The 116,198-nt window shown below is 36.8% G+C and overlaps 6 protein-coding genes across 11 annotated transcripts; 2 read left to right on the top strand and 4 right to left on the bottom strand.

The window, feature by feature from the left end:
- The first annotated feature begins 8,332 nt into the window (after window positions 1-8,332).
- pacsin1b (protein kinase C and casein kinase substrate in neurons 1b) lies at window positions 8,333-22,528 on the top strand. 3 transcript variants are annotated; one of them, XM_060868313.1, is made up of 10 exons: window positions 8,333-8,490; window positions 16,106-16,231; window positions 16,377-16,533; window positions 16,659-16,894; window positions 17,165-17,323; window positions 18,726-18,901; window positions 19,257-19,377; window positions 19,709-19,842; window positions 20,072-20,246; window positions 21,070-22,528. In XM_060868313.1, exons 2-10 carry the CDS (start codon window positions 16,109-16,111, stop codon window positions 21,079-21,081), a joined length of 1,293 nt encoding a protein of 430 aa, XP_060724296.1. In that variant the 5' UTR covers window positions 8,333-8,490; window positions 16,106-16,108; the 3' UTR covers window positions 21,082-22,528. The 3 variants fall into 3 exon arrangements, with proteins under 3 accessions (XP_060724296.1, XP_060724294.1, XP_060724295.1); XM_060868311.1 differs by having other exon boundaries at window positions 20,072-20,250; XM_060868312.1 differs by lacking the exon at window positions 8,333-8,490 and adding an exon at window positions 14,470-14,643 and having other exon boundaries at window positions 20,072-20,250.
- A 733-nt stretch (window positions 22,529-23,261) lies between these two features.
- LOC132844651 (SAM pointed domain-containing Ets transcription factor) lies at window positions 23,262-31,650 on the bottom strand. The gene is made up of 6 exons (XM_060868314.1): window positions 31,282-31,650; window positions 26,276-26,741; window positions 25,109-25,306; window positions 24,918-24,965; window positions 24,646-24,780; window positions 23,262-24,476 (listed from the first exon to the last, which is right to left on the bottom strand). Exons 2-6 carry the CDS (start codon window positions 26,733-26,735, stop codon window positions 24,298-24,300), a joined length of 1,020 nt encoding a protein of 339 aa, XP_060724297.1. The 5' UTR covers window positions 26,736-26,741; window positions 31,282-31,650; the 3' UTR covers window positions 23,262-24,297.
- Window positions 31,651-37,742: 6,092 nt separating this feature from the next.
- Window positions 37,743-47,463, bottom strand: ilrun (inflammation and lipid regulator with UBA-like and NBR1-like domains). Its single transcript, XM_060868289.1, has 5 exons — window positions 47,183-47,463; window positions 46,142-46,296; window positions 43,560-43,757; window positions 42,535-42,839; window positions 37,743-39,844 (listed from the first exon to the last, which is right to left on the bottom strand). Exons 1-5 carry the CDS (start codon window positions 47,338-47,340, stop codon window positions 39,809-39,811), a joined length of 852 nt encoding a protein of 283 aa, XP_060724272.1. The 5' UTR covers window positions 47,341-47,463; the 3' UTR covers window positions 37,743-39,808.
- Window positions 47,464-49,621: 2,158 nt separating this feature from the next.
- Window positions 49,622-74,672, top strand: anks1ab (ankyrin repeat and sterile alpha motif domain containing 1Ab). 3 transcript variants are annotated; one of them, XM_060868287.1, is made up of 14 exons: window positions 49,622-50,106; window positions 55,576-55,639; window positions 62,978-63,096; window positions 63,468-63,566; window positions 63,654-63,800; window positions 63,941-64,048; window positions 64,899-65,069; window positions 67,237-67,365; window positions 67,825-67,896; window positions 68,137-68,220; window positions 68,936-69,073; window positions 69,275-69,448; window positions 70,044-70,142; window positions 73,665-74,672. In XM_060868287.1, exons 1-14 carry the CDS (start codon window positions 49,828-49,830, stop codon window positions 73,701-73,703), a joined length of 1,722 nt encoding a protein of 573 aa, XP_060724270.1. In that variant the 5' UTR covers window positions 49,622-49,827; the 3' UTR covers window positions 73,704-74,672. The 3 variants fall into 3 exon arrangements, with proteins under 3 accessions (XP_060724270.1, XP_060724269.1, XP_060724268.1); XM_060868286.1 differs by lacking the exon at window positions 73,665-74,672 and adding an exon at window positions 71,358-72,603 and having other exon boundaries at window positions 62,981-63,096; XM_060868285.1 differs by lacking the exon at window positions 73,665-74,672 and adding an exon at window positions 71,358-72,603.
- Window positions 74,673-74,826: 154 nt separating this feature from the next.
- On the bottom strand, window positions 74,827-79,156 carry snrpc (small nuclear ribonucleoprotein polypeptide C). The gene is made up of 6 exons (XM_060868288.1): window positions 78,991-79,156; window positions 78,495-78,537; window positions 78,248-78,356; window positions 77,419-77,508; window positions 75,380-75,484; window positions 74,827-75,225 (listed from the first exon to the last, which is right to left on the bottom strand). The coding sequence occupies exons 1-6, from the start codon at window positions 78,996-78,998 to the stop codon at window positions 75,101-75,103; spliced, it is 480 nt and encodes a 159-aa protein (XP_060724271.1). The 5' UTR covers window positions 78,999-79,156; the 3' UTR covers window positions 74,827-75,100.
- Window positions 79,157-81,549: 2,393 nt separating this feature from the next.
- On the bottom strand, window positions 81,550-84,070 carry sys1 (SYS1 golgi trafficking protein). 2 transcript variants are annotated; one of them, XM_060867128.1, is made up of 4 exons: window positions 83,932-84,070; window positions 82,874-83,118; window positions 82,613-82,680; window positions 81,550-82,432 (listed from the first exon to the last, which is right to left on the bottom strand). In XM_060867128.1, exons 2-4 carry the CDS (start codon window positions 83,033-83,035, stop codon window positions 82,192-82,194), a joined length of 471 nt encoding a protein of 156 aa, XP_060723111.1. In that variant the 5' UTR covers window positions 83,036-83,118; window positions 83,932-84,070; the 3' UTR covers window positions 81,550-82,191. The 2 variants fall into 2 exon arrangements, with proteins under 2 accessions (XP_060723111.1, XP_060723112.1); XM_060867129.1 differs by having other exon boundaries at window positions 82,874-83,059.
- Window positions 84,071-116,198: the final 32,128 nt, after the last annotated feature.

Below are 116,198 nucleotides of genomic sequence, written 5' to 3'. Positions count from 1 at the left end.
TGTGGGTTCGAGTCTTGGGCCGGCAATACCACGACTGAGGTGCTCTTGAGCAAGGCACCGAACCCCCCCCAACTGCTCCCTGGGCATAAATGGCTGCCCACTGCTCCGGGTGTGTGTTCACCGTGTGTGTGTGTGTGTGTGTGTGTGTGTGTGCACTTTGGATGGGTTAAATGCAGAGAACGAATTCTGAGTATGGGTCACCATACTTAGCTGATGTCACGTCACTTTCATTTATTCTCAATTATTCTTTGAGTATCAGACTTTAATGTCTGCAAACGAACCGGTGTTGAATTGTCACAGTTTGTAATGATCCATTTGCAATAACAGAAGCACTGACAATAGTGCCAGCTGAAAACCAAATAAAATGTCAATTTAAGTATTTCTAAAACCGCTGATTTCCCAGGAGTTTCGCACAGAGACTGAGAACAGACAGGTTCAAGCAGACAGAAAAGCTACAGTAAATAAGATAATCAGTCTGTACAAATGTGGTGAGCAGAAAAAACATCTCACAACTGCAGAAACCATGTCAGGTTGCATTTCTGTCAACAAGAACAGAAAGCTGAGGCTGCAGAGAGCACAGACTCACAAAACGTGAACAGCTGAAGACTGCAAAATGTAGCCTGGTCTGATGAATTTCTGCTCAAAAACACAAACTCAGGAGTTGGTGCCAACAACATGAATCCGTGGACCCAACCTACATTGTATTAGCAGTCCAGTCAGGTAGAATGGTGGTGTTGTTTTTTTGGCACACTTTGGGCCAGTTAATACCACTCAATCTTTACTTGAATGACCACATATGGCCACAGATTAACACCTGCTAATGGTTACTCCCACCATGACAATACACCATGTCACAAAGCAAAAGTTGCAATCAGGTTTCATGAACTTGACAGTGAGGTCACTGTTCTTCAGTGCCTTCCCAGTCACTAGATCTGAATTCAATAGAACACCTTTGGGATGTAGTACAATGAGAGATTTTTGGTATTAAAGATTCACCCGAAAAACTGAAAAATGCAGCTACTGAAGGGAATTTTCTAGTATCTTGTGGAATTTATGCCATGAAGCATGAAGTATTCAGAGCAAATTGAGGGCCTACCAAGAATTAGTATAGTGTCCCATAGCACTGGGTACTAAGTTTTCTGTTCCACAGCTTTAAGCTTTAATTCTGTAACTATACAGTAAAAAAAGCAAATGGTGAATAACATCTTTTGTAGCGTGTTGTACTTGTAAAATAATCCACTTTTGGGTGTTAACGGTGCTCTGTTTTTGTTTTTTGTTGTGTTTTTTTTTCAATCTACACGCTTTGTACGAAAATAAAGCTACTGTTTAGTTTGAATTAAAATTTTATTTGTACGCTTTTCTACGTGCTGTGTCGAAGAAATAGAATAAGTGAGAATAAAACAGAACAAAATAAACAATGCAAACATATGAAAATATGCTAAGAATACGATTGCAATAAAATGATAAGGAAAATTGTATTAACTTCTGTATACAGTTGAGAGACTAAAGACATTCTGTGTGGAAAAATGTATAAACAAGTCTATATGAATGCAGATCAGTGGTAGAATAGTATGACTATTGTAAGTAAAGTGAAGATGTGTATGCAATTATAGTGCAGCTCAAAAGCTGAAAGACAAAAGAAAAATGCACTTTTTAAACACAAAGTTCTTTGAAACACAATATGAAAAAGCAGGCTATAGAATTTTAATGGATTCCTCCATTTTGGAATTCCGTCATGCTAATGAGGTTCATGAATATTTATCAGACGCAGTGTTGTGATTGGCTGTTCCCCATAAGCCCCTGCGCTTTCAGTGATAGCGCGCTGCATCCTCACTAGACCTCTTCAGCTGATTTGTCCATCAAAGCCAAAGAAAGAGCAAGGTTTTAATTAGAATCGGAATATTTGGAGTCTCGCCATTCTGTCTGTGGTAGGTTGTAAAGCAGTTTTATTCATCATGTTGAGACGCTGCATGGTTTGGCAAGGCTTGACTTTTACCATCATTGTGAATGTATTGATAGTTGGCTTATTGTCATCTTCCACGAGGAGAAGGAAAATGTTTTGTGTACTTGCGCATGCATGCATCAGAGTGTTTGTGTGAAAGGGTTTCATGCTTTTTATCCAAAGCGTATTCCACAATGTGCATGGAGCTGCAGGATGCTTGCTGTAAGGGGATATCGCTCATAAATGATTAATAGGCTTTAAACAAAAAGCCTCCGACTTCAGCCACTGAGCCTATTCATGAAATGCGACTTAATTGAATTCACATTCCAATTATAATTTATTCATGACATGCAAACTCGACCGTTTCAATATGTTTTACTAAATGCGAGACTAGAATAAGTGGCTTTAAAGGCATACCAACAGAATGCACGTGCGTGTGTGTGTGTGTGTGTGTGTGTGTGTGTGTGTATGTATGTATGTGTGTGCACGCTCATGTTTTTATATTCTGCAGAATCTGAACAAAAGTATCTGATTGCTTTTACAAGTACAATGTCATTAAATTTTAGTAAGAAGGCAGCTGTTATTATTATTATGATTATTATTATTGTTATTATTATAATTATACTTATTATATGTAATAATGTATTATAATCTGCATATTTATAATACTGCTACAACTACTACTAATACTACTACTACTAATGATGATGATAATTATTATCATCATCATAATCATCATTATTATTATAATTATATGTAATAATATATTATAATCTGCATTTTTATAATACTAATGATGATGATGATGATGATGATCATCATCATAATCATTTTCATAATCATCATCATTATTATTATTATTATTATTATTATTATTATTATTATTATTATTATTTAAAAAGAAAAGAACAGAAGTTACTGAGATAAAGGTTAGGGTTAGATTTTGACACTGCATTAATTAGCCGAATAATTGTCAGTGCAAAGTCTTCACAAAGATAGAATGACCAAACGTGTGTGTGTGTGTGTGGCCCCAGAGGAGGTTCACAGAAGCTCATTTTGTTAAAAGCAATCTCAACTGCCCTTTGGAGGCCCTTTCCTCTTCATAATGTCCTTGTGTGCTGAACTTCGAGGTGCAATCATATTAATGTGCTGGTCGTCAAAAGAAGAGTGATCGTTACAGTTATGGCTGATATTAGGGGAAAAATTAAATGACCTCAGCAGTTAAAATTTTGTGCAGCCTATGTTTGCTGATCTAATGAAGTGCTTAAGTTTTGTAGTGTGAACCAAAATGAGAATGAATTCCTGTGAGCTTTTTGCAAACATATAGCTTTGGACGTGGCTTTGCCTCTACTAGCATGTTATAGTGATCATTTCTGCATTGTTCTAATTATGATTGCAGATTTAGTCATTTAATTTAGCAATTAACGGAATCAGTCCACCTATCTGCATATTGATACTGAAACTGAAGAACTTGAAGGAAGCCCACAAGGACAAGGGGTAATTACAGTATGTCAATCTCTGTACAGAGCTGGAGTTCAGGTTTGAAGCGGAGGACTTGGGATTGTGAGGTGTCAACACCACCATCTGAGCCACCATGCCATGAATGATTGAAGATGTGGAACATAATTATAAATTCAGGCACTATGAACTATGGCCTGTTTTCATAGCAATGCCCCTGTGCAAAGCATAAAAAGTGCCAAAGTGTAGATTACACTGTGACAAAAAGGAATAACATCAATACTGTAATTTGTAAAGCATACACAGAAACACTAATGCAAAAAATTAACAAGGCACTCACATTATACATTAAATAACCTCTCATTTGAGAATTACCAATTTTGGGTAATATTAGTAAGGCAAAGTTCTGTATTATGGTCAAGCAGTGGTGCAGAAGGTAACTCTGCTGCCTCACAGCTCAACCCTTCCCACCCTGAACTCATGCTACTGTATGTGTTAAGTTTTGCATGTTCTTTTGCATTTCTGCTTGAGTTAATTCTGGGTTCTCCGGTTTCCTCCAACCACCAAAAAACAGACCCGGAGGTAGTTTATCTTTGAAAAATTCACACACCCAGGTGTAAAGGAGCATGTGAATATTTGTGTTATGTTAATAAATGGGTGTGTAATTTCTTCCTGCCTTGCACACAGTTTACAGAATCCTGAAAATATCAAACCACACAAGTGTCCATGGTGCTGAAATATATTGTTGACTAGGCTTGATGTATCGCCATTGTGTGCTTTAATCAAACACACGCCAATTAAAGGAGAAGCTCTGACATCTTTAATTGTATTATACTGAGATTCATGATACTGTTCATGTGCAGCACTTGGATAAAAACGTTGTGATTTGTATGTAAAAGTGTCACCAGGGCCAAATGAATGGGAATTAAGACAATTGCTCAGTCTTTAGACATCTGTGGCTTATTTAATTCAGTTGCTCAAAGCCATCTGCTCTTCCAGAGTGTCTCATGTCTTCATCAGTTAAATGTGATGGTCCCAGCCTTGCATAGTATATGACATCTATTAATCACTTGTATTCTTTATTTAATTAATTAGTATTACAAATATTAATCTTTAATTTTTCTTTCAGTTACATCAAACCACAGTCATCTAGCCATGTCAACTACTGAAAGTAGCAATTGAAGTATAGGATGAAGGATTGGCACATCTCATTGTTTTTTGTCTGTTAGATAGATTATGCTGCTTACAGTAGTTGTAGCAGTGTTTGCTATTCATGCTTATTGCAATCTGACATAAAAAATAAAATTCTATTAGCATAGTTGCGTAACAACAGGATTTAGACTCCCATCGTGATTCACTCCATTCTGAATGACTCTCTTGGGACTTGAACAGTATTCTACCAGTCTGTCAATCCTAGGCTCTGTTTGTGAGGCTACATACCCTTTAGAAACAAACTGAAGATGAAATCTAGGTGACGTATTTGTGTCTTTTTTCTTAGATTAAGACAAAGCTAGAGCTGGACTTGAAGTTTTATTTCTGTACTACAGAAATCCTCTCAAGAATTAACATCGCTTATTTTGAAGGACAATTTAACTCATTAATAGTTATACATCTGAATGCAGGGTGGTTAACTACTGCAAATTCTTGAGTAACTACTACAGATTATTCAGTAACTGCAAGGATCCTGAAGCCAATCATTATCTCTGTTCTTCATATCACTGAGAGTTAGATTTTTAGATCTCAGCATTATTCTGCCTTTACACATTTACACAAAAAAGGGGTTTACGGGGAAATGAGCCACGTTGCCACACTCCTGCTGTCCTTATCTTAACTGTGCATTGTGAATTATCATAGGTTTTAGAATAATATTGGTAAAAATGCTTGTCACGTGTAAACAATAAACAATTTATAGAAAAGCACAATCATAACATTTTGGCATAAACAATTATGAAAAGTGAGGATTTATAGAGACTGTAGCCCATTATAATTTAATCAGCCCACATGATCACACATCTTATTTTATAATATTTTATTTAGAAATATATCTCTCTAGATACGTAAACAGAGATGCAGTTGGGACACTTCAAATCTTACTATTTAAGATGTTTAATGTTGCTATTGTTTATATTATATGGGCAAAATGCAATGAAAGTAGTACAGGTAGAGTAAGAAACTGCTTTCAATATGATTACTCCTACACCTAGATATTCCTCATAGGAGTAGTATACAGCCTATATTATCCACATAGGGATTTGTGAATATTGCTCTATTGAATGCTGTGAGATCAGCATTGCTAGCAGTATTACATAACAGACTACTAGCCCTGGAGAAAAGAGCTCTCACTTATACTTGTATCTGTCTAAAAAGCTGTCTTTCAATTCATTCATTTTATTCATGTGTAACCATTATGCCATTTATTATGCAGTCTCAATGTCAGCATCTAGCATCTTTGATCCTTCATAATATGTATTGAAATAAGTGGAAATGTGATGATTTAATTACAGTTACAAAGTGACATGAGAGTTAGAACCTTAAGCTCTTTCATGAAGCCAAAATACAAAGGTTAAGACATATTTTGAGATATAATGTATCTCGGTATTTTGGTGCCATGCATGCCTTCAAATCCCATAGTCTATGTCTTGCCTCAGGCCTACTCTTAATCTTGTCTTAGAGACATACTTCAGGTTCATTGCTTTGAGCTAAGACAGCATGAAGAGACTGTCATAATAATAATGTAACACACATTCAGCTAGAACAAAGAAATTTGCACAATATGTCTACCTCAGTTGAACAGAACTTGCAAATATGTCCTTTCTCCTTGTTTATCTCAGGCGCCACAAGATATCCGTGGCATTATTTCACATATTAAGGCTAATATGTAACAATTATTAGACATTTATAAACATGGTACAAATCCTGTCACTACACGGGGGAAATGAATCTAAAAAGTCATAATATAATGAGCAATCTATACTGAATATTATTGTTAAGAAAATATTGCAAAGGATGAACTAGATGTTATGAAGTAACTATGATATTCATGAAGTAAGTCATAATGTGTTGTCCACATGGTGCTTTGTAAAAGCACAGGGAAATATACCATGAAAGTTAATATCAGATGCTGTGACTATCTCAGACCAGTGCTACCATTCAAACAATATATATGGTTTAGCTATAGATGCAAGAGAAAACAAGAAGGTAACATACAGTATCACAACTACTTGGTTATTTACTAATAAGCCAAGTAAGTGAGGGAGATAAGTAAGTGAGATATACTGTATTTTTTAAAAAAAAAAAACGCCTGTCAGTCTGTTCTGAACTCACAGAGAATTTAAATGAAAAAGATGGTGCATATGACAGACCTTCACTGACTACAGAACAACACCACATGCTTATGATGATGATGATGATGATGATGATGATGATGATGATGAGTTCTCCTTCTCATATGTGCAAAACATCTTGAAACAGGCTTGAAACACAGAACAACACAACTGCAAGGAAAAACAGTCTAGATATCCTGCCTGTCTATTGCTGATATCAACAAAAAAGGTTGCTGGTTTTAACAGTATACCTGGCTGGGTGCCCAGAGGAGGTGCTGATCTGCTCCTTGATGTCCTTACAGACATCTTTAACATCTCTGTCAGTTTCTGTGTGCTTTGCTACTACAGCCAAAACCATATCATGATGCTAAAGACTAAAAACTAATATACGCTCAGCTTTAATAATGCAAATTAAAGAGCAAACATTTAACCATATGAAATCCTTTGCACTTTGATTATTTGCTCAACTTGGTTACAGATGATGTCATATTCATCTTTTTTCACCTGACCCTGTCTCTTCAATGATGTGAGAAGTATTATTCCTAATATCAGTTCAGGGGTTCAACACAATTATACCACAAAGATGAGCTGAGCTTGCTGGTTATCAAACACTTCCCTGTGATATTGCATCCTGGACTTTCTTCAGATAATTTAGAAAATGTACAGCATCAACACACTGAACACCAGGGTCCCTCGTGGCTATTTTCTCCCTCCACTGCAGTTCATGTTGATGACTTCCAAGTGTGCTTGAAAGAACAGTTTGAATCAAGTTTGCTGATGACAGTCCTGGACATCAGAAACAATGAAGAGTCAGCATGCAGAGAAGAAGCAGAGCAGACTGCAGGCTGGTGTGTGAAAAAAAAAAAAAAAAAGAATGGCTGTTTATCTCAGAAGGACCTTTTTTTGCACTCGGTGTTACAGTCCTGTTGTTGGTAATGCTAAGCGCTCCAAGGTCCTTGTTGTTCACATTATACAAGACATTACCTTAACACCTCTTCCATCATTAACCTCACATACAGTACATTCCACATGAGATACCACAGAGATCATCCTGATCATCCTGTATTTCCAATATCTCAGGATGCAGGACCTGCTATGGGTAGTGAAAACATTTGAGAACATTGAGAGTCTCTCTCTCTCTTCCATTGAGGGCATTTAGCATTAATGCTGCATTCATAAAATTACCATCATTATTAAATAATCCCTCTCATTCCTTTCATTATGACAGCTTCTTCCCTGACAGCCTTTTACCAGAGGTGCTCGACTGTACTGCCAGTATTTTGGACACTTGTAAAGGTGTGCCACATTCTCTGTCAAAATTTAACTCGTATATCTTTTACAGCATGGATAGTAAATTATTTTATTGCAATTTTATATGAACCATAGTGATGTCATAGTCTTTATTAATCAGTGATCCAGAGTTTAGATATGTATATATATAACAGATGTTAAATTTAGAAGTGGCACAAGGTGTAATGCAAGGAAGTGTCTCTTTTTTCACCCAGTCCTTTGTCTTCTTAAGATGTTTTGTTAAGGTCCTATGGTCTACCTGCCAATTATTGATGGACCAGAAGGTTCCTGAAGAGATTATCAAAGTCTGATCTTTATATCTGTGAATGTGTATGTGTGTCACTGACAAGAAGGTGTGGCATTATACTGTGTTACAGACTCTCGTGTATCACAGGCGTACACCAAAACTTGTGCACTATAAGGAGTATCACTTTACAAGCCTGATGCACTGTTCTTCTTTAAGTCCGCAATCCTCAGGTGAGGTTTCATTCCTCCATAAATATTTAAGCCTGATATGGCCAAACATTTTATTTATTTCAATCAAATGATAGTTGTACATAGAAACCTATGTATACAGTAAGCAGTTTGTCATATACTAGTGCTTATACACAGTTGAACTATGATAAACAAATTGTGCAATTTACAAAATAAGTTACATCATAATGGCTTATTGTTTCAAATATACTTTACATATTATGCAAATACCCTGGAAGTTTGTGGAGGGTGTTGTTGATTTTGCGTAGCAGCTCCAACTGTTATTTCCTTCAGTGTTAACAGTTAAATGTGTAACCTTTACTCTGACATTTGAATGGTATTCCTAAGGGTGTGGTGGAGTTTCATCTCCTGTTTAGGAAATTGGTTTGTTGGTTATTACTCCAATGTTACCTATCAGGTTTTCTTTAATTACTATCATATTGATTAAGAAGGCAGTAAAAGCTCAGGTCAAGACTTTCATTGTAACTTTCACCATAGTTCATAATGAATAATTAATAGTAGTTAATGAATAATGTGCTTTAAGATGCATAGCTGAATAATAAGCAGTATGTATGAAGGGTTAAGCTAATCATTTAGATAAATACAATCTGTTTATTTAGTCATCTGATAAATCTGCACTGTAGCATCTTTTTATTTTGTTAGTAAAACTCAAGTGAGTTAATTTATGAATCCTCCAAAAATTTTGACTTTCCTTTTATTTGATGTCCTTTTGATGCTTTATTATATACCCACTATAATAATAATAATAATAATAATAATAATAATAATACTTTTTTTGTTTTACAGTTTCTGTTTTAATCTTACTTTGTGTTTCATTTTCAAAATTGATCTCATTTAATCCCAAATAACGATAATTTAAAAGTCTTTATAAGAATTATTATTTTTAAGGATAATTATTAGGCTTAAAATCAGAATAAAAAGTATAAAGCAAAGACTCCAAATACTTGAATGAAAAGAACTGTGACCACTTGCAATGAACCCTGACTGTGTCTTATCAGGTAACAGAAATCAATTAATAATTTACCTGTCGATGTATTTCTAGGAGAGTGGATATTGTATGGATACCGAATGTTGTCATTTTGCAGCATGGGCCAAGCTGTACTTTGAGCTTGGAATTCTGTTCAAATAAATATTGAATTTGTTGATATTTTTTCCCTCCAAGTCTAACTGTGGATGTAAACCTACTAGAATAGGATACAAATCTAATCTTGGCCTGGTGAGGTAATGCGGTACCAAATGTGATACCCTTTTGACACAGAGACGAGGCTTTAGTCGGAACAGGTGCTGCTTAAACCGACACGCAGCAGCGTGGATGACCTTGGATACATTGATCTGCAGCTCACGTCACTGTTGCAGTATATATTGAGTTGTGTTGACTCAGCATTCTTGGCTTTAGAGAATTTTCCTTATGGATCCAGTCTTACAGAACATGTGCTCCAATATTAGGCATATACACTGTCAAAAGTTCAAACATATTTTAGTATTTTAATCTCCAGAAGTTTTTACGGATTAACGAAATGAGCAAAGATTAATATATAAATATATACTGTATCTATATAGTGGTATTACCTCATTTGGCAGACATCCAGAGCAACTTATATTTTTATCTCATTTTATACAATTGAGGGTTAAGGGCCTTGCTCACGACCCCAACAGTGGCAGCTTGGTGGATCTGGGATTCAAACTCACAACCTTCTGATTGGTAGTTCGACATCTTAACCACTATGCTACCACATCTTGTTTAAATGGTAGACGTATAGTTTGATGAATCTAGTGTGTACACAAAGTATAGCTTTTTACATATATATACTTACAGTGGTGTGAAAAAGTAACTATTTTTTTATTTCTTTACACTTTTGTCACACTTTAATGTTTCATATCATCAAACAAATTTAAATATTAGTCAAAGATAACACAAGTAAACACAACATGCGGTTTTTAAATGAAGGTTTTTATTAGTAAGGGAAAACAAAATCCAAACCTACATGGCCCTGTGTGAAAAAGTATTTGCCCCCTAAACCTAATAACTGGTTGGGCCACCCTTAGCAGCAAGAACTACAATCAAGCATTTGTGATAACTTGCAATGAGTGTTGGTCCACTGCGCTGTGGAGGTCCACTCATCTTTGCAGAATTGTTGTAATTCAGCCACATTGGAGGGTATTCGAGGATGAACTGCATGTACTTCGAGCATAAGGTCATGCCACAGCAGCTCAGTAGGATTCAGGTCAGTGTTTTGACAATGTTTTGGATCATTGTCCTGCTGCAGAACCCAAGTTCACTTCAGCTTGAGGACACGAACAGATGGCCGCTCATTGTCCTTCAGGATTTTCTTGGTAGACAGCAGAATTCATGGTTTCATTTATCATCAAGTCTTCCAGGACCTGAAGCAACAAAACAGCCCCAGACCATTACATTACCACCACAATATTTTACTGTTGGTATTATGTTCTTTTTCTGAAATGCTATGTTACTTTCAGGCCAGATGTAATGGGACACACACCTTCCAAAAAGTTCTTTTGTCTCATCAGTCCAAAGAGTATTTTCCCAAAAGCCTTGGGGAACATCAAGATGTTTTCTGTCAAATCTGAGAGGATTTTTATTTTCTTTTTGCTCAGCAGCAGTTTTCGTCTTGGAACTCTTGCCATGCAGGCCATTTTTGCCCAGTCTTTTTCTTATGGTGGGGTCATGAACACTGACCTTAACTGAGGCAAGTGAGGCCTGCAGTTCTTTGAATGTTGTTGTGGGGTCTTTTGTGACATCTTGGATGATTCGTCGCTGCGCTCTTGGGGTAATTTTGGTTGGCCAGCACTGTTCCATGTTTTCACCATTTGTGGATAATGGCTCTCACTGTGGTTTGCTGGAGTCCCAAAGCTTTAGAAATGGCTTTATAACCTTTAACAGACTGATAGGTCTCAATTAATTTCTTTCTCATTTGTTCCTGAATTTCTTTGGATCTCGGCATGATGTGTAGCTTTTGAGGATTGATTTTGAGGTGTGATAAACCACAGTCAAGTTCTTTTTTTTATCAACTTATAAAATGCGTTGATATAGCTGGGGTCTGATAATTTGTAAAATAAAAAATAAAAAAGAGAACTCTTTGAATCAAATAACAAAATTTAAACTGATACTGATATTTGGGTGAATTGTTTTCTCCTCAACAACCTCAAGTGTGCAGAAAAGCAGTATGTGCATGCTGAGCTATTTTTTTATTATGCACATGATTATTCTATATATTATTTAACCCGCTTGTTTAATTTTGATGTTCATTAACAGATTTGTGCAGAGGAACAACTATCTGTCTTTGCTTTCTCCTGTGGTGATGCTTTACATGGTAAATGGAAATGGTAAAAGGCTATACTTTGTGTACACACTGGAGTCATCAAACTATACGTCTACCATTTAAACGAGATCAAGTCAAGTCAAGAAGCTTTTATTGTCATTTCAACCATTTATAGCTGTTGTAGTAAATAGTGAAATGACACAACGTTTCTCCAGGATTGTGGTAGCATAGTGGTTAAGGTGTTGAACTACTAATCAAAAGGTTGTGAGTTCGAATCCCAGATCCATCAATCTGCCACTGTTGGGGCCCTGAGCAAGGCCCTTAACCCTCAGTTATATAAAATGAGATAAAAATGTAAGTTGCTCTGGATAAGGGTGTCTGCTGAATGAGGTGATAGTAACTTAAATGTAAATGTGTAGCGTGCACAGCATTGATAGTAGTGAAATTAATGTTAGTTGAGAAATTAGTGTTTTTCCTGATGTTTCACCTCCTGGAGGAGTAAGCCTGCAATGTTGTAGAATTTTACTGAAGCTGCCATGAATGCAGTGAAATGTGTATCTGCTCTTGCTCTACCCTGCTGGGACGGCGATCAATCATTACATTCTCTCTTTCATTCATTTCTCCCTATCCCCTTTCCATTCTCCATCCTCTGTGGCTTATCCTGCCAATATCAATAAGTGGTGGATACTGTAAGATATAATATGATATTTAATGAACATGATATAACATGGTCAGTTGCTGATTTTTGATACACAATTAAAAACTAAATGCAAAAGACATACCGCTGGATTAACTTGTTTAGTTCAGATAATTGAACTTTATAATGAGTCAATTTGAATTCAATGCTATTTTCGGTGTGCATTGAATGAAAATGAAAATTCCACATTAATCTGGGCTTGTCTATTTACAACGTCTAAAAACAGTTTAGGAGCATGCTGATAATCAGTTAAGTGATATGTTAAAGGAAACATTTGCAATTTTAAAAATCTCTTTTTATTTTTTTATGGCACTTTTTTAAATGCCAAATAACAGACATCAGTTTTTTCCAAGGTAATTCCTTTTAGAGAAATCTGAAGCCATTTCATGTTACCTTTCTTAATGAACGCAATTCCATAATTCTGTTTAATTGAAAGTGGTCAGGGGCGCATGGTGGCTTAGTGGCTTAGTGGTTAGCACGTTCGCCTCACACCGCCAGGGTCGGGGTTTGATTCCCGCCTCCACCTTGTGTGTGCAGAGTTTGCATGTTCTCCCCGTGCCTCGGGGGTTTTCTCCGGGTACTCCGGTTTCCTCCCCCGGTCCAAAGACATGCATGGTAGGTTGATTGGCATCTCTGGAAAATTGTCCGTAGTGTGTGATTGCGTGAGTGAATGAGAGTGTGTGTGCCCTGCGATGGGTTGGCACTCCGTCCAGGGTGTATCCTGCCTTGATGCCCGATGACGCCTGAGATCCCCGTGACCCGAGTATAGTTCGGATAAAGCGGTAGAAAATGAGTGAGTGAGTGAGTGAAAGTGGTCACTGCAACTCTGTAAGGTCACATGATGCAGGAATTTATGAGAGAAAGGGAGAGTTTCCTTTATTATTCAGGCAGACATTTATGATGCCATGTACAGGCAGACATTTATGATTGCTGTGCTGTTAAAATGGTTAGCCAATTACATGTAAAATTTTGCTTTGGCACACAGTTGATATCTTTTGTAGTTATGAGTTTAGGAATTTGCTCACATTCATAACTGGTATAACTTGTGCAGTATGGAGTAGACAGACATATTCTGCTTATATAACTGTAATTTGCTGGGAGAATAAATGACATAATTACAACTGAGAATGTGTCAAAAACATTGTGAAGCCTGAGCTAATCTGAGCTCTTAAATAAAGATTAACATGCAGTCACTTGATGATATTTGGCAAGCTTTAAAAAGTGTGTTGGGTAGTGTCTTACTTCATTAAACTGTCATAACTTTATTGTTATTGACTTTAGATAAACGCATACTGTGACTTACGTTCAGACTTTGAACATCTCAGCAACCAGATAAGTTATCTCAAATATGTGGTGTACTGAAATCCCTTTAAATGGAAATGAATTGTAAAATAAAACTTGTATAAGTGTCTCATATATGACTGTATTCCTGGCACATGCCCAGTATACCCAGGATAGGCCCCAGATCCACCATAGCACCCCATGTTCTTTAGTTTTACTCCCAACCGTGCTACTTTATATTACCTCTTGGTATGAATGTGTGCGTGTGCATGTTCTCTGATGTATTCCCATTTTTTTAATTCCCACTAATCCTGGGTCCACCACAGCCCTAACCAGGATAAAGCTGTTACTGCTAAGTGAGTCAATTAATATTTCTGCCTTGTAGATTGTCAGAAACAAACAAAAAATCCTTTGTGCCATTTAAAAGTGGCTACATAGCGCAATAAGTTGTCTGTCAGAGGTTTTACTTTATAAAGTGTTTTTTTAGTTAATAAACGAAAGGGAGTCTAGAATTCAAAGGCTTAAATTGAATTAATTTATACACTTGTCTACCACCAGCAATTCATTTTCTTTGCTCCACTCTCTATCCCTCCCCTCACTGTCAGAACTGTTCAAGAAGCAGAATGTGATTGGATTCCCGCCCTGCCATTCACATGCAAAGACACACACACCTCATGGCAACACCCACACAGCCAACACATTGTGCGGTTCTATACCATATGGACAGATTTTTTAAGTGGGACTTGCTTGAGGTTGATAAACATGAACAATAATAGCACAAAAGAATAATAATAACCTGATGATGCTGAATTGTAAGAGAAGTCACATGTGCATGGAATCTATTTGCAGCTCTGTTTGTCTAATGAAAGAGAGCAGGTAAGCTGTTATTGTCACCATGGTGCTTCTGTCTTGTTACACTACAGCTTTGTTTATTTACTCTGGTGTTTGACTTATAATAGGGACACAGAAAGTTTTATTCAGATGCTTCCGGAAGCTCTTTTGCTCCATGCAGCATCTGATGTGAGATGTTTTTTTTTTTTGCATGTGGTTGTGGTTTATGGAAATGATAGTGGTTATGTAGGTGGCTTTTTCAACATCTGTTCATAAAGGCATATATTTGTCTTCATATGAAAACAACCTATGCAAATAAATTTAAATGCACATTTCCTATATCTTACGTCTATATTTTTTCAAAACGAGTAGTTTTGAACTAACTGATATGATGGAATTTTAGTAAAGTTGATATGCATGACATTTTTCTGTCTCTGTAAAAAAATGCATTGTTTTTAGGATTTTTCAAGGTTGAGAAATACACAGTTACACTGAGTTAAGGTAGTTTATAGCTAAGATGTTTTAGCCATGCTTACAGCTCTATTGTCTGCTGTGGCAGCAGCCTTGCATAATTACGGAACAAAAGCCCCTTCAGTCCATTGGTGTGGATTAATCCGACATTGGGTCGAAAAAGTACTACATTTCAACATGTCGTTGTTCTTCTGTATTGTTTTACCCACCTGAGAAAAATATCGCACACATTCAAACTCTTTTATCATTAAATTGAAATCAAATGTATTTTATATTGTGTTTGGTTTTGAAATTGTGCTACCGTATTACCTTCAACTGACATACTGAATTCGTCCCTCCCCCACTGGCCTCCTATTAAACATGAATGCTGCACCCCCACGTTAGGCAACAGGGTAGTGCCTCCTCTTTGCTCTCAAAACAAAGTCTATTGTCCTGTCAATTTTGAAAAATTCAATTCAGATTCGTTTTCTGAAACAGCTGATACCAGTTTTATTAATAAGTCTGGAGGTTAGGATGCGGATGCTGAACAACACGTGTTCAGAGAGGTGTTTTTTTTCTTTTGTGTTAACAGTAACTTGTTAATGTGACATGACAGCATATACCATGTATAGCATTTCCTCAGGGCTCTTATTTTCATGTTAGATCATCTCAGCCATGCCTGCTTTTGTAGTGGACAAAAGAACATTGTATGCTAGACTTCTAGTGTTTATAGATGCATTGATATACTCCGTTGTCTAAAAGTGTCTGGAACAGAAATCAATGGACTGTTATCAATTAGGGCACTTCAAGTGATGATCAGTGTATTATTTTTAGAAGAATTATGCACTGTGAGACTACATATTAATAACTGGTGTTGCTAATGTACAAGCATTTTTTAACATAATTATGATGACAAATAAAGAATTACAAATTGAGTAAACGTGTAGGAAGATACACACATACAGTACATGTAAGATAAAAACATAACACACTAATACATAATACATGTTAAGAAAAGCATTTTTAACTGACAGTGTTCTTTTAACCTATTTTGCAGTGTATGGTGAAATCCACTCTGCTGCATTTATCTACATTCGTGAGTTTGTTCTGCCAATTTCACAGCATGTCGGTTAACTACGATGAGAGTCTGGTGTCTGATGAGACCACGGACAGTTTCTGGGAGGTCAGACCCTTGTTTATTTCAACATAGAGTTTCTGACACCTGACGATAATGATTTTAGTCTTTGGCATGACAATTTTTGGCATGACATTTTTTTATCATTAGCTCATTTAAAGAATTGCTGTAATCTGAGCCATTTTTATCACAGGTTGCAAACTACAAGCGTACAGTAAAGCGCATTGATGACGGTCACCGGCTCTGCAATGACATGATGAGTTGCATTCAAGAGCGTGCCAAAATAGAGAAGGCATATTCACAGCAGCTAACAGACTGGTCTAAGAGATGGAGACAGCTAGTGGAAAGAGGTACTGAAAAGTAAATCATTCATAGAGTTTGGACATTTATTCCATTTTCAAGTATAATTATAATTAAGTATATATAGACATTAGATATAGAACCTCCTATACTTTCTGTCTTGTCTGTAACTCAGGGCCACAGTATGGCTCAGTAGAGAGGGCCTGGATCGCAATGATGAATGAAACAGATAAAGTGAGCGAGCTTCACCAGGACATAAAGAACATTCTAGTAAATGTGGACATGGAGAAAGTGAAAAACTGGCAGAAAGACTCATACCACAAGCAAATTATGGGAAGCTTTAAGGAGACTAAAGAGGCAGAGGAAGGCTTCAGAAAGGCTCAAAAACCATGGGCCAAAAAGCTTAAAGAGGTGAGGAACATTATTGTTAAGTTTACATATTGCCATGCAATAAGTGCTTTCAGTTTTTATTTATTTATTTATTTATTATTTTTTATATTAGAAATAGTAAATAGTACCCTATGTTGCAACAGTTTTTAATTGTGCTCTAACAAAAGCGCACATTTGTTTGCAGAATAGTTCCATATGTCTAGAATTATGCATGTATGAGCACTAAGCATTTTCTTAGCCTCGGTTAACTTACAGCAAATTAATTTAAAAAGACATTTGCCTTTCCCTTAGGTGGAGACAGCAAAGAAAGCATACCATATGGCCTGCAAGGAAGAGAAGATTGCCTACAGTCGAGAAGCCAACAGCAAGGGAGAAGCATCATCTACCACTGCAGACCAGCAGAAAAAGTTCCAGGAGAAGTTGGACAAATGCAAAAGTGAAGTTCAGAAGGTAAGTCTGGGAGAATCATATCATTTCATATCATATCATATCATATCATATCATATCATATCATATCATATCATATTTAATCAGTGAGTATGCATGCATTCATTTTCCATATAAAAAAAGTTTGTTATCTGTAGGTTAATGCAGTTGTTTTATGACATTTCATGAAAATTGTTTTTGGACAAATAACGTATTGTTGGTTACAAAAGAAAATATATTTCCTTCATTAAACACTTAAGACACCCTCGGTTATCAGGAATGCAACAGTGCAATGAAGTACAAGAGCTTGAATGCATTTAGAAGATCCATCTCTCATATAGGGACAAACATGCTATCAAAGGCTACAACTTATTCTCTGACCATGAGGTCAGCATTCACAGAGAGTCTTAATATCCCATGAGTATTGCACACTAAAGATCACAGAGTATAGCAAGAGCATAGCATAACAGCAGCACTGAATATTGAGTGGTATTGAGGTATTTGTTTCATATGGCACATCCCAGGTGGATGCTTATTAAGATCAACATGCTGCACCAATTATCTGCTTTAAAACTTGTGAATCTTTAAAATTAGAAGAAAACCCATTTGACGTTTGAGCAGATGGTGCAGATCATGAGAATGAAACTTGACTAATGAGCTATCACAAAGGAAGTAAAAAATGGCCAGTACAAATGGCCAGTCACTGCCCAAATATAGAGTTTAAATGCAACAGCAAAAGTAGTAGTAAAAATGGGAATGCTGCACCCCAAACCTGCCCCTCAAAACAAAATCATGTGCCAGTAATGGTGACAAGATCATACTGTATATATGCTTCCTGAGTAAATGGTCCAGCATGCATATTCTGTATGACCTTTGTGTTCTCCCTGTCAAATGGGAAATAGTAGCAATATATACCCCTTAGCCTGGGATTGACAAATTTACAAGAAGGTGGTTTAGTTAAGTGAGAACATTTACAGCATATCGAACAGAATGCTGACCGCCCAGTGGCCTATACAGACCATGGTTCTGCCTGTTGTTATGCACTATTAATCAGACCAGACATACTGTCCAAGATGAATTGCTCACCTTGAAATGAAAGGTTGGGTCTCTGGGGACAACCCCGGCATAATGGGATGCTTTCAACGGGTTACACACACTCTGTGCATGCTATATCTATTCACTATTGATAGATGTAAAGTGGTTATAATTCAGACAGATTTTTACTGGCTATCACTACAACAATAGGAGTAGGTAAAACGCATGTGTTATCATTTGACACAGTTTCTTTATTGGGGATCAATGTTTAGACATGACAGTCTGTGGTCAATCTTAGTAAGTCATATTAAAAGAAGACAAAACATAGCATATGTAATAAATATTATAGATTGTGCTCATTGTTGTAGGTGTTTTTTGTTCTTTATTGTAGGCCAAAGAGAAGTATGTGAAGGCTTTGGATGAGCTGAGCAATTGTACACCACAGTATGTGGAAAACATGGAGCTGGTGTTTGAACAGTGCCAGCAGTTTGAGGAGAAGAGATTGGCTTTCTTCAGGGAGGTGCTTCTGGATATCAAACGTCATATTAACCTCACAGAGAACCAAAGGTCAGCCTAAAGATTAGCTCCACTTAACAACTCTCTGCCAAAGCTGATATAGCTATTTTAATTAGCTTCTGTTAAGGTAATTTTTCGGCCGTTAGATTCTCTAATCTGTTAATGGAACTACATCAGCTAGATGCTAATGTAATGATAGCTGGTCTCTAGAGTTTTGTGCATTTTCAGCAATATTCTGTTTGTCAATTAATTTTTTATTTGCAAAATTGGACTTGAATAAAATTTCCCTTAAAGAAGTTCAGTTTTACAAAGTACACTTTACCAGTCCATTGTATTTGTTGTGTAACTGTGTAATGAGATCTAAAGGAAAGAGAAAAATAAATGACTGTCCTGTATTTTTTTGCAGCTATGCCACAGTTTACAAGGAGCTTGAACGAACTATCACCTCTGCCAGTCCACAAGAAGACCTCAGGTGGTTCAACAATAACCATGGCCCAGGCATGCACATGAATTGGCCGCAGTTTGAGGTGAACTTTTAAGTATAAAGTGATTACAAGGGCGAGGATGATAGTAGTTTTTTAATGTTTTTTAAAGTAAAACTTTAAACTTAACTGTGGCTTACTTGAGGGTAAATCTGAGGGTACAGTAAATCCTACCTGAGTGTACTTTTTGAGGAAGCAGAAGACTGTAGATTCTGTTTTTAAATCTCACTGCTTGTATACATAGATATTAACACTGCTTCTCATGACATTGCCACTGTTAAACAAATATCTTTTTTTCTGATATTCTTTGACATTTAAGATGGATTTGTTATGCACTTAATTAGTATAAGCTCTGAAATCTCTTTCTCTTCCCCAGGAATATAACCCAGATCTCAGCCATGCCATCAGCAAGAAAGAAAAAGTGAAAAAGAACCATGATGGTGTCACACTCACCCATGTCATGACTGTTGGGGACCAACACTCATCACCACAGGTTGAAAACCGTAGCAGGTACAAGTTAATGCATTTCTTTATACTAAAAGGACAAGGTAAACTGTGAGCTTGGGTTAGAGCAGCAGACAGAGAATTCTGACTGATCAGAAGTAACAAACTCTGAAAAATATAGCTGTTTTTTCTACCATTCCATTATTTGTTCATTATGAATTACTCATGCTCAGAAACAAAACCCACATATCCATTGTATTTGTAACAGTTCTGTTTGACCATTCTGATGTTTCAGCGTGAGCAGTTATGAAAAGACCCAGGCCTACTCGGCAGAGTGGTCGGATGAAGAGCAGGCCGCTGCAGAGACCAACGGAGGCAACAACCCATTTGAGGAGGAAAGGAGCCAAGGAGTGCGAGTCAGGGCACTATATGATTATGAAGGGCAAGAACAAGATGAGCTCAGCTTCAGAGTAGGTGAGACGCCTAACATCAAATTCCAATAGATATCAATTCCCTCACTGCACTTATATATTGTTTGGGGATTTTGGAATTAAGTCCTTCTCTGGAGAAATACTACTGTGAGTTGCAAGTGTTATGACAGGATTTAACAACCAGGGATATGTGGTGGAATTGCATGGGGGTCCTAAGACAGTGATAACCACGTCAGTGACACAAATTTTAGATAATCAAGTAAAAGCTTATTAATTCTGTAACAATTTACTATAACCTCATAAATCAAAAATGATAGAAGTTGATTGAATTAATCATTGGCCATGTCATGAGGCACTATTTAGCATGTGAGAGTTAAACATAAATTACAGTGCTAGCTGTCTAAATTAGATTTTGTGGCTAAAGTATCTGTAGCCTTATAACTCCTTAAAATCACTGCAAAACGACAGACAAATTATCAATAAAAGAAAATCACCAGAGGAGGAACATCAAAACAAAAGCTCTGACATGTGCCTCAAACAGTCAGCTCCTGTGAGTTAATATGACATTATTATCAGTGTGAACATAATGTTTGGAATAATTTTTTTGTAGTGGTACATATTCTATTTTTCTGTCATTTGAAACCAGAAATCCTATGCAATGTAGTTTTAAACATTGTGTGCTTGCTGATATTGCTGTAAAAACTGTAAAATCATTGTCAAAAAATAAAAATCTTATTAGTATACAAGCAATGGTCTGGCCATTTTTTTTTTGGAGTAGAAGTATAAAAATTCCCTGTCACCTTCTCTGCATGTCTGCACTCCTGAAGGTGAAAACTAAGATGGTCTCATTTTTCCTTTCCAGGTGATGAACTAACTAAGCTAGAAGATGAAGATGATCAAGGATGGTGTAAAGGAAGACTGGATGACGGGCGGCTTGGACTGTACCCAGCCAATTATGTTGAACCTATTTAGTTGCCTTGTGTGAAAAAAATGGTCTTGTTTTAGATGGGCCTGAAAGACTGAACATAAACAGAGACTCCAATCAATTTCCATGAAAACCAGAATCTTATACATTCATACGATACCCTAACAACAGAAGTGAAGAATCGAATGTACATAAAGTATGCTGTATCTGTTGTGTTCATCTTCACATTCCATTTGGGTTATCAGAAACAAAATGTTTCCATATGTAATGTGATTTCAGCAGACACAATGAAGGCCTTTATGTCACTGTGGCTGTAGCCTGTTCTGTAAGATATTGATATAATGTGGTCCATGAGGCCTAGCATAGCAATGCAATATGCAATATGTATATTTTATTAGTTTCAGGTGTTGTAGTGACAGTCTTATATTTGGCCCTGTTTTATTATTTGCCTGGGTTTTAACATGCATACACGTCTTTTTATGTCTTATTTATTGATTTGCTGAGTTCCCTGTCATAGGTGTATATGATTGTGTGATGTTTCTATCTCTATGTACTGCACATGAAGACACAGATGTTTTGGCATGTGTTAGTGTTTTCACTTCTCTTCTACCTGGAATGCAGCCTGCACTGGAATTCGTCACCATATTGCAGCTGGGAGGTGAAGCTCTGGCCCTGGCATTTAGCAGTTTGGTTCATGCTTGTATTCCTTAAATGCTGTCATTGAGTCTTTTTGGATGAAAGAAAATCTTTCAGCACTTTGCTGTTTTTGTAACAATCACATTTAATTGACAAAACTGTCATGTTAACATCCTCACAACTTACAAAGTAATTACCTCTTTAATATATATATATCAGACACATATTTCTAAATGCAATTAACATTACATTTCTCAAGTAAAACTAAACTACTATTTGTCCATTTTAGGAAAATACCTGAGCTGAGTGCCTAATATAATTATAAAACATTTTCTCTAATTAATATTTTACAATGTTCTTATGACTGTGATATCATACAATTTGCATTGATATGCATAAAGGACATATGCATATGCCTTAAGGTAATATTTAAAGGTAATACTTTTTTGTATAGATACAGTAATACCTTACTTAAACAATGGCAGTGCATCTTGCAATGAATAAACCCAGGTTGGCAATTTAAATGATTATTGCCTCTAGGGTTTGGTTAGTGTTAGAAAAGTTAGATCTTCTGTGTAAATATTTTTTCTACACTTCAGAACCTTCTCTTTTCTGTTTGGCCAATATTAAGGGCATGGGAATGGAAACACCAGCATGATCTGAGTGTGTTTAAGCTCACATTTAAGCTGATTTACTTCTAATGCCAGTGTAGTGACTGTTCAACTGTTCAGTTCTAAATTAAAGCCTAACCTGTAACGAATTAGTGGTGCAGTATGTCTAACTTATTTTTACAGGCTATGTGGATCACAGCAGAACAGCCAAAACCTCTGTGACAAAATTAACCACTAGAGCGCACTGGTTAGCATTGGTGTTTACAATGCTTGAACAGTCATGATAACTATATGTAATTATACTGTAATTATATGTAACTCATTCAGTCCATAAGCATGAAGCTTGACTAATGAGCTATGCAAGCCTTTCTGACAGTCAAAAATTACCAAAAAGTCAAAAAGTGGCCAATCATTGCTCAAATATAGATGGTCAAACATGCATATTCTCCTTTTGGAGAAACACTAAATATAAAGATACTAATTTGATTAGTATCTTTAGTCATCAGTACTTCTATACCATAAAATTAAGACTTATAAGACATTATTAATCGCTACATTTTGAATATGTCCATACTATAAAAACATAATGATTTTCATATATCATTAAACAATATGAATGATTAGATGATTGACTTAACATTAAATCACTGCTTTACATGTTAAAATTAGACAAAGAAGAAGTTACCAATAGCCCATTTGTCACAATGGGTTTCATTTTTACTCCTCCACTTTGGCATCACAAACTTAACCAAAATTTTAATTAAAAGTCAAAAAACACAGATTGTTAGCTTTTTTATGATTATTATTTTGATATTATTTTGAACATAGTAAATGTGGAACTTTGAAGGACTTAAATAAAAAAAACATGATGGAGACTCCAGGTAACAGAAAGTTTTTATGTCAATGTATTAACAAATCATTATATAATTAACAATGGCAGACACTGCATAAAAGAAATCCAGTGAAAAAGTAAAAGCACAGACCCACACATGCACTTACACTTACATTAATTCATTACAGTTCCTTAAAACATTAACCATTTACCTAACTATTAACTTGAAAAGAACATTCTTATAAGACCTTTTCTAAGAACATGTCACTATTAACAATAGTCATTAGCTAGCAAGTTTGCCTTTTGCAGCTCATCAGAGAGAGCACAAGATGAGCTTCCAATGGAGGATGACCATTTATGGAAGCTCATTGAGGTGAAGACTTTCTTTACTGTTGATGCCTTAAGGGAGGGTTAATTTTAATTTGTATAATTTAAGGGTTAAGTTTGCTGTGTGATTAGGCCTTAAAAAAAAAAAAGAGCTGAGTTGGGCGAAGGCCAGGACCAAACCCAAACATGTGCCTGAGTTGGCTACTTATTCGCACAGGGAGTGGAGGTTTGCTCAAACATAATTTGCAAGCATTGACATAGTGCTATGAAAGCTGTCAGAGAAGAACAAGTGTTTGATGAATGTCAGTGTTCGAACTAAAGAAATAATTTACAATAAAAAAGAAATAAAAGCAAATTTTATGTTTTAAACCTGTTTCCACATTTAGTAAGTGCCTAAAAAAATGATTCTAGGTTATTGCTTAAGTTCTTCTTTGCTAATAAGCTAACTGATAGATGGAGACAGGCAGACACTGCGGATAGCCAAGAATTTTATGTGACCTACAGTATATAGTCATAAAATGTCTTATGTAAAATGTTTTATTGAGATTAGAACCAGATTCTTCATGTAAAAGTGGTCACATTTCATTCCACAATGGCACTTGGACTAAAGCATTATTTAATCCACTCAACACAGAGTCCAGACCAAAACATGAGTTAAACACAGAAAAGGACTAGAGCACATAGACTCTAGTTCTTAGGCAGTTTGTCAGTGCATAGCAAACAATCTGTCATCTTGTATTTGTTGGACTGTTGTTGGACTTATACTGGGTGGACAAACTGATAGACCAGTCTCTGAGACACATCTGGTTTGCGAATGATTCCCTTCTTGTAGTACTGCCTTATGGAGCGGCTAAGCTTGTCGTAGTTCATTGCTGGCCGGTTCTTCCTCAGACCCCAGAGTCGTGCTACATGAGCAGAATCTTCAATTTTGAAAATACCTTCAGATAAAAGATTGATACATTTTCATCTCAATACAGAAAACGATTTAGCAGTGACACGTGAAAAAACGTTTATATTAAACAATAAACAAGGTCTCACTATGCCGAATAATATTAGCTTTCATTTACTGGAACTACTGGATTGAATTCCCCTGATAAAATTTTATACCTTTCTCTTTATTGAGCCAGCGGATGCAGCGCCCATAGCTGTGTGGTTTAAGCAAGAGCTCTTTGAGAAACTGCCACAAATGGATTGGCTGACCGGAGCAAGAAGAATCAGCTTCTGACCACAATTCCTCTCTCTCTGTTGGACGACACCAGTTAGTCTGATAGCATTTGACAACAGTCTATTTTTTTTCTTCTCTGTGACTAATAAATGTAAATATGCTGTTGAGGTTTCTACCCAGATGTCTTTACATATCATTATATAGCTGAACTTACCTGTGATTCTGCACTCTCCTAATGAACATCTCTCTTTCATCCAGGCAGCTAAGCACACAGAGAAACTTGTAAGTGATTCACTCTACGTAATGCATTTAAAATAGTTATACCAAAAATATACTGAACTCGTCATGCCATGAATTTTTCATTTCAATATGTATGTTATGCATGTGTAAGCATAGGTAAAGCACCTGATTTCCATATATCTAGATGAGCGTGGAGTGTGTCACCACACTGTGGACAACGCTGCCGAAAGTCTTCCTCAGTCATGGCACACAAGTCTTTTCCATTCAGATCCTGAAATGCTTTGCCCACCTGAGGGAGTCGATATAGGTGCTCTGTCCACAACAGCCACTTCTGAACATTTCCACTACTCCACTCCACCGGATCTGAAAGATCCGATATAATCTTGACTAACTGCACAAATTTCAGCATTTCCTTCCCATCTACCTTAGAGGCATCACTCAAATAACATCGGGATTTGCAATGTTTGTACAGGGCTTTGTTTGTTTTGATGTGCCAGTGTGATTCAATGATCATGTGTCATTCAAGGAAAGCAAAAAGCAAAAGTGTGAACGGGGGAACGAGTGTTTATCCAAGGAGGTGTTGCACAATTACTTACTTAAAAGGAGTGAAATTTGCCCCATGACAACTGTCAGTTAGAAGAAATGTCAGTAAGTCCAGCAATAAAATCAAGAGCAAGTGTCAGTGAGGTTTGAATAGATTAAGAGATATACAGCAATACAAACACAGGGAAGTCATTCTTTTTCTATTGTTAAGCTGTAGAAAATTTTCTTTTATTCGGTAATGTTAAATGTTTTAGAGCACGTCAACACAGTATGCAGGAGCTGGCTGTTGATGTTTACTCTTTTAGTCAGCGCTCCTCACCTGCGCAGGACAAGGGCTTGGTTGAACAGTTAGACACCACCTGCTGGGTAAACACCAAAAGCCCTAAAGTAAAGCTACTCCAACAAAGTTCTCAGGTCATTTGCAACAACTCCACATGCAAGAATGGGGATTAAACAGATCCTTGGTGTATAATGCTACGTTTTGACGATAGATGTACTCTGCGCAAACATCTTTCACAATTTCTGTTTAAATAAAGAAAATAATCTGATGGTTCTTTGAACGTCATACAGTTTGCATGGTGCCAAGGTAAAAGTACACATGAGTGGATTAGAAATGTCCATTTTCTTGCCAAACATTCCATTATCTGATAATGACATTTCTAAATATGCAAACTGCAACACTGTACAATGTTCCAAAAGAGTATGAAGATAAACAAATGCAAAAATATGATTTTTACATCATTTTAAAACACATTCACTTTTCAGAACCCTAGTGATCTAGCCTCTTACCTGGTGTGATGTTCAGCAGCTTACAGGCTGTTTCAATGTCCTTTAGCACTTCTCCCACCACAAGGCTCTGTACTTGTTCCAAAGATCTCTCCTCCACCTGCTCTTCAAGACCAGGGGACAGTGGCTCAGTCCCTAATCCAGGACTGTCAATCACAGGGCACTGTTCTGGCTCTGGACATGGTCCCGGATTATGTCCACTAGCAACTGATGCAGAGGAGTCCGCCACTCTCACCAACCATGTGGCATCTTCAGTGAACAGCATGTCAAAACAGGACAGGTAGAGTCCTGGAAGGGCACGATCAGTACTGTCCAGTCGTGGCTTATTGTCCACCAGCTCCAGAGTCTCCACTGTCCCATCTTCTGTTTTCAGAACAGCCAAAGAGTTTTCGGACAAACTGGAGAAAGTGCGTGCTGTCTGGAGCAAGGCAGTGTCTGGGGGGACCCGCACTGGGCTAGCCATGACCTCCTGAAAATGAAGAAGAAAAGTGATTCCTGAGACAATCGTCCTGAGAAAATAAGGAAAAACTCTCAAAATTAAAAATGACAACAGGATATGAGCAAGTGATTCTGAACTGGACAGGCATTTCACTGTAATCTCTATATCTAAACTGAAATGAATGAACATTAAGTAATACTGAAAATAAAATGTACTAGCAACATTTTCAAAAGTAATACTGTTAAGATAGAATCAATACTTAGGGTTTGGTTTCAAGATGGTAGCTCTTAATCAACACTATGTTGTCCTGTTCCATAGTCAAAGTCAGAATCCAAGCTTCTTTTAAGAGATATATGTGTCTTAGTGAGGCTGCTTGTCTCTTTAAGTGGTAGGGAACACATGGGGCAAGGAAACCAAAGCAATTCACGGTGTAGCACTGAGAGGCAAAGACCAAAAGGGATTGGGCTGCACGACTTACTCACGGGTCACTAGTATACAATTGAGGCAAATGTTTGAGTAAATAAGATGTAGTTGATTCCCACTTTCAAAGTGCCATTCCCGCAGTCCCCTGTCTCCAGAGTCAGCATGAGCTTTTAATGAAAGATTATGAAATGGGACTTTCATTCCCAATGGGAAAGTAAGACACAACTCAAGACGAAAGATTGACAGCAACTGAAACCTGCTGACTGAAAAAGAGCAATAGAAATCATGCGAGACATTAAGATGGTAGGAGATTATAATTTTAATTTGACCTTGACATCAATTTATTCAATATAGACAAATATACAGTATTTGTGAGATTATAAAGTAATAAATATACGAGTACTCAGAAAAGCATTTTACTGATAGATAGTGTTGCTTAATAAAAAGTATTTATTTCTAGAATGAAATAAAATGCAAGCTAATCTGCCAAGAGATAAATCCAGGCATGAAATTAAAATGTCTCGAAATATGCTTAATATTCATATTTAAAAAAGCAAAAACCAACATTCTATTTTATATTGAATCTTCATTTTCTGTGTGTGAACTCATCTTAATTTTCTGTAATACTCCTGTTTTATTACATGCTGCCCTAGGGATTTAAGAGTGCGGTGGTATTTGGTATCTATGTGTTTGAGTAATGATGGCCTTGTGTAACCTTTTTGCTGATGAATTAAAGGGAGCACAGATGGAGAGTGAGAGCTCAAATGGTCATTGTTGATTATCTGTAAATGTTCTTGCACGTCCATAGTATAATTTCTCGCATGCCACATGCTCATTGATACACCTTGCATTTGTTTGGACATGGTGACACTCAAATTCATAAAATCTGATGATGGCTCCACACCCAGTCATAGCAAAGAAAGCCAAAGACAAGCTGCCAGTCTATCAGTCAATAGAAGAGATGGAAGAGGGGGAAGGGGGATGAGGGTAGGGGACATTTCTATACAGTGTTTACAGACCTCTGTGCTACCACAAATATAAGACGTTGGTAGTGTCTTTGAAGGTGCACTCTGGTTAACCCTAAAGGAAATGAAGTTATCCACATTTAAACATTCCCCCTTCTCATCTCTTAACACTGATCTAGCTTGCTTGCCCTCCTACTGCTCCTGCATTCTCTCCTTTCATCCTTCTCCCCTCCCTGGAAAATGGGGTGCATCTTTCCCTTCATCTATGGTCAGCTTAGACACACGCAGACTGCCGTTCTCTCTGTGTAGCAACAGCTTGAAGTAAGTCCATTATCCTGGCACATTTGGCCATATTGACTCAGCACAGGAGAAAAGGGGACACAAACACACTCCGTAGGCAAGAGATTAGCGCCTGTGACTGATCTTTAAATGAGTTTGGTTAAAGACTTGAAAATTCATTTCAGTGGCATTAAGAGTTTCTCCTTTTGCTGGGTCAGTGGTGCTCATTGATACTGAGAAGTGAAGCGTTTAGAGATTTGGCAAACAGTTTTGGTTAAGACTTGGCAGCTATACTTTGTTCCAGAACCGGTCCGATTGCTTAATCTTTTAGTCACTGACGCTTCCTTTAAATACGACTAATAAAGCTGAATAAAAACAATCGTTAATTAATCACTAACGGTCCTTAAATCTGATGGCTTTAGGTTATATTTCAAATGTGCTTGCTTTCAGAGACATTTTAGTTTCATTTTGTACTTTTAAAAGTTTATTAATTTATTCATTTATGGTTTACTATAAGCTACTACATTTACAAAAATGTATACTGATCTAAAAACAATACCTCATGTCTAAGATATTGTTCGAGGCTTCCCAGAAAATTAACAGATGGTTATCAAATTAAACGTTACAGATAAATATCAAAGGAATGTTCCCATACTGCTACCCACCCTACCTTATCCTCTCTTATTAAGAAAGATGCTTCCTTGTTTGGTTGTAGACTTAGCAAATGTGTGAAGTCATGCAAGACCGTTTGCCACCTGTAAACAGCATCACATTAAGGATTTCAAAGTGCAATTTCTGGTTCGTTTCTCAAAAAGGAAAGAACCAGAAACTTGACACCAGGGAAATTGCCTTTCCCTGGTGTCAAACCAGGATGAATGTACAGTAAGCATTAATGTCTTACTGTACATTCATCCTGGTTTGACACCAGGGAAAGGCAATTTGTAAAATATGTAGGAAGAAAAAAAAGCTTAGATGGGCATTATAAGCCGGCTTATAACATTTATAGTGTTATAGGTGTTATAGGTAAAGATTAACCAGTCAAACATCTCCCCTACTGATAATAGGCTATTAAATATCATTTCAAGTCAAGTTCCTGAGTTTATTCTTTGCTGGAAACAGCTTGCACAAACCCACTGTTTTCTCTGACAGCTGGCCAGTATACTGTATAGTAAAACACTATAATAATTAGAGTTGACTATATCTCGAAAAGACCATAATTCATACTGTCTCATTCTGTGAGAACGTAAAGTGTGGCATTTTTAAAGATTGTTTCTCTGACATTAACATTTTCCAGTCTTTGTTTGAGAGAAAGAATTCAAAATTATGAGCTTGACATATAGTGATAAAAGTGCACAACACATCTACAAGTTTTTCTACACGTCTACTTTCCCATACTGAGGATTTTTGTATGACTTATTTGACATTGTCAGCTCTATGTTTCGTTTATTACAAAAAAGACACCAGTATATGAATTTCAATCCATGCATAGTATGGTATCATGCAAATAGCCAAGTTACCACGAAGTCACCCAGTTAATGACAGCCATAGATAAGAATCATTCTCCTGGCAGCAGAATCAAAATATGAACGCACTTGTGACAATGTTCAGTACTCTTAAATCTCTTGGTATTTTTGGCAACCATTTCAGAATACTTGGCTTAATATCTGGTGCAGGTGTGACAGCAGGCTTTAGTAACAGACTTTATTTTAGCAAATCTATTAATGAACTATATTGTTGTTCTATAGTATTTAAAACTTTTTAGTCAATTAGAATTGTGGTTTAAAAAAACAAAAAGATGATTTATATGATTTTTAAAAACTAAAAATATCAATTCATTTAAAGCAGTAATGTTCCAAATGGAATAAACACGCCATCCCTTTATTTTCAATTTTTTTTTTGAAAGATGTAATAAGAGCAAAGATGAGCATGTGGAAAAGTTACATTTCTGGATGCAGTTCAGAATGTAGACAAATAACCCTAGGGATATTCTTTCTTCAAGTCTATGTACAAACACCACAGAGACTGGATAACTGTAGACAGATAAACAAAAGAATCTGACAAGAAGACAAGCTCTGATGTGAATAAGTTTCACTGGTTATAGTGTAACTGTCAAGTTTAACTGTTAAAACCTGGCAGTTATAATCCTCTTTCTCCCTCTAACATACACTACCAATGGAATTTTAAGTCTAGGCTTATTTAAAGTAAAAAATGTATTTTGCTTCCTTGAAGTGAAGAAAAAATTATGAAGGCTGTTTTGCATCTCATGTCTACACAAAGAAGCCATAACTGGCCTGTTTGCTTTACTTTAGCCTAAGTAACCCTTTAGTTCATGTTCTCCTTAGTATCTTTTGACAAACTTTAAATGTGCCTTTAGGAGTTTAGACGTTGAACTTGTAAGTCACTTGGCCTTTCCTCAAGGGAAAATTTGTTTTCAACTACAGTGGAGAGGCGGCATGCTGCCAACCCACCATATTAGAAAACAGTTAGGAATCTTACATTTTTTTTATGACTCACTGGGGTCTTAACGTAAGTCACACTTAGAAAGGGCTGAAATGTTGTAACACCTACAAACAGGTGCACTCCCTACATTAGGATTGCTTGATCTGAATACCATATCAGCCCTTATTAATCATCAAAAGAACACACAAAAGGCTTGGTAAAGATAAGACACTAACTTGGTGCACTTTTACCCACTCAGCTTTTCAGTGTGCATTTTCCTTGTTCTATATTTAAACAATTTTCTGTAGTGTAAATGTCCTTTCATAATTTTAAAGCTTTTAAAATATAAAATATTGCAGTAAAAAAAATCCATTAATTTAAACATTTTTATGGCATTTTATTAAATAAACATATTTCTCAGACCATTGTTAAAGCTTAAATACCGTATGCTCACTTGACCTTACCTGTGCAGATGTAGTGACTGTCTGAGGAAGCACCAGGAGGGATTTCTTCGTCTTTTGGGTCAATGTCCACTGATGCCGTCAAGAAAAAACTTTTTTTTTGGTTTCTGCTGCTGTCTTGAACTAACAGAAACTAGTATTCAGTTTGGCTGTCATATCTTCTAAAGTCTTTCTGAATGTGTGATGTGTTCTCAGGTTGTTTAAATAGTAAGATGTTGGAGATCCCGCAGCAATACTGTCTCCAGGCACGCACCGCCACATCACTACTAACACTGATGGTGTTAAACTTTCCTTGGCCGTGTGTGCATGTGTGTATACCTGATGTGGGTGTGTAGACAAGCTCTCAAGTCCTGTGTGCAGGAATGCCTGCTCCATTGACTCCAGTGCTGGCATTTATAGGCAGGCATTATAAACTTGTGTAAACACTTCTAAGTGTGGACCACCTCTGCCTTTCAACTAGAAAGGAAATAACAGTTTGGTGAAGAGTCCTGTAATGAGACTTTGAGTGCCATATTGTTTTCTTCAACCTGGTCACAATCAAGTTGAAACTTGTTAAATGAAGGCAATGTTTGCTCATAAGAATCAAGTTCACAATTAGAATTTGTATGAAGAAATGTGTTGTAGAAATGAAAATAATTAGAATTTAGTGGGATTTTATGCATACATTCATGACAAGCCATTTGCTAATATCAAAACAACTCATAAAATATGCACAAATAATACATATAAACACTGTGTAATGATCCAACTACAATAACTGATGCCTACAGTATGTTTCTAATAATATCAATTGGAAAGTACCATGTTTACAACGCAGGAATGTGTTTGATCATTATTCCTTGAGGCATTGTTGAGAGATTACTGATCATTATGTAAAAATTTCAGTGAGGTCTTTAGTGTGCAACCATTTAAAAGTGAACCATTATAATCTTGAAGGGTAAAACTTCATTGCTCACTCAATGTTTTTTTTTTTTAATAATTTATAACGACACTACTGCATATTATAGTGAAATATTTCATAATTATATAATGTCTGATGTCTTTTAATTAGAATAAATATGGGTAATAAGATAGAAAATATATTATATCCATGTACTGATTCCATATCCCTTGAGTTTCTGTTTGCGTCAGTAATGTACCGATGATGTCCCTGCAACTACATGGCATGGTGCTTTGTTTGCATAGTTAAACAGACACACCAACACAAACCATGACTATCTCACACATACGCAGTGCCAAATTTATAAAAAGCTGAATGTGGGCTTACTAGTATGTCAGTATCAAAAAAATAATACTATCTTAAAATACAATAGTATCTTAGCATTAATTTTCTGCAAAATATTGTTCTAAACCTGATTTATGGAACAGCAGTAAGATACACCACTAACCAGATATATTTTTGTAAATGAATTTTAAGGACCCTGTGTTTCAAAAGAGATTAAAAAGAGATTTATTTTACGTCTCTCGTGACTTGTTTATTCAGCATGTTTCTCATAGAGGGTTAATTTGCATGGCAGTTGTAAAAACTGAGTGAGTGAGTTGAGATTCAGCCTTTTTACCTCCTCATTCTAAAATAACATTCTCATAGAAACATAAGAATTTTTGGCCAGTAAATTGATTCTGCACTGTATTTAGTCATCAGTCAAAACAAATGGAGCTTAATTCAAATTAAAACATGATTTGCATAGAGGTTTATTTCAAATTTCCACTTACAATTTTAAACTTGAAGAATGTAGAATGCATTTAAATATCAGTTAATAAACTAGCTGCTTAACCAGTCAAACATCTGTTTTGGTAAAATCTTAACATTTAACTTCTAAAAGCAAAATCAGCAACACATAAATTAATTCTAAACAAAATTTTATTAGTGTGTTTTTATTACTATCAGATAGCAAAAAAGTAACTTTGTATGATAAATGGAAACAATATCAGATCTGATGCCTCATTGACTTCTCAGGAAATTGATAACATTCTTCAGATTAAGACCCAATATACAGTATTAACTGAATTAACACCTACAGAGTTAACTCTCTTAATAACACTATTCCGGGGGGCACGGTGGCTTAGTGGTTAGCATGTTCGCCTCACAGCTCCAGGGTCGGGGTTCGATTCCCGCCTCCACCTTGCGTGTGTGGAGTTTGCATGTTCTCCCCGTGCCTCGGGGGTTTCCTCTGGGTACTCCGGTTTCCTCCCCCGGTCCAAAGACATGCATGGTAGGTTGATTGGCATCTCTGGAAAATTGTCCCTAGTGTGTGATTGCATGAGTGTGTGTGCCCTGCGATGGGTTGGCACTCCATCCAGGGTGTATCCTGCCTTGATGCCCAATGACGCCTGAGATAGGCACAGGCTCCCTGTGACCCGAGGTAGTTCGGATAAGCGGTAGAAGATGAATGAATGAATAACACTATTCCCCTTATCCATACTAGCACTGTAGACTAATGGAACAATCAACATTAAATCCCATTAAATATCAAGAGACACAATACTAGAGAAAGATATATGTATAGATTTATATACCCCAGGACCAATAATTGAATCTCATAATTGAATCATGTATGTAATGATAACTACCTGCAGTATATTATCAATCTTTAGGAAAGTACCATCTTTAGAAATGTGTTTGATCAATATACCCTGAGGTATTTTTGAGATCTGTGGATCATTATGTAAAAAAGTTGTTATTAATCACACTGCGCACACATCAATGTGCACAATTAAAGCTGAGCCCATTAATTAACCCTCTTTTGTTAATACAGGTTAACCGTCTTTAAATAAAAATCAAGCAGGGTGTTGTCATAGGCCTCGGGTCATCTTTGGGAGTTTGCTTGTCTCTACTGCTTTCACTCTTTTATGTTTGCCAAGTTGGGTCCAAGTTGGGTACTTTGAATTCAACAGCAGTGAACATTTAGAACAATCACTAAAAAACTAAGCTCATCATAATATATAGAGAATCCAAAATGTATTTACCCCCTAGTACACAGTTATTTATCTGTATTGTAATTGACATACACTGAAAAATGACTATTGTAAAAAAAAAAAAAAGTAGAAAAATTCCTCAGAAATCTTAGAAAAAATAAAAATAAAAAAAGCTTAAGACTACTTACTCAGCCCTTTGTTTTAACAGCCTTTATTGAGAATAGTGTTTCATTTTCTTTCTTACTCACACAAGATATATTCTACAAGGTATACTATTATTCATTTTGAATCCACATTTGTTCATCTGGATGACTGCACAATAAATATCACTGACTTTGGGAGATCTCACTGATAAAACAGCAGATCTGACCAGTCGGGTTCTGAAAGGCAGGAATATGAGCATAAATAGAGCACTAATAAAATTATTTTAGTGTTCAGTACTAACGTGCATAAGTGGTAGTTATGAATTAATTTGTAATATCTTATACTACTGTCTAATATCCCGTTCTTAGTTTTTGTTACTTCTTTGGACATATGTAAATCCAGTGGTTGGTTATCACTACACAGTTGACAGTTATCAGCTGACCACAATGCACAAGACAATCAAATAATATAGAGCTAGTGGTGTAGTTATGACAGTCTTTAGGAATGCCTGAAGCAGTTACACCTCAGCATTTGTTGAGACTTTTTAATCAAGAGATGTTTGCTGTGTCCATAAATTAAAGACTTATTAAATAAAACTGGCAAGCTTTCCAGGCCTGCTCTATCTTAAAGTGAAAAGGTATAAGAAATTCTGTAGTAAGACCCAATAGTAAATCAAAGATCATCGTCATGATTTTGAAAAGTTAGTCTAAGGTAGTCAAGTTAAAAACAACCTTGCTTGAACAATATTTTTCTATCATCAAGGGAGTAGAACTCAGTGTCTGCCAAGAAAAATATGCACTGTATGTAATTTACTGGATACAAGAAGTGCCACTGGTGGGTTAGGTGTGCCATCCAAGGTGTGTTCCAAAATGTACAGAAAAACATGGACAAATATTTGCCAAGATATTCATGCGTACGCTTTAGAGGAACATGGTTTCTTAGAGTCCTTACTTTTCGTAAAGAGCTAATCAAGTTCTTTCCCTGGACAATTTTCCTGGCAATGTCCAAAGCAAAATAAATATTAATTGTCACCAGAAGCTCATCTTGAATGTTTTGAATAAGCTCTTTTCACAGATCTGAATATTTTATTCAGCCCTTTTTAATCAACAAATTATTTCCATCGACTAAACGTGGCTTGCTAAATGTTTTTTGTTTTCACATAATTTTCTGTAAATCACAGAGGCTGTTGTGTGTGAACATTCCAGGAGATCAGCAGGTTCTTAAATATTGGTACCAGATGCGCTGGTTTTTGTGAACATTAACTAAAGCTCTTCATCTGTATCTGTATGATTTTTTGCATTGTGCTGCTCCCACATGATCACATGACTAGATAACTGCATAAATACGCAAGTGTATAGGTGTTCCGAAAAAGTGGATGGTACGTGCATGTTGTGTAATACATACAGTGACATACTAAATAAATAACAAGTGTGATAAAATGAACAGTAGTTCAGTCAGGCACTGATGTCATACAATGAGACCTGTTCGACTCAAAGGTGTTTAGTAGGGCTATGTACAAGCCACTCAAGTTCTTCCCCTCAAACCATGTCTTCATGGACCCCACTTCCAGCATGTCATACTGAAACAAATTTGAAACCACTAAAAACTTTTAAAAATTATTTTACAACATATTAAGGTGTATAAATACAACTCTATGCTTCCTACATTGTGGCAACAGTTTGGGGAACATATTGTTGTGATGGCTTCTTTGTAACGTTCCTCCTCCAAAGAAGTGTAGACATTTCTTGAATGGAACTTAGAGACAGACTAATAAAAAGAGAAACTTCGGCAGCTGTGACAGCTCTTATCTGCACCTACTGATTATATTACAGAATTGTAAAAAAAATACATCTGTTACACAGGCCTAGATTCCCATAGCTTTGAATGTGATATTGGTACTTTTAATAACGGCAACCAAAAGTTTGCTAAGCTCAAGTCTACAAATGATCAACAAATACATCTTCCGATTCTTGTCCCTCTCTACAGGCAGCTAATTGCTTATAGTACACAGGTTTGTCAGAAAACATGACTGGGTTGATATTTGATAAGATATACAAGTTAGATATTTAACACAATATTATTTACAATTATTTATTATTACAAATTCTGTATTTCATAATCGTTAGCTTTGCATGTTGGACAGAAGGTGCTTGTGTTTGTAAAGAATTATTAGTAGTAAAATAATTATTGCTTAGGTTAGGGTTAGCATAATGTGACATTATATACACTCACTGTTCCCATTATTTGTTAATGCTCACATCAAACATTTGTGTCCCGTGTCTATGGCAGGGTTGCTGGTGCCAGATTTAAGCGTTTCAGAAGCCCCTACTTTCCAGTTCTGCTAAAGGAAACACCTTGTCAATTTAGGTCAGTGGAGAATGTTTAGACTTTTTTTTTAAGCTGACAGGAAGGGGAGAGCAACTTAAATAACCAGTTTACTACCTTGTGAGCATAAAAGCATCTGTGTCAAACTTGAAGTCAGGCAGGACATTACAGCAGAAGACCACACTGGGTTCCACTCCTTTCAGCCATGAAGTGTCATCCAATGCTACAGTGGACACAAGCTCACGGAAACTAAACAGCTGAAACAGTGTTGCCTGGTCTGATGAATCTTGGTTTGTGTTGTGACATGGAAAGGGTAGGTTCAGAATTTGCCATCGACAGCATGAATCTGTGGATGCAACCTGCTTTAAATCAACAGTTCAGGATGGTAGTGAACTATAAGGTCTTTTAAAGTGTGTGTTTAGCAAAATCTATTCAGTTTTCCAATTTTTGAGGCTTACCCACGGTTAATATTTTATGGTGAACACTATTTACTTTGTTGGATAGTTCTCTTGATTGAGATACACCTACCTCATAGATGTTTTTCTTCATCTGTCCAGCTTTGGTGAAGCAGTTTGGCATTGACTGCTCTTGGGACATATTTAGGGATAAGGTCAAATGCTGCCTTTGAAATCAACTCTAGAACTTTTATCTGCTTATTTGTAAGTAAAATAATGTCAGAATAACATGCCATGGAACAGCTAAGCAGCTAATTATTTAATTACATTTGTCCCCATACAAAAGAGAAGGTTGGGCCACAGAGGTAATTGTGTATTTATTACACCATTCACCTACTTTGGATATAAATATCATAAATTAATCTTATTAAAGTCTGCACCCTGAGCTCAAATAACTCCAATATACTGTGGTAGATAAAAGAGCATCTATCAATGTCCAGATATTTATGGACCTTACTGTAAATGCCACCAAAGAAACTTCAACATATGTCAATTTTTGTTTAGAATGCTAATTAGTTAAAAGTCAGATAAAGGAAGATGTTTTTAATACACTATTTTGATAATCATCAAAAAATGTATATTTTTTATGGCCAACTAGACCGGCAATAAATGCTGGCAATAAACTTTTAATTCTTAAGTATTCATTTAATTATAGAAATGTTCATTTACACATACAGGAAAAAGGTTTCAGTTCTGTATTTTTCTCTTCTTGTTAAATGTGCTACCACAGGTCTCTATGCAAACACTCTGCTCATCCATTCACCATGCCACCGTGCAGAAAACTCAACAGCAAACAAATAGAAATTCAAAAAGAATGAACAATAGAGCAACTTGTCACTCAAATATAGCCTCTCACACACATTAAGCCAGACAGCAACAGTCAATGAGAAAAAATTATATCTGTGCAGTTGGGATGAGGACATTCAATAAAACTACTCCAAGGAAGACTTGACTCTTCAGACCATGATACTTTCCTTGAGTTGTGGGCAGTACACAACAATCGCATTCGGGAAAGCTTTTTCCCCTGTCTAATCTCTATGGCAGTCAAATACGACCTCACCTAGCTCTATAGCATTGATGATTTCCAACATATTGTGTTTACCTGGAGAAACAAACAAACAAAAAACAGAAAATCCCTTCAAACACTGCATAGATAATCAGTGATTTGAACTAAAACATATACAATATAGAAAACAAAGTCTAAGCATACGTGTCAAACCATCCCTTCGTCAAACACCAGATGCATAGCAAAGAGAGCCATTTTGCCAAACATTTTAGTGTAGCTCATCATTAAATGAAATTCCAATTATCTTTTTATCATAAAATGACAGTGAATGTGAACATAAAACATCATCAGCAATGCATTTGTTTTCTGATGGCTTGTTTTACACGGCGAGTTATATTGGGATACTGCACACTTGTTTCAGCCAATTTCATTATTATAACTCAATTACTAAACGAAAACTGACATTTTTTTTATTTTAAATTATATAAATAGTGTGTAATGCATACACTGACATACTGAATACATCATGTCCTTTCATAAACGTTCGTAAACATGATTTAGGCTAAGAATTATTTCCCTGTGAATAGTAATGTGTTTGCATCTTATACATGGGGTTTAATAAGAAATGCCAGATATGAAAAAAAAAAAGAAAAAAAAAAAGGTGCAGAGAGTTTGATATATTTAATGTAAAACTGTGGACCTGAAAATAACTAAATAATCAATAACAATGTGCTTCTGTCAACTCTTGCATTAAAAACTAGTTTTCATGAAAATAATGTTGGAGCTAAACATTTATGCCTTAGTTGTGAGCTGCTAGGATTTAAACCACCACACAAGCTCAAAAGCTCTCGGCCTTCGAAGGAAAATGAACATCAAATGAATGACCACGATGAATAGATCACAGGGCCCAATAACATAACAATGCACTTGGGATCTGTAAAAATTCCTCATTTGTGAAATTTACACAGAAGAATTGAGGGGCCTTTTAAGTTTTACATATCTGTGTCTGTATGTGTTCAGAGGTTCAACAGTTCCATCTTCTGGCCTTTAACAAGCATTACTACTGAGTTTGTGCAAGTGATCTTAAGCTACCTTTAAGTTTTTTATGTACTGTTGAGATCTTTGATAACTTAAAAAAAGAAGACAGATTTCGAGCAGTTTAGAACGATCAATTTTTTTTTTTTTTTTTTTTTAAATGATGTGATTTATCAGTAAAATCATACGGCTCACAAAGTAAATTATAAAAACTTCTTGACAATCAAAAGGTATTTTTTCAATGGCTTTTTTCATATCTCTTTTGTGCATGGTCCACACACAAGCTTACAAGCACACATACTCTACCTGTCTCACACATTCTCTCTCTCTCCCTCTCTCACACACCCACTCACACCAGCTCACCTGACTATTGCAGCAACGTGACAATAAAAACAAAGATCTGTGTATTTGAGGATTTCTAGCACTCATCTTAATTTAGCATTCACACATGCGTGTTGAAGATGGCTGAAGAATTATTTAGATCCAAACAGCCTTGTCCATTTCGTAGGTTGCGTTGTAATGCAAGGGGAGAGTAGGGTTGTCAAGTCTTTAAGAAATCTGTTGCTCCCCTGCATAACCCCATAGAAAAGGGGGATTCCAGAGTGATGGCTCCACTGAGCTGCCTGGTGGTGGTGATGATTCTTGTCTCTTAAGACTGTCCAAAAGGGTAGGGCCCATGACAGCCCTGTGAAGGAAAATAAAACAAACATGTAAGTCAAATTATGCACAAATATACTGCTGGTTTATTAATCGGTTGAATCAAGACTTTTAGGAGTATTAGTAGAAAAAGATATATAAAATTATAGCAACAGCAATACAATTTAAGTCACAATCTCAAATTCTGCCTGGGCTTCCTCAACATATTTGAGAGATTCAAAGAAAAACAAATCTACAGACTCTGAAATTAGAAAAGATCTATAGAAAAATAGTCAAAAGAATCTATATAGTGTATATATTATTAAATAATACAATTTTTATACTGATTACAATAAGGTTTGTTTTTTAAACGTATTTCTTTCCAATTGGATTTAGACATTTTTCCAGCACAAGACATAACCTTCTCAGTCATTTTCACACACAAGTGTGACTAAACCTGCATTTCAGACGACGGATAAACAAGTGACAATACTAGAGTAGACATAAAAACACACAGCGGTTTATGATCACTACACTTCAGATAGCTATGTTACAGATCTAATGTGAATTATTCACGCTCTGCTGGATACAACCTCTACTGCTACTGAGTATTGTTCAAGAAGAAACATAGAAGCAAATTTGTTTAGCCATTATTTTGTTTTGCGATATTCAAGACAAACAAACTCTCATTCCTAGTGCCTAAAAGATGATTCAAGAGCCATGATCTGATTCTGTATGTTGACCTATTTCTGTTTTGAACAGGCAGTCAGGGATGCAGAGTATGCCTTGATTAAAAAAGCAATAAAGTTGAAGATGCACTACAACTCGCGCTGAATCTAAGCAACTTCGCACACACACCTAAATAATGCAGTCAAGAGCTTAAATAGATCTTTTTTTCACATTTGACCATATTTGTTTTTTTAAACTCGTCACTGGGAGAGGATAAAGACAGTTAACTGTCAAGGCAGTAAAACTGTGTGAAGAAATTAGCTTTATGGACTCACGCACACAATAGCACCTTCACATCTGCAAACACTTGGCTGCATGCCGAACATAAAATATTGGTACACAGAATAATTACAGACTGTGCAGGGTTTGATAATGGTGCTTTAGTGTATTTAACAATGAGAAAATGAATTCAACCAGGTGTGATGGGACTGGAAAAAACCTTGACAGGACAGTGCATCCCCAATGATTTCGCTTAATTACATAGTAACATCTAGGGTTTTAAGCAAACGGACATTAGACAAACAGAATTTAGTTTAAAGCAAACGTTGGTGCAGCTCAACTTTAGGGGAGAAACACTACATAAAGTGACCGTGAAGCAATACTACCAACAATGTATCTATATTCATGGAAATAAAATTTTTTTAAAAAGCCAATTTTATTAAAAATCACTTGCCTTTCACGTGATATTGGGCTTCCTTTTACTTGAAACCACAAGTAAGAAAAGAGTTGGTTTTGCAGACAGATAAGGTGTATTACTGTGTGTAAGGGTGTGTCATTCGGTAACATGCTTGGAATGAACATGACTGGCTTAATCCCCAGAATGACAGTGCAGAAAAGGTTCCTCGTGAACAACACTATTTTGTCCTTCATAACATGAAATAGTAACCGTGGAAGCTTGTAACGTTTTCATTATTACCAAGGCACTGAAGCTATTCAACAGTTGACTAGTTTGATAGAATGCTGGTAGCTTCAACCTAGATGAATTAGTAAACCTAATGGCCTTTTATCATATTTTTATATACATATATACACACACACAACACTATATATCGGGCACATTAGATCAAATATTCAACTGAAAATAGGAAGGGAGAAAAAAATGGTGTTCAAGTTTCCTGTTTTCATGTTGAAAAAAAATTGTAAACATGAATTTTTAAAATCAAATATACCTTGTTGTTTTAAACGTTATGCTCTGGTTATTTTTTGCCAGAGAAATTCTCCAGAACTGCCCTTTCAGGAAACAGAAGGATCCCTGATTGTATAAACCATGACATAGTTGAATGCACCTATAGATAAAACTGGTGTTTCTATTTGCTGCCATGCTTTCTGTCATTATATTAAGAGAGCAAATTAATGCTGGGCAGAATTAGTGTTAATTTCTGAATGTATGATTCTACTTGTTCAGTAGCTGTCTCAGTAACAGGCAAATAAATCTAGAAAGCATTACATATACATACACATACATAAACATATACACACACATATATACATATACATATACATGTATATATGTGTGTGTGTGTGTTTATATATATGTATATAAACATATGGTCCAATGGTCAAGTGGCACAGGTTTCTATGAATTATCCAAACCATGTATGAATACGACACACACAGTTTACTGATAATGGAAAATCAACTGAAGCTGTGAATCACACACAACTAGCTAATCTGGAGACTTTCAAGAAAGTCTGTAAAAAGCACTGTGTTGGGTGGTGCCATTAGGCCATTGTTAGACAGTGTAACACATGGAAAAAGAGATGTTGCTGTCTGGTATGGTGCACCTGTTCAATAAGGCCTATAGCTTTATAATAGCCTTAAACTAATAAGGTTATTTTAAAGACTTAAAATGACAGTCAGTTAAAATTCTGTGATTGTCAATGCCTGCTAAAAATCAGTCGAATCAAAATTTGTGGTTAATTATTTACATGAACAAAGAAACATCAAAAATCAAATTACGGCTTGAGTTTGTGTGAAAGGAGGAACCCCCTACTGCAACCATGTACGTACCTGGCTGTAAGTCACTACTGATAAGTTGTTTTGAAGACCATTTGGCGTAATATTTACAGAATTGTGAGACAGTCCATTTTGATCTTGCTGTATGGAGTCCAGAGGGGCCACCCAGGGGCCTCTGGTGTCTTTTAGGTTATCTTCATTGGCGTCTTGCTTGTTCTTCTGTGGTGAGGCGAAGGGGTTGAAGTCTCCCTCAACATTGCGGTGCGGCTGAGTGTTAAACTCAGTCTCGAAAGAGGACAGCTGTTGTGTGACCCCAAGCAAACCTCCAACCTCTACACTCAGGATTACCCAGATCACATCTACAGAACAATTCAGAACATACAAGGAGTTATTCTTATTGCTGGACAGAAATACACTAAAATGCGTAGTGCGTAGTAGTGTTTCTGCAAATCGGAAGGCTACAGAATTGCATACACCACTAAAGCAGTGTCCATTCAACTTTGGATAAACAGTAAACTTAAGAAGTTGTTAAACCATTAGACAGCTGAATGTAAGATCTTCATATTGATATGTAAATGTCCCTGATTAGACATTCCACTGTACTAACTAGCAGGGTTTTGAGCAACACATAACCCGAATCATCGCACATGGTCACTTCAATGAACAATGAAGATCTATGAACAATACTTTTTATACCTCACTGCACATTGTCCATAATCATTTAAAACTGAAGGAGAAATACGCATGTGAGAATGGTGTTTGTACAGTTCAGTACCCAATTTCCTTCAAAACTGGAAACTAAGCTAAAGGAATTAGGCCTAAACAAAACTCTATTCTACTGGATCCCATCTCAACTTTTCCTCTCCACCAGCTATCAGTACAGGGACTCCACAAGGATGAGTGCTAAGCCCTCTCCTCTACTCCATGTATTACTGAATTGTTGATTCAAGTTTGAATGATTTATTAGAAGAAATGAATCAGATATGGAACCAGAATAGGTACAGACAGATAAGTGAATAAACACTTCATTATGTTGAGTGTGTGTGGATTCAGAAATTATCAAGTGTGTGGTGCCTCACCTCCATAGAAAAGTCCAGTAGCTGTACACATTCTCCACTGGCCCTGGTACATGCCTGGATTGGCTGGACTGTGCATCTGGACACTGACATCTGAGATTTCCTGTGGCTCCAGAGACCTCACCAACACCATGTTCACATGACCAAACTGGTCTCCGCCAATGTACTTCAGACAGACACCTGGAGGCCACGACTCTGATCCTACAGAATTGAAGACGGTATTCAGTATTTTAATGTGACAACTTTGGTAAAGGGAATCATCCTTTGCCATGACTCACTGGACATTTGAACAAATACAATCTGATGAATGTTTTGCTAGAAGAGAATAGGGCTGCTGCAGTGCAAATAAAGAAATGCACTCTTATGCAACTGAAACAAAGGAACTGCAACTTCAGTGGACAAGACAAGAATGCTGAATGCACCTGAAGTGGTAAAATAATAAAGATGTCTATCAAAAAAATAAATTAAAGGACTGCACATCCGAACGAGTGAGGGGGCAAATGCATATCCAAGATCGACTTTGGTGTAACACACTCTCATATGAGAAACAGAAGACAATCTCTACTTGGTGAAAAGATTTTAACTCAAAATAAAAATTATCATCATTATTATTATTATTATTGCCATATTATTTTAGGGTGGGGTTGACGTTTGGTTTTAGTAATGTATACATTATACGAGCTTTATACATTATATTACAAAACGTTGTAGTCACTGTTAAATAAAAAAAATAAAATTTAAAAATTGTATAAAATAAAAATGATGTCATCCAATCACAGAAGGTTGGCTGAAGGACGTCTCATTGAGCAGACTCATTTTTTGGTTAATAAGTCAAGAAATAATTTCAAAAATGGGTTGCAACTATCAATTAATTTGTTATTCAAACAATCTGATTACTCTTAACCAATTCCATTCTTTAATAAGAATAAGAAAAGCTCAAGACCTAATTTATTCCAAAGATTTAATAATAGTAAACTAGCATGGACATGTTTAAAGATATAGGCATGGGTATAGGTTTACAGCTTTAAGCTCTTTCTTTGTATGTAATCAGATATGTGAAATCACATCTTTTACTTCTTAATCCATCAAGAACACACTACACCTCGAAGTTGACAAAGATTATTTGAGAGGGAGGAGAGAAGGAAAGCAAGGAAGGGGCAATATAAACATAAGATAAAGAGAGAAAAGTACAAGAGAGAGCTGGTAAAATATTCTGCTTTCCTGTTAATGCTTAAATGAGATTGATTGCTAACTTCCAAACTAAAAGAAGCTGGCAGACTGTGCTGCATTAGTAGTCAGCGTTCACACTGCAGCTACGGACATACTGCAGTCTCATTCTACATCATAGGACCTAGTACTGACTTTATGCACTTTACAGCTACTGTAAAGCATGTGACAATGAAATTGTTTAATAAACAGCAAATGTAATGATTAATTGCTCGTTCTAACAAAATTATACATTTTCAACTTAGAATTTCAAAAACGTAAAAAAAAAAAAATAAATAATAAGGGGGAGGAAAAATAGAATGTGCAGATTTAAATAGCAAATTCTATTTTCAAATAGCTTCTATCTCCCTCTCTCTATATATATTCTTTTACCATTAATCTAAACATGTTAAAGACTAAACTGATCTCATTGAACTAAACACATTTTACTATTTTGACTTTACCATCAAGCCTCTTCCATGAATCAGGTACGATCAGTACCCCCAACTGCATCAGTGGTGTATTGCATTCAAAAACAAGAGAGACCCGTTTTCTTTTTAGGAAAGAACAATTTTGCAGATTAAAAATCTACGTCAGTAAATTTTCCTTACTGACTAATTGTCTTATTTGTTCACCAGTCCAGGTACCCTTAACATTAACTCAAAAACAGCAACACACACATTTAATGGGGGCTGCTGTAAACATGGCAGAGGTGTGCCTTATATAACATGGTTAAGTTTGCTTTAGAAGTCTCCACTTTACGTGCTCCCACAGATATAGACATGTTTGCAAAGTCTACACTAGACCTTACTGTTTTCTTCAAACTTTAAATATTTTTATGTGGATTAGCTGACAAAACAATCTGTCTGTGAATGAGGTAGTCTATTCGTTGATGAAAGTTTAATACTGAAAGTATATAGTATTATATAGTACACAATTCCTTGTGTGTGTCAACACACTTGGCCAATAAACCGGATTCTGATTCTGTTTGAGAATACATTAAAATATTTTTTAATAATGCAATACATTCTGAATAGCTGGACTGACAAAAAGATGCGTTAAACAAATTATTTACGCAACTATACAGCAATTTAAGGACCCGTGGCTGTGTTCTCTGTGCTTGGGTGATGTTTTTACGATGGTACAGTGTATCGTTGTCATATTTATGAAAATAATTAATGATTTTTTACAAGTATTACCTTTTGGTTTGTTTAATTATGGGCATTGTGGAACTAAACCAAACCAAAAGTATTAATTCCAGACCGATTCACACATGGCAAAAGTACTAATAGTTACAAAAGGTCCATTATAGTACCAGTACCTCAGGTCATGTGAGCCTGTCTTTCACAGCAGTATTTACAAAGAAAGCTTGAACATACCTGTGTTCTGTATCCGCCACGTCTTTGTGAACTGAGTGTCTGGGGGCACAGACTCGCCCTCGCCAATCGTCACATCTTCTACAAAAGACATTGATGGTGTGTTGATATTCGGACTCTCAAAATCATAATATGCTCCAATAGCTGCTTGAAGATTCCTGTTAAAAACAGAGAACATAGTCGTATTAAAGAAATACAAGTTAAATACTGTGTTCGGCAAAGAAGAATTGAACAATATTTAATTGCTATATTGGTGGCGTTATACTGTATCAAAGCTGGTACATGACAAGAAATAGAATAGCCGAAGATAAACTGTTATTATTGTAAAACCTAAAATATAAAGTAATCTGGGATATTATGAGTAAGAGCACGGTTATGTAACTTGGTGCAAACCCTTTGACCCACCACATGAGTTATCAAACTTAGCTGCAGATAACAAGATAACTAGACCGAATGTGTCGTTATATTGCGTTCGGAAACGTGAGAACTGTAGTTCTGTTGGTTTTAAATCACTTATATTTCATATGACAAACTCAAGTTTATGGAATAAAACAAAACACTGACTGCCTGTTAAATCGTGACTGTGTGACCTAGCTGTCATGCTAACGAGCTAGCTAAGTTATGTTAGCGAGTTAGCAAAGAGGAGGGATCTGGCTAATGCTTTGCTCGCATAGTGAAAATAACAACACAGGAGGCTTTAACGTTGTTTCACCGTAGTCACTGTTTTTAAGGGACAGTTTGCTTGAATTTTTTTTATTATTTTACATTTCAAGTATATTCACATTTCTCTACATTGTCAGATAACTTAGCTACACCGATACTTGCTAATCTAACAGTACTTTTGAAGTAAAGTTAGCTTAGCCACTTTTGATGGCAAAAACAAAAACAAAACAAGATTTATTTCTCCGTTTGGACACACGATTTAATCTAGTTTTAGATACAACAAGCTATTTTTGCCTACGGAATGAAAATGAGCAATATCATAAAGCAGGGTTGTAAAAATAAGCAGGCGTAACTTAGGCCCATGTGCCTCCTCGGACTCACCAGTTAGTCATGTCCAGGAAGAACGCGCAGCCGGCCGGGTTCAGCTGGAAACCCAGCAGCCTCTGGAACTCAGAGATTAGCACATCTTTATCCGTGGTGCCCATGCAACTAAACTTTTGCATGAGCTCCTGGTCCAGATCGACGTCCATGCCCTCCATGAGCAGGTGTCCCGGGGCAGCGGCGGGAGAACTTTTTAATTTAGTCAGAGGCCTGTTTCAATCATAACAACAACCGCCGAGAGTCGACGGCGAGCCCTCAGTACGCATGGCTCAGTAAGAATGATGACGTCACCACGCACAACGTCAGCTGTTGCTATTCGAGAGCATGTTTGTGAGTGGGCGCAGACACTCACTCTTCATTCCCTTCATGATGGAGACGTCTGAAAGGTGCATTCGTGTTTCTCATCTGAACCTCAGTAACCTATATAGATACGACAAGTGCCTTTACTGTTTCATTACTGTGAACGTATTGTGAGCAAATCATATAATTCCCACAATGATATTTTTGTGAATCCTTATGTATCCTTATGTTCCCTTATGTATACTTATGTATCCTTGTGTTCCCTTGTGTTCCCTTATGTTCCCTTATGTATCCGTATGTTCCCTTATGTATCCTTATGTATCCTTGTGTTCCCTTATGTTCCCTTATGTATCCTTATGTATCCTTGTGTTCCCTTATGTATCCTTATGTATCCTTATGTTCCCTTATGTATCCTTATGTTCCCTTATGTATCCTTATGTACCCTTATGTATCCTTATGTTCCCTTATGTATCCTTATGTATCCTTATGTTCCCTTATGTATTCTTATGTATCCTTATGTTCCCTTATGTATCCTTATGTGTCCTTGTGTTCCCTTATGTATCCTTATATTCCCTTATGTATCCTTATGTATCCTTATGTTCCCTTATGTATCCTTTTGTTCCCTTATGTTCCCTTATGTATCCTTATGTTCCCTTATGTTCCCTTATGTATCCTTATGTTCCCTTGTGTTCCCTTATGTATCCTTATGTTCCCTTATGTTCCCTTATGTATCCTTATGATCCCTTATGTGTCCTTAAGTTCCCTTATGTATCCTTATGTACCCTTATGTTCCCTTATGTATCCTTGTGTTCCCTTGTGTTCCCTTATGCTCCCTTATGTTCCCTTATGTATCCTTATGTTCCCTTATGTTCCCTTATGTATCCTTATGTTCCTGTATGTTCCCTTATGTATCCCTATGTTCCCTTATGTATCCTTATCCTTATGTTGACTCATTATGTTCCCAACTGCTGCCTACAAACCACTTTGGTGCTTTCAACACACCCGCTTCTTTCTGTTTTTTTATTTTTATTATTATTTTTTTATGTAATCTATTTGTGTGGTAGAAGCAGCAGCAATAAAACAGTGTCAAATGTTGGGAATTTGAACCACTGTAAAGGAATTTGTAAAAGTACTGCAAGTACTGAAAAAGTACTGAAAATGAGCACAACTTAGATGATTTAAACATCATGTTGAAATACAGCAGTGAAATTAAATATTGTAGCATCTGTTAGAGGAAAACTTATCAATCTGGAAAGTGTATTAAGTAGTCTGCCCTCTGTTGGTGATGTATAGCTCAAAGTTTATGGACATACTTGAACGTGTGGATAGAAATGTGATAGGTCTTTCTTCAGCGTTGCTGGCTGTATCTATTGCCTTTTACACCTAGTTTACCTCAGACTTCTACAAAAACGTAAACCATTGTTTAACAGGTTATATAGGCACTCTTGCTAAGTTGAAGTCATTGTTTCATACAAACTAACAGTAAAATCATGATTCTCAATAATCACAAATTCTATTTTATCTTGTGCAACTTTATTGTTCAGAAGCAAAAAACTCGGTATGATTAAATGACCATTTGTATTTTGTAACATTTATTTTTTAGATTTTGCTAGTTAATATATAGCTTGCACATTTTGTAATTCTCAAATAGCTTTGTTACAGAATTCATGCTATATGATTGGAATATATTCCGTTTTTAGGAAACTTGTGAATCACACATTCATTGTATGGGCACTGGCTCACAGTGCCTCGATAACCTGATTATCCAGCCTGTCAGTATGAAAAAGGACAAGGACATGTGATCACCAGAATCTCTGGTGAATGATGAAGTCTACTCCCCATAACAGTAGACAAGTCAGTCTCATCAAAGCTTCATCTCAGAGACTGTCATAAACACCATGTGTGTACCAAGGTAGAGCAAACAATATTTGATCTCTGTGTTTACTTCTGTTTCCTTGTTTCTTTGAGCACCAGCCTGTCCCTTCTCTCTCTCATTGAAACTGGCAAAAGATAAAGGAGAGAGAGAGAGAGAGAGTGAGAGTGAGAGAGAGAGAGAGAGGGAAGGAAATGACTGTTTATAAACTTTTTGAGCTTCTCAAAATGGGGTGGGCAAGAGCACATACACTGTGGGTGGACCGTGTGAACAGAGGCAGAAAAGGCAACCTCATGCTCCCCATTTCAAGCCTATTTCAGAAACATTTATAGCAACAGTTTGAAGAAAACAGCAAAGGGGAAACAAGGCTTTATATTCTCTATGACTATGAGATAAAACTGGTACATCTGTCTAGTTTTCTGCACAGCAGGGCTTTCTCTACTGCATAGACATACCAGAACATTTTCCAGGGATGTCCACGCTACCTCTGGATTTGAATTATGTTCCAGTCACCGGTCTGGAACAGGCTGAAGATGAATTCAGTCACTCACCTGAGTCTTTGACCCCCCCCAGGAGGCAGTCATGTGGGCATGTGAAGTTTTCTCGCAGCCTCTCCAAGTCAGACTTGGACTTACTGGCTCCCTGTGAAGAGAATGTAGCTCTGGGTGAAAAGACCAAGTGCAAGATCAAGTGCTGGATGGAGAGGACACACATAGATCGACTGTCCTCACTTACTGCTGATTGGGAAGAGGTAAGCATGTTGGGGTGGAGTGGTAATAAAAGAAAGGGTTAACATAAAAACGCAAGAGAAGTAGGTGTATAAAGAGCTTGACACAGAAGTATGGAGGACTAAAGGAGGGATGGAAAGCAAAGCAGTGCAAGTGCCAGGCTGAGTCCATTGTTCCCTCATGATCCTCCACACAGTCTGTGGTGCACCAGGCTAATTGGGTCTAAGCTGTCACTCCACATTTTTTCAGGCATCTTCCAAAGGGTCAACCCACGCTCAGCGCATTCCCTTTCCCTTCCCTCCTCTCCATTTTCTTTGCTTTCCTGATGGCTTTGAGTAATGAAAAGAGCCAGTGCTACAATGTGCTTTATCAGCATTTCCCATCAGAGTGAATGATAATGAAATGTGGACCTGTTGATAAATATGTATAAGAATAGTATATGATTTATATAATACTTACACAATATTATTTATGTAAATTAGGAGTATCACAGGAAAGAGATGCTTCATCATATCAAGGGGCTCTAAGCTCACTGAAAAAATTTAAAATTATGTATGACCAGAGTGACAAAACAATGGTCAGTAAAAGCTTCATGTTTTGCTTGGCTGACCAGGGTGGAGTGTCCGGTTCTTAAGGACATCCTGCTTTAGACCTTTAGAGCTGGTTACACAGCAGGTTAAAATACATATGTGCCTGGGAGGGAGATGGAAATAAATACCGTTGTGTTTCAATATAAATGTACTTTGGCCTGTAAGCGGTTTACAATCTGTGATGCTGCAGACTAGCAACATGTATACATCTACACAATAAATAATAATAAATAATAAATAAATAAATAATCTGTACCTGCACAGAAATAAATACACACTAACAAGTAACTGATGTGTGAATTTTTAATGAAGGGATATTTAAAAAATATATATTTCTTATTTGAGCAAGCAGTCTAACATTCCTAGCACATATGGCTGTATTTTTAATTTGTGCATCGAATGGATCAGAGGAGTGAATTTTTAATTAGCAAGAGAGGCATACAAGAAGGAAAATATGGGGGATGAAAAATAATTATGGTTTTTGCTTGAAACGAATTATGATTGAATGCTGAATTCTGACTGAATGCTATATAAATGAAGAGTTATGTTTGCATAGTGCTGTAATGAGTAAAATATGGAAAAAACTATCATGGTTCTCTTTATTATTCCATAAAGAATACAGAATAGCATTCATTTGGGCTCTAAATACTTTCAGCTCTGACAATGTTTCAGAAGGAAGTCCAACATTCTATACATCAATCCATTACTTGAGATTGCGGTTAGTCTTCAGAGCCTGTAATCTTGTTACCTCTCTGGCACATAGGCCAACCCAACATTAAATCTTTATTACCCCTCCTCTTTACATTTTCTTAAAACTGCTGGCTCTTACATCTTCACTCGTTATCATGGACCTTGTGTGACACTCCTTATTGCTGGCTCTGCAGAAATAATTTCAGTTTTTCCAAAGCCTTGAAACTTTGAGGCTTAGGGCTATGACTTCAGTAACTAATGTTTCGCTGCCTCTCCACATTCATTATCACCATACTTCCGAGGTTCAGCATAACAAAAAATAATTTGAATATGTGCAACCATCTAAATTTATAATGCTTGCTGTAAATGAAAATATTTTATTTAAGAGTAATTATTTATACATGTACAGTGAATAATGTATATGTTTTCATAATGCCTGTACATGTATAATGTCTTACGCAGTGTAAAAAGATAAAAAAAAAATGACCAATGTTCATCAAGGTTGTTAACTGTGCTATCTCTGTTATTCATTCGGAATTTGGTAATAATATGAAATTACCAAATGTAATGAAAATATAAGATTATGTATGCCATTAGTGTAATGGAAGACAAATTATATTTTAAAGTATTTATTGAAGTACAGTTTTTACATTTGCATGACATTTATTTATTTAGCAGAAGTATTTATCCAAAGTGACTTGGAAATACAATGAGGAAATACAAACGAATCGATATAACAACCATGAGTAGTGCTACTGATCATAAAAGAAGCAAAGTGCACAGTGTAGAGGTGTAAAAGTTAGGCGTTAGTTAAGTATTCACAGTTTTAATAATGAGATATTGTTTATTGTTTACAGTTTTATTAATGAGGGTTATTGTTTATACATGCATGTAGTGAATAAGTAAATAACCAAGTTTATAAAAGTTTTATTTGAAGCGTTATATATTTAAATGCATGTAAATATCTGTAAACATCTATGCAACATGGCCCCACGCCTTTAATCACAGGAGAACAAAGGCCAGAAATATCAACCCTCTAATTTCAACACTGTAACTTAATGCAAGGTAAAAGACTACAATTCAAAGATTCCAATTCATTTCATTCATTCATATTATGTTCATTCATATATTTCAATTTTAAAAATACACATTTTACCCGTTATTTCAAAATTTCTAAATAAATATTGTACATATACAAAATATACAAGTATCTAGTAGTATATTGTACCTCCTTTGGCTTTTAGAACAACTATAAATTCATAAATGAACAGATGCACAAATTCTTAAAGATGATGCATCCCTTTTGCACCGTGTGGAAATGTTGCACTATGTGGAAATGATTGCATTGCACAATTGCTGCAAAACTGGATGGTTGCACAGTCATTCTGCAAACACCCATTGCCACTTCATCCCACATCAGTTGTTGGTGCAGTATACTGAAGATTCTGAAGTCATTTGGTGACACTACATGCCTTGTGATGGGCTTTTACACGATTGTACTGGAGGCGTCCATTTATCAATGGATAAACTTGGTGTCTAAAAGCATGTTCAGATTCTTCCTTTCATTCAGACACCATTTAGAAGGTTACTTGCCTGTACTAAATACACTAAAGAAGTTTGCTCTGCAGGCTCATGTTATTTTTGTTAATTTGGTTTCTTTACATCAGTGGACCTGGACCTACATTTGTCTCATTATTCTTTTCTATCTAGTTTTGATGCTTTTGTGCCCACACATGACGGAATGTCTTCTTCGTTTACAACAGTGGCACCAATTATGATCTTTGGTTGTTTGGTCTGTAAAAGGTCTGTTCAGCAGCTGGCTTGTTTTGCATACCAGTGTAGCATTTTGATGCTGTTTGCCTGTGATTTGTGGCCCAGTTTGTTTTTGGATAATTCTGGCCACCTTGTGCATGAAAAGAATAGAATGAGCAATTTGGGAGAACGTGAGTCATTTTGTCTATTTTGGTGCAAAAACACATGCAGTACTGGTGTGGGTGAATGGTTGGTTGTTGGAATATACCATTTTTATGAGGGTATCACATTTCAAGAGTTAGTCCACTGTGAAACTCTTGGAATAAAGAGTTTTTTAAAGACCTTTTGTTGCTAAAAAGGATAATCCATCATAAAGACCAGCGAGTAAGCCATTGTGAAGCTGTGAAAAGAGGCCAAATAGTCAGAGTCACAGAGCCATACCCAATACAACAATTTGGAATGTCTTGAAAAACAAAGACATCACCAATGACATCACCAACCATCTCCAAGGGGCAGGGATGAAGGTATCAAACAATCTGTTGATCTAAGAAGATTCTGAGAACATAAATAAAAATGCAAACCACTCATCAGCAGTAAGAATTGGACTGCATTCAATCAAACTCATCATGCAGCAAGACAAGACAATAAACCAACACACAGCACTAACACAGCAAAGGAATTCATAAGATGAAAAACTGGAAGCTTTTAGACTGGCAAATTAAGACATCATCGGTTAACCCAATGGAGCATGTATTTCTCCTTCTTTCCCCTTCTGTTGAGAAGGCTGATGGAAGAATCCCCCAAATACAAACAGCATCTCTGAAAGACGATTGCAAGAAGAATGCAACATTTTGGTGATGTCATTGGGTCACCAGCTAGAAGCAGTTATTGCAAGCAAGGAATATGCAACCAAATTAAATAAAATTAAATGTTCGTAAATGAAATATAATGTAACTATTGTTAAGACTATTAGTAATTTAATATAATGTAATGTACTGTACTGTACTGTAATGTAATATAATATAATATAATATAATATAATATAATATAATATAATATAATATAATATACTACTTTTGCTCATCAAAATATTTGGTGGTCTGGCTCCAAAGGTGCCATTTAACACATCTAGATGTAAATATCAGGAAATAAATGCTGAATTTCTAATCCTTTTTTTTCATATTCAACTTTTAATCAAACCTAAATGTGTTGAATATAATGGAATTTTGTATTTTTATGTTACATAACACTAAAAAAAGAGTTTATGATGTTAAAAATAGCTGAAAACAAACCTAAGCAATTTAAAAGCAGGAGTCCAAGACTAATGCAGTCCATTAGCTAATGATCAAGCTTTCATTTTTGTTTAAGAATAGAAAGTGCTGACCTATACAGGAATTTCAGCTTTGTGTTTACCTAATACTGTATCTACTGTAGAATCTCATTCTTTATCACCAGAATTCGAGGAAGAGAACATGTACCTATTCGTTTTCTTAAAGCAGCTGTGGTTTAAGAAAGTGATTTTAATATAGGCTTTATGAAAAACCTTATGAGTGTATTCTATTCAAACCTGTTCTAAGTCCTGTCTCAGACTATATAAAGAATGATGGTTGAATTGAAATTTTCTGTTCATTTCGGTACAAAACACATATATAAATAAAAAAATGACTCTCCACTAAAATAGCTTTATCTAAATGTTGCATCTGCAGCAGGAGCTGTCCTGAGGTTGGCAAGGTATATCTATAGAAACTGTGATGATAGATGGCCATGGGGTGGGCGGTCCGATATAGAATGCAAGTAGGTTCATTTGGAGTGGAAAATGTGAAGGGCTGTATCGCTTCAGGGTATCTTCCATTTTGGCACTGGTGTATGAATGCTAAAGGAATCCAGGACCTTTTTGATGCCAGTAGCACAGTGCTGAGTTTTAACAGTTATAATATTCCTTTTAAACATTTATAGATATATAGATCTATTGAAATGTATACCCAATGAAATCAAGTGAAATCAAAACATCAACTAAGGACTCCTGATACTGGGAAACAGTTCCAATTTTTCAAACCTAATCTTCAGGTCATTCATTCAGATAATTATTCATTCTTTCATCTAATAATACATTATCCTTACCATGGTCATAGGGTCACATTCATTAACTATGATACTGGCAAAACTTGCAACTGACATAGCAGAGAGATAGCAACAGATGCATTTTGAAAATTATATACTAACTGGTCTTAAGTCTCTGTGAGTAGAAATTAATTTATATATTTGTTCATAAGTTTCATTTTATTTTTCTCTTGTGATTGGTGTAAAAGATGATCAAAATCAAAATACATTCGTTGCTCATGCAATGAGCTTGAATTGGAAAAATTCTGTACTGCTATAAAATATTAATGTTTTGCTATCTGGGAAAAATACACTTTTAAAGATATCACTGACCATGTCCCTGTCATTATTCTCCACCAGATTGAGAAGATCATGACATTAATTGACAGCGACATTGAACTCTCTAAGGAACACCAACCAGCAGGTAAAACTACACCACAGAGGGACAAGGACAGTGACTGTCTCCTCCTAGGATTTCTTATGAGTTCTAAGAGCAGGACAAACCTCAAGTACACTGAAGTAGTTGAACTGTGGGCTGTTTCATGAATTGCATGTCAACAAACCTTAGGCAATTTTTTCATTAATTGCACATGTCAGCTTTGTATCATCATTTCTATCTATCTATCTATCTATCTATCTATCTATCTATCTATCTATCTATCTATCTATCTGTCTGTCTGGCTATCTGGCTGTCTGTCTGTCTGTCAACAAGCATTTATGATTAAATGAAAACAGATTACATAGGACATAATGAATGCACACTGTAACTACTACAAGATAGAATATATGTAGAGTGTTGTTAGATTTCGCCATATTATTCTACTTCCTTCTGAGTGCATGTTTTATTTTTGTACTCTGCTTCTCTGACTAGTGATGCAAAATAGTCTGCTGAGGAGCACTACTCTTCAATATCAAAGCTTCCTGTGCTCACCCAGTCAAATGTCACTCATTTTTAGCTGATTTTTTGTGACAATTGACTTGAAACAATAATGTTACTGACTAAATTACTTCTACATGTTTCAGTTGATCATGGTATAAATAAACAATAAATGTTGTTCATGTACATACAGGCTCAAATAGTAAGCTTTGGAGGTTAAGACATTTCAGTGGAAATTGTACATCAATCCAGGCTTACCAGATATATCTATTCAGTCACTTTGGGTGTCACGTTGCCCAGCATTTTAATAGTTGATTAAATAGTTGTGCATATTTGAATAGTTGTGCATAGATTGAATAGTTGTGCATATTTTGATACATACTCTAAGTGACATAAAAATGGATAGCTTGGCCTGATTTATTATGGAGTGGCCTAATTCCACAACAGTACTCATCATGCCTGTAGCCCTTGGTAATTAGGCCTTAAGCTTCCTTTTTTCCTCACTTTGCCTATGTCCCAAAACGATGCCTATAATTGGGAAAAATTGTATAATTTTGACATGCTTTTTCTAGAGTGATACTGTTCCTGTTGTACAGTCATGGCAAGAAGAATGTAGGAGTATGACTGTTCTTCTTTAGAAGTTATTTCTTTGTGATGTTATGACCTCATATGGTGTTTTTTGTATAGTAAAATATTATTAAATTATTAAGAGTAAAGGAGTTATAATTGCTCCATTATTGTTGCTTCATCATGTCTGTCCCTGTAAGAGTGTCAGCAATTTAATGACTAACAATAGAAGATAATACAATTAAGCCATTTAACTCTGTGCTTTTACCCATGCTGAAGGGTAATTTATATGGTGTGTAGAGTAATCCTAAATGTAATTGTTTGTATTGTAATCTGCATTACCTGCATAAGTCACAGCAGAATTATAAATTATACATTCAACCAAACAATTTAATTACAAATTAGCATTAATAACTCTTTAATTGTATAAGAAACATAATATAAATACTGTATGTGGCACGAGTACTTTTTTGGTATTCATTGAAAGTGTGTTGTACTGAAATCATTTGGGGAGATATTCATGCTCTTGAGGTTATAAGCACTGTTCAGGCAAACTGAAAGCATAAATGAATACCCTCCTTCAGCATAATCAGTTCCATAATGCTCTGTGTGCATGCATAATGGTCTGTAAGACATGGATAAATTTCATCATGTCGTTCATGTTGTCTACAGAATACTGCAAACAAAATCACTGCTTAAGAAATATATGCTAGCATAATCCTTGATTGAAGAATGAGGATCTATGTGCAGAGCTTATTATATTCTTACGACAAAGTTCAATTTAATCCAATACACAGTGTCATTAACAATGTACTGAATAATTCTCAGTCTAATTCTCAGCCTCTCTGACAGGCTTCCCCAAAAGCTGAGACAGGGTCTGCCATTATATATGGGAGATGGTTTGTCCAGTTGTTCAGAATCAGAATCAGATTCAGGTTTATTGGCCAAGTGCGTTGACACACACAAGCACAAAATCTGGTGTTTGGAATTAAGAAGGCTTTAGATGATGTATGCTGGTCTATCTTCCAGGCATCTGATTCTGTGATGAGGAGATAATTTTATAATGGAAAATACTTGAGATACATGTTTGGGAACCAGACCTTCTGCCTGAGTCAGCAGTCAGGTGCATTCTGTGTTGCTTATTTTCAAAGAACCTTGCTTCACTAATAGTCCCTTGGGGAGGGTCAGTATTTCATCATATTAAGTATTTTGGAGGGTTTGCCAGACCACAGGTAGAGGTGGTTCATGCCACGAAGGCCCTGGCCATAAATATTTATCACAGAACTATGTCATACCTTGAATATAGCAGTCGTTAACAGATGACTTGTTGACTGTTACCCTAACACAATGAATTGGTGTAAATTATTTCGAAGAGTGGGTGAGTGAGTTCTGTGCATCCTCTTCTGATTTTAGGAGCAGTAGCTATCAGTTCAGCTAGTTCAGGAATCTGGCACTATCCTGGTTGAGTCTTTCCACTTGGCCATTAGATGATAACCATATAAAAGACTAGTGCTCATGTTTTAAAAACCATTGTTCTAAGTTGTTTAGAGAATGCCCTTTAGAACTGAGAAGTCAACTGGACTCTTCTGTCAGACACAATATCCTCTGGTATATTATAGTAATAAATAAATGTACCATACAACAGGCCTTAGGAAATTGATCAATAACATGTATAACTAAGGGAATTATCCTTGAAATTTAGAATTTTCTTGAAATTTAAAATTTAGAGCTTTTTTTTCAGCAACTTTATCAAACTGGCAGTGTTTCCAGGACTCCACTAAGTAAGTGTAGATGGGTCCTAGATTGGGATAAGGCTTGAAGAAAAATTCAAAGGCTTGGAGAATATTTGAATAGTCACTATACACTATTCAAAGCCACCAGGATTTAACCATGATTAGGTTGCATCCATGATTAGGTTAATCCTTCTCTTATTGCCAAAATGACATAATAAATAGAAATGTATACCAACAAAATTAGTTTGTGATACAAGGACATTAATCTGGGAGTATTCTGGAATTTTGGGTTCTTTGTGTTGCATTATGTTGTTATTGATCTTCCATCTGTTGGGTGCTATGATGCCAGTTAAAAGGTATTATATGCTAACTCCAGATTTCCATCATTAGTTTAGAACAGTGCATCAGCTTCTGTGTTTTTAGACCCTGGTCTGTCAGCGAGCTTGAATTTAAATCAAATGCACTAAGTTGCCTGTCAGATTGTAAGAACCACTGCATAGTTCATGGTTATGACCAGGCAGAAATTTTTTCTCTTCTTTTTTTTAGACCAGCTTGACTACCGGAGAAGAAAGAATAAGGCCCAACACTGACACTGACGGTTGTTTAATTTCACATTACATTTAATGTAGAGGTTTTTCTACATGAACTTTTCCAACACCTGCCAGACATGCTCCACATGCTCAGTTTCTAAAGAGGAATATACATAATATAATAATATATGATATATTATATATTATATATATTAGAATATTATCAATACAGATAGTAATATTTTCTCTCAAGATAGCCATAAGGCATTACTATGTGTTCATAATTTGCGGAGGTAGTAAAGGTTGTCTTCTGCTAATTTTTCCCCCAAATACTGACAGTGCATTGATATTTTATCATATTAGACTGACCTACGTACATGGAAGGGAGATACCTGATAACACTTTGTGTTTCTAAGGACAAAATGGGAGTACCTCTAATGCTTTATCTTTACTAAATACTTCAACTAGGTCAAACGGTTTGGTTATGACAGTCAGTCCAAACTTCTTATATCTGGTTCCCACTATTTCAGGGATCAAAAGTAATTAGACAAGCTAAAATAATCAGAAATTCAATGCTTGGTTGCAAATCCACTTTATTGGATGGGGTTATGGGTAGTTAGTCATGGATAACCATAAAAATCCGATGAAAAAATTGTTATTATAAACATGAACATGGAGTGTATCACAGAAAAGTATCTACATCGTTGTCAAAGAAGTTTCTGGTAGCTGTTGAATCCAAGGCCTGGAAAATATTAAAATTGTGAACACCATTCAAGATATTCTGGCAGCAAGCATTTATATGGTTCGCGAGGTCTATGTTCCAATTTCCTTTCTTTACACTTCCTCTTTCTCATTTAATGGTGGGGCAGTGAGGTGTGGATTGTGCAATGGCCAGCTGAATAACTTGGGTGAGTGAGAGCTGATTAACTTGTCACAGTATTTTGCTCTATAGCAATTCTGTAAGTCCATTAACATGGTTTTCACTTATTCTATTCACTTCTTACAGCCAGTTCGATGTGTAATGTTCAATGAACACTTTGTTGTGGATTGTCTTCCCTGTTGACCATCCTTTCCAGAGACCTGAGTAACTCTTTTAATATTGGCTCAAATCAGGGATCTAATAGTTGGAGCACAGATTATGGCTTTTACAGGTCTGTGGCCCTCACATTGCATTTGAGCAGAGAAAGACTTTACATAATATTATTAACATCTTTATCATTATGAGAGGGAAAGCTTTAAGCATTGCATCTAAAATTCTGTGAAATCATTGTAATTTTTCTGGTTTTGCAATGCAAGGTCTGTGTACGGATAATTCCAGGTCCTTACACATGTATGGTGGTGGTGCAGGTGAGTTACACAGGTGGGTATGTGGGTATGACGAGATGTGTTGGAAATGTTTAGCATGGGTCCCCAGTACCTGACAAGTGAGTCTGGTCCACAGCTTGCTAAGTTCTACTGGATTCTACTGGAAGCTTTCAGTAACAAATAGAGAATAAAAATATAAGGACTCATGTGCAGATGTTTTAATGTCCAATATTTATACAATCAACATTGTCATTAAATAAGCAATGTTTAAATACTTGTAATCAAAGCAGTAAAGTGCAGAAGGCAAATCAAAATAAGTAAGTTCAAAAGATCAAGCAAGGGTCATGCATAATACAAGCAACACTTTGTAAATGGAGCTTACACAAAACAGGAAGTGACCTGGAAGCTAGAGTGATCAGCGGAGATCATGCTATAATTCAGGAGAGCGTGACCTTACCTCCCCCTACAGGGTTTTAGATCAATTATATTCTTAGTCCCTGACCTTGTGACCTAACCTGAGAATGTTTTCAATAGAAACTATAAAATACTAGATAAGGGCATCTGCTAACGGCTGTAACCTTTGCTAAAATTTCTGAGAAAATGTCATGAATCCTTTTCAAAATTTCTATTCAGGGTGTGTATGGCGTAGGGTGGGTGGGGGTTTTGTGGTGGCATGGGGGTTTCTTTAAAGTTTAGGGTTAGTCAAAGGTGGGGTCCTCAAAAGGATAGTAAGACAAATATTTGTGTGTGTGTGGGCTGTTGGGTGCATGTATGTGTGGGTGTGTGGGTATTTCATCTGGATGTGGTCCGTTTTGCTGACTTAACATTTAGCATGCAGCCCAAGCACTCAGAGGTACAGTGTAATGGTCATAGATGTAATTCCCCATAGTAATTTACCATGGTGTATGGCTTGGTGGTGATTTCATTTCTTTGCATAAACCCTGGAAGCACTTTAGTGTGCAATGGGGCAGAAAAAAACAACCTCAACATGTTTTTCCTTCGTTCTCCAGCTGATCCTGGTATGCTGGTTTTTGATTTGGGTTTGTCTATCTCCTGCTCCTGCCTCCGATGATGTCCTTTCTGCACCAGCAAGATCAGAGTGCTTGTGTGCAATTTTAATCAGCATGGTGAGTGGGGAGGCAAGAGACGGGGGCACTGCGAGAGAAAGAGAGAGAGAGGGGCTGGGGATTGATTGTGGAAAAGAGAGAGAAAGAGTGAGAGAGGGGAGAGCGTGTGAGAAACAGAGAGACAGTAAGGAAAGGGAGGGGGGAACAGAACGTGTATATGCTGTGCAGCAGCACACAGCATCAGCCAGCATATGGCAGCCCTGCAGTGCTTGCAGACAAGACACTGTCAATGAAAGAGAGTGCAAGGAGGAGAGAAGAGAGGGAACGATCACAAAAGAAGGAAAAGGAGGAGCAAGGGAAGCACAATTGCAGGAACGGGATTAGGATGAGGGAATTTCCACAGCAAGGGATTGTTTACTGCAGCCGTGGAAGGACAGAGCTGCCGGTGGGTTTCAGGAGGAGGAGTGTATCATCTGGATGTTTTGCTTTGTGAGTGGTGATTGCAGCTGCCATTGGGACTGTGTGCCACCTGAATTGGGGATGCAGCAAAGCCTGGTCCCGAGAGCAGCACCTTTAGGAACGACAGGCAAGGACAGAGCTCAGGGGAAGAGAAGGAACCACCTGCAAGCTTTTCTAATGGGGCTATCTCTCTATCATTCTAGCTCACCTGCATTCTGCTGGATCATGCTTTGCCTCTGCCTGCTTTGATGATGTGTTCTACTCTGGCATGCTAGACCACCGGAGTGCATATAAGCCAAGAAGGACCAGTAGCATTTGGATTGCAGTGAAGAGAAAGCAGTCGTCATCGGGAGCTGGCTAATTTGGCAGTGCCTGTATATGCAAGTCTGAAGGGTTTCTAATTGATTAAGGAATTCTAAATCGAAGGGAAATGTGACATGGATCTCATCCTCAAGATGAGCAGGCATGATGCAAATAGTATCCTGTCGCTAGGCAGTTGGAACTGTAGTAAAATTACAACATTATACAGTGATTTTTAGAGCATTCGTTGTATTAGGCATATGACAGAAAGGTAATAGTATGTAAAAAAATTAATTCATAAATATTTTTGCGATATCAGAAAGCCCTCAGTCACAGAGACAATTTTTATTTAACACACCACCAAATAGGTTTGGTTGAGACTTACAGTCTAAAGGGTTGTGCACTTCTGAGAACAGAACATATGCATATCAGGGAGTTTGCTGCCTTTTTGTAGCTCACTGTGGGTGTGATGAGCTTACTGCAGCGCAAGGTTCCCTGAGCACATTCTGATCTTCCATTCACAACTCTAACCCTCTCCCCTTTAAGGCCAAATAGTTTGAATCAAATAAAAAGGGAGTGAACTATGTATGCATTGCCCCTCTACATTTCTTCACTTTAGAAGGACAATGCCAAATTATCTTTCCAAACTGGACTTGCTTCCTTGAAGCCACTCTTACAAAGGACTACCTACTGATCTCTACCTCCTCTGCCCTCCATCCAAAAACAAGGGCTCCTTTTCATCTCTGTGTTTTGCGGGCCCCTGCTTTTGGTGGCCCCTCAACCAAGCCTGGATCGTGCCGTGCTGCTGCTGCTGTCCGTGGCTCTGCTGGCCGAAGATGATGTGGCAGTGCCACGTCTCGGCCTCTGAGTGCCGCTGCTACCGACTGAATGGCTTCTCACTGCTCAAACGACTCCCTCTCTCAGCAGATACTGCAGGAAGCCGGGTACTGGAGCAGTCAGTGGGGGAATGGCTGGAACACGTGGGCTTTCCACAGTATGAGAGTAAGCTGCTACTAAATGGATTTGATGACCTGCGCTTCATGGTGAGTCACCATTGACCGTTACACCAGTTCAATAAATTATGGTGATGTTATAATTCATTGGTCTACTTAATTTCTTTACAGAATGCATGTAAAAGCGATAGTCAGACTAACTTAATATATAAATGAATGAATAATTCAGCATTTTAATAGAAAAAATCGTATCATAAAATGAAAATAATAGGATGCATAGGATTCATAAGAAGAAGAAGAAGAAGAGGAATAATATTTGAATGTGTGTGTCTATACAATGTGTATAGACACACAAAAACAAGTTATATATATTTTTAGATTGTGCCTCCTCGAAGCCACCCTAGTGTATGCATTGAATAAATTAATTTAGCTTAACAAATTGAATTTGATAAAATGTGCAGGGCAGTAATGTAATGGAAGATGAAGACCTTAGAGAAATTGGCATCACAGACCCAGGTCATAGGAAGAAAATTCTTCATGCAGCAAAAAGTCTACCAAAGGTACAATTTATCATATTATCTGTAATAGTCTTGAAAGGTTTGCTTAATATTCAACATGTCATTTCTTAAACTTGTTTGTATCTCTAGGTGAAAGCTCTGGGTTGTGATGGCAGTACCTCACTGGCCTCTTGGCTGGACAATCTAGGTCTTGGGGAGTATCACCACAACTTTTTATCCAGTGGCTATCGCACACTTGAGTGTGTGAAGAATCTGTGGGAGCTGGAGATTGTCAATGTAACAGTGGTTCACATTTGCCTCTAACTTAGTTGTACAAATGGTTTTTTTTTAAAGTATAGGCACTTTGTGAGCATATCAAATATCTGAATAATACTGTGCATCCAGGCCTAATTTATTGTGTGTCCTGTCTTTTGTAGGTGTTAAAAATTGTCCTTCTTGGCCACAGAAAAAGAATAATTGCTTCCATTGCAGAGCGACCCTATGAGGAAGCACCTTCAAAGTCTAACCACTTCTCCCAGCTTAAGGTGACTGACATTTTGGTCAATAGCTCTGTTAAAATTGTAGCTTTTTGTACTATAAAAATTCAGATCCAGATAAATAAGATATTTAGTGTAAATCCAAGTCAACAAAGGAATGGCTTTATTGATGAAGACAAACATCAACTTTTTGGAATGGCCTAGTCAGAGCCAAGATCTAAAGCCTGTCACAAACCTTTGGAATGACTTGAAGAGGGTTGTACACAGGAGATTCCCCTGCAGTTTGATAGATTTGTTGCTAGACTCTTCCTCAAAAGGACTGAATGCTATATTACAAATAAAAATATTAGTAAAAGGGTTTGCAACCAGGTTATTGTATTTTTTTCTTTTGTTTCTTTCCTTAAACATTTCTATATATATGTAAAAAACAAATACCACAAGAAAAGTGAAAAAAAAAAAAAGATTTATAATGGTTGATATTTTATATCACAAAAACTTGCAATTTTATCAGGGGTGCGTAAGCATTTTTATAGACAATGTAGGTACATTTTGTTGATATATAGTTATGGAGCATAGTTTTTCTGTTTGTACACACATACTTTTCCAGCCCTCTTCTTGCTTTATCAACAGAAAGAGACCACCTCAAAATCACCACTGAGCAGATATTATTGACTCACCATAGTGATACTAATATGGCAGGTGGAGCAGTGTGTCAGAGTTTTATACTCAATAGTGATAGTGTTTAAATGATAATTGTTTACCTAAAATGTTCAACCAGAATGGTGTAGTGGTCAGAAACTGACAGTGAAAGTCTCTAAATCTACACCTATATCAACAAGGTTGGTGTACCTACAGTAATCAGTGTTATACTTAATATTGTGTGTGTGTCTGTGTATAGATTCAAGATCTCTTATCTCAAAACCCAGCACCTCTTGGTTATATGGACCCTTATACGAGTCGCTCGATGGACACACTACTGCCACTGGGGGATTATGGAAGAAGAGGCAGAGGGCTAGATCAGGAGTGCAGTGTCTCACTCCGCTCTTACAATGAGAGGCCACGCTCACATGTGAGTCTTCCTAATGGTGGTACAAGGTTGCATAAAAAAGCTTTTTTTGACTCCTAGAGTAGACGTGATCATCTTAGAGGACAAAATAAATTTCCTATTGTCTTTCAGCATTTGATTAATCTTTCTACTTGATTATTTTATACTTGAAGTAGACACTGTCTACTTAATCTATCCTTAAAGTAGATTACTATACAATGTCTATAATTAACAATATTTATATTTTTAGATTAATACAGTATTAGTTGGTCTGGGTCATCCTGGTCTAGATCATACAGCAGGTTTAATGACACTTGTTTTCTATCAATAAACAACAATATACAGAACATACATTTATTCAGCTCATTTATTGTAACTTAATGTAAGCAAGGGAGCTGACTTTAAAAACAAATAGCTCTCCTAATGAGGGAATTGCAGTTTAACATTACAATAGTTAAAGGGTAATATAATAGTTATTTCAATAGCCACCATATAATGTTTTAGCTAATTGACTTTAGTTTTTAGGTATGTTACATTTCAAAAATGTCACATTACTGTAGGTTGACCTGACATCTATCTAGTACAAAGATTGAAGAGAGTGTTGCTTCCAGCCTCCGAGGATTTTTTCCCTTTAATTAGTTCAGTAAGATTCAGAAAGGCAACCACAATGAATCTACATGCTAACACATTCAATGCCTTTGTCTTGCTCATTAGGGACAAATTTAAATTTAAAATTTCTATACTGAATTTATATATTAAGAAAAGCTATTTTAAGACAATGTAAAAAAAAAATAAACTGTTAAAAGCACTATACAACTCTACAAATAAATCTGAATTGAAATAATATAATTCTGAATTTGTGAATTTCTGCCTTGTGGACTACGCCTGGTCAGCGTGGGCTATATGGAGCAGTGGCCTATACTGTACATAACAGCTCATTTTGGGCCAGTTTCTACAGAATACAGTTTCTATTTATATTATGTTGATGAACTTGGCTCAAGCCTGCATTGCATGAAAATAAAAACCTCCTACTCAAATGCAAACCTTCTAAAAATCAGTAGGGATATTAGTATCTGTTTAGAACACATTATGAGAACAATCTTAATATATTCAGATTTTCTTTCATCCCTAATAGGCAGAAATAGCCGCACTGTCAGCAGGGTGTATGAATTCTGCCACTGACAGTTTTACATCTTTTTGTAGTTATCTACAAAAAGATATGAAGTTTTGTAGTTTATCTCAGAGAGTTTTTTTAATTGCCTATTTTACAGTAACATGACCTTGACCAGTCAGTAGGTAAGGAATAGTACATGTCCTGCAAAGTTGAGCCTGTAACTTTCTTTCAAAATTGAGACTGTATCTGCTTTCTGGTTTCTTTCCACAGCATCTAGTCTCAAATAAATGCCTTTTCTGTCAATTTTTATTTAAAAAAAATTTCAAAAAGAAAGAAAAAGCATTATCTATTCAATTCCAATAATGTATTTGTACAGTACTTGATTACATCCTTAATTTGGTGTTTTGCATGTTCTCACTATGTCTGTGTGGTTCCTCCTGGTTCTCCATGTTTCCTTCAATTTTCAAAAAAGCATGCCATTAGGTAGACTGGCTATTCTAAATTCCTCTAAATTCCTCTAAATTCTCTCCTAGAGGTCAACGAGTGTGTGTGACCATGTGTGTGCTCGGTGGTCTGTACTGGATAAGAGTCCCATTCTGGGTGTATTCCTTCTTTATGCCTTGTATTCTCCAGATCCACAGTGACACTGAACAGGCTGGCATAGTTAGTGAGGCTAATCGGGTGTGTTAGGTCAATTAGGACGAGTCTAAGCAGGTGATCAGGGAATTGTCATACTGGAACAGGATGCATACAAAGCATACGATGATATCCTGTACAGTTCTGTGCTACCAATTTTTCTGCAACAGTTTGGGGAAGGCCACCAGATGGGTGTGATAATCAGGTGTACACATTTTATGGCTGTATAATGTAACAATTTAGTGGCTAATCAATTAGGCATCAGGCATTGAAAAAAGAAAGAAAGAAAGAAAGAACAAAAGAACTGAGGAATACAATGGACAGAGAATATAGTTACACAGTTTAGCTTTTAACAACATCTTATTTTGACTGATTTATGATGTTATTTGTTTATATATCCTTTTATGTATTTTGCATTGTCTTCGCCAAATGTTTATCAAGGACCGGCATACAGATCGACACAAGGAATCCCGGCGGACCCCAAGCCAGTCTGCTACATATACCACTGTTTCCACATGGCACCACCATCCTGAAAAACTCATCACAGAGGCTTGTTGCTATGAAGCTAGTGTAAGTTATTTTTGTAGCTTTAGACATTTATAAATACAGTATATGCATATCAACACATGCAAAGAGCATATGTATATAAAACAAAATGTTTTGCAAGATACATTATACAAAGTCCACACAAAGCTCCACATTGTCTATACTGTGTATTCTATAAGCTTAACTTTAGATGTTTCATGTATAGTTTCATGCAATGATAAACGTATTCTCCACAGTATGGGTATACAGTTTATGAATAATGTAATACCTGCATGTACTTATATATTCTATGTTGTGAACTGGATTTAAGAATCTGTTTCTTTTTAAACCATTTCAAACTATTTAAAGTCCTTTGAAACCAAGAAAAAATCAGGTTATGAGTAATGCGAGTTGTCTATATTTGTTCTTAAAGGCAATGTAAAGTATTTATTTTTAAATCACACCGAACATAACTTGTTTAACACAGAGTTCTCGTCTTTATAGTACCTTGGGTCTGTCATAATCAAAGACCTTCGAGGTATTGAATCTACGCAGGAAGCCTGTTCAAGAATAAGGGTAAACACAGTACTGTAAAATTATTTATATTGTATATTATATTATAGCTGGTATAACAACTACTTTTTTTTTTTATTGTTTTTTCCCTTCACCATTGTGGTTGTCTGCCTATTTTTACTTACTGTTTTACATACAGTAAATAGTCAATTAGCTAATATAGAACAGCAGCATAAAAAGCTCAAACTAATCAGCTCACCACACTTACACACCCACCCTACTTCTTTGCATCTCATCTATTAGAAATCAAAGGACCACAGGAAAGGCCCTGTCATAATTCTCTCCATCACCTACAGAGGAGTCAAGTTCATTGATGCAGCCTCTAAGGTAAGGACTAAGTTATTCAATCCAAACTTATAAGGAATAACCTACAGTAAAATCACCAGCACAGAACTCAGAACTATAGGAAAAATAAATGGCATTTTACACTCACCAACCACTTTATTAGGTACACCTTACTAGTACCGGTGTGGTCTTCTGCTGCTGTAGCCCATCTGCCTCAAGGTTCGACGTGTTGCGTGTTCAGAGATGCTCTTCTGCATACCTCGGTTGTAACGAGTGGTTATTTGAGTTACTGTTGCCTTTCTATCAGCTCGAACCAGTCTGCCCATTCTCCTCTGACCTCTGGCATCAACAAGGCATTTGCGCCCACAGAACTGCCGCTCACTGGATATTTTCTCTTTTTCAGACCATTCTCTGTAAACCCTAGAGATGGTTGTGCGTGAAAATCCCAGTAGAACAGCAGTTTCTGAAATACTCAGACCAGCCCGTCTGGCACCAACAACAATGCCACGTTCAAAGTCACTTAAATCACCTTTCTTCCCCATTCTGACGCTCGGTTTGAACTGCAGCACGTCGTCTTGACCATGTCTACATGCCTAAATGCATTGAGTTGCTGCCATGTGATTGGCTGATTAGAAATTTGCGTTAACGAGCAGTTGGATAGGTGAACCTAATAAAGTGGCCGGTGAGTGTATATTAGCTCTTTGAAAAGAAAATGTTTTAATTTGTAGGAAAATGTCCAACATTGTTCCCCCTGTAGGCTATCGTGGCAGAGCATGAGATCCAGAACATCTCTTGTGCGGCTCAGGATCCTGATGAACTTCGCACTTTTGCATACATTACAAAAGACTTAAAGTCGGGGAACCACTTCTGCCATGTTTTCACTACAGTTGAAGTGGTGAGAGTTCCATCCCTGACTACATAGAAAAATTTACCAGGATTAAACTCATTTCATTAATGCTGAAATAGTAAAGCTCCTCTTGAATGAATGTTTAAATCATATTCAACAAGACTTTCTCCATGTCAGTTTTTTTATTCAAGAACATAACCATGCATCTCTCCTATAAATTCCACTTCCTGATGTTGTTACTCAATACAGACACAAACCTATGAGATCATCTTGACTCTAGGCCAGGCTTTTGAAGTGGCCTATCAGATGGCTCTTCAGGCACAGAAGGCACGACGTCATAGTTCTTACAGTGGGGCAAACTTTGAGATCATTGAACCCAAGAGCAGACCAGTCTCATCTCGCAACAGCATGCGCCGCACAATGGTAAGTAATAAATATACATATAACAACAAAAAAGCTGACCTGCACTCCCCATAGGTTTCTATTAACCATCACCAATACTGAAAGACACGCATGGGGATCAAAAACATTTTTTTCTATGGTTTTAACATCCACTTTTTGAAATTCCGGCACAAGAAAATCTCAAATACTCTCATAACATTTAACACTTTTAAAAATTCTGCACATAAAAATGTCTTGCAACAGCAAAGTATTTGGATATTTTTGCAGGGAAATGTAGCACAACTAGAAATGGTGTCACATAAAGTAACTTATCATCAGCTATCTACATCATGTCTTTAATATGGAACAGCACCCATGTAGTATGCAACTATGTGATATAACATGGTTCTGATTAAACGTTAAAGCAGAACCCTGGTTATACCACTACCCCAAAACAGCTTGGAAAAGCTTGAAAACCTGGTTTCCTTACAGAAACTTGTGGGTCAGCATGTATCATCATAAAGCATGTGTCATCACTGTATACAAAAAGTGATTGGGTTAAAAAGGTTACACAGTGTCTTCTCCTGTCTTGGTCCTGTAACGTGTATGTTTCTGTTTAAATTCTTCTCTTTCACAGGGAGTCCCTGTGCCTGAATGTCGCTGCTGCTACTGTCACACCTGCTCTGCCCATCGCCCCTCCTACCTCCCACTGCCCTCTGTCAGCCCTGGAGTTCAGGTTCTACTTTCTTTTATTCCTTCTTTCCATCTATCCTTCTTTCTGACCTACCCTCACACCTTCCCATCCTCTCTTCTGATCATTTACAGCTTTAACTAATTTCTTTCACTTTTCATTATTTAACCGTTCTATTCTGTTCCTCCTATGGTTTTTGGTTGTTAAGCCACTGGTTAAATATGGGTTACTTACTTCCACAGGAATGCTGTTTTGTTGGTAGGACTGTAGTAGTTTTTCATGTCCCTTAGCTTGAGCCCGGACTGGATTTATAATGGTAATACCACTATTTGTAAGATCTCTGTAAGGGAAGACTTTTTTTCTTCAGAATGACGTTTACAACCATGACAAGTTCCAATGGTTAAATGGTCCATATGCAAAATTTCTAAAGATTGGCTTTGGTTTAAGAAAGTGAATTCAGTTGCAGTGACACATTAAAAATATTTGTGCTGTGGTGTACTTAGAAGTACTCAAATAAGTGTACCTTTTGTAAGTCTCTAATGCCTCTTGCTTTTGAGAAATGTGTTTACTGTAAGTGCGGGATTTGCTCAGAGCTACATTATGTATGTTAAAAAGTGAGCAGGCCTGCTTTCAATTTGCATCACCGAGGGTTACCGTGATTCTTATACCGCAGCGCTGTTGAATTCTTGAATATGATTGGTCAGAATGAAATCGCTGTGGTATATGTACATTAAAACACTTGGAGCTGAAATTGGAAAATAATTTACTTCATTGTGATAATGAGCTTTTAGTCAGGCTCCTTCTCACCACAGTTTTTTTTTTCTGATAACATCAGGTTAGACTATCATCAATTCCAGCAGCTAATATAATTGGCTAGGCGGCCAGTGAAATTGTAGCTAACTTCTTTCTTTCTTAATGGCAAAAGATCTTTACTTTGATAATTTACACAGAGCTCAAAACGATTTCTGTAACATAAATCTAAGTTATAAAATCAACATAACAGTTAATTAGAGAAACAGAGAAAAACATAAATTGCAGTGCAGAAACACTTTCAGTGCAAATCAGTCTGAAAACAAAAGCATTAAAATGAATGAATGAGGTTGCTCACTATCTCGGTTCACAATTCGCCATATCCAGACACCACATACAGGTTGCAATTGTAAATGTTCACTGTGATTTCTCCTGCGTCATGCCCATTCTATGGCACATGTGGTGGGTGAGCATTTGCAGCCTCATTCCTCCCTCCCTCCTCCCTGGCAGATGGAGCCTATCGAGCAGGAGACAGACGTGCAGTCCTTGGGCAGCAGCTGGCACTTTGACCCTCGTGATCCCGCCAGGCCGGCCTGCAGTGCCAAGTACGAGACCACCATATTCTGAAGTGGGGACAACAGTCCTAACCAGCTGCCCTGTTAAGCCACTTGCCCCCTGAGAGAACTGTAGTGCCCTGTGCCTTCTCACTGTGAATTGTAGCTTCCCTCAGGGCAAGATCTGCTCCCTGATCTCTCTCTCTCGCTCTCTCTCTCTCTCTCCCTCCCTCTTTCTTCCCCTCCCTACAACTCATCTGTGCAGTTTTCTTGGAGAGCCATCTGCCATCTTCTCCATTTTGAATTTCTGTCTAGAGTTCCTGGACACTGCCCTCCAGTTGCCATTCTTGAAATCTCTGTGCAGCCCTGACTTTTCAGACACTCTTTTTGTATCACAATGCTGAACGTTAGCATCTCATATCAAAGGATTTTGCCTCTGTAAAGCCTCTGAGCACAAGCTGAAGTGTAGCTGTTTATCAAGTCTTGTATTTAAGATTGCATCTAGATATTTCTGCTCTTTTAGAGACATAAACATTAGCAACACAAAATTTTTGTTTGGAACAGCAATACTGTCAGTGCCAATGTCAAGCATAATTTCAAACACCCAGTTCATCGCCACTGTAGATGCAAATGTGTAGCAAATTCATTGCATTCTGCACCCAAGCACAGTATCTGTCCCCACCTCCACTGCTGATTATTTCTAGCTTGTCCCATATTTCTGTAGCACTTATTTCTACACCAGTGCACAGTTCACTGTTCACAATTCTCACCCAGTGCTTCCTTAACTCCTACTTTCTTTTGTCCTACTGGAAAATATACAAATGTCAACACATATGTTCAGTTCCAGTTTTGCATAAAATATAGCTTGGGATTAGAAATGCAATAATAAAGATGGAAACAGGTCAGAGGCCTGATAAAGTTCAAATGCACAGCACAAATATGAGGTCCGATTCCCTAGTTATGGTCCTCAGTTTTTTTTATATATATATATAAATCATAATGATGTTGTGGGTTGCATTAATAATCATTGTTCTTCCTCCTTACTTTAGCATATATGTGGCACCACCAGGGCTATGACTAAGTGTGATAAATTGCAGCATGAATCTGAATGACTTACGGTTTGAAACCATAAGCAGTTTTGTATTTGTATTCGTAAAATGTAACATCACTTAGTAAATACAGCATTTGTGCATATGTGTTCATGCTTTTTTAATTGTATGTTTTTTTACCTGCTTAGCTCAATTTGAGGTGGTTGAAACAATATTTCTGAATTCAGTTTCATCATAAATGAATTAAATTATACTCCACACAATGATAAAGAGCTGGGGCAGTGGAGCAAAGGGGCAGAGAGAATAAATGCCCCTTACAATTTTAGCCTTAATGTGACTGGAATAGAATTCAGTTCTGATTTCCTGAATAACGTTCAGTTTACAGAAGTCCCAAGTCTAAGGAAATTAACTTTTACTTTTTGAGACTGATTTCAGTGGGTTCATCAGGACATAACTTTAAAATGAAAAACAAAATTTTATTTTAATTTCATTTGTATAGCACTTTTAACAATGGACATAAGAAAATTTATTACACATAGATTAATATAATACAAAAATTCAAGATTAATATTAGACTTTTATTTAAATGTGTTTGTATTTATCCCCAATGAGCAAGCCTGAGGTGACTGAGGCGACTGTGGCAAGAAAAAAACTCTCTTGGAGGAAGAAACCTTGGGAGGAACCTGACTCAAAAAGGAACCCATCCTCATTTGAGTCTGGTTCCTCTCAAGGTTTCTTTTCATTCATTAATTAATGAATAATACAACCGCAAAAACATCCTGGCAAATTGTTTCATTGAACTCTTTTAAAAAGTAAATTTTAGTACACTGCAAGTAAATCATCATAATTCAAGTTTCTTTCCTGTTGTGAATGTTATGTTTTGGCCTGTTATTCATGTTCCAGCTGATCTCTGCCTGTCCCTAAGGTAGATTGTTATATAACCTCAAAACCATGGTCATTGCATTTACATGTCTCATCCACCATCAACCTCGTTTGACACCGTTGGGTTGCTTTCATTTCCTAACATGCCTCTCACAAACCAGTGCATTGCATTCTGTCTTATCAATGTGTTCATGTAAATAATATTTTGAATGTCAGAATTGTACTGTTAAATACATGGCCATAAGTGTGACACTTCTAAATGAAAGCGTTCATTTAGATACATAAGGATAAATTCATAAATTCTGAAATCAAATATATTTCTTCCTGTGTAGCTGACTCCACCGTTCAAGTTTCCGGACACCAAGGTGTGAATAGAAGTGGAAATCAGGTGAATCATTACGAGTGAGTGAATGAGACGTGTCAATCATTCAGTGGCAGAGAATATCAGCACATGGAGATTGACCCAGTACTTTGTGCGATTACTCCTATGATGAGTTTAGACAAAGTCGCAATGAGGATTTGAGCATTTGCTTGTGAGGTGGGTCTGTGAGTACAACAGCCGCAGCATGCTAGTCTTTTATATGTTCAAAATAACATACTGTTTAATTGACTATTTAATAACAGGCATATAGGAAATTTGGAGAAACTGGAATACGATCTTAGTATTTAGCTCTGTGTGGTCAAATATGTTATGTCCTTAACATGGAATTTATTTAGATATATGGACCTTCCAGACATAACATGAAGACTGAGAACAGTACAATTTGTTCCTTTTGGCTTTATAGTGAACTCATGTAACAACAAAGAAGTGAGCAACTTTGATTGCTTTAAGAATTGCTTAGAGGGACTTTTTTTTTTTTAAACTGTGAGCCAAAAAGTATTGAAAATGTTAAGAGTAGGTCTGTAAATGTACACATGAATCAGAGCTGACAGGCAAAAATAATTTCTGTCATGTGATTCAGGATGAACACTGTGCAATCGCATCTAGAAAATGGCTTTACCTAGAGGTACTCAAGTTTAATCACACTGTGAAATGACAGAAAATAAGCATTTACCTTAACATTGTTACTCATTCCTGACGTGATGGGACTTAAAATAAATAAACAAAAAAAAAAAATCCATGTCCCTCACTCCATAAATCACTTACATTTTCTGTATATCGCTTGCACTTTATTTTTATTTGCACTGATATGGATTTGGATATGATGTCAAGATAGAGATTTGCCAAATGCTGTAGCATTTATATCCTTGAATTAAACAACCAAGTCTATTTTGGGACTAACCTAAAATGTTATACATGTTCAGAATTCTTTCATTTAGTTGTAACACCAATATAAATGACCTAATAAAATGGAATTACTTTTTCCGTGTCACATATTAAGCTAATTAATTATGTTTTGCATACTTCGTTCTGAAGCCTTCTGATACTTGCAGGTGGAGGGGCTGTCTGCCTGATCATTTTCTTTTACATTTTAATAAGCAGGAGGCATATACGAGGTTTTTAAATTTTATTGTGAAAATTGTCCTAAATAAAACAAAAATGGTCCAACACTAAAACCTATCCAGCTTGAGGGATCATATATTGTATCTTAATTAACAAATATTAATAATTGGCCTGGAGAAAAAAGACGGATATCCAAGTTGAAGAGAATACAAGTCCTGTTAAATGAAAACAGCTAAAACCATTGAACCCAATGGTAAAGCCAACGTACGCAGTTTGGCGAAGTCTTTGTTTAGAAGAGGAGGTTAATCATGACAACAGTTCTTTCTATCGATCTGGTCGTGCCATGCCAGGTCTAACAGGAAGCATCATTGGCCGCGCAGGAGGTCGCATCATGTGGGGACCTGGCATCATTTGCATATGTCCACCCATAGGGGGTCGCATTCCTGGGCCTGCAGAAAGGAAACGGTCATTACTGCAAACCTGGTTACTTTTTTTTTTTATTTACACCTTTAAAAGATGCATCTTTAAAACCACTATGCATTAAGTTGAATTTGTTTTGAGGATACACAAGTATACAGTTGTTAACATTAAAAGTTTTTCTACCTGGACCACCAGGCATCATGCCATGTGGAGGAGGACCCATCATGGGCATCATTGGCGGGCCACCCATTGGAGGAGCTGGTAGCATGCCAGGCCTAGGCGGTCCACCTATAATACAATCAATCTGTGTCAGCAAATGAACGTAACATCTCATGCAAAAACACAAGGTTAAGTTCAGCCTACTCTTTAGTGTAAGTGTTTATTAGGGCTGGCAATTACTGTACAACACTGCACTGGAATGTCACTTAAGATTGAGAGTTCATATATATTTAAATATTATTTAGATTTATTCCTGCATCTATGACAAACATGGAAGATGATGGCTGTGTTCTACATATTTAAGTAACACACTACTCAAGCTTTCCATAGTTGCAGCAAAAACTATTTTTTGTGCATCCAAGAACATAGATAACTGCACTTAATTAACAGCCATACAAAGCAAATTGCAACTTCCCAGCTTTAATTTTTTTCCAGCTTTGTTCTTACTCTGGTTCTTAAAATGTGTGTGTGTGGACAAAATGATAACAGAGTGTAGCATGGCATAGCACATTTACAGCTTAATAATAAACTCCTAGCATAATGATGGTTTGACATAAGCTGCATCTACAGTAAAAGCTTTTAATGCATGAGGAGATGTACATGTGTGAAAGAAGAAATGTCTAGGAGTGGGGTGAATAATAACTGGCCAAGACAGAGTTACCATGTGCATCTGCAACATGCAATCTGATGTTTGCACTTTATTTTATTTTCTCATGTCTAGCTGCAGATGTTTTGGTCAAAAAGATTTAACAAACTGTTTCAATAGACTTGCATTAGACAATTTCTTATATAAAACTTTCTAATTTTTGCCTGTGTCACCTGCATTCAATAATAATGTTTGTTTCCCCCAGTCCAAGTGCCATACAAGGTAAATAAGCATTTATTAGTTTCTATACAGCTTTAAGAATTCACAGTAAACCTATTTCCCCAATAATGGTAATATTCAATTAACTACCAGGTGAGGTGAAGATAAAAATGCAGGGTTAAGGCTATACTAATGGCTTATCTTAAGGCTATACTAATGCTGGTAAAATAAAAATAGTAAACTAAATCAGTTTAAATACAATGAAGTAAGCGCTTACTCCATGTCTTATATACATTTTCACATGCATTTCACTTTCCAGCTTACTCTGTTATGTAAACTTATGGGCATCACATCCTAATTTAAAGAGATGTGGCAATAATGAACCAATACAAGGAACCCAATCAAGATCTAGCTACCTTTAAAGATCTCAGGAAGATCCAAGGAAAAACCCATTTAATTAAAACCGAGACGCTTTAGCCAAAAGCTGCTACAAACTGATATTCAATAACATTTTTTCCAATCACACCTGCAAATTATTGTGTCTGAAAAGCAACGTTTCCATCCTGAACAAATAAAGAAATTATAATCACAAGCAAGATGCTGAAAGATTTTACAAACCAAAAAGCAAACTAACTGAATATAATGCATCCAATATTCCTTACTGATTTTAGAACAACCCCCAAAAGGTTTCAGTGCAGTAGTGATTATCACCATTACCGCATTTGTGTTACATCTTTTACAGACACTTCTCTCTTAAAAGCTGCATGGGGAGGTGTTTGCACAAGTTGTTTCCCCCTTCCTGCAAGCTTAGATACAACGTTTTCTTAGTAGCACCACTACAAAGTGCTCAAGTCTCAAAGTGCTTTCTGGATGCATGTCATTGTACATGAAAACCTGCAAATAAGGCGATCCCAAATAAGATGATTTTTGACCATGAAGGATATCATGAGATAGGTGTTACTTACAGCAATGATATGACCTAATATATATATATACACACACATATACATACATACATACATACATTATATATATATATATATATATATATATATATATATATATATATATATATATATATATATATATATATATATATATATACACACACATACACACACATACATATATACATAGGCGCATATATATATATATATATATATATATGCCTGTTATTTCCTAAAACTATAGGACTTACTGATAGTGGGATGAGGGAGCAGGGATCCACCCGGAGGTCCAGCACCCGGGAACGGTGTAGGTGGTATTTTCCCCTGCTGGAAAGCAGCAGCTGCAATACACAACACATTTTGTAAAAACCAAACACACAAAACACAGGAATCACATTTTTCATACTGTGTGCACTAACACACACATGTAGGATAATAATACATCCCATAAATATTGTGCACTATCACACTAGACTTGCACATTCTTATGAACAGCAGATATGTTAATCCCTATGCACTGCTCTTCTCTTCTCTTCTCTTTTTCTACCCATGCTGAGACACCCATGCTAAGATCGTCTTCCGTGCGTTGAAATTTCTGGACCTCCACTGAGACAAGGCTGACTCTGTGAGAACCCTGAGACATCTACAGATCTACCGGCTCCAGTTGGACTCTGTGATACTTGTATATTTGTAACCACACCATCTAGTGTCACCCATATGAGGATGGGTTCCCCTTGAGTCTGGTTCCTCTCAAGGTTTCTTCCTTTACCAATCTAAGGGAGTTTTTCCTTGCCACTGTTGCCTGAGCCCTCAGACTTGCTCATTGGGGACAAATACACATACACACATACATACACACTGTGAACTGTATATATCTTGAATTTTTATTATATTAATTCTTTATACTTCTCCTTATGTTTATCTTTTGTTTTATGTTTATGTTCTGTAAAGCTGCTTTGTGACAATGTCCATTGTAAAAAGCGCTATACAAATAAACTTGAATTGAATTGAATTGAATAGGATAATGTAACACGACTAAACCTGACGAACAGGTCCAAAATCACTGTGAAAAGTACTTACTCGTTTTGTCTATCAGGCTTTGTGCTTGCTCCTCCATCCATTTCTGATAATAATCTTTTACATTCTCTTTGTGTTTCCGTCCACTACAATGAGTTTTTCTTACTGATGGCTGAGAGAACACAGATTTGGTTTTAGTGAAATAACAGGCTACAACTCTATGCATGAGTCTTGAATGACTCTTAAACACTATGTACGTTACTCTTGTGTGTTTTAAATGAATTACTACGAGAAACATGCAAAACCATACCGAGTCGTGTGTTAAATATGTGTCGCAGTAGTCACAGTAAAACCTGTAAAGAGGAACAGATAACCAGTTTTTGTATTGTGAATGAAACACATGAAACCTGCTAACCAGGTTAGCCTCACACAGCTAGCCAACCCAACACAAATATAAGCGGTTAGATAAGGAACGCTAGCTTAAATTTATCTAGCAAAAAGGTTTCCGTTGAGTGTTAAATCTGCACAGTTAAAACCGAAATACACGGTATAATACAACTCTGCTTGGTTAATGCAAAAAAAAAACAAAAAAAACACTTAGTTAGCCCAACAAAAGATATGCAGCTAGCGAGGTAAACAGTGTTGTAGCAGCTAACGCTAAAGCTAACTGAGCTAAATGTGACTCAGAGACAAAACTGTGTTTAATAAAACACGGAAATCAATTGGATAATATAGAAACATCTACTTCAGCTAATTATACGTAAAAAAATAAATAAATAAATAATAACACCGTTAATTAAACTTACTTCGGCATCTTCACGGGCTAACAAAATGCGGTGCCCTAAACGGATGTTCAGTGACTCGAACGCGCCTCAATAAAGAGAGCATCAGCGCCACCACGCGCACAGGAGGAGCAGCTAGTAATGACACCCTGAGACTCAACAGCAACAACAGAATGACAAAATGAGTGCAATTGCTTTGAAGCTCGAGTGCAAGATGGCAAAACACGTGACTATTTCAGTTCATGAACATGTGACTGCAAAATAAGCGCAAAGTCAAAGCCGTTTGTGATAATAATAGAGTTAATACAGATAGACTTTATAGTTGTTTAACCAACAAAGACACGAGGGTGGGCTGATCTCATTAAGTTGGTTACATTATAGTTTTCATTATAAATTATTAATTACATTTTTTTATATCCATACCATAAGACTCATAGATGTACCATCAAAATATAAGGTAATTGCATTCTCTATACTGAGTGATACAAGTATTACGTAATGTTACTAACTGAAGGCCTGGTTTGCAGTCACGTTCTACTGTAGTTCATTCCAAAGGTGTTGAGTGGAGTTGAGGTCAGGAGTCTTGAGTTCTTCTACTCAGACTTTGACAAACCATGTCTTCATGGGAACTCACTTTCTGCCCAAAGGCATTGTGCTGGCTTATAATACTGGACCTGACAACAGATTTGGGAAGGCACCATATAGCTGTAAAGATTACATGGTCACAAACATTTGGTCATATAGTGTATGTTCTATTCTCCCTACTCTAAATGACCAGGATTGCTCAGAATCATCTGCACCATGATTGTGACTGTCCCCTATTCAATACGTCAAACGCATTAAATTCAGAAAACCTCACAATGTCACTCAACACCAGCTTCAGCATTAAGAAACTCCAGCTGCATCTCTATTTTTTAGAAAGGCTTAGAATCAGAATCAGGTTTATTGCCAGGTACTGTAGGGTCTACATGTACAGGAATTTCTCTTTGTGTTGGTGCATATTAATAATAGAGAAGAAGCATAAATATAGGAAACAAAGGTTATATAAATAAATAAATAAATAAATAAATAAATAAATAAACACAGACATGAATTGTACAATTAGAAATGTTACATATATTACAAATGAATATATCATTTGTAATATTAACTGTACATTAGTGTAGGATATACAATTTTGGACCAGTGTGAGAAAAGAAAGGTGCATTTTAACAGTCAGATTTGTGAACAATAATGTAATGTGTTGTATCTGAGCAGTGGTGGGGTAGTTTATTAATGTCCAAGGTGCCAAATAACAGACACTGCTGGGTCCAGGATGTTGTTGATTAGGCCAGTTGCTGATCTTAAGAAGCTGTAGATACTGCATATATTGCAGGATATTGCAGTGGATAGTGAGTACAGCTGAGAAGATCATCATAGTCTCTCTTCCCTCTATCACAGACATTTACACCACACACTGCATCCGCAAAGCTAATAGCATTCTGGATGACCCAACACACCCAACACACACATTTCACCTTCGTGCCATTTAGAAAAATGTACTGAAGCATTCAGGCCCTCACAACCAGAGTAATAATGTATATCTGCACTGCCTCTTGTCTCCCACTAGGCTGCACACTATGCACTTTATGTGGCTAGATTAACATACTGTTAGTCTTTAGCTCTGTGTTGTGTTATGTAGCTCTGTGTTTTATGTAGTACCATACTCCTGGAGAAACATTATTTCACTATGTATTGCATTTTAGCCTGTGCTTTTTCAGCAGCTGTCTCTGATTTGTATCTCTGATGGTAAAGAGATATTCTGCCTGTTCATATTCTGTTTAGAAGCCCAGTTGCAGTGTAATCTGGACTGAGTTTGGATATGGCTGTCCCAAATAACAGTATATGTTGTTCTGATTCTTTAATAATTTAGTTGTCTCTGAATTGACTTTTGTAAGCATTGCTGATCTGAGGCTGCTGTAGGTCACTTGCTAGTGGTAATTTCCAGTAATTTCTAGTCATAGACCTTTGGTGGATGTCACACTATTGCCTTATTTGTTACATTTAAATATTGACTTAACTAAGCTCTATAGAATAGTTAAAGTTTAGTATTTTTTTAATACCTGTACAAGTTTTGATACCTCCTTACCCTTCATGTTTCAAAAGGTTAGTGGTGCATTGTATATGACAGTCTTTTGTATGTACTGTAGCTGTTTATGCCAGAACTCTATTCAGTGTGAAATCCACAAAGTAAGTAAGCTTAAGTGTTACAAGCCACACAAAGTAATTAATGATTACTCGTAATTAATTATGAGCAGAATATAGAAGTATATAGTATAATATTGCAGATCAGCAGAGTACCGATCATTTGGTTAGTTTTGTCAAGGAGAGTGTAAAAGCGCTGCCGCTGGGTGGCAAATTACAATATTGTTTCTGCTCCTGCCTGCTCAATTCCTTCCTGCCCACCAAAGAATCACAATTTTTTTGCCCTTCCACATAAATAATAAATAAGCTTAAACCAGTGTGAAAATTCCAAATGGCTTTAAAAGAGATCTTATATGCCACCATATGTTTTGTTATGTTGCCACCATAAATAACAACTCATTCCAATAACAACAAAATTTATTTGAACTCATATACAGGACACGTACACAAAGTACACAAATAACCCAAAATATCCCATCATTCAGTTACATTATATAACTGCTAGATGAGTCTGTTTAAGAAAGATTTTTCTTTGAATGAAAAACTAAATCACTCAGTAGGACAAATACAGAACATTGTTTAATGGAAAATTAAATAAATCAGCTCTGTTCTTCAGTGTCTATTTGCATATAAAAACCCAAAATGCTTCAAATAGTCTTTTTAAAACCAAGATTACAAAAGTGCAACAAAACAGCTTATTTTAGGATTCAGTTTTGCAGTATTCTGATTCTGGGCCTACAAGCCTCCGTTTCAGAAGCATGAGAAACATCCACTTAGGCAAAATTAAGTTTATCTAATGATGTAAAAAGGAAGTGACAAAATTAAGGAATTTTAGAGGAAGTGTCCATTTCAGTCAATACTTGGATCATGTTTGCATCCACCTTAGCTAGTAGACATCCACCTTAGCTGCAACCACTGTTAGTGGTAGAAGAAGTTAACACTGTCACACAGCTCAACATGCCATGCGATTCAATCAAGTCTGCCAGCTTATTCATAGCCCAAGGCTGAACTGAATGCACCGTCTCTCGATTAGAGATATCCTCACAAGCTGGATTTGGGACCAGTATTCACAGGAATGGCACGTAGCTCTGTCCGCATGCACAGGTACTCCCCGATGACTGCCATTAAGGCAATGCAGGCAATATTAACCAGCCACCATGACAGAGCAGCCGGCACATGGGAGTTATAGATCCAACAGCCAATCATGTGGAAAAAATGCACTGTGACTGTGAAGTCCAAACACTGCTTTCCCCGGCGGATGAATAACCACAAGCCCAGGGCACTGACAAGAGATCCAGATAAATAAACATACAGTTCAGTACACCAATACTTTGCTATTAGGTTAGGCTGCCAAAGGTTAGTATGTATTTTTAAATAATGGCATGGTAAATTTAAAACTTAAACATTTTAAACTTGCTGAATCAAGTACATTATAAATTAGACACTTAAAAAAGGCACACACCATGTGAGAGAGTTCAGAATGAATGCCATCATTGAGAGTCGACCATGTGTCGTAGAAAAACCAAGGACCTTAAAAAAAATGGAATGAAATAATGGCTTAACAACCATTTAAAATAACCTGGTTACAACTAATTGCAGGACTTAATACTCGCTCAATATTACATATCTCTATATCATGCTTCAAAATATTCTTGTTTGGTGATTATTGTTTGTGGTTTTGTGACCACAGCAAAACCTTTCTCTCTTGGTGTAATAAACTTACTTCGTAACTGAATATCTGATCAAGAGATCTGTTGGTGTGCACAAGACCATCTACACTGGCTATCCAAAGACCTAGGAAGCTGTAGTAAATGCACTGCATCAGGATGATCTGGGAGATGATGAGCACTGGATCCCAAATGTAGCTGCGAAACTGACTAGCCATCTTCAATCCAGGGCTTCAAATCAACTTTAAAAAAAAAAAAAAAAAAAGACTATTAATTTCACAGGTCTTCACTCCAGGATTTGCTGTAGATCAGAAAAAAAAAAGTTAAAATTAGTTTAGGTTCAGACCTCAATGTATACAGGTGATTTGCTACAGTTCTGATACAGATTTGATACAGTTCAGCATCACAGGGTCACAAAACATAGCCAAGGGGTCCAGTTGTATACTGTAGCATTAAGATTTCCCTTCACTGGAACTAAACCTGCTGAATACCTTTGGAATGAACTGGAACACTGGACCTGGTGTGTAATTTCTATTTATAATTGAAAAATGGGACTAATGAACATCTGATTACGAGTGTAACTGTTCTACGGAAATACACAATTCGAAAGAACATTTACTAAAGTCGACGTTATTATTATTATTATTATTAGCATTATTAGCATTGTTAGCATTATTATTATTATAAGCATTTAATATTTTTTAATTAAAAGCGAAACAACAGGATTACTATCAATTACATATATAATCGGAAAAGCGTAATAATTGCTAGTATTTCTTCTTTGGATAAATGAATCAGGTGATTTTCTCTGTCTGATTCGGATCTTAGTGCAAGTTGGAGAAGTTAGCATGTTAGCTGCTAATGTTAGCTGAACTTAACATTTCTCAAACAAAAAAAACAAAAAAATGTGGAATGAATTAAACTAGCGCCGTTTATTCGAGCAACATATTGTTTTTCTATTAGATTTTAAGCATAATAGATCATGTAAAAGTTGACGTAGGTCTAGAGACACAAATGTCAGCTTTTTAAACTTACAATCACTCGTCTAAAGTGAATGACAACAAATGACACATCTCTTTAGCCTATTACTGTTTATAAGGACAGCTTTGCTTACCTACACCTTCGATGGCATCTGATTTTAATTATCCCTTACCAAAGGAATTAAATACTAATAAAAGTAAACAATCATATTTTCTGGTGACAAAGCTTTAAGAAGAAGCTGCTATGTCAATAAAGAACGTGAATCCAGCACCAGCAACGGTTCCGACAAACTCATTATTCCAAAATAAAAGTCCTAGCAAACCTTACATAGTTTAAATAAATAAATAAATAAATAAATAAATAAAGTAAGTAAGTAAAAGTAAGTAAGTAAGTAAGTAAGTAAGTAAAAGTAAGTAAGTAAGTAAGTAAGTAAGTAAGTTATGGGCCGATGGAGTCACGTGAAAAAGTAATTTATTCAAAACTGAAAACACAATTCCACCACAAGCTGAATGTCTATGTATTTTGCTAGTGAACAATATTTACCTTTAGCTAGAAGTTGCCTTGCTGATTACCCAATTACATTAGCTGCTGGAATCAATGATGGATGACTCAATGTGATGTGATGGATGTGCTACTGACTAAATGTATCCCAGGTGGAAATTTCGAAAGAAAGTTTGCTACGACTGTTGAAACTGTCCACTGAATATCAAGAAGGGGGAGTTGTGAATTTTAAAGCTCTGCATGTTTATTTAAGAGCTGTATAATTAGGAGCCCTGTCCCAGCTCAACAGTGGGATTGAGCAGTACCCAGAGACACTGGAACCTCTGCTGGTCATAGGCCAAATAAAGAAGATGCACGAGAGCCTAGAGGAGCACCTGGAAGGTTACATGAATATGTGCCTACGGGTACTTGTACAATGTGAAATTAATTCATTACTACAGTTTTACATCTAAGTTTAAAAAGTAATTACAGAGAGTTCTAGAATAAAGCATGGAGATTTGATTCACGATTCAGATTTGTGTGATATCTGGTTTTAGTGTCACTACTACTGTGCATGTTTAGCTGGACAACCTGTTTAAATATGGGCATGGAAAGCATTTATTAATGTTTCTCTTTTTAAAAATCTTTTTTAGGAGAACTCACGGACACTGTAATGAGAAATAAAAAAAAGGTAATGAAATAATACTTACCCTCCTACACGTACATCAATATGCACACAGCTAACAGTGTTGATTATTATAACAGGTATATGAGACGGTGCCTTTGGTCATGTGCCAAGTGAATGTGTCAAAGTTTTCAGGAGTAGGTGAGGAGCTTGACAAGTCTGAGGTGTCAGCCAGCCAGGGCAGAGTCAGTATCAATGGATCAAAGCAGCAGCTTTATTTGCAAACAGCTGACCAGAGGTTAATTCCATCAAGCCACAGGAAGCAGCATTTGGACCATTTTGCTCTGTTGCGAGAGACTGCATGGAGCAGGTGCTCCAATGCATGCTTGAGACCAGCCTACAAAAACACTCGGTGAACCAGCATCTGTCAGGAAGTCTCTAGACTGCCACAAAAGATTTGCTGGACCGAAAAGGGTTACTCAGGTACTCAAAGATAACCGTTGAAGACAACATACAGGCCGTCCTTTCACGGACCAGGAGGGCTGATGGAAGCAGGACTGGGCCAACCGATGAAAGAAAAGCAGTGGGACTGAAGGGGGCTGCGAACCCCAAGGAAATGCTTAATGCCCTGGAATGTGCTATTACCACCATGGAGATTGTCCAGGACCTCTGGAGGGACTTTTGTCGCCATGCTATCGAGAAGAATTTTCCAAAATTCTGCAGGACAGAATCATTGAGGAATCTACCAGCCCATGGTCCAGCCCCATTGTGGTCATACCAAAGCACGATGGATCACTCTGGCTCAAGCAAATACTCACCTTTAAAATGCCTTAAATTATGTACTATGGTTTGGATGCCTTATATGTATCATGCCTATAACTGCCAGGTTATTATTATGCTTTGATAATTTAACATGTACTATAATGCCTAATGAGTGTAGAACAAGTATGTGATGTTTGGTATGTATGTGATCGATATTTAAGTTCCTAATTATTAATGAATCATTGGGTTTGACATTTTTACGTACATGTGACAAAATCCATGCCCAATTTTTTTTACTTTATCTTGTGGGGAACGCACATAATTCAAAGACTTTCATGTTAATTTTGATGTCTTAGGTGGAGAATATGGTTTAAGGCTCACCCTAACAGTGGTTGATCAGAGGAAAGATCTTGGAGTTGGCCTAGTCAGAAATGGTTATAACCATATGACACCAGTGATGAAGCTGAGTTAAAAGTCACCAAGAGACAACTGAGCCAACTAGATCATAGGCATCAAGATGGTCTATGCAAAGGCCCTATCTGTCAGTGTGTTGTTTATTCACAGGTTAAACTCAACCAGACATCCAGGAAATTACTGCCTCCCATTCAGAAATGATGTTCTTTGGATCTCCATCTCAGGCTCCCTTAACAAACATTCAGATGGGAACTCTGAAATGGTAGGGGAGTACCCTTTTGAAACAATTAACCCTTGTTGGGGCCTCAGTACCACCTGAGCTCTGCCCAGTGCTTCTAATTGGACTGGAGAACCAATCCTTGCATCTATGGTCATCAGGGTTATGCTTGAACAATTTCCTGCTGGAACACTTTTTTTTAATTTATTTTTGATTATACTGTAGCTCAATACGTCCTGCTCACTACAGTATGTGTTTGCGTCATTATTATGTCCCTAGGGTTGTCTGATTTTTTTTTTCTTCTCCTCTGACTCTCTCATGCACTATAATATTTTATGCACTCATTTTCCTGAGTTCTTGATGTTAGTCCTTTGCTAGCAAAGAAATGGGACACGAACAGAATGTGCAATTATTGTGTTGATTGGTGTTGTCCTCTTATTGTTCCTGTTACCCATCCTAATCCTTTGTTGTGCCGGTACTTTTTTGTGGCATTCTGTTTTTGTCCTGTCATTATTTCAATGTTATATTGATGGTGACTTGGTCCCCGTATACATGTTGTGTAGAGCTGTCTGTTGTATTAGACACTCTAGGTAAGGGGTGATCACCAGTCATCTCTTTGGTTAGTCAGGTTAGAAGGATAACATGAGATTTGTTCTTTTCTTTTCTTTTCTTTAGTGCCACACACGTCTCTTTTCCTCTCCGTTTTTGTTTTGCTTTGAGTCTTTCTTTGTAAATAGTGTAAATATTTATTCTTTGTACTTATATGTTATCATTATTCTTTGCAACCTCTTTCTTTTTGTTTCCTTCTTCTTTGCTTGTATATAATAAATTATATTCTTTTGCACAATTTCTGTTATCGTTTTATGAACACTGAATTTGAATATATAAAATGAATTGATTTTTACACTTTATCTTTTGCCAACCACACACATGCCCAAGCTATTATTATAATTATTATTATTATTATTTCCTAAATGTTGCACTCCCCACCCTAGATGTATACTACCCATTTGGAGTAGTAACACTCATGTAAAACCAGGGGAGTTTCTTCTGTGCCATTGCACAGCTTTTGTGATTGCCAACTCACTAGGTGTTGTTGATGTATGAAATTCTTTTTAATTGTCTATGGCATTTATAATTCCATATTTTATAATTAATAATACATGAAGTCCTGAGTAGGTTTTAAGAATGACTGCTAAGGCCCTGTTATGTTCACTCAGTGAACTACACAGAGATCTTCAACAAATGTATTTGCTGTCTAAGGACCAGATAATTGGCATGCCCTTTTGTTTTCCTGTTTAGATAAAATGCATTTTATGTAAGCTTAATACATAAAAACACCCCAACCAGGGCATGCCTTGAGTTTTGACTTGTCTTTTTGACAGTGGCAAAATCTGGAATCATATTATTCTCTCCTTCTTCTTCTTTTACTCCTCCTCCTCCTCCTCCTCCTCCTCCTCCTATGACTATATCTGTGCACTTACTTGGGCCAGCCTGAGATCTCTTACATGCAAACCAGAGAGGGAGATAGCTGTGGTTTTGATGAGCAAGTCCAAAAGGAAAAATAAAGACAACAGTTTTGTGAAAACTATGGAAATGATATAGTAAAATAGATAAAGTAATAAATATAGTATAAATAGTACTATAGGGTGTATACTGGTCAGAAGGTCTGCTGATGAGAAAACTGCTGATAACAAATAATAAATAATACACCTTTGTGCTTTGCATTTTTATTTTTCTCTTAATATTTCCATATGTATTTTGGGGTGACTGAAAATACCATAAGTGTTGCAAACTACATGGCACGAATTATATCTAATAACTTTGTCGTGGAAAAGTAGGGCTTTTATGAACTATTTCAGCCAAGTACAGTAGGACAGATACTCCCCATTTTGTTTTGAAATATTTTGAGTAGAATTCAACATGGCAAACTCTTGGTTGTGGCTTTTCAATTATGAATCCATAGAAGTTTCTTAGGGCTCAGCAGGAAACTTGTGATTTGATATCATCCAACAAGCTAAAATTAACACTAAAGAACCTGTGCACAGTTAAGCTATCAGGCAGTTTAAATAATTTGTTAAAAGTAATTAAAGCAGGAGTGTCCTATCTTATCCACAAATGGCTAGTGTTGGTGCAGGATTTCATACCAATTAAGCAGGAGCCACACCTGATTCCGCCTGTTAATTTGTTGATCATGGCTTTTAATAAACTCAGATGTGGCTTCTGCTAGGTTGAAATGAAAACCAGCATCTACAAGAAATCAACCTGGCAAAAAAATTTGAGTTCTCCTGGAAAAGGATGCTTGATTCATTTTGATATGACTCGATCACCAGTTATGGATTCTTCCAAATTCACTTTTTTGAAGGTCTCAGCATGCATACAAGAAGGCAGTAAAAGAATTAAAATGTAAACTGCTGGGAGAAATAGTTCTGAAATTCCAATGAGAGAAAAAACAAGGCCAATGTTATGAGAAAAAACAAAGTAAAATTGTAATACACAAACCAAAACAGCAGACTACTAGAAAACGCGAACCAAATCAGAATAGGCAAAAAATCAGCCGCAGAGAAAAAAGTCAGTCACACAAGGAGAAACTGCAGCACTTCAGCACCATGGATAGCGCAGCTGAGTATGACTGCAAAGCGGGGTGGCAGAATGGCAATCATGAGTGACCTCTAATTCCTCCAACAGCCCAACATGCAGTATGCACAGAGAGTCACAATGGAGCATGTGTAGTAGATGAAGAACAATGCAACATTTACTGGAGAACAGCATCCACCAGCAAATGGTGACCAAGGAGCTGGCTAAGAGTCTCCAGGTGGCCACCCAGGAACCATCGTCATTCCCCTCCTCAATGCTCAAAGGGTTCTCACGAAGATGACAGTTGTCGACAACATAGAAGCCTTCCTGCACAAATTTGAGCACGCCACTAAACGCAACGGCTGGCAAAGGCAGGACTGGTCCAGCACCACACCACTGGCTTATTACGCATTGGATCCTCAAGAGGATCAGGACTATGAGAAATTTTGGTGCACTGTGGCCGGTCTCCTGTTAACTCTCTTGCACAGCTCTAGAGTTTCATCAGTGGAAGTACTTCCTGGGGCTTAAACCTGGGTCCCAGTTAAAAGAGCTGTTGCGAATCACCCTCTGGTGGCTTGAGCCTGACGCTTCAGGATTAAGGTCAGGTTGCCATGGACCACTTTCTCCACACCCTGCCAACTGAAGTAAGGAAGGTTGTTGGGCCAGAAAGTGAAACAAGCCCTAATTAGCGACCCCATAGTAGGAGTTTTGCATTGTTCCATACTGTCCACTGCTGCTCCATTAGCCTGAAATGGAATGGAGTTTCTCAAAGTGGAAATATGCTCATTATTTCACTTTAGTTGAGCATATATAGTAATAACAACAACAGTTTTTTGCTGCTGATTTTCTCCAAATTGATTCTGAATCATTCAGATTGCTTTCATTTATTTATTTCAAAATGTTTTGTGTTATGTTGTACATTGTTGATAGTTTTCATACTTACAGTAAGCTGTGAAAGGACCATTTTTAAGGGCTCAACACAACAGCTTTTAAGATGCAGAAGCCACTTTAGTTTTTGATTCTGAATATATTATTCAGCTTGTTTTGTTATTTATTTCAGAAATCCTTGTGATATATTCAGTTAACTTAATATATATTAAGTCAACTTAAATAAAATAGTGTTTAAAAATTACTTTGTCTTTAAGTCAGTTTTGTGTTTGTATAGACCACAACGCATAAAAGGACATTAATGGGGACATTAAAGAACGTTCTTTAAAAAAGTAACTAAAAAGTTACTTTTAACAGTAATGCATTACTTTTTGGTTTAAGTAATCAACAAAGTAATTGAGTTACTTTTTGAATGAAGTAACTAGTAACTGTAACTAGTTACTATTTCTTAGTAACTAGCACAACACTGTATATATATATATATATATATATATATATATATATATATATATATATATATATATATATATATATATATATACAGTGTTGTGCTAGTTACTAAGAAATAGTAATAAGAAATTCATAATAACACTGTTTAATAACAATTTATAATCACACCCTCCAATGTCGCCCAAATGAGGATGGGTTTAAAGTGGTTCCTCTAAAGGTGTCTTCCTCTTCCATCTAAAGTTTTTCCTTGCCTCAGTCACCTCAGGCTTGCTCATTGGGGAGAAATATAAATAAACACACTTACATTTCTATTATTAATTTTGAGATTTTGTATAAAATCATTTATTCATTTAATCATTTATATAATATTATTGTATATAAACATTTTGTTCTATATTTCTTTGGTTTTGTAAAGCTGTTTTTGTGTGTGTGTGTGTGTGTGTGTGTGTGTGTGTGTGTGTGTGTGTGTGTGTGTGACAAAAATGCAGAAACATTCAAAAATTTGTTTTAGTTACATGATAAACATAAAAGTAGATCATAGTGAATGCATTACTAGCACCTTTGAGCTAAGGTTTAAATATAAGACTCTATGACATTATAATTGATTAGGATTGTAGTGTTCCATGTTTAACAGAAACATGCTGTGACGTGCTTTGAACGATGAGGCAGAGGATCCAAGTGCAGTAGAAGATTTATTAAACAAATACACAAGGTATAATCCAGGGAAGGGCAATGACAAAACAGGATGAGAAACACAAACACATGTAACAGCCATAAAGGACAACAACCAAAAAAGAACATAGGAAACACATACAGGTTAAATACATACAAGGAACCAATGACAAACGAGAACAAAAACACATGACTAACAACTAATCAGAACTACACTAGGCCAGAGAACACAAGGGCAATGGAAGCAAGACACAAACAATACAAGACAGGGTACAAAATAAAAGACTTGAAAACCATAACATGAAACAAAAACCAAAACCAACATAAAACACATGCATGGAACTAAACAATTTTGTAGCATTAAATTGATCAAACACTTTTTGGTTCATTTGTTTATATGCAACCTATAACAGAGTGCACTATATCAGATTCTGGGAAGGCTTTCCACAAGGTTTAGGAATGTGTTTACAGAAATCTTTACCAATAATCTAAAAGTGAATTTGTGAGTTCAGGCACTGATGTTGGATGAGAAGGCCGGGTTCACAGTCTGTGCTCCAATTTATCCCAAATGTGTTCTATCATGTTAAGGTTTAGGATTCTGTGCATGCCAGTCAAGTTTCTCTGCACCAAACTCACGCAAACTGTTCCTACAAAGTTTGGAGAACTTGTTCTGCTGAAGCATTAAGAGATTCTTTCACTGGAACTAAGGGAACTAAGCCCAACCCCTGAAAAACAACCTTTCACCATAATTCCCCCTCCACTAAACATTACACTTGGCACAATGCATTCAGGCAACTAAATTCTCCTAGAAACTGTCAAACTCAAACTCGTTCATTCGAATTCCAGACATAGAAGCATGATTCTTCACTTCAGAGAACACATTTTCACTGCTCTAGAGTCCAGTGGTGGCATGGCTTACAAAACTGCATCTGATGCTTTGCATTGCACTTGGCTTGGATGCAGCTGGGTGGGCAATAAAAACCCATTCCACGAAGCTCTCTATGCACTGTTCTTGAGCTAATCTGAGGGCCACACAGAGTTTGGAGGTATGTAGCTATTGCCTCTGCAAAAGGTTGCTGACTTCTTGGCACTGTATCCCTCAGAATGCACTGACCCCACTCTGTGATTTTACTCTGTGAGTTGCTGTTGTTCACAATTTCTTCCACTTGTTATAATACCACTAACAGTTGACCATGGAAAATGTAGTAGTGAAGACATCTCACAAATGGTTGCTGCTTGAATTCACAGAGCTCCTGAGAGTGACCCATTCTTTCACAAATGTATATATGCACAATATACAAAACAAAGCTTTTCAGAAGTTTACATACCCTCGATTCTTAAAGATGAGCATTTTTATCTGGATGATCAACAAATGTTTTTATGCTCTTATGATATTTGTTCATGATTTCTTTTTTTTCCTGAGCAGTTAAAGTGCCCGATGTACTCCATGTATTGCATATTATTTGGTTTTTCAGCATTGTCTACATATTCCTCTCTAACAGTGGCTATATGATGTTGAGATCCATCTTTCAACTGTTTTTGAGAGCAACTGAAGGATACAACTGATACACAACTTCTAAAAAAGGTGCAAACATTCAGTGATGCTCAAGAAAGAAACACAATACATTAAGAGCCAATTAAAAATTTTCATTTTGTCTTCTGTGAAGGGCAGTGCTAAATGAAAAAATAAGATATTTAACCAGTTAACTTAAGCCTACGTCGAAAAAGAAAATTCTTAACAGACATCTAAAAATAATCACAATTATCTTTTTTCAAAATGTATATTTTTATATTTATCTTGTTTGATATGTCTGTTTATTGTAAAAAAAAAAAAAATACTTTTTTGTATTGTATTGTTTATTTGCAGTAGTATTTCATTAGCTTTATTCACCAATAAACATACATTTAAGTATCTAAGCAGGTTAAATATATTCTTATAGAATATATGTAAAGATCTGTCAACTGTCGTGTTAAATAACTTATTCTGGAAAGTATTATTAACATATGTCGATTTTCAAAGGCGTGTAGGTGTACAGATGAATAAGGGTATATACTGAAAACGTATGCTGGACCATTCCTTAGGGCTTTTATACCATTATAACTGTTATTTTATCTTTGTAATTTGTAAACATTGTAAAGGGTAACTTTAAAGTTATGTTTGGTGTGCGTTCATTTCTTAATTTTAATGTTTTGAACTTTTTAAGTAAACTGAAATAACTAGTTAGACGCTTTTGGGTTGGCAGACTACTGCTTATGGATAAATGTGCTTATGGATAAAAGGTAAAATGTGTTGATGCCAAACTCAAAAGGTCAAATTATGCAGAAGACAATCAGAGAATGTGCACGACTTTTTTTCTGTAGACTTTTTTTTTCTGTAGAACAGTAGGCAGTAAGGTACAGATGATGAACTATAAACAAATCATAAAATAGTCTTAGAGAATCAGCAACATTTTGTTGCCAATAGTTACCGCGCACCGGTCAGGTCTCTACTGTGACATAATCGGAATTGTGACGCAGCCGAACATTCTGTTTAAACAGAGTGTTCTCGAACCATAACATCATAGTAGTATGCCATCAAACTGCTAGCTAGCGAATTTCACAGAATCTCTGATTAGCGAATTCCGCGAGAAAATGTCCAAAGATAGTTTAATTGAATTATTGAACCAATCCATCGACCCCACTGAAGGGTCAGTTGTGAACTTTAAAACTCTACACCTTCTGCTCCACAATTTAGTAAACCGACATGGTGTCGAGAGGGAGAAAGCGGATAGGAGAGAAGCGGACGTTGGACGAGATGTCACCGAGAGCCTCTTCGCCTCGGATACGAGCGAACAATTGGAGGACAGTGAGGAAGGAGTGTCTAAGGTAATTTCAAGTACAAGTCTCATGCAAGACATGGTAAAAGAGATTCAGGAGCTCAAGGGGGAGGCAAACAACCTGAAGAAAGAAGTGGGGACACTTCGAGATCAGCTTGATCAGGTGACTACATACATATACTTTACTCCTTTTTACAGAATATATTCAACATAATAAAAATTAGAATATCAGTTAATGTGGATGTATGAACAATTTCCATACAGAAACTGAAAGACAGCATCATTCCCCCTGGGTTCTCAGATACAAGTAGAGAGGTTATTGTCTTTCCGACCAAAAAAGATCAACTACAGGAGATGGACAAGAGCCTGGAGGTTCGTTTGGAGCACCTGGAAGGTAACATAATTATGCAACTACTGATATTAGAGCAAATACACTAGAGAATTTCTAAATATTGGCAATACATTTGCATATATAATTCTATTATATTAACTTATTTTAATTTGTAAACTTATAGTAATGTTAAAGCATGAATTATTTCATTAATTACACTTTGACACCTTTGTTTAAAAAGCTAATTACAGAGAGTCTTAGACTAAAGCATGATTTGCCTGATTATACTGTACAGGGTCACTGATATAGTGCCAGTTTTTGTGCTATACATGATTAGTTAGACAGCTTTTCCAAATCTGGGCATGGAAAGCATGTTTTAATAGTTCTGTTTTTAATTTTTTGTTACTTCAGGAGTATTTGAGGAGTTTTCCAAGTCTTTGGTGACAGCAAGCCAAGGCAGTGAGAGTATCAGTGGATCAGAGCAACAGCTTTATTTGCAAACAGCTGACCTCAGGTAAATTCTATTATCAGGCCACAGGAAGCAGCATTGGGATCTGTTGTAGCTCCATCATGTAATTTAAGTTTTTGGAATTATTGTTATTCATCTCAGAAAGTATTTTTCTTTATAAAAAATATAACATTATTAGTTAGGGGTTCTTGTATGTGTAAATACTCTTTGGTTGTAGCATTTTAAGTCTGTGTAATATGTATGACGATGCCACAGCTATCTGTGGCTGGGAATAAATAACAGTCTATAACCAGAATTATCCCCTGAAAAGAAAAAAGTTATGTTAATGACAAGAGAAATATGTATGAATGTAAAAACCTGAATTCATGGTAAAACATTGTTGTAGAACAGTTAGCTAGAATACATCCTCAAAAATGTTCTTACACTGTAACACACACTTTGGCAGGAATTCATTTCAGAAGCTGGATAAGGAGGTGCAAAATGTGAAGCAAGAACTGCTGGTGCTTATAAAGGAACAGAAGAGAAGTTCAGAGAAAGAAATACAGGATAAGGTCAGAAAAAGAAAAAAAAGAATTAATATAATGCAGTCTTTTCACCTTTTGATATACTGATGTCACTTTTCTTGTTGGTCTGTAGCTGCACAGTGATTGAAAAATCTGCTCAATAAAAACATGCTGAACAGGTCACTGAAATTAACATAACATATTGTCCGAGATGTTTAGCAGACAGAAATACTTGATTCAGTTGCTTGATTATTGCATATAATCCTAGATTAGTTAATTGTGTCCTCTAAAGATTGCATAATGTTGGATGTATGGACAATTTCCATACAGGAACTGAAAGACAGCATCACTGGCCCTGGGTTCTCAGATACAAGTAGAGAGGTTAATGTCTTTCAGACCAGCAAAGATCAACTACAGGAAATGGAAAAGCGCCTGGTGGCTCGTGTGGAGCACCTGGAAGGTAACATAATTATGCAACTACTGAGATGAGAGCAAATAACACTAGAGAATTTCCCAATATCGGCAATACATTTGCATATAATTCTATCATATGAACTTTTTTTATTGGTAAATTTACGGTAATGTTAAAGCATGAGTTCTTTCATTAATTACACTTTGACACCTATGTTTAAAAAGCTAATTACAGAGAGTCTTAGACTAAAGCATGATTTGCCTGATATACAGGGCCACTGATATAGTGCTAGTTTTTGTGCTCTGCATGTATATTTGAACAGCTTGTCCAAATCTGGGCATGAAAAGCATGTTTTAATAGTTCTGTTTTTAATTTTTTTGTTACTTCAGGAGTATTTGAGGAGTTTTCCAAGTCTTTGGTGACAGCAAGCCAAGGCAGTGAGAGTATCAGTGGATCAGAGCAACAGCTTTATTTGCAAACAGCTGACCTAAGGTAAATTCTATTATCAGGCCACAGGAAGCAGCATTGGGAGCTGTTGTAGCTCCATCTTGTAATTTAAGTTTTTGGAATTATTGTTATTCATCTCAGGAAGTATTTTTCTTTATAAAAAATAGTTAGGGGTTCTTGGAAGTGTAAATACGCTTTGCTTGTAGCTTTTTAAGTCTGTGTAATGTGTATGACGATGCCATAGCTATTTGTGGCTCGGAATAAACAACAGTCTATAACCAGAATTATCCACCGAAAAGAAAAAGTTAGATTAATGACAAGAGAAATATTTATGTATGTAAAAACCTGAACTCATGGTAAAACATCATTGTAGAACAGTTAGCTAGAATACATCCTCACAATTTTTCTTACACTGTAACACACACTTTGGCAGGAATTCATTTCAGAAGCTGGATAAGGAGATGCAAAATGTGAAGCAAGAACTGCTGGTGCTTATAAAGGAACAGAAGAGAAGCTTAGAGAAGGAAATGAAGGATAAGGTCAGAAAAAGAAAAAAATATATATAATGCAGGCTTTTCACCTTTTGATATACTGATGTCACTTTTCTTGTTGGTCTGTAGCTGGACAGTGATGGATTGGCACTATTTGCATTTTATGCAGTTTGATTAGTTTATTAAATCTGCTCAATAAAAACATGCTGAACAGGTTGTGATAATTCACTGAAATTAACGTAACATATTGTCCGAGATGTTTAGCAGACAGAAATACTTGATTCAGTTGCTTGATTGCATTGCATATAATCCTAAATTAGTTAATTGTGTCCTGTAAACATTACATAATGTTGTATACATGTACAATTTCCATACAGGAACTGAAAGACAGCATCATTCCCCCTGGGTTCTCAGATACAAGTAGGGAGGTTAATGTCTTTCAGACCAACAAAGACCAACTACAGGAGATGGAAAAGCGCCTGGTGGCTCGTGTGGAGCACCTGGAAGGTAACATAATTATGCAACTACTGAGATGAGAGCAAATTACACTAGAGAATTTCCCAATATTGGCAATACATTTGCATATAATTCTATTATATTAATTTATTTTAATTGGTAAATTTACAGTAGTGTAGAGGCATGAGTTCCTATATTAATTACTCTTTGACAAGTATGTTTATAAATCTAATTACAGAGAGTCTAAGACTAAAGCATGATTTGCCTGATATACAGCACCACTGATATAGTGTCAGTTTTTGTGCTGTGCATGTATATTTGAACAGCTTGTCCAAATATGGGCATGGAGCAGGTTTTAATAGTTCTGTTTTTATTTTTTGTTACTTCAGGAGTATTTGAGGAGTTTTCCAAGTCTTTGGTGACAGCAAGCCAAGGCAGTGATAGTATCAGTGGATCAGAGCAACAGCTTTATTTGCAAACATCTGACCTCAGGTAAATTCTATTCTCATGCCACAGGAAGCAGCATTGGGAGCTTTTGTAGCTCCATCATGTACTTTAATATTAAGTTCTTGGAATTATTGTTATTCATTTCAGGAAGTATTTTTCTATATAAAAATTTAAAAATTAATAGTTAGGGGTTCTTGTATGTGAAAATACTCTTTGCTTGTAGAATTTTAACTCTGTTTAATGTGTGTGATGATGCCACAGCTATCTGTGGCAGGGAATAAACAACAGTCTATAACCAGAATTATCCACTGAAAAGAAAAAGGTTAGATTAATGACAAGAGAAATATGTATGCATGTAGAAACCTGAAATGGTAAAACATCATTGTAAAACATTACGTTACACTATATCCTCACAAGCTTTCTTACACTGTAACACACACTTTGGCAGGAATTCATTTCAGAAGCTGGATAAGGAGGTGCAAAATATGAAGCAAGAACTGCTGGTGCTTATAAAGGAACAGAAGAGAAGCTTAGAGAAGGAAATACAGGATAAGGTCAGAAAAAGAAAAGAAAATTAATTAATTAATATAATGTTTTCTTTTCACCTTTTGATATACTGATGTCACTTTTCTTGTTGGTCTGTAGCTGGACAGTGATGGATTGGCACTATTTGCATTTTATGCAGTTTGATTAGTTTATAAAATCTGCTCAATAAAAACATGCTGAACAGGTTGTGATAATTCACTGAAATTAACGTAACATATTGTCCGAGATGTTTAGCAGACAGAAATACTTGATTCAGTTGCTTGATTGCATTGCATATAATCCTAAATTAGTTAATTGTGTTCTGTAAACATTACATAATGTTGTATACATGTACAATTTCCATACAGGAACTGAAAGACAGCATCATTCCCCCTGGGTTCTCAGATACAAGTAGGGAGGTTATTGTCTTTCAGACCAACAAAGATCAACTACAGGAGATGGAAAAGCGCCTGGTGGCTCGTGTGGAGCACCTGGAAGGTAACATAATTATGCAACTACTGAGATGAGAGCAAATTACACTAGAGAATTTCCCAATATTGGCAATACATTTGCATATAATTCTATTATATTAACTTATTTTAATCGTTAAACTTACAGTAATGTTAAGGCATGCATTATTTCATTAATTACAGTTCAGCATCTATGTTTTAAATGCTAATTACAGAGAGTCTAAGACTAAAGCATGATTTGCCTGATATACGGTGCCACTGATATAGTGTCAGTTTTTGTGCTGTGCATGTTTTGTTGGACAACCTGCCCAAATCTGGGCATGGAAAGCATGTTTTAATAGTTCTGTTTTTAATTTTTTGTTACTTCAGGAGTATTTGAGGAGTTTTCCAAGTCTTTGGTGACAGCAAGCCAAGGCAGTGAGAGTATCAGTGGATCAGAGCAACAGCTTTATTTGCAAACAGCTGACCTAAGGTAAATTCTATTATCAGGCCACAGGTAGCAGCATTGGGAGCAGTTGTATCTCCATCATGTACTTAACTTAATTAGTATTAGTAGTAATTAGTATTAATTAATATTAAGTTCATGGAATTATTGTTATTCACCTCAGGAAATATTTTTCTGTATAAAAATTAAAACATTATTAGTTACAGTAAGTGTTTTTGGATGTGCAAATAATCCTTGCTTTTAGCATTTTAAGTCTGTGTAATGTGTATGACGATGCCACAGCTATCTGTGGCTGGGAATAAACAACAGTCTATAACCAGAATTTGCCACAGAAAAGAAAAAAGTTAGATTAATGACAAGAAAAATATGTATGTATATAAAAACCTGAACTCATGGTAAAACATCATTGTAGAACAGTTAGTTAGAAAACATCCTCACAATCTTTCTTACACTGTAACACACACTTTGGCAGGAATTCATTTCAGAAGCTGGATAAGGAGATGCAAAATGTAAAGCAAGAACTGCTGGTGCTTATAAAGGAACAGAAGAGAAGCTCAGAGAAGGAAATGAAGGATAAGGTCAGAAAAAGAAAGCAAAATTTGTTAATTAATATAATGCAGTCTTTTCGCTTTTTGCTATACTGTTTCCACTGTTCTTGTCGGTCTGTAGCTCGACTGTGATGGATTAGCATTATATGCATTTTATGCAGTTTGATTAGTTTATAAAATCTGCTCAATAAAAACATGCTGAACAGGTTGTGATAATTTACTGAAATTAAGATAACATATCGTCTGAGATGTTTAGCAGACAGAAATATTTGATTCAGTTGGTTGATTCCATTGCATATAATCCTAAATTAGGGATTTGTGTATTGTAAAGATTGCATAATGTTGGATGTATGTACAATTTCCATACAGGAACTGAAAGACAGCATCATTGGCCCTGGGTTCTCAGATACAAGTAGGGAGGTTTTTGTCTTTTCGACCAACGAGTTGGTGGCTCGTGTGGAGCACCTGGAAGGTAACATGATTATGCTACCACTAAGATTAGAACAAATACACTAGAGAATGTACCAATATTGGCAATACATTTGCATATAATTCTATTATATGAACTTATTTTAATTGGTAAATTTACAGTAATGTTAAAGCATGAGTTCTTTCATTAATTACACTTTGACACCTATGTTTAAAAAGCTAATTACAGAGAGTCTTAGACTAAAGCATGATTTGCCTGATATACAGGGCCACTGATATAGTGCCAGTTTTTGTGCTATACATGATTAGTTAGACAGCTTTTCCAAATCTGAGCATGAAAAGCATGTTTTAATAGTTCTGTTTTTAATTTTTTGTTACTTCAGGAGTATTTGAGGAGTTTTCCAAGTCTTTGGTGACAGCAAGCCAAGGCAGTGAGAGTATCAGTGGATCAGAGCAACAGCTTTATTTGCAAACAGCTGACCTCAGGTAAATTCTATTATCAGGCCACAGGAAGCATTGGGAGCTGTTGTAGCTCCATCATGTAATTTAAGTTTTTGGAATTATTGTTATTCATCTCAGGAAGTATTTTTCTATATAAAAATTTAAACATTATTAGTTAGGGGTTCTTGTATGAGCAAATACTCTTTGCTTGTAGCATTTTACAGTAAGTCTGTGTAATGTGTATGACGATGCCACAGCTATTTGTGGCTCAGAATAAACAACAGACTATAACCAGAATTATCCACCAAAAAAAAAAGTTAGGTTAATGACAAGAAAAATATTTATGTATGTAAACAACTGAACTCATGGTAAAACATTGTTGTAGAACATTTAGTTAGAATATATCCTCACAATTTTTCTTACACTGTAACACACACTTTGGCAGGAATGCATTTCAGAAGCTGGATAAGAAGGTGGAAAATGTGAAGCAAGAACTGCTGGTGCTTATAAAGGAACAGGAGAGAAGCTCAGAGAAGGAAATACAGGATAAGGTCAAAAAAAGAAAAGAAATGTGGTCAATTAATATAATGCAGTCTTTTCACTTTTTGATATACTGATGCCACTGGTCTTGTCGGTCTGTAGCTGGACAGTGATGGATTAGTATTATATGCAATTTATTCAGCTTGATTAGTTTATTAAATCTGCTCAATAAAAACATGCTGAACAGGTTGTGATAATTTACTGAAATTAACGTAACATATTGTTTGAGATATTTAGCAGACAGAAATATTTGATTCAGTTGCTTGATTGCATTGAATATAATCCTAATTTAGGGAATTGTGTTTTGTAAAGTTTGCATAATGTTGGATATATGAACAATTTCCATACAGGAACTAAAAGACAGCATCACTGGCCCTGGGTTCTCAGATACAAGTAGAGAGGTTATTGTCTTTGCTACCAACAAAGATCAACTGCAGGAGAAGGACAAGCACCTGGAGGTTCGTTTGGAGCACCTGGAAGGTAATATGATTATGCAACTACTGATATTAGAGCAAATACACCAGAGAATTTCTAAATATTGGCAATACATTTGCATATATAATTCTATTATATTAACTTATTTTAATTTGTAAACTTATAGTAATGTTAAAGCATGAATTATTTCATTAATTACACTTTGGCCGCGTTCACACTGCAAGTCTTAATGCTCAATTTGGATATTTTGCTCAGATCTGATTTTTTTGTTTGGCTGTTCACATTACCTTTTAAAATGTGGCCTATATCAGATACCAGTGTGAACTGTTTGCTGTTTCGAACTGACCCGCATGCGCAAACGAACAATAACAATGACGTCACACGCAGCACGCCGTTGTGCTAAAAAGTTGGCGAGGTTATGGAGGAAGTATTGTATCATCTGGTGCAAGCAAACATATCATGTAATGCTATAATGTTATGTATTCAACGCAAGCATTATGAGCTGGTTCACGTAACCACTTTATATAACACTCTTAACACACACGTTACCAGTCACGTTTGTGTCATGTTTTCGCCGGCGCAAAAAAAAAAAAGGTTTCGCCGGCGCGTAATTGTGACGAATGTCGATGTAGATTGACGTAAAAGTCGCATCAAATCCGCCTTGGCTGTTCACACTGCGGTCACATTGGAAAAGATCAGATTTGGGTCTGATTCAGGACCACATATGGAAGTGGCCCAGATCTGATTTGAAAAAATCAGATCTGGGCCAGATTTGAGTGTTCACACTACTCCTGAAGAAGTCTGACCTGGTCACTTGACCCCAAAAAAATCGGATTTGGGCCACTTTTACCTGCAGTGTGAACGTGGCCTTAGACTAAAGCATAATTTGCCTGATATACAGTGCCACTGATATAGTGCCAGTTTTTGTGCTGTGCATGTTTAGTTGCACAGCTTTTCCAAATCTGGGCATGGAAATCATGTTTTAATAGTTTTGTTTTTAATTTTTTGTTACTTCAGGAGTATTTGAGGAGTTTTCCAAGTCTTTAGTGACAGCAAGCCATGGCAGTGATAGTATCAGTGGATCAGAGCAACAGCTTTATTTGCAAACAGCTGACCTCAGGTAAATTCTATTATCAGGCCACAGGAAGAAGCATGGGGAGCTTTTTTGTAGCTCCATCATGTAATTTAAGTTCTTGGAATTATTGTTATTCATCTCAGGAAGTCTTTTTATTTATAAAAAATATAACATTATTAGTTAGGGGTTCTTGGATGTGCAAACACTCTTTGCTTATAAATTCTTTTTTTGTAAATTTTGCTTGTCATTTTCACTCTGTGTAATGTGTATAAAGATTCCACAGCTATCTGTGGCTGGGAATAAACAATAGTCTATAACCAGAATTATGTACTGAAAAGAAAAAAGTTAGATTAATGACAAGAGAAATATGTATGCATGTAAAAACCTGAACTCATGGTAAAACATCATTGTAGAACACAATGACCCTCACAATCTTTCTTACACTGTAACACACACTTTGGCAGGAATTCATTTCAGAAGCTGGATAAGGAGATGCAAAATGTGAAGCAAGAACTGCTGGTGCTTATACAGGAACAGAAGAGAAGCTCAGAGAAGGAAATACAGGATAAGGTCAGAAAAAGAAAAGAAAATTGGTTAATTAATATTATAATGCAGTTTTTTTCACTTTTTGATATACTGATGTCACTGTTGTTGGTCTGTAGCTGGACAGTGGTGGCATTTTATGCAGATTGATTAGTTTATAAAATCTGCTCAATAAAAACCTGCTGAACAGGTTGTGATAATTTACTGGAATTAACATAACATACATGTATTGTCCGAGATGTTTAGCAGACAGAAATACTTGATTCAGTTGCTTGATTGCATTGAATATAATCCTAAATTAGGAAGTTGTGTATTGTAAATATTGCATAATGGTGGATGTATGAACAATTTCCATACAGGAACTGAAAGACAGCATCATTGGTTCTGGGTTCTTAGATACAAAAAGAGAGGTTAAAGATCAACTACAGGAGATGGACAAGCGCCTGGAGGCTCGTGTGGAGCCCTTGGAAGGTAATATGATTATGCATATACTGAGATTAGAGCAAATACACTAGAGAATTTTCCAATATTGGCAATGCAATTGCATATAATTCCATTATATTCGCTTATTTGCTGATATACGGTGCCACTGATATAGTGCCAGTTTTTGTGCTGTCCATGATTAGTTGGACAGCTTGTCCAAATCTGGGCATGGAGCAGGTTTTAATAGTTCTGTTTTTGATCTTTTTGTTACATAGGAGAAAGAGAATATATACTGGGCCCAGAGAGCGTGTCAGAGAGTTCAGGAGAAGTTGAGGAGCTTTCCAAGTTTAAGGTGACAGCCAGCCATGGCAGTGAGAGTATCAGTGGTTCAGAGCAGCAGCTTCATCTGCAAACAGCTGACCTCAGGTAAATTGTGTAATGTGTATAATGATGCCACAGCTATCTGTGGCAGGGAATAAACAACAGTCTATAACCAGAATTAGCCACCGAAAAGAAAAAAGATATATTAATGACAAGAGAACTATGTATGTATGTAAAAACCTGAACTCATGGTGAAACATCATTGTAGTTAGAATACGTCAACAGTTGAAATGAAATGAAATGAAAACATCAACAATTAGTTAGAATATATCCTCACAATTTTTCTTACACTGTAACACACTTTGGCAGGAATGCAATTCAGAAGCTGTATAAGGAAATGCAAAATATGAAGCAAGAACTGCTGGTGCTTATGAAGGAACAGAAGAGAAGCTCAGAGAAGGAAATACAGTATACGGTCAGAAAAAAAAAGAAAATTGATTTAACAATCATAGTTACAATCATCATAACATAGTTAAAAAAAAAAACAAGACATGATTTTAAAAACTTTGTTGTTTTCAAAGATTTGAAAATACTTATTTCTGCTTGCACTGATATCATTTAGCTTGTCATTTATTATATATAAATTTTTGTAAGCTGTAGGTTTCATTTAGAAAATAGTTACTGATATTGAGTGAGTGAGAGTGTATTTTTATGTGTCATACTAAAGTAAGGATTTTACTTACTTTTTTAGTTTTAGTTTTTATAAATCATGGAAAATACAGCACTGGAGGCAATGAAGTAAATTTATTTTACACATAGAAATATACATGTTCTAATGTGATTATCTCTCAGGACCTGTACAAGATTATGAAGGAGCTGGAGGAGAAGAAGGCAGACAAGATGGAAGTGAAAATTGTAGAAGACTTTGTGAGTGTCTTAAATTGTAACACATTATCAAATACAAAGTCCATCAAATGTCAATTTCATTGGTTGAAATTTTTCTCCCTCATTTAGAAAGCAAACATGCAGACACTGGAGGCCAAGGTCCTCCTGTGTGATACAGCAGCAGACCAGCTGAACAGGATGATTCAGGATCTAGCCAGCAACATCTGTGTCCATGAACAGAATTGTCAAAGGATAATTGAGAAGATCTTCAGGGAACTGGATAGAAAGGTGAACAGAACAGTTCATTGTCTTAACATGAAAAACCTTCTTTTTTGTGGGGCCTGATGCAGAACAGCCAAAGTGGCTTGCTAAAATATCATTGTACAGGTTACCATTCCTGTCAAAATTATTTAATGATAGCTTTGTCTAGCACATTTCATTTAATTCAACAGGTTGTAATGTACATCATTTGCTAGAGAAAAAATAACACTACATTTGCATTGCTGTACCTTTCCTAATGAGAAGCGACATAATATGATACTCTGTTAAATTAGAAGGATCTGATTGTAATGCAGTGTGTTTTTGGTTTTAGTTGAACCACACTGAGATGGATTATCTGGAAAGGCAGCTAGAGGATAGCAAGATGAAGATTTTCCAGCTAGTCACCCAAGCCACAGACTCTTATGATGCTGCTGTTGTCAGGAAGTGAGTATGCAATCAGTGTCAATGTTTGTGTAAGAATCTTTCATAGCTTCTCCCTCTATAGCCAGACTCTAAAAGATGCTTATATGTTATGATGTTTTATTTTTTAATTATAACTCAGTGCTTCCTGCTTACATGCACATTATTTGCTTGCCCAATAGAAAGCCAGGGTATTTTCTTCTGTGCCATTGTGTTTCCATTTTTTTCAGACCAAATTTAGTACCTAATAACAATCTATAAACTGCATCCTTTTTCCATGTAATTTTGGACCGTACATTTCACAGATGCAGCTTTGATGATTATCAGCCTGTTATGTGCTGCTGTTGCAAAGAAATTGTCATTTTATTTGTTTATTCGAAGCTGTATGACATTATAATGATACAAGAATTCCACAGTAGGATTTGAGAGTGACTGGTACGGCCCTGTTACTTCCACTCTTACCCCTGTATTAGTAGCACTTTCCAGCTACTGTATTTCTGCCATTTTTTATGTAAACTACACCAGATAAACTACACACGATATTTGAAAAAGGCATTTGATTTCTCCAGGCCAGATAATTGGCATGCTGTTTTGTTGTGTTCTTTAGAAATATTTTGGAGAATGTAGTACATATGTACGTCGCTCTGGATAAGGGCGTCTGCCAAATGCTGTAAATGTAAATGTAAATGTACATAAAAGCACAGCAGCCAGTGTTCTGACTTGTCAAACCTTGTCAAATCTACGGTACAAATCCCTGGAATCTTATTATTCCCATTCCCTTCTTCTTCCATGTCTTCAAATTAATACTATTTTCCCTTTCCTTTCTAATAGACATTGTTTGCCAAAGTCCAACTGCCTCTCCTGTGATCGTCCTACCAACATGAGTATTCCCGGACAGTATGTTTGCATTTTAAGTTTAAATCCACATTAATGTATTTATTATACATGATGATTACTATAAATTTACTCTGTCCTGTCCTGTGCTTCTTCCTCTCTTTTTCTGGATGCTCTTAGGCCCATGTTGGCATTGCCTGAGCTGCCAGGTTTGCGCCCTTCAAAGCGCTATTTCAAAAGGAGGTAAATAGAATTTTGTAATAGTTTATATCCTGGCTAAAATAATATGCATAGGTGGAACGTATTGTAACTAGTAATCAACTAACAAACAAGGAAAGTAACACAAGTCTCTTGTTCTATTCTTATACAGCTTAGTTGCCCATAATTCACCTTCAGTTCACCTACAGTTTATGCTTCGTTAGTTAAATAGCAACCTTTTTATTTCCCCAGGTTGAGGCAGTCGACTAACTTGGACCAGTCTGAGGGATTACATACAGAGAGTAGCATGGAACAAACCAGAGAGACAGACAGCTGTGGTTTTGATGCGCAAGTCAACAAGGAATATCAAGACTCCAGTTATATGAAGACTGCGGAAGTGAGAGTGACTCTCACCCCTCCCACAGAAGGTAAGATACCCTTTAACCCGCTCTGTAGTATATTCTTCTGATAATGTGATAATGAGAATAATAATGAGATGTCTCAGCAGCAGGTAAAAATTTCAACTGGGCCCTAACACTTTAAACTTTAAATGGATGGATGGATGGATGGATGGATGGATAGTTTGAAAACATGTAGATTACAAATGGTGGTAATGTAAAATGATCCAGAGAACATCAGCTGCTGGCATGAGACATTTTTAGATTAAGTAGTATTCTAGTTTCCCAATGAAAGCAATCAACCTGATGTAAAAATACATATAGCCAAACATTCAGGCATCTGTTATATATCTTGCAATATTCATCAGTGCCACCACACACAAAAAGAATCAGAATCAGAATCAGGTTTATTGTCAGGTACTGTGGGGTCTACATGTACAGGAATTTGTCTGGGTGTATTGGTGCATAGTAATAATAGAAAGGAAGCATAAATATAGGAAACAAAGTATATAAAATATATAATAATAGGAATAATAAAAAATATTCATAATCATAATAATAATAAACACAAATATTTATAACAATCAACTGGACTCTCTCACACACAACAAATCAGCTATTACATTTTTGAATGTGAGCTTAAAGTTGGATTTGTTTCACTGTTTACTTTTCTGTTTCTATCACAGCAGGCTACTGCAAAAACAAGGACAGGGTCAACCAGAGTCAGTTGCTGACATCCAGTGGAAGAAAGCCTAAGCAGCTGCTGTCATTACAAGAGCAGCATCCCAACACAGAGCTGATTTGCTCTGGTAGGTCCATGATACTTACATTTCAGTATTTAAACAAGGGGGGAAACATAAAAAGGGAAAATTGAGTTAGCTAGCATTGGCAAGAAAACTTAAACTTCCCAATATAGGCACATCCCTTATGTAAATCATATCACACACACACACACACACACACACACACACACACACACACACACACACACACACTATATCATATAATTGTATGCTTAGAAATACATAATAATAATAAAAACTAACCCATTGATACATATTTCCCAGGTTCACGCTGCTTAGAGAACAGCAAGCAATGTTACCCTGAGGACAACTTGCCACAGACCCCACAGTCTTGACAGATCTTTCTTCAGCACCATCAGCCAAGAATATCTGATGGCATCTCATTTCAAATAATGTCAGCATACACATGGTAACACCTACTATAATGGTATGTTTGTAAATGTCAGCTGCTGTTCTGTTTTACCCTCTAAATTGTCAGAGGCCTGTGGATTGCCAGGGCCAAATGCACAGGCACAGGTGACTGACAGGCTCTAACATAGTGCAAGCCATTACCTTGCCATCTTGGGGCCAATAATGGCAATAGCCTTGCTTATATATTCTGTTCATTTTGTGCAGAATCAGTAGTAAAGATTGTGGTTTCTCAGAGCCGCGAAAGGCTGAACACAGACACACAAGTAGGCGCGGTGTCATTAACAGCAGAGCAGTTTATTCTTATAGTGCTGCAGTAAGTAAAGAATTGGTCCGGTCCAATTTGCAAAAGTTCAACACCAGTAGCAAAAGTAGAGTTCACTTAAGTGTAGCATGAGACAAAGCTCCAGCCTTAGCACTGGAGAGGCATCTGTGTCCTTTGAGGAAATGGGTTTGATAGTGGAGCAGAGTGAAGCGAGACCTAGGAGACTGGTGGTGAGACAGGAGCAGGAAAGGAGCTGGCTTCCTCTTTCTCCTCAGCATTTTCCCCAGGCATATCAATTTGGGAGAGCAGAGAACAGGGATTAGATTTTGCTGCCTAAGGCAGGTCCATGCTATGCCATCACAAGGTACAAAGAAGCACAGTACATGGTGCTCTAGTGCACTTTGTCAAGGTGGCCTGTCCCTAGAAGAGAAACAGGAGCTTCAGACTTCTTGAGGTTTGATATCATCATGCCACCATGTCTGTGTGTGGTTAAGCTCCCAGGCTGGATAAATCATTCATAAACTTATCAAAAACTTATAAAATCCTTGTAGTAAGGCTATTGAAATTTGTTGTAACCAGCATTGGAACCAGTGCATTCTTTGCTGTGGTTTGCAGTTCACTAGCTAATCTTACTCGGGCTGCTACCATTTTATAAGGCTGTCATAGGTTAGAGCCTGCCAGCAATCTGTGTGAGCTGGCAGATACTTGCCTTGTGGACCCTGCTGAGACAGAAAGTGAGCTGCCACCTCCTCTGCCAGGTCATTGTCAAACCTAAAATCTGGCAGATGTAGCACAGACCTAACATCCTCACCCTCAGTAAACAACAAACATGAAGGGACAAATCAACCCGCAAAAAAGGTTGAAATATGAGTGTGCTCCTGAAAAAGAAGCACTCGGTTGTGATGGCACTCAGACACCGAATTTGGATCTCTGGATACTTCATTTTGTAGTAAGCATTCAGAATACACACCAGAAATCATCCATGTTATTTGTACCGCCTGTGGCTTTTAGGAGGGGTGAAATAGAACATTACATGCTGTATTATTAAAAAAACAAGTAATTATTTAAATGTATCATTATAGTGAACTGTTGCACAATGTGAAACCTTGCTCAATAAATATGTACAATAAACATGCAAGTAAGAAAGTAAAATCTCTAATGTAATCAGAAAAGACTAGAACAGATGCTTGTTGAATACTATGACGCTGACTCACTTTGGTTTTACACTGCACCAAATAACAAAAAACATGAAAGTTTGCCGCTAAAGAACATTGTGTTGCAGGTTTCTTTCTGCATTGAGGTCAGGACTTATTTCAGCTTACAAAATTTAGTTAGTAACTAACTACCTACAGATTAAACATTGAGAATGCGTGATCACTGTTGGTAAAAGATGCTGTGCATCTCCAGAGTGGAGAGTAATGCCCATAAACACATGGATTGCCAATGATGGTATGGAAGATACTTTAAACCCGCCAAATACCTTTGTGTTGGATGAACTGGAATGCTGACACCATCTCAGGACTCCTTATTTAATATCATTGTCTGACATCACTAATGGTCTTGTTGCTGAATGGGCAAAACATCCATGCTCCAAAATCTAGTGGAAAGTAAGAAGAGTGGAGGTTATTATAATGGCAATGGGTGACTAAATATGTAATAGGATAGCCTTATTATACTTGATGATGAAAAATTTGTTTTGTAAAAATAAACAAAAAACGAGACGTTTCTCCAGGACCATGTTGCTACATAAACCAAAGACAGACCTAAGGACTTAAGTTAATCCTAGCCACATAAAGTGCATCTGTGCAACCTGGTGCAAACAGTGTATGACAAAAGACAGTGAAAACAAACAAAACAAGACATTACACAAAAGACAATACACAAATGCAGCGATGTAGATACTCTATGTAGCAGTGTAAATACTCAGGGATCTCAAGTTTTGAAGACGACTAAGAGTGACATCTCCAACACCCCCATCGGTCAGTGTGAATTTTTCATCCATGAACACAAGGAACACTTAACCTTACCCGTTTTTTGGCCATAAGAATTGATGCTGTCTGATCTGGTCTTATCAGACAATTCAAAATTCAAATTCAATTTTTATTTGTTACATACACAGACATGCAGTGAAATGCTTTAAGTTTTCGCATATCCCAGGTTATTACGAGCCTGGGGTCAGAGCGCAGGGTCAGCCATAGTACGGCACCCCTGGAGCAGGTGAGGTTAAGGGCCTTGCTCAAGGACCCAACGTTGATGTCTCAGCAGCTTGTGGGCTTGTCCCCCGACCTTCTGATCAGTAACCCAAAGCCTTAACCATCAACCATCAGCCTTAACCATCACCTGACATCCCCACAATGTCAATCTGATCATGCATGCTTCCTTCCATTCCTTGAAATAGAAGCTCCAAGACCCAGTATCTTTCAATCTGAATGTGTATGTGGCTGCTATAATGGCCAGCCATTCATCTGTCCTTGGGGTCTACTTACATGGTGCCAGACGGCTAAGGCCTTTGTTCCGACCATAAGCTGTCTCCTGGGAACTTTTGGTCGTCCTAAGGGGTTTATCAGAAGCCCCCTTAGTGCCCCAGGAGCTGGCTAAAAGTCTCCAGGCAGCCTCCCAGAAACTAACAAGCCTGAAAAAGCTTACAATGGCAGCCGCCTTTCCTCTCCCCAACGCTCAATTGGTTCTCACAAAGATGAACAGCTGACGGAAACATAGAAACCTTCCTGCACACATTTAAGCACAGCACCATCCTGACTGGTGAGCCTCAACTGGCTTATTAAGCACTGGATCCTGAGGAGGCTCAGGACTATGAGACTGTGATTGAAAAAAGTCTGGTGTGCTGCTGCCGGTCTTCTAACTCCGCTCTGGAGTTCCATCAGTGGAAGTACCCCCTAGGCATCAACCCCTGATACCAGTTGAAAGAGCTGTTGCCAGGAAACGCTTCCTCCACACCCTGCCCACTGAAGAAAGGAAGGCCGATACCTCATTCCCAGGTGAGAACCCCCTTATGACTAACCCAGTCTCTTCTGTGTTTCAGGTCACCCATGAGGAGTGTTTTGTGAAAGAGCAGAAAGAGGATGATTGGCTAAGGCATTGATGGTCTTGGTGTGCCAGGAAAGTGGGTAAGCATGACCCCCATCTATGTGTGCCGGCCTCCAATTTTCTGTTACAGGATGGGCTGCTCTACTACCCTGCAGAGAGGAGAGGAGAGCTGTGCGACCTTTGTTTGAAAAATAGACGAATGAATGCTTCCAGCATTGCTGCAGAGGTTGAAGGGGTGGGGGGTCAGCCTGTCAATGCACTGCATCAAATTGGTCTGCATGGCTTTTGTCCCAGAAGGAAGCCTCTTCAAATGATGATGCACAAGAAAGCCCACAAACAGTTTGCTGAAGACAAGCAGACTAAGGACATGGATTACTGGAACCATGTCCTGTGATCTGATGAGACCAAGATAAACTTATTTGGTTTAGATGGTGTAAATCATGTGTGGTGGCAACCAGGTGAGGAGTACAAAGACAAGTGTGTCTTGCCTACAAGCATGGTGGTGGGAGTGTCATGGTCTGGGGCTGCGTGAGTGCTGCTGGCACTGGGGAGCTACAGTTCATTGTGGGAACCATGAATGCCAACGTACTGTGACATAGTGTAGCAGAGCATGATCCCCTCCCTTCAGAGACTGGGATGCAGGGCATTATTCCAAAATGATAATGACCCCAAACACACCTCCATGAGACCACTGACTTGCTATAGAAGATGAGGGTAAAGGTGATGGACTGTCCAAGCATGTCTCCAGACCTAAACCCTATCGAGCATCTGTGGGGCATCCTTAAAAGGAAGGTGGAGGAGTGCAAGGTCTCTAACATCCACCACTCCAGTGGCAACCTGTGAGGCTCTGGTGAACTAGCACAAGAGGGTTAAGGCAGTGCTGGAAAATAATGGTGGCCACAGAAAATATTGACACTTTGGGCCAAATTTGGACATTTTCACTTAGGGGTGTACTCACTTTTGTGGCCAGCAGTTTAAATATTAAAGTCTGTGTGTTAAAATATTTACAAAAATGTGATGGGTGTACTCACTTCTGTAAGAAACTGTATTTATACATACTGTGTATGTGTTCACAGTCACCTTAGTTACTTCAGGCTTGCTCATTGTGGATAAATACAAACACATTTGCATGTCTAATATTAATTTTGAGCTTTTGTATAAAATCAATCTTTGTATTAACATTCTGTGCTGTATTTTGTAAAGCTGCTTTGAGACAATTTCCATTGTTAAAAGAGCTAAACAAATTATATATCTGTATTGTTGTTGGAAGTTTTGAGAAAATAGCACACTGGTAGGCATGGACAAGAGTAAAAAGGTTTACAATTTATTTGTGATGTTCCGCAACAGGACCCAGCACTCCTCATGTATATCATCATATATACATCATCTGTCATTGACTAGATGCACAACACCTGATCATCTCCTGATCAGGATAATCTTACTATTACCAAGTTCTGCCTGAGTTGTTTATGAGCTCTCCAGGTAATTATGACACCCTTATATTTTACACAACCAATCTCTGGTAATAACAAATTCTAGTCAGAAACAACTTATAGTCACGCACACAGAATGTCAGACCCTTACAACAGCTTCTTATTAAAAATTTCCATCACAATTTCTTATTTTTTATTATATCTTATTTCTTATTATATCTTATTATATCTTATTTCTTATCACTTATTCCCCTGGGACAAAACACAATTTTTTTCTATTATTAATCATTAATCAGTAGCAAAGATTTAAGATTGATTTAAAAGTCAACATAATAGAATAGTTAATTAATCAATCAATATGAGTACAATACAAGTACATTCATAAGGCTAAGCTTGATCACGAACTTGATCATTCTCCCTCGCAGGGTTTCAATGAATGCTTCATAAAATTCATGACACCAAACAGCTTATTTGTAAAAATTTCCATATTTATGTGTGTGTGTGTGTGTGTGTGTATATAGTGATTGTAGTGTTTTATGTTCACCAAACATGCATTAAACCAAACAATTGTGTAGCATTATATTGTTGCTTATACTACATGCTTATAGTTTATATGCATATCCAATTCTTAATCCATACGGTTTAATATGGAGTTGGCCCACCCTTTGCAGCTATAACAGGTTCAACTCTTCACAAGGTTTGGGATTCAATTCAATTCAATTCAATTCAATTCATGTTTATTTGTATAGCGCTTTTTACAATTGACATTTTTCTCAAAGCAGATTTACAGAAGATAAACATCAAACAATAGGTTAATATAAAGAATAATATAGAGATTAATAGAATACAAAATTCAAGATTAATAGTAGATATATTTAGTTCACAATGTGTATGTATTTATCCCAATGAGCAAGTCTGAGGTGACTCAGGCAGCAGTGGCAAGGAAAAACTCCCTTAGATGGTAAAGGAAGAAACCTTGAGAGGAACCAGACTCAAAGGGGAACCCATCCTCATATGGGTGACACTGGAGGGTGTGATTATAAATGTACAGTCAACGAAAATGTTGTATTGATGCAAAAGATCCAACTGGAGCTTGTAGATCTCTAGATGCGTCAGGACTCACAGAGTCGGCCTCATCTCAGTGGAGGTCCAAAATCTTCATTGCACGGAAGACGATCGGAGCTGGTACAATTTCTGGATGCCTCGGGATGGGTAGAAAGAGAGAAGCAGTGGAGAGGGATTAACATATCTGCTGTTCATAAAATGTGCAAGTCTGATGTAATAGTGCACAATATTATGGGATGTATTATGTGTATGCCTGACTAAAGAGATGCCTGGCTCAGTGTGTCTGAGCACCAAACACTATCAGGAAGACTATTCCAAAGTTTGGGAGCTAAATATGAAAATGCTCTACCACCTTTAGTAGACTTAGATATTCTGGGAACTACCAGAAGTCCTGAGTTTTGTGATCTCAGAGAGTGTGAAGGATTGTAATGTGCTAGAAGACTAGTTAGATACATGGGAGCTAAACCATTAAGAGCCTTGCACGTAAGTAGCAGCAGTTTGTAATCAATTCTAAACTTAACAGGTAGCCAGTGTAGAGATGATAAAATTGGGGTTATGTGATCATACTTTCTTGTCCTGGTGAGAACTAACTGTAGCCTATTTATTAAAGATGCAGGGCAACCACCTGGTAATGCATTACAACAGTCCAGTCTAGAGGTCATGAAAGCATGAACTAGCTTCTCAGCATCAGATACAGACAGGTTGTTTCTCAGCTTGGCAATATTTCTAAGGTCGAAGAAGGCTGTTTTTGTAGTATGGGCGATATGATTTTCAAAAGACTTTGACAGTTGCTGTCTAGTATAACACCCAGGTCTTTCACTGTTGTACTGTAAGTAATAAGTAATAAGCTTATCTAACTCTTCCTGTCCTGTACTTGTAAAACACTGTAGTTGTGAGTGTAGAGCTTTAGGTGAGACTGGGTCACAAGGTGCTCTCACATGTTGAACATCACCTATTTTGTTCCTGATGCTTTCAATTTTATCAGTGAAGAATCTCATAAAATCCTCACTTCTGAACTGGGATAGAATAGTGTGTTCAGATTTCTGTTTTTTTGTTTATCTAGCCACTGTGCTAAATAAAAACCTGGGATTGTTCTGGTTATTTTCTATGAGTTTGCTCAGGTGCGCAGCCCTGGCAGCTTTTAGAGCCTGTCTATAGCTGGACATACTGTCCTTATACGCAATTCTAAAAACCTCTAATTTAGTTTTTCTCCACTTTCGCTCAAGGTTATTGGTTTTTCTCTTGAGAGTGTGAGTATAACTATTATACCATGGTGCAGGTGTTTTGTCTCTAACTTTCTTAAATCAGATGTGGGCAACAGTGTCTAATGAGCGAGTGAATATAGCGCCTATGCTGTTAGTCATTACATCTAGATCGTTTGTGTTTAAGGGTACAATAAGAAGTCCAGACAGATCAGGCAGGTTATTTGTGAATCTGTCTTTAGTTGTCCGAATAATAGTTTTACCGAGTCGATAACGTGATGAGACACAGTTAGTCTGTTCTACAGGTAGTGTGTACATTATGAGGTAATGGTCTGTGATGTCACCACTTTGAGGTATGATATCTATATTAGTGACATCTATTCCGTGTGATATTATTAAATCTCGTGTATGATTAAGACGAAGAGTTGCTCTAGTGATGTTTTGTTTAAGCCCAAATGAGTTTAGTAAGTCCATAAATGTGAGTCCTAAAGCATCATTTGTATTGTCAACGTGAATGTTAAAATGTCCTACAATTAACGCTTTATCAAAGTTAACCAATAGGTCTGAAAGAAAGTCTGCAAATTCTCTAAGAAAATCAGTGTAGGGCCCTGGGGGTCTATACACGGTTGCTAGAGCAATAGACATCAGGGACTTTTTCGTGTGCATGTGCAAGAGTGTAACATTAAGAACAAGCACTTCAAAAGAATTAAATCTATACTGTGTTCTCTGGGTAACAGTAAAGAAATCACTAAGGATAAATGTGGCAAAACCACCTCCACGACCAGTCTGACGAGGCTCATGCTCATAGATATATCCTGATGGTGTAGACTCATTTAGACTGATGTAATCATTTGTTTTAAGTTTCAGTAAGGCAGAGTGCAGTAAGGCTATTTTCTGAGATGATTACATTTACAATAAGTGCTTTGGGTGCAAGTGATCTATCTAATGTTCAGAAGCCCAAACTTTAGGAACTGTTTTTGTTTGTTTCTTTGGCATTTTTATGGTCTAATTACAGTAAGATTATTTTGAGAACTTCTCATGCATTTACTTTTTGATCTCACTACTCGGGGAACAGACACAGTTCCTGCTCACGACCCCAAGTACCTGTGCAGTGACCTTTAGCCACAGTAGCACGGACGTGGCAGACGATGGAGTCTCCAATGATCACAGCGCTGCGGTCCGTCTCACGAGGGGGGCAAAGTGGTTCCGGGTGGGGATCATGAACCACAAGACAGCTTCACATGTCTGTGATAGTAACACCTCCCTCCCAGATGCGCTGAACAAATTCTATGCGCGATTTGAGGTGCAGAACAATGTAGCCAACCCACAAAAGGCTGCTGAAGCAGACAACATTCCTGGCAGGGTGCTCAGGAAATTTTGCAGAACAGCTAGCGGATGTCTTCACTGACACCTTCAACATCTTTCCCTGAGCAGCACTGCCTCAAAAAAAACACCATTGTCCCCACGCCAAGGAAGTCTTCAGTGTGTTGCCTCAATGACTATAGTTCAGTCCCACTCACACCCATTGTAA

This window comes from Tachysurus vachellii, chromosome 4 (genome assembly GCF_030014155.1).
Source record: "Tachysurus vachellii isolate PV-2020 chromosome 4, HZAU_Pvac_v1, whole genome shotgun sequence".
In the NCBI taxonomy this organism is placed as follows: domain Eukaryota; kingdom Metazoa; phylum Chordata; class Actinopteri; order Siluriformes; family Bagridae; genus Tachysurus; species Tachysurus vachellii.
Note: the sequence above shows the minus strand (reverse complement) of the source record. Positions and strands in the feature narration are given on the sequence as shown.

Coding starts and splice junctions, on each gene's coding strand:
- sys1 (XM_060867128.1), bottom strand. CDS start 83,035: ATGGCTAGTCAGTTTCGCAGCTACATTTGGGATCCAGTGCTCATCATC. Junction 82,681..82,873: donor ATCAGATATTCAGTTACGAA/GTAAGTTTATTA, acceptor ATTTTTTTTAAG/GTCCTTGGTTTTTCTACGAC. Junction 82,433..82,612: donor ATTCTGAACTCTCTCACATG/GTGTGTGCCTTT, acceptor ATCTCTTGTCAG/TGCCCTGGGCTTGTGGTTAT.
- ilrun (XM_060868289.1), bottom strand. CDS start 47,340: ATGGAGGGCATGGACGTCGATCTGGACCAGGAGCTCATGCAAAAGTTT. Junction 46,297..47,182: donor TTCCTGGACATGACTAACTG/GTGAGTCCGAGG, acceptor TGTTTTTAACAG/GAATCTTCAAGCAGCTATTG. Junction 39,845..42,534: donor CAGTAGTGACTTACAGCCAG/GTACGTACATGG, acceptor TTTCCTTCACAG/GGCTGTCATGGGCCCTACCC.
- anks1ab (XM_060868285.1), top strand. CDS start 49,828: ATGTCCACGCTACCTCTGGATTTGAATTATGTTCCAGTCACCGGTCTG. Junction 55,640..62,977: donor TAAGGAACACCAACCAGCAG/GTAAAACTACAC, acceptor TCCCTCTCTCAG/CAGATACTGCAGGAAGCCGG. Junction 65,070..67,236: donor ATGAGAGGCCACGCTCACAT/GTGAGTCTTCCT, acceptor ATGTTTATCAAG/GACCGGCATACAGATCGACA.
- snrpc (XM_060868288.1), bottom strand. Junction 77,509..78,247: donor AAGCCTGATAGACAAAACGA/GTAAGTACTTTT, acceptor TGTGTATTGCAG/CTGCTGCTTTCCAGCAGGGG. Junction 75,226..75,379: donor CATGATGCCTGGTGGTCCAG/GTAGAAAAACTT, acceptor TCCTTTCTGCAG/GCCCAGGAATGCGACCCCCT.
- LOC132844651 (XM_060868314.1), bottom strand. CDS start 26,735: ATGGCTAGCCCAGTGCGGGTCCCCCCAGACACTGCCTTGCTCCAGACA. Junction 24,966..25,108: donor TCTAGATATATGGAAATCAG/GTGCTTTACCTA, acceptor CTGTGTGCTTAG/CTGCCTGGATGAAAGAGAGA. Junction 24,781..24,917: donor AGGAGAGTGCAGAATCACAG/GTAAGTTCAGCT, acceptor GTCGTCCAACAG/AGAGAGAGGAATTGTGGTCA.
- pacsin1b (XM_060868311.1), top strand. CDS start 16,109: ATGGTGAAATCCACTCTGCTGCATTTATCTACATTCGTGAGTTTGTTC. Junction 19,378..19,708: donor TGAATTGGCCGCAGTTTGAG/GTGAACTTTTAA, acceptor TCTCTTCCCCAG/GAATATAACCCAGATCTCAG. Junction 20,251..21,069: donor TGAGCTCAGCTTCAGAGTAG/GTGAGACGCCTA, acceptor TTTCCTTTCCAG/GTGATGAACTAACTAAGCTA.